Here is a 144,179-nt window from a genome sequence, read left to right as displayed (position 1 = left end):
TAACATGACAATCCTTATGAGCTCCTCTTGGGGACATTATCAACCTAGTATCTCTAGGACACAGTTTCTTTCTATAATCAACAACACACACTATAAGTGATACCATTTCCCAACTTATCGGGCTTATTGATTTATCGAACTAAATCTCACCCATTGATAAATTAAAGAAATAAATATCAAATATATGTGCTTGTTATTATATCAGGATTAAGAGCACACACTTCCATAATAACCGAGGTCTTTGTTTCTTTATAAAGTCAGTATAAAAGAAACGACCTCAAATGGCCCTACTCAATACACTCTAAGTGTACTAGTGTAATTATACAGTCAAGATAAACTGATACCTAATTACACTACGACCTTCTAATGGTTTGTTCCTTTCCATTTTGGTCGTGAGCTACTGTTTATAATTTATAAGGTACTGACAACATCATCTTCTGCATGTGACACCACATACTATGTTATCTACAGTATATATTAATTGAATAACTACAACTAAATGTAGACAATTTGACCAAATGTGATTCTTTATTCATAATGAATGTTTACAAAGCTTAGGCTTTCAGTATACACTCCAACAACTGGGTGGACTATAAAGGCGATTACTGGGTATATAACAAATTATGCAGAGGGATGTGAGTGATGTAGATGGGATCTATCCCTCCCATATGACGGGAGCGACATCGGTATTCTTGATAGAGTGAGACCACTAAGTGCATGACCATGCCCAAATGAGTCAATATTAGATGTTGAGCTCATTTGATCGAGTGAGTCTACTTGGAGTTCAAGATTTAGATTGATTAGAGGATGACACGGTCTATGCCTCATATTGATCAATCTAAATGTCTAGGATAGAAAGACAATGTCACATATTGTGAGGAGTCACAATTAGTAGTCACAAGGTGATGTTGGATCTCAACATTCTTATAACTTAGATAGCAATAATGTATTGCTAGATGCCGCTCATTGCTTATGTTTCTAAAGGAGTTTAGAAACATTGCCAACGTTACAAGAACCTATTGGGTCACACACAAAGAACAAGTGGATGGAGATTAGGTTCATATGATGAACCAATTGGATTAGGTTCATATGATGCACCAAAGATTGGATTCAAATTAGACTTATTGAGTTAGACTCAATTAGATTCAATTGTTGAATTAGTCTAATTTAAATTTGATTCATTGAGTCAATTTATATTAATGAATTGAGATTCATTAAATTGAAATTGACTTGAATCAAAGGTTGGATTTGACTCAACAAGGAAGAAATTGGTCAATTTTGACTTGACCAAATGGAAGTTGAAACATCAAGTTTGACTTGATGCATTGCCACATCATGTAGGTTGACTCATCCTACATGGCATGACACATCCTTGCCACATCATCACCACCTCATAATGGTGTGCCACCTCATGGAGGTTACACACTCATTCCTTTTAATGTGGCCGACCACATTAAATGAGGGGGTTACATTTGTGTGGTCGGCCACACACTTGATGGTGTGTGAATGCAATTGATTTGCATTCATTCTAGCTTCTTCTTCCTTGGATGCTTGCTTCTCCTTGTGTTGTCGTGACTTCCATGGAGAGGAGAAGGTGGTTGAGTGAATTCCAAGAGCAAAGTAAGAGTGAAGGTCACAAAGGAGGGATACTACATCTTGAGTGTATGACATTCCTTTTTGCATCCTCTTTTTCTTCCTTTCCAATCCCATTCGAGAGCTCTAGAAAGTGCTAGCACACTTGGGGCTCTCTTCTCCATCCTTTGAGTGTGAGAGACACTCCTTGTTCGTGTGGATATCATTAGAGGAGTGTCTACGTTGACACTCTCGAGATCCGGCGTACCGTTGGACGAGCGAGATTTGCGAGGGCACGCTTCAAGGGTAAAATTCTTAACATGTAGATCTAGGAGTAGATCTAAAGGTTTTGAAACTCATACTTGTATTTCATTCGGTTTTTCCTTGCACGGATCTACGACTTTGGGTGATTCGGGGTTTCCGCGACGCGAAAAGCGGTTTTCGCGGCCCGAAAAACCCAACATCTACCAATGCCCCCCTTGCACGCCCGTGTAGATCTACAAGGCTTGTACTACCTTCGCCTCTGGAAACCTAGCACAGTCGTGTGGTGCACACAGCCAGAACTCTCTTGCTCACTGGAAACCTCACACGGTCGTGTAACACACACGGCCGAGGCTTCTCTGGTCTCTAGAAAACTGACATGGTCGTGTGATGTACACGGCCTAGGCTTCATTGGGCTTCAAAACTTGGCACGGCTGTGTGAGTTTCACACAGCCAAGCCATCTTCTTTCTCTGCTATAGCTACATGGCCTCTCATCTCCACACGGCCTGGGCAAACCCCCATGGCAGGGTCGTGTGAGGTTCAGGTATCATGGCTTCCTCCATCGCTTTGTTTGTCGATTTGACCTCGAACACGCATCCTTCACCAAATTCGACTCCTGCGTACAGAAAATGTACAAAAGCAGATCTCCGAACAAAGAGAGTAAATATGCTAAAAAGGAAAACTGGAAGTATGAAAATGCATAGATCAAGCATGCTCAAAGTATGTGAATGTGTGTCAAAACATGCTAACAAGTGTATACAATATACGCACATCAACGGGATAAATCTTTCGGCCACAAGGAGATGTTGGGCCGACTCAAGAAGTAAGTCAGCATGTTTTACAAGAAGATCGAGTCAGCCACCGCTAGGAAGAATCGGGCCATTGAGGACCTGGAACTGAAGAATAAGGAGGCCCAAGATCTCGCCAGTAAGCTCAAAGATGCTGAAGATTTTTTGGTGACTGATTGAGCGAGTCAGATGGCGAGGGAAACTGAGCTCCAGGGCTAGCTCTCCGCTAAGGACACAACACTGAAGCTGGCCCGGGATGAGCTGGAGAAGGCAAAGACTGAGTTGGAGGGCTCCCGAGCGACGATGAAGATCTATCAGGATGTCGAGCTGAGCCGATTTGCAACAATGCACCAGAACTACATTTGCTCGGGTGCGTTTAATGACAAAGTCATTGCTCGATATCTTCGGCTCTGCAACCTGATGATAGATGAGATGATCAACCAGCTCAAGGTGGGCGGTCATCTCCCCGAGACCTTCAAGGATAGCATTATCAGTCGGGGTAAGATGACCAACTCACTACTGGACGACACTCTTGATTATCTTGAGTGAGGTTGAACACTGTAAATTTTTTTTTTGAAGTCTTAATGTGAGCTCTCCTGTTCGGAGCCCTTATCTCTATCCTGCAAATGTAGTCTTGAAAATTTTTGATTTTAATATATGTATGCCCGTTCAGCAAGGCATTTCATGTCACAGTGTTTCTTGTCTTTGACTATAAATGCCCCTAATCTTGTATCTGCGACTAACCGCTAGACCGTAAGTGCAACCTCGAATTTAAGGTCATTGCTCGATTATTATTGGAGACTCGGGTTTAAGGTCATCGCTCGACCGTTTATAGAGACATGGGTTTAACGTCGCCGCTCGACAATTTGACAAAGTCATGGGTTTAAGAGTGTCGCTTGACTATCGATAGAGATATGGGTTTAACGTCGCTGCTCGACGATTTGACGAAGTCATGGGTTTAAGGTCACCGCTCGACCGTCGATGGAGACATGGGTTTAATGTCACCGCTCGACGATTTGATGCGCCATTCGGCATAGAGCTTGGCAATCCTTGTTTCTTATTTCTATCCTACATTCAAAGAGTACAAGGATGCAAAGACACATTGATTATTACATCAACGCACCTCTCATCCGGCTCAATAAGGCTGGAGATGGTTCACGTTCCACGGCCTTTCCAGTCGCCGCCCATCCTCATCCTCCAAGTAGTAGGCACCCGAGCGGAGCTTCTCTACGAACTTGAAGGATACAGCCCAAGGAGCCTCTAACTTGGTGACGTCGCACGACCGGCTTCACTTTCTTCCATACCAGGTTGCCAACCTGAAACGTCTTGGGATCACCCTCCGATTGTAGCTTTGCTTCATCTTCTGTCGGTATGCCATCAACCGGATGACATCTTTTGCGCGCGCTTTGTCCACCAAATCTAGCTCTAGAAGCCTCTGCTCGGCGTTATCCTCACTGTAGTATTGTATCCGATTGAATTCAACTCCGACTTCGACGAGGACGATCGCTTCGCCGCTATACACCAGGTGGAAAGGAGTGGCCCCAGTCCCTTCTTTGGGAGTTGTGCGGATCATCCACAGCACGCTGGGGAGTTCATCTACCCAACTTCCTCCAACATGGTTTAGCCGTGCGCGTAAGATTCGCAAGATCTCCCGATTGGCGACTTCGGCCTGTCCGTTGCTCTAAGGATAGGCCACGGAGGTGAAAGCTTGCTGGATGTCATATCCTTCGTACCATTCTTTGAGTTTCTGACCGGCGAATTGCCTTCCATTATCTAAGACGAGCCGGCGCAGGATGCCGAACCGGCAGATGATGTGTTGCTAGATGAATTTCACGACCATTTGTTCGGTTATTCTTGCCAGCGGCTCAGCTTTGACCTATTTGAAGAAGTAATCCATAGCGATGAGCAGGAACCTTCGCTGACCTGTTGCCATGAGGAATGACCCAATAATGTCCATGCCCCACTGGTCGAACGGGCAAGAGACTGTGGACGTCTTCATTTCTTCGGTCGGTCGATGCGGGAGGTTATGATATTTATGGCAAGACAAGTAAGTAGCCACCATCCGAGCGGCATCCTCCTGGAGGGTTAGCCAGAAATATCCTGCCAGTATAATTTTCCTTGCTAATGAGCGGTCGCTCAGGTGTCCTCCACAAGACCCTTGATGTACCTCCCATAGTATGTAGTGGCGTCCTCCGATCTGATGCATTTAAGTAGAGGCCTAGAGAAGGCTTTCTTGTATAACTGGTCTCTTATCAGCGTGAATCAGCCGACCCTTTTTCTCAATAATCGAGCATCCTCCTAGTCGGGCGAGGTTGCTCCCGACCGTAAGAATTCTACCAGCGCGGTCCTCCAGTCATTCGAGAATGCGAGCCCTTCCATCCGATCGATGTGTGCCACCAAAGAGACTTGTTTGATCGGCTACGCTATGATGATCGACGATAATGAGCTGGCTAATTTGGCCAGCTCATTTGCAGCCTGGTTCTCTGACCGAAGGATCTTCTGTATGCCAACCTCCAAGAAGTGGGCTTTCAACTTCTCGAAGGCTTCAGCGTAGAGCTTTAGTCGGGCGTTACTTATCACGAACGTCTCGGTTAGCTACTGAGCAACCAATTGAGAGTTTGAGTGGATGAGGACTTTGATGGCTCTGCTATGTCGGGCAGCCTGTAGGCCGGCTATTAGCGCCTCGTATTTGGCTTCATTGTTTGTTGCCTTGTAGTCCAACTGAACGGGGCAGTTGAATCTGCTCTTCTTGGGGGGAGATGAGTAATACACCGATACCGCTCCCTTGTTGAGTAGACGAACTATCCACATATAATACCCTCCACACAGCTTCTGGCTCAGGATTTTGTACCTCAGTGACGAAATCCACTAAGGATTGTGCTTTGATGGCCGTTCAGGGCTGGTACTGGATGTCGAACTCGCTAAGCTCCATTGTCCATTTGATCAGCCGTCCGGACGCCTCTGGATTGAGGAGCACTCTCCCCAAGGGACTATTGGTCATCACGATGATGGAGTGAGCGAGGAAGTACGAGCGAAGCCTCCGAGCGGCGAGTACCAACGCATAAGCCAACTTCTCAAGACCAGTGTAGCAGGGCTCAACGTCTTTCAATATATGACTTAGGAAATACACCAGTTGTTCCTCGCCGTTTTGCTTAACTAGGGTCGAGCCGACCGCATGCTTGGTTGATGACAGGTAAATTCGGAGGAGCTCGCAGACAAGTGGCTTAGCTAGTACAGGTAGGGAATTGAGGTATGACTTGAGTTCGTCGAATATGCAGTCGTACTCCTCGTCCTATTGGAATTTGGTGGCTCAATGCAGTATCTTGAAAAATGGCAAGCTCCTATTGGATGATTTGGAGATGAATTGAGATAATGTTGTTATTCGACCGGTGAGACACTGAACTTCCTTCAAATTTCTAGACGGCGACATGTCTTGTAGTGCTTTTACTTTACTGGGGTTTGTCTCGATGCCCCGCTCGATGACGACGTAGCCCAAGAATCGCCCACTTTTTGTGTCGAATTGACACTTGTTCGGATTCATCTTGATCCCGTATGTCCTGAGTGTTTGGCAGATATCCTTGATATTTGCACACAGGTCAACAACTCAGAGGGATTTGATTAATATGTCGTCGACGTATACCTCCACGTTACAATCGATCTATCGTTGGAACACTTTATTCACCAGCCTCTGATAAGTAGCTCTGACGTTCTTCAGTCGAAACGGTATAACATTGTAACAGTACATTTCATTAGACGTAATGAAGCTGACCTTTTCTTGGTCTGCCCGGGCGAGCGATACTTGGTGGTGTTGGTCCCTTTGGAGGCCGGCAAGAGGGGAGGGGTGAATTGCCTTGAAAAATTAAATTTAACCTTTCTCGGATTTTCAACTAATTAAGAAACACTTGTAATAATAAAAAGAAGAGACTAATTAAAGAAATCAAACACAGAGGGTTTACTTGGTTTGCAATCAGAGAATTACTAATCCAAGGAAATGGATAGCGCACTATTTGATGATCTCCTCTGGACGGAGTAGCTTCTTACAGCGTTGACAGCACAAAAAGAAAGAACAGAATTGAAAGCACTGGATTACAAGTTGAGTAAATAATCTGTGCAAATCAGTGCTATATTTATAGCACTGGTCGGGGCGCCCCGAAGGGTTCCGGGCACCCTTGGGGGGGTAAAATTTTATCCCCCAACGTTTAGATCGAGTTTGACTCGATCTGGTCAAGATCTTCGGTCCAGGCGCCCGGAAGGGTTCCGAGTGCCTCGAATGGTTCCGGGTGCCCGGAGCCCTAAAGTCAACAAAAGTTGACTTTCTTCGTCCTGGACCACTGCTCCGGTTCAGCTCTTCTCGTTCCGGGTCTTTCGCTCCGACTCCACTAGCTTGGATGATCTCGCCCATCCGGAATAGGGCTCACCCGAACCCAAGTTCCGGCCTTCTCCTCAAGTAGCCTTCCTTCCCGGTTTCTCGTCCTTCGAACGTCGCGTACGTTCTTCTCGTCCACCGATGTACTCTTTCGCGGTCACCTCGTCCCTCGAATGCACCGAGCCCGTCAGCTCTCTCCCCGTGTCGTCCTTCTCGTTAGTCGCGTCTTCCACTCGACTTCCTGTGTTCCTAAACTCCTGCATACTTAGACACAAGGGTTAGACAAAACAGGACTTAACTTAACGTGTTTGATCACATCAAAATTCCTTGGGGTTCTAACAATCTCCCCCTTTTTGATGTGAGCAACCCAAGTTAAGATAGGGTAAACATATGTAATAAAAATAATTAATTTTCAAATAAGTCCAAAAGATTTTTCAATTTAAAGAATGTATACCTCCCCCTAGACTTAACATTCTTCTCCCCCTTTGATCACATAAAAATGAGGTTCCTTTTAACAAGTCTAAGGTAAATTCTAACTTTAAAATTTTTTTAAAAAAATCTTAAGTTAAAAAACTTGTGCAACTGAATAGAATTTATTACGTTTGAAAAAAATTCATAAGAAAAAAATTTAAGGCAAATTTCAAAACAAAATTTCTAACTTAAAAGAAATTTCGAAGTGTTTGAAAAACATAATTTTTAAGTTTCAAACATAATTTTAAAAAAAATTCAAACATAATTCAGAATTTTCTTTAGACGAAATTTTCATAAGTAATTTAAAAAAAAAAAAAATTAAAACATGAATATTTTTGAATATGTTTTCTAGAACTAATTAAATAACTCTTTTAAAGCATTAAGTCATTTAAATTAATATTTTTTCAATTAGTCAATTAAACTTTTCATTTCGATACTTGGCTTCCAGGCAGTGGCGAGGCACTAGGCCTTCTTGGTTATTGGAGCAACAACCACTTTCTAGACAAAACCGCATAAAGAAATCACATGTTTAATTCTCTTGCTGAAAAATGCTATGTCTCATTTTGATTTTTAACTTAAACAAGTTCTTGGTTAATCAAGTATTTTCTAGGTACATAGGCTTTTGCTATTTTTCTGATTTGACTTTGGTGAAACCTATAGTACAGTTTAGTCCTCTATAATTTTTAAAAAAAAAAATATTTGAACAGGTAGAGTTTTTCAATCTTTCTATTTCTTCTTTTAGTTTTTCATTTTCAAGTTTAATCTTATCAAAATCCTCTAATAGACATGATTTTGCTAAAGTTCTTTTTATTTCTAAGTTTTCATTTTTTTAATTCAGTATTTTTACCTTTTAATTTGTATATAGACTTAGCCATAGCCTTAATACTGAAATAAATCTGATCAGGAGATAAGAGACATACCTCACTTACCATATCAGACTTGAAGCCTGACTTTCTCCTTGCTTCGCTGCATCCATCTGACGTCCCTCCCCCTTCATCGATGTTGGGTTCTGATGTACTTTGCCCTTCATAGCTTGTCATCAATGCTATCCCGACATATTCTTGAATCTCGGACTCGGATGATGAACTATCGTCCCAAGTTGCTTTGAGATTCTTGTGCTTCTTGGGTATCTTGACTTTGTCCTTCTTTAATTCTAGGCAGTCTTCTTTTAAATGTCCTTACTTTTGACACTGGTAGCAACACATCCTTCTTCTATTTCTTAGATTCTTTTTATTCTATATTTCTTTAAATTTATTAGATCTAAAAAACTTTTTAAAATTTCTTACCATATATGCTTCTTGATCCTCTTCTGAATCTGACTCGGGTTCATCCTTCTTAGTTGCGTTTAGTGCGATCATCTGACTTGATTCCTTTGTTGTCCCTACACACCTGGTTTCATATAATTCAAGAGTAGAGAACAATTCTGTTGGAGGATCGGTGGCCGACTTGAAGGGGGGTTGGATAGACGGCGCCCCCAAATCGTTGCTTCCTATGACGTTAGCGCAGCGGAATACAAACAAACACAAATAGAAAGCTAAACACTAAATACAAGAATGGAAATGCAAACCAAGCTGACACGTTCGTTTACGTGGTTCGGAGATAACTTGCTCCTACTCCACGGCTGTCCGTAAGGTGGACGATCCCTCAATCCGTCGGTGGATTAATCCCCGGCAACCTCCGGCTATCTCAAGTCGCTCCTTGTGGGTGGAGAAACCTCACCACAAACACACCAAGACCTCTTGGATTACACAAGCACTTGAGAACTCTTGTGACTACTAATTAGGCTTTAACCAAGTCTAATTTCGTCGCCTTGGCCGGCCATCCCAAGCTCCCTCTTATAGAGCTTGGGGAAATCAGCCTTGCTGATTTGCCCGTTACCAGTCGACTGGTCCATGCACCAGTCGACTGGTGCCACTCAACGCAAGACTAACGGCTATCACCGATCCGTCCCATGACCACCGACCGATCCCACCATTTCGGGCACGTAATGCTTCAGAAACACCACCGACCGTCCCAAGACAATGACCGGTACAACCCTAAACTTAGGGTTTCCCATCCCGAGTACATTTCACTCACTTGGACCCTCACGACTCACTTGACTCTTCTTTGCAGCTTGACCTCTTGCCTTTAAGCCTACTTCCTTTGGCTCTCGCTGATGCATCCAAGCCCGCGGCTTGTCTCCAATGTCATCCTTCGCGTATGCCTCGAAGTCGCTTCCCTCGGCCCTTGTCCTTGCTGCCTTGTCCACGATCCCTTAGATGTATTCAAGCCCGCGGCTTATGCCATCCTTCATCGGACCCGAAGCCGTCAACCTGAGTCACATGTGTCACCTGCAGTCCTGCACAACTCAAGTACACATATCAAATAACGAGGGTAAACCTAACTTAAACCCTTTGCCCAAACACCAAAACACATGGTCCCGCGGACCATTGGGATTGCTCCAACAATCTCCCCCTTTTTGGTGTTTGGCAATACATTTAAGTTAGGGAAAACATATAGCAAATAAACATGCTAAAAACAATGGACTTACGATGCCAAGGCTACACACTTGGACTTACTCCGCCGAATGGACTTACGATGCCAAGGCTACACACTTGGACTTATAATGAATTGGAACCTATCACAAGGCTTCCCCTATACCTACGCTCCCCATTGAGCTAGGATTTTATCACAGGGCTTTTTAAGAACCTATCCCAAGGCTCCCCCTACACCTATGCTCCCCATTGAGCTAGGATTTTTACAACGGGCTTTTTAAGAACCTATCCCAAGGCACCCCCTACGCAAAGGCACTAAAGGTTTTCCCAACTAAACCTTAATTCTCCCCCTTTGCCTAACATCCAAAAAGTTCTCCAACAATATCCCAATTGTTGAAAACTTATCATCCAAACTGACCCTAAACTCATGTATTAATCCCCCTTGGATCCCATACATCTAAGCGAGTTGACATGGTCACAAACCAATGCTGAAAACAATTTCAGACTGGTATCAGTCGACTGCCCTAAGTGCCAGTCGACTGCCCCCTTCGACACAACCTTACAGAACCATTCTGTGGTCGAAAAACACTGTTACCAGTCGACTGGTATCTGTACCAGTCGACTGGTACCCTATTTCTGAAAAAATCAGCCTTTTCAGGCCAACTTCAGAAATGTACCAGAAATTCCCTAGACCTCCAAAAATCTCCAAATTTTGTGGAGAGGTCTATTGTACCCTTATCTACTTGGGAAAAATACATTACAAAATGTTTCTATAACCAATCCCAAGATTGACACAAAATCCAAAACTAGCTAAATGGTTCAATTGAACCTTGACCTAAAGTCCTAGTTTTGGCTTCCTCTTGATGTATTTGCCCATACCAACCCACAATGCATCCCTAGCATTGGTTTATATGGCATCTATACATCCAAAACTAATTATCATGCAATATGACCCCAAATGTCATATTTCTTGTATGAAACACAAACCATGTGTGCCAAATCCCTAGGTTTGAGACTCAAGTCCGTCTCTAAACCACTTGGCACACTCCATGGCTCCTCTAGACCCCCAAGTAGAACCCACCTGAGATCCATTGGCCATGGGTCCCAATTTGACTCTTTGAGCTCCCCCTAGAGCTCTTAGCCTTAGCCACCTCCCTAGGTGACTCATCTATTGTGGCTACACCACAATGATGTCCCTTAGAAGATCTCGTTATCTTCTTGACCTTGGACACATCATCCTTGCCATAATCATATGCAACCCTAGCATATTTATTTTTGGCCTTGGATGACTCTCCCTTGCCATTATCATGTGCCACCCTAGCACATGGTCTTCTTTTAACCTTGGAGACACTAGATCGGTATCCCAAACCCGATCTATCATTGTTGGGTTTTTGACTCCCCAACACCATACTTAATCCCTTAGATCCAACATTGAATCTCTTAAGGAATTGTTCTAACTTATCAAGCTTTCCCCTTAAAGCTTGATTCTCCTTCTCTAGGTTCCTAACCCTAGAGTTAATTTGTCCACCTTGGACATTCCTAGACCTACCCTTCCTAGGCATGTGTCTCCCCTTCTTGGGATTAATGCCTTGGTTCTCCATTACCTTCTTCTCCTTAGGTAATGAGAATTTAACGTGTCTAGGTCTATCATGTATAGGTCTCCTAGGGTTATGATCTACATTAACCCTATTCTTATCATGATATTTAAATTCAAAATTTTTCATTGCTACATAATGATTATCATTATTTATCCTAGCATGCATGGGAATATAAGAATTTGAATTACGATTCAAGTTAGGGTATACCTCCCTTACCCTTGAAGCTCCCCCTTGATTTGAGCTCCTCTTCTTCTTCTCCCATTTCTTTAAATGTGCAAGCTTCTTAAGCTCCTTCTTCTTTGGGCATTTGGTGTGGAAGTGACCCTTCATTCCACATGTGAAGCGACCCTTCATTCTACATGTGAAGCATACAATGTGCATCCTCTTCTTTTGGGTTTCTTCATTCCTACAACCCATGTTAGTATTCAAAATAACTTGATTGGGTTTAGGAGTTACCTTCTTCTTACCCAATGGACACCTACTCTTGTAGTGTCCCTTCTCATTGCAACCGAAGTAAATGATGTGGTCCTTTGACTTTGCTTCGGTGGAGGTGCTCACTTGGTTGACCTCCAAGATCTCTTCTTCCTCCGTCTTGGATTCTTCTTCAACCCTTGAGGATGTTAACGATGCTTCTTCATCCTCCTTCTCCTCCTCAGAAGTTGAGCATGAGTTAACTTCCGGTTGCTCCTCCTCCTCTTCTTGAGCCATTAAAACCATCTCCTTGGGCTCCACATCCGATTGGTCCTTCCTCTCCTCTTGGACCACTCCATCACTTTCTTCGGATTTTTCTTCTTCTTCTTGTGTAGGTAAAAATTCCTCCCATGGAAATTTCTTCACTTTGCTCCACAATTCATGGGCGTTCTCATATTTACCTACACCACTTATCACATTAGGAGGCAATAAATCAATTAAAATTGCTATTACCTTTGAGTTTGCCTCCGATCGTGAGGTTTGCTCCTCCGTCCAACGTCGTGTTCGGAGCTTCTTTCCTTTCTTGTCCTTTGGGACTTTGAATGGGTCCTTGATAATCATCATGATGTCTCAATCCGTATTGAAGAAGACCTCCATCCTCATCATCCAATACGTGATGTCCCCAAGGCTTCCTCCTTCAAATTTTGGAGGGACAATCAACCCGGCCATCTTCTTATATGCGTTGCTCTTCTCGGCGGTTAGTCCGGTGAAGTGCGTCCTCGCTCTGATACCACTTGTTGGAGGATCGGTGGCCGGCTTGAAGGGGGGTTGGATAGACGGCGCCCCCAAATCGTTGCTTCCTATGACGTTAGCGCAGCGGAATACAAACAAACACAAATAGAAAGCTAAACACTAAATACAAGAATGGAAATGCAAACCAAGCTGACACGTTCGTTTACGTGGTTCGGAGATAACTTGCTCCTACTCCACGGCTGTCCGTAAGGTGGACGATCCCTCAATCCGTCGGTGGATTAATCCCCGGCAACCTCCGGCTATCTCAAGTCGCTCCTTGTGGGTGGAGAAACCTCACCACAAACACACCAAGACCTCTTGGATTACACAAGCACTTGAGAACTCTTGTGACTACTAATTAGGCTTTAACCAAGTCTAATTTCATCGCCTTGGCCGGCCATCCCAAGCTCCCTCTTATAGAGCTTGGGGAAATCAGCCTTGCTGATTTGCCCGTTACCAGTCGACTGGTCCATGCACCAGTCGACTGGTGCCAGCCCAACGGCACTCCTGGTCCCATGACCAGTCGACTGATCCCAGCCATTTCGGGCACAGAATGCTTCTGTGCTCACCACCAGTCGACTGGTCCCAGTACCAGTCGACTGGTACAACCCTAAACTTAGGGTTTCCCATCCCGAGTACATTTCACTCGCACTCGGACCCTCACGACTCACTTGACTCTTCTTTGCAGCTTTGACCTCTTGCCTTTAAGCCTACTTCCTTTGTCTCTCGTCCCTCGGATGCATCCAAGCCCGCGGCTTGTCTCCAATGCCATCCTTCGCGTATGCCTCGAAGTCGCTTCCCTCGGCCCTTGTCCTTGCTGCCTTGTCCACGATCCCTCAGATGCATTCAAGCCCGCGGCTTGTCCTCAATGCCATCCTTCATCGGACCCGAAGCCGTCAACCTGAGTCACATGTGTCACCTGCAGTCCTGCACAACTCAAGTACACATATCAAATAACGAGGGTAAACCTAACTTAAACCCTTTGCCCAAACACCAAAACACATGGTCCCGCGGACCATTGGGATTGCTCCAACAATTCTTCTAAAGTACTTACCTCTAAGTCTTTTGAAATATAGTAAGCGTCGACGATTGATGTCCATTCTGGAGTTCTAGGAAACACATTGAGTGCGTAGCGTATGGTGTCTCGGTTTATTACCATTTCACCAAGATTCTCGAGACCAGTAATCAATTCCTTTACCTTCGCGTGTAGATCAGCTACCTTCTCACCTTTTCCAGACAGATGTTCGTCAGTCTGTTCCGAAGGATGTCTCTTTTTGCTAACTTGGCTTCGGATATTCCTTCATAGAGTTCCAGGAACTTCTCCCAGAGTTCTTTGGCCAACGAGTAGCTTCCAATGTGGTTGACTTCTTGAGGCGGCAACACGCTCAGCATGTGATATTCTGCACGATTGTTCGCTACGGAATCATTCTGCTCCTTCTTTGTCCACTGACTCTCTTCTTTTTCTTCTCTATTCTGATTCGTTTGAGCTATAAAGTCATACTTTATAATTAACCGAATTTCGAAATCAGTTTTCAGGAATACCTCTATACGACGCTTCCAGTGTGCGAACTCCCCCTCGAATTTTAGTGGAACAATGCTTGGTCCGGCCATCTCGTTGCTTCGATCGGCGGTTAGTCTTCCTGAAGCGTCTTGCTCTGATACCACTTATTGGTCCCTTTGGAGGTCGGCAAAAGGGGAGGGGTGAATTGCCCTAAAAAATTAAATCTAACCTTTCTCGGATTTTCAACTAATTAAAAAACACTTGTAATAATAAAAAAAAAGAGACTAATTAAAGAAAATCAGACACAGAGGGTTTACTTGGTTTGCAATCAGAGGATTGTTCATCCAAGGAAAGGATGACACACTATCTGATGATCTCCTCTGGGCGGAGTAGCCTCTTACAGCATTGACAGCACAAAAAGAAAGAACAGATTGAAAGCACTGGATTACAAGTTGAGTAAATAATCTGTGCAAATCAGTGCTATGTTTATAGCATTGGTCGGGGCGCCCCGAAGGGTTCCTGGCGGTCTGGGGGGGATAAAGTTTATCCCCCAACGTTTAGATCGAGTTTGACTCGATCTGGTCAAGATCTTCGGTCCGGGAGCCCGAAAGGGTTCCGGGCACCCGAAAGGGTTCCGGGCACCCGGAATGGTTCCGGGCGCCCGAAGCCCTAAAGTCAACAGAAGTTGACTTTCTTCGTCCTGGACCGCTGCTCCGGTTCAGCTTGTCTCATTCCAGGTCTTTCGCTCCGGCTCCGCTAGCTTGGGTGATCTCGACCATCTGAAATAGAGATCACCCGAACCCAAGTTCCGGCCTTCTCCTCGAGCAGCCTTCCTTCCCAGTTTCTCGTCCCTCGAACGTTGCGTACGTTCTTGTCGTCCACTAGTGTACTCTTCCGCGGTCACCTCGTCCCTCAGACGCACCGAGCCCGTCGGCTCTCTCCCCATGTCGTCCTTCTCATTAGTCGCGTCTTCCGCTCGACTTCTTGTGTTCCTAAGCTCCTGCATACTTAGACACAAGGGTTAGATAAAACAAGACCTAACTTAACGTGTTTGATCACATCAAAACTCCTTGGGGTTCCAACAGGTGGTACCCTTGATATGCGTCCAACATGATATCAGCTCGCGCCCTGCAGTGGAGTCTACCATCTGATCAATTCGAGGTAGTGGGTAGAAGTCCTTTGGGCATGCTTTGTTGAGGTCCCGGAAGTCGATGCAAACTCACCACTTGTTGCCCGGTTTGGAGACCAGCACGACATATGCGAGCCAGCTCGGGAATTAAACTTCCCGTATGTGGTCGGCCTCCAGCAGCTTCTCTATTTCTACCTGGATGATCAGGTTTTGATCGGCGCTGAAGTCTCTCTTTCTCTCCTTTACCGACCGAGCGTCCGGTCGGACGTGAAGTTTGTGTTGTGCGACGCTCGGGGAAATCCCAAGAAACTCGTGTGTCGACCACACAAATACATCGTGGTTTTACTATAGGCATGTGATCAGCTCCGCCTTCTGCTCGGCTTCCAGATCGGACGCTATGAAAGTTGTTGCCTCCACTCGGTCGAGATGGATTTGGACTTCCTCCTTTTCTTCATAGACTAAGGTAGGCGGGTTTTTGGTGATGGAGCTTACCTCTGTTGGAGTGTATACTGAAAGCCTAAGCTTTGTAAACATTCATTATGAATAAAGAATCACATTTGGTCAAATTGTCTACATTTAGTTGTAGTTGTTCAATTAATTTATATTGTAGATAACATAGTATGTGGTGTCACATGCAGAAGATGATGTTGTCAGTACCTTATAAATTATAAACAGTAGCTCACGACCAAAATGGAAAGGAACAAACCATTAGAAGGTCGTAGTGTAATTAGGTATCAGTTTATCTTGACTGTATAATTACACTAGTACACTTAGAGTGTATTGAGTAGGACCATTTGAGGTCGTTTCTTTTATACTGACTTTATAAAGAAACAAAGACCTCGGTTATTATGGAAGTGTGTGCTCTTAATCCTGATATAATAAAAAGCACATATATTTGATATTTATTTCTTTAATTTATCAATGGGTGAGATTTAGTTTGATGAATCAATAAGCCCGATAAGTTGGGAAATTGTATCACTTATAGTGTGTGTTGTTGATTATAGAAGGAAACTGTGTCCTAGAGATACTAGGTTGATAATGTCCCCAAGAGGAGCTCATAAGGATTGTCATGTTAAACCCTGCAGGTGGACTTAGTCCGACATGACGATAAGGTTGAGTGGTACTACTCTTGGACTAAGATATTAATTAAATGAGTTGTCAGTAACTCACTTAATTAGTGGACATTCGATATCTTAAACACAGGGAGACTAACATGCTCATAATAAGAAGGAGCCCAAAAATGTAATTTGGGATTGGTGCGGTAGTTCAATAATAGTTCTCTAGTGGAATGAATTATTATTGATAAATTTAAGTTGTGTGTTCGGGGCGAACACGGGATGCTTAATTTTATCGGGAGACCAAAACCAATTTCTCCTCTCGGTCCCTATCGTAGCCTCTTATTTATAGAGTTCTATACCCACCTATACCCACCTTCTATACCCACCAATAAGGGGCCGACCAAGCTAGCTTGGGAACCAAGCTAGGGCCGGAAATTAGGTGGCCGGCCCTAGCTTGAACCCAAGCTAGTGGGGGCCGGCCAAATTAAATTAAAAAGGGATTTTAATTTTAATTTTTATTATGTGGAAGAAATAATTTATTAAAGAGAATTAAAATTAAAATATCTCTCTTGTAAAAGATCTACAAAAGATTAAAGAAAGAGATTAAATTTCTTTCCTTATTTGTAGATTGGTGAGATATTTTATTTTCTCTTTAAAATTATCCACATGTTGATAAAATTAAAATTATAGAAATTTCCTTTTATCAACCATGAAGAGATTTTTAAAGAGAAATTTTATTTTTAAAATTTCCGGAAACAAATTAGGAAGTTTTAATTTGTTGATTAAAACTTGTCTAATTTATTTCCTCTTGATGTGGCCGGCCATTAGAGATTAATTGGGGAAATATTATTTTATTTTTCTCAATTAAATCATTGCAAGGGAATTAAGGAAATTTTATTGTAATTAAATTTCCTAATTTGCCTAGGCCAAGGAATATAAAAGAAGGGGTGAGGGTGCCTTCACAAAAAAAACAACCTCTATTATTCTCCCTCTCCTATTCTTTGGTGTGGCCGGCCAACATCTTCTCCCTTTCTTCCTCTTTGTGGTGGCCAAAATTCTCTATTTCTTGGAGCTCTTGTGGAGGCCGGATACTACTTGGAGAAGAAGAAGAAGAATGAGAGAAAGCTTGCATCTCTTGGAGCTTGGTTGGTGTTTTTCTTCTTCCTTGGTGAAGCTTTATTTTTTGTGGCCGAACCTAGCTAGGAGGAGAAGAAGGTGGTTGGTGGTTTCTCATCTCGGAAGATCGTTGCCCACACAACGTCCGAGGTTAGAAGAGGAATACGGTAGAAGATCAAGAGGCTTTTCTACAATGTATAACTAGTAATTTTTCTTTCCGCATCATACTAGTTATTTATGGAAATAATACCAAATACAAGAGGCTTACGATTCTAGAATTTCGAATATGTTTTTCGATGTTGTGTTCTTTTGTTTTTTTCTTTTACTTGTGATTTGATTGTTCTTTTCGGTTAACCTAAAGTTATTTTAGGAAATTAAATATTATCTTTCCATAAAAGGTTTTGTCTAGTCGGTGGTGGTTGCTCCCATATCCAAGAAGGCCGTGTGCCTCGCCACGTCAGTACTGGGAACCAATTATGGAAATTAATATTTAATGGAATTAATAACTTAAGGTGATTTGGGTCGAACGTGTTAAGTTCCGCAGGAGATCCAAGTCAAAACCCAAAAGAACAAATAGATTAAGTTTTGGATCAAACGTGTTAAGTTTCGCAGGCGATCCAAAATTTAATTTAAAAGAACACATGGTAGCTAGGAAAAGGTTCAGACCTTTGTACAAAATTTTTGTACAGTGGAACCTCTAGGTTTTCCGAGTAGCAACCAACAATTGATATCAGAGCTAGGGTTTTGCCTCTGTGTATTTGGTATTAGGTTAATTATGCACATGTCATACATAATTTAGGCAGGTTAATAGTAGGATGTGCTAACTTTGTGGATGCAGGATCCAACTATTATGACTTTTAGTTATTATGTGTGTGATTGGACCCTTGAACATGTCAAGGGCATTTATATGTGTGTGAATGATTGTATTAAAATACAGCAGGAGCTGTATTTAGTTTAATTAGGATTTTATTTTTGATCTAGATACATGTACATTCCTTTTATGGAATATAGGATCAAAAATGTAAAATTCTATTTATGTCGCGGATCGAATCTTGCAAAGCGTGGAACCTTCTAAGGACCAGAGGCGCAGCGGAACTAGGAGCAAGATGGATGCAACAGCTAGATCCAATGGCGGTGGCCAAATATGGCAGCAGCTTGGGATGACAACACACGGAGAACAACTAGATATAAAAGTCATAATAGTTAAAAATTAGATTTTCTATTTATTGCTTTTATATTGTGCTGTGTGTGCATGTTAGTTTACAAGTTTAGTAGGCTAGCATAGTTAAAATTCCTCATTTATAAATAACTAAGTGGGAGAGGGATTTTTAAATAAATCCCATGGTCTCCATTACTGGTTTGTAAGTGATGCAAACAAGCTTGCGCGTTGGCTCTGAGTGTCTTCCTCCATAATGGATGAGCTTGTTTGCCGATCACTAGAACAAACTTCCATTTTTGGATGACTATAGGAAGTTAATTAAGAGCGTGTGATCTTCCCCAACGGAAGGGGCATAATCTTATTAATGAACTTAGTGTCAAGTAATGGTATACACTTAGACACATCTAATAGTATCCTCCCCATCGGAGTCACTGCTATTATTTGTGTGACCAAAAGACACCAACTATTAATTTTATTTGTCAAAAAGTTAGGTTGACAAGATAATAAAATTAATGGGATAAAACCCTCCTTTTACAAATGTTGAATTTGTATACGTCCACACTAACGTGGCATACAAAATTCACGGTGTTTTGAGGTGTTGGTTAATTTAAAATAGTATTGTTTGAGGAATCAATATTATTCTAAATTTAGAGTTCTGACCAAAAGTTATTTGTGATTCTTAGGATGACTTTCAACCCACTGTCCATCATACTTCAACAGAATAGACTTACTGGACCAAACTACATAGATTGGAAAAGAAACCTAGACATTGTTCTTACTGCTGAAAGCTATAAATTTGTACTGACTGAGCAGTGCCCTGAAGCACCTACTGGTGAATCTACCCAAGAGGAGATTGAATATCATAGGAAATGGGTAAAAGCAGATGAGATGGCGCGGTGTTACATTTTGGCTTCAATGTCAAATGTATTGCAACATCAGCATCAAGATTTACCAACAGCCTATGATATTATGAACAATCTCAAGGAACTCTTTGGTCATCAGGATAAGGCTTCTAGGCAAGAAGCCATGAGAAAGATAATGACAGCCACCATGCAAGAGGGTACTCCTGTGAGGGATCATATCCTAAAGATGATGGCTTATCTAAACGAGATACAGATCCTTGGAGGAGAAATTGATGGGGAAACCCAGATCGATATGATCCTCCAAACGCTACCTAGAAGTTTTGAGCAGTTTCGCCTGAACTATAATATGAATATGAGGGTTTATTCATTAGCGTATCTACTGACGGAACTTCAAGCAGTAGAATTACAATGCTCAAATTCACTATGTCGAAAATAGTTCTACTTCTAAACCGAAAGGAAAGAAGAAGAAGAAACAAGCTGGTTCAGCAAAGAAAGTGAATAAATCTCAGAGTACGGGATTTAAAGCTGGAATGAAGAAGCCGAAGGGCAAGTGCTTCATCTGCAAGCAGGCAGGACATTGGAAGGCGGACTGTCCTCGTAGGAACCAAAACAAAGGTATATCTCATACTCTAGTTGTTGAAACATGTTTAGCGATGTTATCTACCAGCACCTGGTGTGTAGATACGGGAGCCACTGATCATGTCTGCAATTCCTTGCAGGGGTTCCAGGAAACCCGACGACTATCTGAAGGAGAGATTACCGTCTACATGGGCAATGCTACTAAGGTGGCAGCTGTTGCAGTGGGAGACGTCTACTTATCTTTTAGTAGAAATAGAAATTTGATTTTAAGAAATTGTCTTTATGTACCCAGTTTTAGAAAGAATTTAATTTCAGTTTCTAAACTGTTTTTAGATGGATATTCAGTTTCTTTCAGTAACGATGTAGTTATTAAAAGAAATAAAGTGATTATCTGTTCTGGTGCATTAGTTGGCAATTTGTATACATTAAATCCAATTTCTTCCACAAAGCAAACCATGGAAATTTATAACTCATCTTCTAACTCTAATAAGAGAAAAGAACCTTCGGAAATGAACCAAGCATATCTTTGGCATCTAAGGCTTGGTCATATTAACTTAAGTATGATTCAGAGGCTTATAGCCGATGGACTTTTGAGTTCATTTGAGTTGGAAAATTTTCCAACTTGTGAATCTTGCTTGGAAGGTAAAATGACCAAGAGGCCGTTTAAGGCCAAGGGGTATAGAGCCAAAGAAGTGTTAGAGTTGGTTCACTCTGATTTGTGTGGTCCTATGTCTGTCCAGGCAAGAGGAGGTTTTGAATATTTTGTCTCTTTCATAGACGATTATTCAAGATATGGATACATTTACCTAATGCGCCGCAAGTCCGAGTGCTTTGATAAGTTCAAAGAATACAAGGCTGATGTGGAGAAACGACTAGGTAAAAGTATCAAGACACTACGGTCAGATCGTGGTGGCGAATACCTCTTAGGAGAGTTTAGGAATTACTTATCAGAGGTCGGGATTCAATCCCAATTGTCTGCACCTGGAACACCCCAACAGAATGGTGTAGCAGAACGAAGGAATAGGACTCTTATGGAGATGGTTAGATCAATGATGAGTTATTCAGAATTACCAAATTTGTTTTGGGGATATGCTCTGGAAACAGCAGTATACGTTCTGAACTTAGTACCTTCTAAATCAGTTTCTTCTACTCCCATAGAATTGTGGAATGGGCGAAAGCCCAGTCTAAGACATATTCGGATTTGGGGTAGTCCAGCACATGTGCTGAAACCAGATGCTGATAAGTTAGAATCCCGTACAGAAGTTCGCGTGTTTGTAGGATATCCCAAAGGAACGAAAGGTGGTTTATTTTATAGTCCTAAAGACCAGAAGGTCATTGTTAGCACCAATGCCCAGTTTTTAGAAGAAGACTATATAATGGATCACAAGCCCAGTAGCAAAGTTATTTTAGAAGAACTTAGAGAGGACATGTCTACTTCAGTACCAACAGTACAAGATGAAGTACCACAAGAGACTGCAACACGTGTCACACATGATACACAACCACAGACAGTGCCTCGTCGTAGTGGGAGGGTTGTGAAACTGAAAGATTCATGTTTTTGGGAGAGTCTTCGGACTTGATCCCGGGTAAATATGAACCTGATCCACGAACATACGACGAAGCACTCCAAGATATAGATGCAGCATCTTGGCAAAAGGCAATGAATTCTGAAATAGAGTCTATGTACTCTAATAAGGTCTGGGAGCTTTTAGAATCACCTGATGGTGTAAAAGCCGTTGGATGCAAGTGGATCTACAAAAGGAAAAGAGGGACAGACGGGAAGGTAGAAACCTTCAAAGCTAGGCTTGTTGCGAAAGGGTACACTCAGAAAGAGGGAATCGATTATGAGGAAACCTTTTCACCGGTAGTCATGCTTAAGTCTATCCGGATACTCTTATCCATTGCTGCTCATATGGATTATGAGATTTGGCAAATGGATGTCAAGACAGCTTTCCTTAATGGAAGTCTTGAAGAGAACATCTATATGAAGCAACCAGAAGGGTTCATTGAAAAGGGCAAAGAGCATCTAGTGTGCAAGCTCAATCGGTCCATTTATAGACTAAAGCAAGCTTCAAGATCTTGGAACATCCGGTTTAATGAAGTAATCCAGTCATATGGATTTATTCAAAGTCTGGATGAGTCTTGTGTATATAAGAAGTGTAACGGAAACGTGGTGGTATTTCTTGTACTATACGTAGATGATATTTTGTTAATTGGCAACAATGTCAAGGTATTATCAGACGTAAGGGTATGGTTGTCCAAACAATTTGATATGAAGGACTTAGGAGATTGTGCACACATTCTTGGGATCAAAGTTATATGGGATCATAAGAAAAGAATGTTGTGTCTGTCCCAAGCTTCATATATAGATACAATCCTTGCTCGTTTTAGCATGCAAGATTCCAAGAAAGGTTTCTTACCTTTTAGACATGGAGTAGCTCTATCTAAAGAGATGTCTCCAAAGACGTCAAAAGAGATAGAGGACATGAAAGAAGTTCCTTATGCTTCGGCTGTAGGAAGCCTAATGTATGCAATGCTATGTACGAGACCTGATATCTGTTTTGCCGTGGGCATGGTCAGCAGATATCAGAGTAACCCTGGACATTGATCACAGAAAGCATATATTAAAGTACCGAGAAGGACTAGAGATTATATGCTAGTTTACCAAGAAGACGATCCGCTCCCTGTGGGTACAGATTTTGATTTCCAATCGATAGGGACAATAGTAAGTCTACATCGGGCTATGTGTTTACTTTAGGAGGAGGAGTCATTTCATGGAGGAGTGTTAAGCAGAAACGTATCGGACTCAACCATGGAAGCCGAGTATGTAGCAGCCTCGAGGCGCTAAAGAAGCAGTATGGCTCAGAACTTTCTAATGGACTTAGATGTGATTCTGGTTTGCCAAAATTATCACAATTTATTGTGATAATAGCGGCAAACTCGAAGGAACCACGAGCTCATAAGGCAAGTAAACATATAGAGCGCAAGTACCACCGATACGAGATATCGTGAAGCGAGGAGAAGTTGTCATCGCCAAGATTGCATCAGCAGATAACCAAACCTTTCACAAGTCTGGACCAAGCTTTTGAGCATATGAACGGAAATCAAATGATGAAAACGAAAATTCTTGTGACAAGGGCACTAGTAATTGGAGATTGTTGGAGTGTATACTGAAAGCCTAAGCTTGTAAACATTCATTATGAATAAAGAATCACATTTGGTCAAATTGTCTACATTTAGTTGTAGTTGTTCAATTAATTTATATTGTAGATAACATAGTATGTGGTGTCACATGCAGAAGATGATGTTATCAGTACCTTATAAATTATAAACAGTAGCTCACGACCAAAATGGAAAGGAACAAACCATTAGAAGGTCGTAGTGTAATTAGGTATCAGTTTATCTTGACTGTATAATTACACTAGTACACTTAGAGTGTATTGAGTAGGACCATTTGAGGTCGTTTCTTTTATACTGACTTTATAAAGAAACAAAGACCTCGGTTATTATGGAAGTGTGTGCTCTTAATCCTGATATAATAAAAAGCACATATATTTGATATTTATTTCTTTAATTTATCAATGGGTGAGATTTAGTTTGATGAATCAATAAGCCCGATAAGTTGGGAAATGGTATCACTTATAGTGTGTGTTGTTGATTATAGAAGGAAACTGTGTCCTAGAGATACTAGGTTGATAATGTCCCCAAGAGGAGCTCATAAGGATTGTCATGTTAAACCCTGCAGGTGGACTTAGTCCGACATGATGATAAGGTTGAGTGGTACTACTCTTGGACTAAGATATTAATTAAATGAGTTGTCAGTAACTCACTTAATTAGTGGACATTCGATATCTTAAATACAGGGAGACTAACATGCTCATAATAAGAAGGAGCCCAAAAATGTAATTTGGGATTGGTGCGGTAGTTCAATAATAGTTCTCTAGTGGAATGAATTATTATTGATAAATTTAAGTTGTGTGTTCGGGGCGAACACGGGATGCTTAATTTTATCGGGAGACCAAAACCAATTCCTCCTCTCGGTCCCTATCGTAGCCTCTTATTTATAGAGTTCTATACCCACCTATACCCACCTTCTATACCCACCAATAAGGGGCCGGCCAAGCTAGCTTGGGAACCAAGCTAGGGCCGGCCTAGGTATAAAATTGGGTGGCCAGCCCTAGCTTGAACCCAAGCTAGTGGGGGCCGGCCAAATTAAATTAAAAAGGGATTTTAATTTTAATTTTTATTATGTGGAAGAAATAATTTATTAAAGAGAATTAAAATTAAAATATCTCTCTTGTAAAAGATCTACAAAAGATTAAAGAAAGAGATTAAATCTCTTTCCTTATTTGTAGATTGGTGAGATATTTTATTTTCTCTTTAAAATTATCCACATGTTGATAAAATTAAAATTATAGAAATTTCCTTTTATCAACCATGAAGAGATTTTTAAAGAGAAATTTTATTTTTAAAATTTCCGTAAACAAATTAGGAAGTTTTAATTTGTTGATTAAAACTTGTCTAATTTATTTCCTCTTGATGTGGCCGGCCATTAGAGATTAATTGGGGAAATATTATTTTATTTTTCTCAATTAAATCATTGCAAGGGAATTAAGGAAATTTTATTGTAATTAAATTTCCTAATTTGCCTAGGCCAAGGAATATAAAAGAAGGGGTGAGGGTGCCTTCACAAAAAAATAACCTCTATTATTCTCCCTCTCCTATTCTTTGGTGTGGCCGACCAACATCTTCTCCCTTTCTTCCTCTTTGTGGTGGCCGAAATTCTCTATTGCTTGGAGCTCTTGTGGAGGCCGGATACTACTTGGAGAAGAAGAAGAAGAATGAGAGAAAGCTTGCATCTCTTGGAGCTTGGTTGGTGTTTTTCTTCTTCCTTGGTGAAGCTTTATTTTTTGTGGCCGAACCTAGCTAGGAGGAGAAGAAGGTGGTTGGTGGTTTCTCATCTCGGAAGATCGTTGCCCACACAACGTCCGAGGTTAGAAGAGGAATACGGTCGAAGATCAAGAGGTTTTTCTTCAAGGTATAACTAGTAATTTTTCTTTCCGCATCATACTAGTTATTTATGGAAATAATACCAAATACAAGAGGCTTACGATTCTAGAATTTCGAATATGTTTTTCGATGTTGTGTTCTTTTGTTTTTTCTTTTACTTGTGATTTGATTGTTCTTTTCGGTTAACCTAAAGTTATTTTAGGAAATTAAATATTAGATTTCTATAAAAGGTTTTGTCTAGTCGGTGGTGGTTGCTCTCATATCCAAGAAGATCGTGTGCCTCGCCACGTCAGTACTGGGAACCAATTATGGAAATTAATATTTAATGGAATTAATAACTTAAGGTGATTTGGGTCGAACGTGTTAAGTTCCGCAGGAGATCCAAGTCAAAACCCAAAAGAACAAATAGATTAAGTTTTGGATCAAACGTGTTAAGTTCCGCAGGCGATCCAAAATTTAATTTAAAAGAACACATGGTAGCTAGGAAAAGGTTTAGACCTTTGTACAAAATTTTTATATAGTGGAACCTCTAGGTTTTCCGAGTAGCAACCAACAACCTCTAGCCGGGGAGTTTTCTGAGTGGACTTGACCTCAGTCTTGACCATCTCGACATAGCAACGTCGGGCGACCAACTGGTCACCTTTGACTTCCCCGACCCGGTTGTCTATCGGAAATTTGATCTTTTGGCAGTAGGTTGAAACTACTGTCCAGAACTCATTGAGGGTCGGTCAGCCTAGGATGGCATTGTAAGCTGAGTGGATGTCTATCACAATGAAGTTTGTGGTCCTGGTCCTCTTGAGTGGCTCCTCTCCAAGCGATATGGCCAACTTGATTTGGTTGATCGACAAAACCTCGTTGCCCATGAACCCGTACAGTGGGGTCGTCATTGGCAGTAGCTCACCTTGATAAATCTGGAGCTGATCGAAAGCCTTCTTGAAGATTATGTTTACTGAGCTCCCTGTGTCAACAAAAATTTGGTGAATGGCATAATTTACGATACCACTCGGATGATGAGGGTGTCATCGTGAGGGACTTCTACTCCCGCTAGGTCCCGGAATCCGAAGTTGATTTCAGGCTCACTCGCCTTCTCTCGACTGCAGTCTATTGAATGGATCTCCAACTGTCGAGCATATGACTTCCTGGCTCGATTGGAGCCACCACTAGTCGATCCGCCAGCGATGATGTTTATTTCTCCCCAAACGACATTACTCCTGTTTTCCTCCTCCCGAGTGGATGACCTGTTTTGCTCGCGCAAGGCTCAGGGATGATCAACACTTTCCCTTCACTGATGATGTTGTTGTCATTCGGGTGATCTTCTCACATCTTCCTGTCGCTCGACAGATTGATGCTCGCGTCATTGGTCGGGAGAGGGAGATCGGCGGTGATATCCTCTTGGAGTTGGTCTGGTGATCGACGTTAGGCCACGACAGTCGTGTGTGTTATGCGACGTCGACTGATGGAAGAAACAAAACATAGGTGTCCATACCTTGCCTTTTGACACATTTTGCCATTCGGAAGCCACATGTTGCACGACATGCGCCCTCGCCTCTTGGTGTGGTCGCATTCCTTCGGCTCTTGGTTTCCTTTGCGGCTGGTGGCTGCTCAGCGCCCGGTGTTCAGTCGGCGCCGAGGGTTCGGCTGGTGTCTCCTTCCTTCTTACTGCCTGAGCTTCTTTCACATTTATGTACTCGTTAGCTTTCTTGAACATATGGTCGTAGTCCTGAAGCGGCTTCTTGATGAGCGATCGGAAGAACTCTCCTTCGATGAGCCCCTGAGTGAATGCATTCATTATGGTCTCAGATGAAACTAAAGGGATATCCATGACTACCTGGTGGAAGCGCTGGATGCACGCCCGGAGAGTCTCTCTTGGTCCTTGCTTCAAAGAAAACAAACTAACGCTTGTTTTTTGGTAGCGTCTACTGCTCGCGAAATGGTGTAGGAAGGTCGTTCTAAAATCCTTGAAGCTTTGTATCGATTCGTCCGGCAGTCTCCTGAACCAGCGTTGTGTCGAGCCAGAGAGTGTGGCGAGGAAGAATCGACACTTCACCCCATCTGTGTATTGATGAAGTATAGCTGCATTGTCGAACTTACCCAAATGATCATCCGGATCAGTCGACCCGTTGTACTCTCCGATTGCCAGTGGAGCATAGTGTCTCGGCAATGGGTCCTGCAATATCGCCTCTGAGAACTGGCGGTTAATCCGTTCGGGAGACGCATCGCCTTGGGGCGCCTTCCCTTTTCGTGTGTCCCGAACGGGCGCTTTGTCCGAAGAGGATCTCCACTCTTGATTCACCTGAGCGATTTCCGAGGGTGTTTGGAACAGAGCCCGATGGAAAGGTATTGGCGTTGGCGATGCCTTCCCATGCGTACCGGTCGGCCCTCTATTCTGTCCCCAGATGGAGAGTTGCTCCGGTCGATCCTCATGTGCTGCTCGGCCTCCTGATACCGACGTTGCCTGCTGGGCCAGCCGATCGGCCAACGCCTTCTGCTACTGCTGCTCGACTATCTTTGCTGCTCGAGCTTACACGAGTATGTTGAGCTCCTCTTGAGTGAGTGTCACGATGTGAAGTCATCCAGTTTCCTCCATCTTCTTAGCTCGGATGTAGGTTGTGTTCCCACAGACGATGCCAAATTTGATCCTGTCTGAAAGTCGAGTCGTCGGATGCTGGAGATGTGACCCTCATGTTGATTGTGTGAAGACTCCGAGCGAAGCAGACCTACAACCACAACCACGTCAGTGCCGAGCCAGGAAAGGGCCCCCCTGCGTTGGCCCTCCGATGCTCAAGTCAGTCACCGGCAATGTGGAAGTAGTAGAACGAAGAAGTAGAGAACAGTAGCAACTGTAATGTGTGCATACCTCCAACGAAGCTTGAACCCCTTTATATAGGGCTCCTGTAGTGTGTGTGCATGTTTCCCAAGGCATGCACGCTTCTCACGATTTTCCTTGAGAAGATGTATCAGTAAAGTGTTCCTGACACAATACCTCAACGAGTTGAGCACATCTCTGACATGACAATGGAAGCTTCCATCGTTCGATCCTCCGCCTGACCATGCCGCCAACCATGCCGTATGTCGGGGGCACGGGCTCCTAGAAGGATATCGTCAGATCCTCCTTTTGTTCGTTACTGGGTCGAGCGGATAAGTCATTCGACCAACCATCAGCCGTCTGGATGCTATCATTCCCAGGCTGAGCGGGATGGCCGCTCGGCCAACCTTCCACTGTCTGAGCTCCGCTGTTGTGGCGAGTGGAGCTGTGTTTGAATGTAGTCTACTCGGTTGCGCCCCCACTTTGTTGGTTCCGAGGTTTGATGTAAGTCTGAGCGGGCTGGTGTCTCACTTACACATGCTTTTCTGAGTGTCAGATGCTCAGTTCGTGGCCGAGCTATGATGATGTTGGACCGGACATTCTTTATCCCGATCGGGCAAAGGGGGTTGCCCGACCGGCCGGTGATGTAGGGGAGTTGACCACGTCTTGACTTTGACTTCCACCGTGGCCTTGCCCCTCCTTGGGGTGGGTCCCTTATCCCTGCATGGTCCCTTATCCCCGCATCATTCATTTAATATATATAAGATCAATTAAATAAACAAACTTGAACAACTCGTTTAATTAAACGAATAAGTTTGAACATATATGTGTTCAATTCATTAACGTTTGTGGATAATATTTATGAACAACATTCGTGAACAATGTTCATGAATTATATTCACTAATAAAATTCTTTTCAACTTATTAAATAAATAAATAAATTTATATTATCAAACTCAATAATTAATCAAATAAGTTTAAAATTTAAAATTTTCAAACAATTAAACAAATTTGAATTGAGGGCACGATAACATCTAAACAAACCAAGTCAAGTTTAAACCAAGCTCAAGCTCATGAAAAAGAAATTAAGTTAAACTTGAATAATCATTTTAATGACTTAGTTCATTTTATATTCTATTTGGTTTGACTCGGTTATTTTATTAAATAAACTTAAACATCATAAAATTAGCTTGACTTGTTTATGACCCTAATTTCGAATCACTAGAGGGATATAATGGTTATAATATGTTATGAATCCTAGCTCTTTAAGTTAAATTTATATTGTATTTCTGATTGTGCATTTAGTGTTCAAGGAAGTGCGCATGAAGTTCGTGGAGTATTATAGCTCGATAGAGTCAAGTTGGTTTGGGTTGTGTTTGATGGCTCAAAATTTGCAACTATAGAATTTGTGACATGACCAGCGTGGGGAGTGAATAATCAAAAACCTAAAAGTAAAAAAAATTGACTACTCTTGCAAAATATAAGGTTTAATAAAGTTAAAAAGATACAATAATAATACAAATATGAATAAAATCATTGCTAAGAAGTTATTTAATATGGTCGGACCCCTAATGCTACTTCATGTCCTACTAACTCGTTAAGTTAGCCATTCTTTGAGAAGAAGACTCATTAAAATTGTTCTCCTTTAAGATGGTAATTTAGTATAAGGTATATTTAAAATTTTAAATTTATTAAAAGACATATTACTTTATTATTTATCAGAGGACGTACATTCTACCATTTTGATAAATTTAACTATATTTTTTTTATTTTCTCCGTCATTTCTCTATTTCTTTTCTTTCTTTCTATACATGGAACATCTCTTCTCCTGAAAAGCTAAAATAAATAATGGATAGCACCGTTTAACTTCTTACAATCCTAGAAATTCACAAAAATTGAAATGAGTGCAATCAGAGTTCTCTAGGTCCATCAGTATATTTTGATCAGAGCTCTGATTACACTCATCTCAGTTCTTGTGAATTTCTGGGGTTGCAAGAAGTTCAAATATGTTATCTATTATTTATTTCAGTTTCTCATAGATGTTAAAAATGTAATAAAAAAGAATTACCAAAATTTTCCAGGTTAGGCCAGATATGAAATCATATCAGACCCAATGTGGACCTGATATGGAATCAAATCATGCCCAACATAAAAATTTTTGGTGATTCTTCCTTATTACATTTTAACACCCCCGAGAAGTCGAAATAAACAATGGATAGTATATTTCAACTTCTTGCAATCCCAGAAATTCACAGGAACAGAATGGGTGCAATCGGAGCTTTCTAGGTCCATCAGTAGATTTTGACCCGATTGCATCCATTTCAGTTCTTGTAGATTTCTGGGGTTGCAAGAAATTCAAATATGCTATCCATTATTTATTTCGATTTTGTAAAGGTGTTAAAATGTAATAAGAAAAATCATCAAAATTCCATATCAGGCCCAACGTGAAGAATTTTGATGATTATTTCCTATTATATTTTAACACTTCTGAGAAGTCAAAATAAACAATGGACGGTATATTTGAACTCCTTGCAGCCCCAGAAATCTACAAGAATTGAAATGAGTGCAATCAGAGCTGTCTAGGTCCATTAGTGGATTTTGGTCGAAACTTACTGATAGACCTAGAGAGCTCCGATTGCAACTATTTTAGTTCTTATGGATTTCTGGGGTTGAAAATAGTTAAACAGTGCTCTCCATTATTTATTTTGACTTATCAGGGGTGTTAAAATGTCTTTAGAAGAATTGGCTAAATAATCGGCTTCTCAAGAGGCTTTTTAAGCTCATGTTATCATGAATGCATGCATAAGAGGAAAGAAAAAAACAAAGAGGAAAGAGAAGACACATTGCATACATAAAAGGAATAAAAGGAAAGAGAAGAGAGAGAGAAATGATAGAAAAAATAAAAATAAAAACAGTCAAATTTGTCAGAAGGGTAAGATGGAAAAAACATTATAAAAAAGGTCGCCTTTTAATAAATAACAAAATAACATACACTTTTTAATAAATTCAAAAAATCTAAATACGCCTTTTGGTAAATTGTCACTTTTAAGAGGTAGGGAAACCTCATATAGAGACCTTTTCTTTTATACATAGAAAACAAGTACGAAAAGAAACACTTTGTAAATAATAAAATTTCTGTAAGAGCTTGAAGTTAACAATCTTAATCCCTTAGGGGTGCATTTGGTTCGGGGTTATCTTTGATAACCTTAGTTATCCATCTAAGGTTATCAACGAAAATCTTATTTGGTTTAAGTAATCAATGATTCCTGAGTAATGTTTTATGCTGACACGTCAGCAAAAGAGGCATACGACCCAGAATCGGAAAACCTTAGAAAACTGAGGGTTTTCTTAATTCCGAGGTTAACGAAATTTTTTTACCCAAAATACCCTCGAATAAGAGATAAATGTGATAAAAAAAAAGATGTAACAAAAATCTAAAAAAAAAAAATAAAAAAAATGTAAAAAATATATATATATTTTTAAAAAAATTTAAAAATGGGGGAAAATTAAAAAAAAACGTAAAAAATAATAAAAAAACAAAAAAAATAAAATATATATTAAAAAAATAGAAAAATATTTAAAAAACATTAAAAAAAATTTTAAACTTTTTAAAAAAAGTTTAAAAAATAAAAAAAATAATAAAAAAATGAAAAGAAATAAAAAAACACAAAAAATAAAGAAAACATGAAAAAGGAAAAATAAAAAATGTAGAGTTTAAATAATAATAATAATAATAATATATGGTTGGTTTTGTAACTAAGGGTAATATAGTAAAATATTAAACTAGGTTATTTATTAAAACCTTCAAACAAATAAATAAGTTTTTGTTGTATTACCTATGTTGAACCAAACAACATTTGGTTATATTTTATTCCCTATAACCTTAATTATGTGATTACTTGGTAATCACATAACTAAGATTATATATAATAACTTGAACCAAATATACCCTTACGATTTTAACAAGACTATTAAAAGACTATAAACATAATATGAATATGAGGATTTGAGGTGGGTTATTATTGTACTGAGGTCACCTTGATTCTTCTATTTATAATATTGAAATTGAGCTTGGATAAACTCTACACAATTATTTTATTTAAATTTAGTCAACTCAAATCACTTCTAATTGACTAAACATTGATCATAGAAGATTTATCTGTCAATAACAACTCTTCAATTGATTCAGCGCCTCTTTAGTCTGCCAAAATTGATCCGAGTTGACTCAACTCTATTTAGTCGACTCAATTGAATAAGATTTGAGCTTATTTGTCAATAGATAATATTTTCAATCAATTTTAAACTAGTTTAGTTGACTCAACTCCATTTCAGTCAACTTAATCCTAGTCAACTTAGGTTATCTTTGACAATAATCTTATCCATCAAATGAATACTTATTAATTTAAGTTAAGGAATGTTTAGTTGACCCAATTCAAATAGAGAGCAACTTAGTTTCAATAATCGATTGTCCACTTTAGTCTACTGAATTTACTTTTATTGACTCAAGTAGAAATGGAACCCTTCTATTAATGAATAAAATATCTACAATTGATTATTAAGTTGACTCAACTACTTGGTTGACTAAAATATACACTCACTCAACTGAATCAACTTGAGAATCTTGAATTAACTTGAGATCAACCTCATTTATCGACTACAAACTAGAACACTTATTCCTTAGTCAAGTACCTAGATAGACCTCTTACTAGAAAACCCAAGATTATATTTCTTATTTGTTTCTTAAGAGTCACTTGTCTTAGTCTACTAAAAGAGTTCGCCGTGAGGTCTTTATCCATAAGTCTTTCCTTTAAGTCTTCACCAGTGGTAGGCATGTCACCCTGCTAGTCAACCTTGACCTTTTAAGCACCATGCCCACCTAGGTTGAACTTCTCCATCTTATGCCAAAACTGGTTAGGCTCATGGATAAATATCTCTTTTATGTATTAGTCATTATTTCAAAGACTAATAACAATCCGTGATTTATCTCCTCCGTGTTAACCCTGAGACGAATTGACAGGAATGCTAGGGGCGAGTGTATTCGCCTTTTGCCATCATAGTTAGGCTCATTCATGACCTTAGGGTTATGGTGCATGGTAGTATTCAGATTATTATTCAATTATTTATAGTTGGTTTTCAGTTATGATAAATTTATAGAATTTTTTTTTTCTAATTGAGGCACACAACTAAAGAATATTGAACTTTTTGACCGTCCGTAGTAAATATTTTTCGATTTATCCTGATGGTCTATAAGAATATTTTATAGGATAGATTGATTATCCTAAGACTAATCAATAAGACTAATTAGATTTATCTTTTTTTTATTAGACTTCTTCATACTAACACTTATGTATATATATTTATCTCTTTATATTCATAGGTTCAACATCCGGAATTGTTAAGATAACAAATCTATTTTTTTTTTATTAGGCTTCTTCATCAGCTACAATCTCATAAGCTTCTGCTAGCACTGATTAGTCCTCTCAATTTACTGAGTATTTATTCAACCTTAATCCACTGACAGTTCTCCCACCTCAATACTTATTTAGTCATCATCAGTGCACCTAGAGTTTATGTCAAAATTTTTTACTTGCACACTGGATAAACACATCAAAATCACAAGTGTAACTCAAATATTTTTTTCAATCATATCAAAACATGGAGCGTACTTTGTAGGATTGATATGACGGTTGGAGGGGATGAAATAGCTGAAACTTGAAATAGACGATCTCAATCTCAAGAGCAAGCTTAGTTAAATGCCAATTATGCATTAGAAACAAAATAAGTAATAACAAAACAAGCAAAACCAACTTAATTTCTTTTATGTCATTCAGAGTTGTCAAATGTAAGTGTGATAAAAGATGATTCGTTCGTTCCTAATATTTTTATTAATCTATCTCTAAATTAATATGGAGAAAATAAATTATGAATGGATACTATGTGATAAAAGGTGATTCATTCGTCCCAGCATCCTCGTCAATCCGTTCATAGATCAATATGGAAGAAGTAAATCACAAGTAGCTATTAACTATTAGTACAGAGAGAAGATATATTCGGATGCGTCGAGTTTTAACTCCAAAAATTCATATAACAATATTTCATGTCTTAACCATCACATTATCTAGAACGACAGAGTTCTTAAGTTCCACTCCATCACTTATTTGTAAGATCGGATGAATAGTGCATTAAAAGATTATTTCATTTTTTAGAGTTATTTAAGAAATAAATGCAATAGAAATTAAAAAATACAGTAGAAACTACAAAATGATTTTTGAAAAGTTTATGTAGTGGAAATGAGCAATGCTTCTAAAGTTGAAGACATGATGGAATTTTCTTATCTAACAAAAGAAACAAGTAACAAATGGTGAGATATGAATCTTAAATGTAAAGACATAAAAATTAAAGTGAAAAACCATAATAAAAAAGCAATTTTTTTTAACAAACGAATAATTATAAACATTTTTAAAAAAATTTACCAATAAAATATACAATTAAAAATTAGTTTATAGAAGGTGCAACATTTTTTTAAGGAATACTTTTCAGGAATATATAATAAATTATTATAGACTATAAAAAAAATCCGCATAAGCGCCCCTGTTCTCACGTCGGGCTCTCCTCACCTGAATCCTATGCGACCCACCACCGGAAGTACGATGCCGCGGCCTCGTTCCCGTCTACCGTGATCCGAACATCAATGGCGGCGAGGGTTCCCTCCGACGACGAACTAGACTCCGGCGACGAGGTGGAGAACCGTACCCTCGTCTCTAAGAACGACACCAAGTCTCCTCGCCTCAGCTCCGCTCTGGAGATAGGCCAATTCCCTGATCGGATAGGCGGCCGCCGCTTGTTTCCCAGGCGCTGCTTCTGCTTCTTTGTCTTCCTCATCGCCGTTTTCCTCTCTGTGCTCCTCGCTCTCCTTTTGTTCCGTGGTGGCTTTACTGCTCATGCCGACTCCCAGATCGACCGAATGCGTGAGTCCGAGCTCGGTGCCCTATATCTCCTCAAGAGCCAGCAAGCAGCCCTCCTCAAGATCTGGAATTCCACGCGGGCTGTGGCAGCCGACGTTGCTTCCCCCGTTCCATCCGCAGTGAATTCCACTTCCGCGACGACTAATCTGCCAAAGCTCGAGTCTTTCGTTGAGTTTCAGTCGGCCTTACTCGAGCAGATTAAGATTAACAAGGAGATCCAGAATGCTCTCTTGTCTTCTCACGAAATCGGGAACAGGACGTCGGGCACTTCGGATGATAATTTGAACCTGGGGGTATCTGGTGTTGGAGTCGATGTATGCAAGAAAGTGGATCCACTGGCAAGTAGGAGGACGATCGAGTGGAAGCCGAAGAAAGATCGGTACTTGTTTGCGATATGCTTATCGGGCCAGATGTCCAACCATCTGATCTGCTTGGAGAAACATATGTTCTTCGCGGCACTTCTTGACCGTGTTCTGATTCTTCCAAGCCCAAACTTTGACTACCAGTATGATAAAGTGTTGGATATCGATCATATAAATGAATGCTTTGGTAGGAAGGTATCGATCACATTTGATGAGTTTTCTGCAGCACAGAAAAACAAGATGAAGATCGACAGGTTTATTTGCTACATTGCATCACCACCTTGTTACCTAGATGAGGATCATATTAATAGGTTGAAAAACCTGGGGCTTTCTTTGGGTAAGATTGAACCTGCTTGGCCGGAGGATGCCAAATTGACGAAGCAAAAGAAGAGGGTCGTTGGTGATATCATGCCCAAATTCTCATCAGATGACGAGGTTATTGCCATTGGAGACATGTTCTATGCAGATGTGGAGGATGAATGGGTGGCACAACCAGGTGGTCCGCTTGCTCATAAATGCAAGACAGTGATTCAACCAAGTCGTCTCATTCACATCACGGCGCAGCGGTTTGTGCAGACCTTCTTGGGCAGTAACTACATAGCTCTGCATTTCCGGCGGCATGGATTTTTGAAGTTCTGGTAAGCTTGCCTTTTACCATGTGTTTCATTGTTGATTTTTGTTATTGATTTTATCAACAATTCACAGTATAAGAAAACGATAACAGTTAATGATTCTTTTAGAATTTTGGCATAAGATTGTTGAATCTGTACATTATTTACAGTTAGTTGCATACCTAGGGGATGAATGATCAGTAACTTTTTCAAAGGGACTATATATTAAGGGATGATTAGGAATTTTGAAGAGAGAACTTGATAAATTCTAATTTTATTCCATGGGATAATCTCATTTATCTGTTATGATCATGATTTTGTCTTAAATGTTTCTTGATCTTTTCAACTATAATCTTCATTTATTTTTTCTTTACAATTCCTTTATCTATTCGATGCCTTACTACTGCTACTCATCATGCTTAACCATGTCTTGGGTTTTATCTTTTTTGACAATTTGGCCCTAAAATCATAATTTTAATAAAATTTCACCATGTAACTCAGATGATGCTTTTCACTCTCATGGTATCTTCCAACAACTACCATTTAATTGAATCATTGACTGTTTGCATATTTTTCTGTAAAACATTGACTGTTTTGACATGTCGATGTTTAGTCAGATTTCCGTGCCACAATATGGTAGAATTGTGCAAATATTTTTATTCATGAATTTATCTTTTAGCTTAACTAGAATTATTATGCCTAATTCTTATACCAAGATATAATATACCTCAATAAAACTGCTGGATATAGCTTCTTGTTTAAAAGAATTTGACTATGGCATTGTTCTCTCTATGCTGTTCACTTCATAGTTCTATCTAATCAATGATTTTGGCATAAGCTTAAAAAGTATTAAGATCGTAGAGATGTGTAGATGTTTTGTTTGACCATATTTAACTCTTGAGTTGGATTTCTTTATAGTTGGCATTTTATAAACAGCAGATGTGAAAATACTATGTACCTTTGTTTAAGACAGTTAATAATGTCAATAGCTTTGAACTTCCTAGAAAAATTTAAAACCAAAATTTCTGGTCAGAAGGAGTGATCATAAATTGTCATCATGATTTGTGAAGGCTCTTTAAGGTAGCGCAGCTCTGTAAAGTGTAGCTAAGACTTATATGTGAGAGGAATCTGAAAAATATGAAAGAATCCATCGAGTCCCACAATATAATTTAGAACTAATATTCCCATTGATTTATGATACAGTTGCAGTGTTGAAAATCATTCTTCCATAGGACAATATCATTAACTTCCACTGAGAAACATTATATACCAGTTCCATAGATCTTGTAGTGTCATTGTTATTGTTGTGTTATATTTAATATTCTCTAAGCTTCAATTTGAAGCATTATGAGTAATGAATTGTTAAGAATAGGTTGTGTTGGCAAGAATGGACTCTAGTAGTGGATTGGACTTGTTGGAGTCTAGGATGGTTTTGATTACAGACTTCAAACTCTTACCCTGTAATCTAATAGTTATTAACCTGTTCTTTTCCATTTGTTTTGCTATTTCCTGATCCCTAGCAACATGGAGGAGGGATGTGATCTGCGTGTTCACAGCCTTGTCTCCTGGACTCACACATATCCTCTGACAAATTTAGGGAACTGCAAGATCCAACCTCATGACAAATTCTTCTCATCCCTTGTGGACACCTTCCTTTCTCTTATTACCCTGTGCAATTGTCATGGTTTTCCCACAACCTGATTGTGGTTTGCATTGATCTCAAGCAAAACCAAGACTTGCTTCTTCCTCTCGTTTAAGTTCTTCTAAATTTAGTAGCAACTCTGCTGCCGGATATAGTTTCTTGTTTAAAAGGATTTGACTATGGCATTATTCACTTTATGTTGTTCATTTCATGGTGCTATCTAATTGGTGATTTCGGCATAAAAGATAATTAAACTTGTGTGCTTAAATCACCTAGTTTGGCCTGTCTTCTTATGCTTGTTTGCTTTGTTTGTATTTATGCTCCATTAATTATTTTTGTAGAACCAAACTCATGAACAAAGAAAAAAGGCTATTCACCTCTCCCCTTTAGCTAGTACCTTACACTGCCAATACTGTGTAGTATTAACAAAAGGCGAAGATTGTCTCCTCTTAATATGACTTGGATCCCCATGTTTTGGGCAACATTTGAAATCTTATTATGAGCTAGAGTTTTGATTTGGCCAAACCAAGACATGTTAGCGTTGCCAAGAGCCACTGAGGCACTAGTTGCTATGTCAAGCATTAATCCTACTCGAAGGTGGGGAAGAACAAGGCAGAGGAGAAAGGAATCATGTACCTCACCACATGTTAGGAACGAGTAGCATGCCTTGGAGTGCATTGGAACTGTCCTGCAAAGGCTCACGGAGCCTCCTCATTGTTGGAACTACTTCGCCATCATCCAAAAGACTCGTAAAGCTTCATGGAAGCTTCACTATCATTAGAACTACTTCGTTGTATCATTAGAACTACTTCATTGTCATCACAAACCCCCACAGAAGCCTCATTATTGCCTATTAGGGGTGTCGCCATGGTTCCACAACCTCGTAATTGTCCCACATGCTAGTTCCAATGTGGAGAAAAATGTTTCATGTGTGTTGATCGACATTGAACAATTCTTCGCCTTGGTTTTGGGTATACATTTCTCAATCATGTCGAGTGCCAGTGAGGTGCTAGTGGCTATACCGATCACCAATCCTAGATGAAGGAGGGGAAAATAAGGCGGAGGAGAAGGGAATCACAAGCCTTGCCACATGTCATGAAGGAGTAGCATACCTGCCCATGCTTGTGTTGGTTAGTCCTAAGAAAATCGTACTGGATCCATTGTACAAAAATTTTTTGTACAAGTGTCGAACCTTTCCTTAAATAACCTATTGTGTTCTTTAGAAGTTAAATTAGGAATCGCAGACGGAACTTAACATCATTGATTCCAAATTTAACTTATCTGTTCTTAATGGTTTAGATTTGAATCGTAAGCGGAACTTAACACTATTGATTCAAATCTATCTAAGTTATTAATTCCATAAATATTAATTTTCAAAATTGGCTTCCAGAACTACATGGCGAGGCACATGGCCTTCTTGGATATGGGAGCAACCACCACCGCCTAGGCAAAGCCTTTTAAGGAAAGCTAATATTTATTTCCTTAAATAACTCTAGGTTAACCAAAAAGAACAATCGAATCACAAATTCGAAAAAGAAGAAAACACAAACTCGAAAAAACTATTTCGAAAACTTTAGAATCATATGCCTCTTGTGTTTGGTATTTCCATAAATAACTATACAAAGAAAACTAGTATGATGCGGAAAATAATTACTAGTTATACCTTTCTTTGTAAGCAAAATAACCTCTTGATCTTCTACCGTATTCCTCTTCTTATCTCGGACGTTGTGTGGGCAACGATCTTCCGAGGCGAGAACCACCAATCTCCTTCTTCTCCAAGCTAGATTCGGCCACCATTAATTCTCCATGAGAAGTTGTAACGACCCGCCTTCTACTAACTAGGCTGTAAGGCCGATCGCTACATTATGCTGTGCTAAATTACTATTGCGGAAATCTGGATTGATTAAAATTTTACTAAACTGACTACTGTAAGCTGAACTTAATATTCTAGGTGTACCTAGGAGTTGTACACATGCTAGGGGAGACAATTTATGCCTCTCGAATGTCCTGCTAGCTATAATCAGGCATTTCAATCGGTCCGTGGATCGATTGGGGCTGTCGGATCGATCCAATGATCGATCCAACTTGATACTGGCACGGGGGAAACCCCTGGATCGGTCGACTGACCGATCCATAAGCTATTTGCCTCTGTACGCAGCTGGATCGGTCTACCGACCGATCCAGGAGTGCACTGATCGGTCGGCAGTGGCTCACTGATCGGTCGGCTGACCGATCAGTGAGCTTCGGTACTCACATATCGCTTCTGTATGCTGCTGGATCGGTCTACCGACCGATCCAGGAGTACACTGATCAGTCGGCAGACCGATCAGTGAGCTTCGGTACTCTATGTTCGCAGACGCCAACTCTCTGTTCGCGACTAGATCGGTCAGCTGACCGATCCAGTGGCACAACCCAAACCCTGATCGGTCCGTAGACCGATCTGGGTTCTGATTTCGAATCAGAACCCTGATTTTAGCACTAGTTCGTGCCAAAATCTCTTCTAAGAGTTCTAAAAAGACTAGGAAACACTCTAACAATGGCAACTAACATTCTCACATCATAAAAGAAGGGTTCTAAGCATAATAGAGTGCATAGCTAACTAATTCATAGTGATTAACAACTAGAGTGCAAATAACAAAATACTGTAAAGTTCTGATGCTTAAATAAAACTTGCTAAAATCCCTTAGAATCTTTTATTCCAAGTTCCTGCCACACACATCATCTCTGCATTGCCCTCCAGCTTCCCTTGTTAGTCCATCTTTCCTTTGCCTTTATCTGCAGTATAAGGAAAGTAGAATCTGTAAGCTTAAAGCTTAGTAAGAAACCAACTACCTCACAAAACATGCATACGATGCTAATGATGCTTTGAAAACATGTTATTTAAAACATATGCTGAACATATAAAACATGGCATGGCATACAATCATCCAAACATGTATAACGAACTGAACATAGAGTTATCATGCATATTCACGGGGAAAAACTAAGCTGGAGCATGATACTGAAACTGAAACTGAAACTAAGCTAAAACTGATCTTAAACTATAATCACTTAATTAGTTTATGAGTTTGAAAGCTATTATCATAATAAGTGAAAATACATAATCATGTTGCTATTTGGGCCCGGCAACTGTACTTTGCTGTGCGCGCATCCCTAACTAGACCCGGGTTTGCAAGTCCCGAATTTAGTAGGGTTACTAGGTTGTCTGAACCTAGGGACGACTGTGGGAGCCCAACCCAATGGACATCTGGTCTAATACAGTGCCACTGAAAATAAAATACTGATATAGCTGAATTTACTTATCTTGCTATTACTAGGTTATCTGAATCTAGTGCTAGGTTGTCTGAACCTAGAGGCGACTGTGGGAGCCCACCCATTGGACCGTAGTCCCATTAAAGCTGTAGTAAGGCTAACTAAGCTATTTTAAATGCTCCCATTGCATCTTCTGAGCTATCAAAAATGCCTAAGTTGCATTTTTCTAAGCTAGTCATTTAATCGAACACCTAGTGTGCTTTAACTCCCCTCTCTATTAGGGAGACTACCTTTAGGCACCCAACAGCATCTAAACCTCCAACTGAAGGGGGAAAGACGTGTCCGACCCATCTAAAGGTACTCACTAAATCCCTAAACCTGCGAGGAGGGTTAAATACACCCTATATGTCGAAAAATCTGCATATAACTAAACTAATGCATAGAAAACCAAACGGAAGCTACTTATACTGCAGGTGAGGGGTTTCTTACCTCGTACGCTAATTTCCTTACAATTCTATTCGCTAGAATTCCGGTGGAGACAACTTCTCGACGATCTTCTCGCGTCTAAACGTTCCCCTTGCGAAGGAGAGCGTCCTTGTGCCGGAGTTATCGCCGGAAGATGTCCTTGGGGCCCTAGGGAGAGAACCCTAGGTCCTCTTGTGGTTGGCGCCGAGAGAAGGAGGAGGAGAAGGGATCGGCGGAATTAGGGTGAGGGAGGAGAAAAGTCACGTTAACCCAATAACTCTTCACCTATTAATTCCCTATTTATATTAAGGAGTTAATTCGCCCAATACCAATATAAATTTTATTGGTTCCCTTTCCTTTCAGCACGGCCCTGCTGGGTTCAACTGGTTACTAGCATTATCCCTAAGCCATAGGTCTCGGGTTCAATCCCCGCTTAGGCCGTTTTCGTTTTCTAATTATTTTTGCTACTTCCGTTACTCTAAAAATTCCGGAAAAATATCTAAAAATTCCATAATAATTATAGAATATTTCTAATTTAGTTTTGAGAATTTTCAGGTGTTACAATCCCCCATACCTTATAAAAAGTTCGTCCTCGAACTTAGAATAATTCTGGGTACTTTTGTCTCATGCTGGCTTCTGTCTCCCAAGTTGCCTCTTCTGCTGTGTGACTGTGCCAAATAACTTTGACTAATGGTACTTCCTTGTTCCGCAATTTCTTAACTTCTGCCTATTATCCAATAGCCGATCATCATCGTGAGGTCTTGCGGATGCACTGGGGCTCAATCACTGGGTGGCATCTGGGGTATGCTTCTTCAAGATAGAGACATGAAATCGTTGTGGACAGTGACATTTCGGGTAGCTCTAGCTCATACGCTACCTTGCCCTCTTTTGCCGATAAGGTATGGTCCCACATATCCGGGACTAAGTTTGCCCTTCTTCCCAAAACGCATTACTCCCTTCATGGGAGCTACTCTAGGAACACCGAATCCCAATTGAAAACTCTAAAGGTCTGTATCAGCATAGCTTTTATGGCGGCTCTGTCTCTAGCGGATCTGCTGTATAGCTATTGTGGTATCTGCTACTAGATCCGTCTGAAGCTCCAGTTCTTTCTGCTCACCACTCATACCAGCAGATTGGAGATCTACACCTCCATGAGAGCCTCATAAGGTGCCGCCGATAGTGGCTCGATAATTGTTGTGTCTGAGCAAACTCTGCTAAGCTCGGATATTTGCACCAACTTCCTCAGAAGTCTAGGGCACATGCTCGGCGCATATCTTCGAGTCGCTCCGTCTGTCCATCTGTCTGAGGATGGAAAGCTGTGCTAAACTTTAACTTCGTGCCCAAAGCTGACTGTACACACTCCCAGAAGTGTGATGTGAACCTACTGTCTCTGTCTGAAATAATGGTTCGTGGGACTCCATGCAGCCTGACGATCTCCTTGAGATACAACTGAGCTAACTGCTCCATGGAATAGGATATTCTGATAGCTAGGAAGTGGGCTGATTTAGTCAACCTGTCGACTATTACCCAGATGGTATCAAAACCATTTGTGGTCCTGGGTAGTCCCACTATGAAGTCCATGGAAATATCCTCCCACTTCCATTCTGGGATCTGGATGGGCTGCAAAACTCCTCCTGGTCTCTGATGTTCTGCCTTAACCCTCTGACAGGTTAGGCAGGTGCTGACTTATCGAGCGATGTCTCTCTTCATCCCAGGCCACCAAAAACGTTTCTTCAAGTCCTGATACATTTTGATGGAGCCAGGATGCATCGTATAGGGAGTCTTGTGAGCCTCATCTAAAATTCTCCTTCTAAGTTCCTCCTGATCTGGAACACATAATCTGTCGCCAAAGTACAACACCCCGCTAGCGGACACTCTGAATTCTCCACTTTCTGATTCTGCTAATTCTTGCTTGATTTTCTGAGTTTCAGGATCCTGCTCCTGAGCTGTCTGGATGTCACCGAGCAAGGTAGACTCTAATATCATAGTAGAGAGCTGTCCGACTATGAGCTCGAGACCGAAATCTGCGATCTCCTTCTGTAGGGGTGGTGACATGGCTGCTAGAGATAATAGGGTAGCGTTGGACTTTCTGCTGAGGGCGTCTGCTACCCTATTCGCTTTTCCTGGGTTGTAGAGGATGTCTATGTCGTAATCTTTGACCTGCTCTAGCCATCTGCGCTGTCGCATATTCAGATCCTTCTGAGTGAAGAAGTACTTCAGACTCTGATGATCTGTATACACCCTGCACTGAGCTCCATACAAGTAATGTCTCCAAATCTTGAGAGCGAACACCACTGCTGCAAGCTCAAGGTCATGAGTAGGATAGTTCTTCTCATAATCCTTGAGTTATGGAGGCGTAAGCGATCACCTTGCCATCTTGCATCCGCTCCTAGTCCCAACTTGAGGCATCACTATATACGCCAAATGTATTTTCGGTAGAGTCGAATAGGTGCACCGTCAACCTCCTTTTCACTGCTCACTGTCCTCTGTCCACTGAAATTTTCTGTTCTTTCTGGTAAGAGCTGTCAGTGGGGAGGCTATCCTGGAGAAGTCCTCTACGAATTTTCTGTAATAGCCTGCTAATCCCAGAAAGCTTCTGATCTCACTGACGTTCTTGGGTCTTTTCCAGTTGCTCACAGCTTCTATCTTACTGGGGTCTACCATGATACCATCCTTTGAGATGATGTGACCCAGGAAGGACACCTGATCTAGCCAAAATTCACATTTTGTAAACTTGGCTTATAACTGGTTCTGCTGGAGGGTCTGCAGTACTATTCTCAGATGCTCTGCGTGTTCTTCCTGAGTTCCTGAATAGATAAGAATGTCATCGATGAACACGATAATGAACTTATCTAAATATTCCCTGAATATCCTGTTCATGAGGTCCATGAAAGTAGCTGGAGCATTTGTCACGCCGAAGGACATGACTACGAACTCGTAGTGTCCGTATCTAGTCCTGAATGCTGTCTTGGGTATATCCCCTTCTTTAACTTTCACCTGATGATAACTTGATCTAAGGTCTATTTTAGAGAACACTGCTGCTCCCTTTAGCTGATCAACAGGTCATCTATTCTGGGAAGAGGATACCTGTTCTTGATCGTGACTTGGTTCAGTGCCCGGTAATCTATACACAGGCGCATGCTTCCGTCCTTCTTCTTCACGAACAATACAGGTGCTCCCCATGGTGAGTGACTAGGGCGATGGTTGTCGGCGGCTCCTGAGTTGCATGAAGTTCCTTCTGCTGGAGCCATGCGGTAAGGTGCTTGAAATACGATTGGTACCGGAATGAGCTCTATCTCAAATTCAATCTCACTGTCTGGTGCTAATCCTGTCTGGGAAAACTATTGGGTAGTCACTTACGACTCGGACTATCGCTGTTGGTCCTCGTCTGGATCGACTACGTGTGCTAAAATCCGTACACCCGAATCCATTAATCTCGTGCCTTCATGAGAGAAACCTCTTGGCCTTTCTTTTGGGTTCTCCGACGAACTCGAATTGTGCTTCTGCTTCGGGTTGGAATATGACGCACCGTATCTGATCAAGAAGTTCATTCCAAAACGACATCGTAGTCGATCATATTTAGACGATCGGATCACGTAAGAGTTCTCTGTCTCGCTATAATGACCGCACTACTCGAGCCAGCGTGGATGCCATAATTTCTCCGGAAGGTAGCGTCATCACACTGAGTACATCCGGAGGTATTGCTAACTTCTCAATGCCCGGATATATATGAACGAGTTGCCCGATGTCGAATAAGACGCTATTTCTTTGAAAAATATTAACCGACCAGAATAACCGTCGAGGCATTTGCTACGCCCTCTCGGTGAGTGAGTAGATCCTCGCGTTGGTCATAGCTGGAGGGCTTTAATCTGCCCTGGTTGATGTGTGGACCATCTAAAGCGCTGCGTCCGATGTAACTAAGCCGGTGGCCTCCGCATCAATCGGTGTGGCCGAGGAAGGACCGGTCGTGTTTGGACACCGCCGTATACGCCCTTCCCGTCCACATTCAAAGCATCCTCGTGTGCCCTTACGACAAACTCCAGGAATTTCCCACAGTAGCACACTTTGGATAACGGGCCGTGGCCCTCCTTTGGATAACTCCACGGTTTGCTCTTTGGAGTTCCCTTCCGCTAGAGCCGCCCGTGTTTCGAGTATGTGAGCTTCGCCTTTGACTCGAGGAGACTTGTCACGCTGATATTATTCGATGGTGCTCGGTGGTCGAGCATCGCTAACTAGTTCCTCGGTGGTTTGCGGCCTATGAATGCCGCCACCACGCTCATTCTATTTTCGGCCTCGATCACGAGCATCAACCGGACTCGTTCTTTTTCTGTGCCGACTAGTTCGGGCATAGGCGAGCCAACCTGTTGAATTTCTTCACGCTTCCTCCACCGAAAGGTTGCCTGACAAAACTACGTGAACTCGTCGTAGTGGCGGTTCGTGACCCGTGTGAAAGAATTCCTTAAAGAACTCCTTCTCAAGTCAGCCCATAACACCGGGCGTTTCGCTCTGATTCTCTCCCACCACGTGCGTGCCTAAGGAGGCACACTTCACCTTCTCATGCTCGCCACCCAAGCTCCATCGTACTCTCCAAAGAGCCAACTGTGTCGCATCCCACGTGGTTCACTAGTGCCCGAAGTTCTCGGCTCGACTCTCACCGGATCGATAAGTTTCTCTCCTTGCCTGCTGCTACTGTAGGCTGGATTGGTGGAACCTCTAAGACCACCGGAGTCGTCGGTTCCGGTGTGGGGTATTCTGATTAGCCCGAGGGTGGCTATCTCTGTCATTGCTCAGAATCGAGCTACTAACGTTGTAAGGTCCGGGAGACACCGAACCGCCCACGCCGGGCTCGATGGTGGTGTCCTTTCTGGGCGTCCTCGTGCCATTACTAAAGACACAGGACTTGCATAACTAATACAATCATAATTGTATAACTATTGCTATCATGTTATATACTATCACATACTAACATGCATCAGATATCTATAAACATGAGCTATAATAAGAAAGCAAGATACATAAATAAAGTAGAGGTATTCTTACTTGGAAGCTGCAGGTTCAATGCTGATGTGTGTGTAGGAAGTATGGAACACTGCTCTGATACCACTCTGTAACGACCCGCCTTCTACTAACTAGGCTGTAAGGCCGATCGCTACATTATGCTGTGCTAAATTACTATTGCGGAAATCTGGATTGATTAAAATTTTACTAAACTGACTACTGTAAGCTGAACTTAATATTCTAGGTGTACCTAGGAGTTGTACACATGCTAGGGGAGACAATTTATGCCTCTCGAATGTCCTGCTAGCTATAATCAGGCATTTCAATCGGTCCGTGGATCGATTGGGGCTGTCGGATCGATCCAATGATCGATCCAACTTGATACTGGCACGGGGGAAACCCCTGGATCGGTCGACTGACCGATCCATAAGCTATTTGCCTCTGTACGCAGCTGGATCGGTCTACCGACCGATCCAGGAGTGCACTGATCGGTCGGCAGTGGCTCACTGCTTCTGTACGCTGCTGGATCGGTCTACCGACCGATCCAGGAGTACACTGATCAGTCGGCAGACCGATCAGTGAGCTTCGGTACTCTATGTTCGCAGACGCCAACTCTCTGTTCGCGACTAGATCGGTCAGCTGACCGATCCAGTGGCACAACCCAAACCCTGATCGGTCCGTAGACCGATCTGGGTTCTGATTTCGAATCAGAACCCTGATTTTAGCACTAGTTCGTGCCAAAATCTCTTCTAAGAGTTCTAAAAAGACTAGGAAACACTCTAACAATGACAACTAACATTCTCACATCATAAAAGAAGGGTTCTAAGCATAATAGAGTGCATAGCTAACTAATTCATAGTGATTAACAACTACAGTGCAAATAACAAAATACTGTAAAGTTCTGATGCTTAAATAAAACTTGCTAAAATCCCTTAGAATCTTTTATTCCAAGTTCCTGCCACACACATCATCTCTGCATTGCCCTCCAGCTTCCCTTGTTAGTCCATCTTTCCTTTGCCTTTATCTGCAGTATAAGGAAAGTAGAATCTGTAAGCTTAAAGCTTAGTAAGAAACCAACTACCTCACAAAACATGCATACGATGCTAATGATGCTTTGAAAACATGTTATTTAAAACATATGCTGAACATATAAAACATGGCATGGCATACAATCATCCAAACATGTATAACGAACTGAACATAGAGTTATCATGCATATTCACGGGGAAAAACTAAGCTGGAGCATGATACTGAAACTGAAACTGAAACTAAGCTAAAACTGATCTTAAACTATAATCACTTAATTAGTTTATGAGTTTGAAAGCTATTATCATAATAAGTGAAAATACATAATCATGTTGCTATTTGGGCCCGGCAACTGTACTTTGCTGTGCGCGCATCCCTAACTAGACCCGGGTTTGCAAGTCCCGAATTTAGTAGGGTTACTAGGTTGTCTGAACCTAGGGACGACTGTGGGAGCCCAACCCAATGGACATCTGGTCTAATACAGTGCCACTGAAAATAAAATACTGATATAGCTGAATTTACTTATCTTGCTATTACTAGGTTATCTGAATCTAGTGCTAGGTTAGAGGCGACTGTGGGAGCCCACCCATTGGACCGTAGTCCCATTAAAGCTGTAGTAAGGCTAACTAAGCTATTTTAAATGCTCCCATTGCATCTTCTGAGCTATCAAAAATGCCTAAGTTGCATTTTTCTAAGCTAGTCATTTAATCGAACACCTAGTGTGCTTTAACTCCCCTCTCTATTAGGGAGACTACCTTTAGGCACCCAACAGCATCTAAACCTCCAACTGAAGGGGGAAAGACGTGTCCGACCCATCTAAAGGTACTCACTAAATCCCTAAACCTGCGAGGAGGGTTAAATACACCCTATATGTCGAAAAATCTGCATATAACTAAACTAATGCATAGAAAACCAAACGGAAGCTACTTATACTGCAGGTGAGGTGTTTCTTACCTCGTACGCTAATTTCCTTACAATTCTATTCGCTAGAATTCCGGTGGAGACGACTTCTCGACGATCTTCTCGCGTCTAGACGTTCCCCTCGCGAAGGAGAGCGTCCTTGTGCCGGAGTTATCGCCGGAAGATGTCCTTGGGGCCCTAGGGAGAGAACCCTAGGTCCTCTTGTGGTTGGCACCGAGAGAAGGAGGAGGAGAAGGATGGTCGGTGAGGGTTTGGAGAGGGAGAAGTTGCCGAACCCAATAAAAGAAATAACCCTAACCTACTTAAGTTTCCTATTTATATTAAGGAGTTAATTCGCCCAATACCAATATAAATTTTATTGGTTCCCTTTCCTTTCAGCACGGCCCTGCTGGGTTCAACTGGTTACTAGCATTATCCCTAAGCCATAGGTCTCGGGTTCAATCCCCGCTTAGGCCGTTTTCGTTTTCTAATTATTTTTGCTACTTCCGTTACTCTAAAAATTCCGGAAAAATATCTAAAAATTCCAGAATAATTATAGAATATTTCTAATTTAGTTTTGAGAATTTTCGGGCGTTACAGAAGTAAAGGTCCGGCCACCACCACCAAGCTCCAAGGGATGCTAGAAATGAAGCCTTCTTTCTCTCCTTCTTCTCCTAGCTAGAACCGGCCACCATGGACTTCCCTTAAGTTGATGCCGCCGGCCACAAAGGAGGAAGAGAAAAGAAGGAGAAGAGGAGACCCTAGGGTTGGCCACACCAAGGAGGAAAAGAGAGGAAGAAAAGAATAGAGTCGTTCGCAATGAAGGCACTTCTACCCCCTCTTTTATAATCCTTGGTCTTGGCAAATAAGGAAATTTAAAATAAAAAAACTTCCTTAATTCTTTTGCCATGAAAAGGAAAATTTCAATTAATTAAAATCAAATTCCTTTTCTCAATTACAATGGCCGACCACTTATTTCCCCAAAACAAGGAGAGTTTTAATTAAAACAAAAATTAAAACTTCCTAATTTGTTTCCGGAAATTTATAAAAAATTTCTCCAATAATTTTTCCCTTCATGGTGGATTATAAAAAGGAAATTTTATAAATTAAAATCTTTCTTTTAAACATGTAGATAAAAAGAAAGTTATCTCTAAAAATTAAAATCTCTTTTAATCTACAAATAAGGAAAGATATCAAATCTTTTCTTAATCTTTTGTAGAAACTTATAAAAGAGAATATTTAATTTTTAAACTCTCTTTTAAATCATGAACATGGTTAAAAAAGAAAGTTTTCTCAAAATTAAAATCTACCTTTCAATCTACAAATAAGGAAAGATTTCAAATCTTTTCTTAATCTTTTGTATAAAGCTATAAAAGGAAAGATTTAAATTTTAAACTCTCTTTTAAAACCATGATATCCACATAAGAAATAATTTTAACAAAAACCTTTTAATTTTATAGTGGCCGGCCACCCAAGCTTGGGCCCAAGCGTTGGCCGACCACCAACTGGCTCAACCCTTTGGCTTGGCCAACCCTAGCTTGGGTTGGCCGACCCCTATTGGTTGGGTAAGAAGGTGGGTATGTGGTGGGTATAAATCTCTATATACAAGAGGCTACGATAGGGACCGAGAGGAGGAATTGGTTTTGGTCTCCCGATGAAATTAAGCTTCCCGTGTTCGCCCCGAACACACAACTTAACTTCATCAATAATAATTCATACCACTAAAGAATTATTATTGAACTACCGCACCAATCCCAAATTACATTTTTGGGCTCCTTCTTATTATGAGTGTGTTAGTCTTCCTGTGTTTAAGATGTTGAATGTCCACTAATTAAGTGAGTTACTGACAACTCATTTAATTAATATCTTAGTCCAAGAGTAGTACCACTCAACCTTATCGTCATGTCGGACTAAATCCACCTGTAGGGTTTAACATGACAATCTTTATGAGCTCCTCTTGGGGACATTATCAACCTAGATTACTAGGACATAGTTTCTTCTATAATCAACAAGTTATACTATAAGTAACATCATTTTCCAACTTATCGGGCATTTTGATTTATCGAGCTAAATCTCACCCTTTGATAAGTCAAAGAAATAAATATTAAATTTATGTACTTGTTATTATATTAGGATTAAGAGCACACACTTCCATAATAACTAAAGTCTAGTTCTTTTATTAAATCAGTATAAAAAGAACTTACCTTAAATGATCCTACTCAATACACTTAGAGTGTACTAGTGTAATCTATTAGTCAAGATAAACTAATACCTAATTACACTACGACTATTCCAATGATTTGTTCCTTTCCATCTTAGTCGTGAGCTACTGTTTATAATTTATAAAGAACCGATAACACGATCTTCTGAGTGTGACACCACACACTATGTTATCTACAATATAAATTAATTGAACATCTACATTTGGTATATATAAATGTAGACACTTGACCAATGTGATTCTTATAACTAGATAAATGTTTATACCAAAAGCTAGGCTTTTAGTATACACTCTAACAGCTTGAATTGTCTTGGAAAGGCTCATGAAACCTCATCATTGTTGGAACTACTCCGCCATCATCCAAAAGACACATGAAGCTTCATGGAAGCTTCACTATCATCAGAACTACTTTGTAGTCGTTGCAAAACCTACAAAAGCCTCACTATCATTTAGTAGGGGTGTTGTTATGGCCCCAGCCACATAGTTATTTAACGCGTTAGCCCCCAGGCGGGAACAAAATGTTTCACATATGTTGACCGACATGGAACAATTCTTCACACTTGGTTTTGGGTAGACATTTCTCACTCCACTGGGTGTACTAGCAACATTATCATCTGCTGCTTGATATTGTTTTCTATATCCTTCCTGTCACTTTGAGGCCAATGTCAAAGTGAAGAAGCTATGGGAGTGGAAATCTTAGGATTTTCCTTATCAAACAAATGACAATTTAAGTGTCAAACCATCTTCGGAATAAACTGTTGGTTCATAATTCTGCCCTAAAATTTGCCATGGGAGTCATGGATCACAATGAAGTTAATCCTACAAGGAGTTGGTTTTTGTTAAAGAATCTATTCAACTTTGCTAACTATTGGGATGAAGATACTCTGGGTTGGGTGGGTAGTTGAGTATTCTATCATATGCCCAATGGTATTGGCTGAAAAAAAAGGATTGTAAGATCAAAAGCTAATGTCTATTGTTTACAAATTCTCAGAAACCGAGATTGGATACACATGGCCTGTGATTATAAATTGTAGGACACTTGTCACACCTAACTACTATGAAATAGATGTTTTAACCTATTTGGTCATTTTCTAACTTCGATCTTTGTCGTTAATTTTCAGCAATCTGAAAGACAAGAGTTGCTTTTTTCCCATTCCTCAGGCAGCAGAGTGTGTGATTCGGGTTGTTGAGAAAGCCAATGCGCCAGTCATTTACCTATCAACAGATGCAGCTAGCAGTGAAACAAATCTCCTTCAATCTCTAGTTTTCTTAAATGGCAAACCTGTTCCTCTGGTCAAGAGGCCAGAGCACAATAGTACCGAAAAGTGGGATGCATTGCTGTACAGAAATAACTTAGGTGGAGACAGTCAGGTGAACAATTTTTCAGTAGAATTGCTTGTCATAAATTCACATTTCTCATCTTCAAACCACCAACCCATGGTAAACGATTGAGTTGTTTCACAGGTTGAGGCAATGCTGGATAAGACCATTTGTGCTTTGTCATCCGTCTTCATAGGCTCATCAGATTCAACATTCACGGAGGATATTATAAGGCTAAGAAGGGGCTGGTCATCTGCTTCTCAGTGCGACGAGTACCTCTGTGAAGGTGAGATGCCCAACTACATTGCTGAAAATGAATGATGGCGGAACAGGTCTAGGTTGTGGCACGATTCCTCCTGATATTGAAGCTCTCATTCCAGTTCATGGTGAACATTTTATACATCATTATAGAAGTATGCAATACCTTTCAATTCTCTTCACAAACTACACAGAACTTGACTAGTTTTACAATGCCAATTTGTTTAAAGCGCTCCGAGAGTTAAATACTGTATCTGAGAATTGTCTTCCAATTGTTCCATACATAGATAGTATGTGTTTGGATGCTGTGAGTGTGAGAAACATCGAGTATTTTTACAAAGAAGTTTGGTTGAAGAGTGATCATAGATACTCTTGTTTCATTGTTTTGTTTAGCTTTCTTCTGTAAATAAAAGTGTTGATGGATGAATGGCCTATCTATTGGATTTATTTAGGAGATGATTAACGTAATAGTGCATCAACCCTATATCCGGTCTACTCGGCTTGGTTAGCTCACTAGACTCGCCTAGTTTGACTAGCCCATCTTCGCCACCCGAGGTAGCTCAAATACTATCCTCTCTCTTCCAAAATGGCCAACCAATTGAACTATGTTCTTGAATGGCCGAACCAATTAGATCCTGTTGGTGTAAGGATTAAATCTCAATTTTAGCGAATTAATGGATGTATTTTTTAATGAATGGTTGACCTAAAATGTTGATTGATCGGTCGTCCGCTACGACCTAGGTAGTAAGTGGAAAATTTATATGGAATGAATCAGTTATTTTAAAATTAATCAAGGTAAATTGGATAATATGTCCTACTTCGAGATGAAATAACTGGGTAATAAATTAACACCTTTATGCTATATGATAGTCTCGGGATTGATAATTTTTTAATAAATAGGTCTGAATGATAAATAAATAAATATAATATAATTATACAATTCGATTCGGTTAAGTTCGATTCAGTTAGATTCACTAGACTTGCACCTTTGGACTCTCATGATGTATCATTCTCCTTGGGTCGGATAGATCTTTAAAAATCAAGGGGTTTTCTGATAAATCCGCAAAGTTATCTTTAAACCCAACCCCTCCGCCGTCTTTTCCTTCTCCGTTCCCTGCTGAACCTGGGGCAGGCCAAGAACACCAAACCAAATCTCCTCCTCTTCTTCTTCCCTTCTTCACATAGTTCAGGCGAAGAATGGAAGCGTAATTGATCCATTTTCCCCAATGGAACCCAACATTTTGACTTACAATCGCACCTTTCCTCTCCTCCCGCCCTCGTCTCCTTTCTCTCGTTCATGCCTTCCTCTCCCTCCCACTTTTCTCCGATCCAAGCCTCGTCGATTCCTGCTCCGTTGCGGCGTCAGACCTGTCGCCGCGCTGCTCCCGCCGCTAAATCCATCCGTTCGTTCGTCTACAACCGCCCCTACCCTTCAATCGGAGGAGAAGCTCCAGAATTTATCGAGATTATACGATGCTCTCCTGTGTAGGATCGGAAAGCCGCTAGCTTTCTTGTTCTTCTGTGCTGCTATTGGCTTCCTTCCTGTCCCGACGGCCGGAATCCATGCTTTTGCGGCAACTGCTACTGTGGAGTTGAAGGAGAGAAGGAAAACGGCGAGAGAACAGAAAGGTGCGACTTTCAAGGACCATGAGTTTTCTCAATATACCAGAAGGCTGCTCGCAGCTGTTTCTGGCCTCCTTCACAGAATTGAGGAGGTGGAATCCTCAAAAGGAGACATGGCCACCGTCCAGGAGGCTTTGAAGGTTGTGAAGGAGAAGAGGAGGGAGGTTCAAGAAGAGGTTATTAGGAAGCTTAATATGGAGTTGGAGAAGTTGCAGAGGGAAAAGGCGAAGCTGACGAAGCAGTCTGAGGATGTTATGAACTCTGCTTTAGCAGATAAGAAGAAGCTGGACGCTTGGTTGAAAAAAGGAGGCAGTGGTACTCGTAAGAGGGGAAATGTGCAGGCCCTGGAGAACAGCTTGGATGCTGCTGAGAATGAATACAGTGATCTTTCTGAGAAGATTTCTGACATTGATGATAGGATTTCGAGGTGGGAAACATTGACTTACAGCATTGCTATTAGGGAGCTTTCTTTCATTGAAAGGGAGTGTGAACTCTTAGTGGAGAGGTTTGGGCGTCGGTTAACACAGGACAGTGCTGAAAGGTATGCGGAGTCCATGCCTACCTATACTTTACTTGCAAAAGTTGGTTTTATTAAGTGCTATACTGGATAATATCACCGAGCTTCAGAAGTTGTTTATTATTCTTATCAAGGATCCATCTACTACCATTCCTTTTGGCGATCCTATTGCTTAATAATACTGTTATTTCCGAGTTGAAGTTTTCTAATTAATAGCTTTATTAGCTAAAGAAATTGATCTAATTTCTCCACTGCCCATCTTTTCCTTCACATTCAAATCCATTCAATTAATGTTTTTCTAATTTGATCTTGGATGATTTTTTTGCAGCATCTGGTGGTGCTTCATGTTGGGCTCTTTACAATGATCTATCTTAGCTTTGTTGCATCATTGTTTAAGCTGATAAAACTGCTTTGTATTGCTCATCATAGGTCTATTTAGAAAATGTGTGAATAGTGAAGAGCTAGATTCGACATGTGGATGAGTAGCCACACTTATTGGACATATGGTGTTCCAATGTCTAGCCAAGCATGAGCTTTTCTTGCTATATTGGTAGGGAAAATGTGTTCTTGGATCCTACAACACTAGTCGAGCTTTGAGCCCTAGTTTTAAAACAAACATCCTGTCTTGGCCGGTTCGAGTTTTATAACAAACACCTTATATTCGTATCTATTTCTCTTTCAGATCCACTTGTATCCATCTAAGTCCAACTTTCACTAATAATCACATTTATTTTTGGACATACAAGGAATTCAATTTCAAAACCAAATTGTCCTAGAAATAGATTTTTTTAAAAATTTGGGTCTTAACATTAGGACTTTACAAGCACTCATCTAATCACATTTAATTTTTATGTTTTAGAAATAAGTGGGTACCTTTTTATATGAATGTTTAGTTTTTAGAAAAGGTCAATTAGAGATTTTATTAGGATAATTATAAGTCTTTTGGGATAAGTTGGACCTTTAGTTTATGAAAAATAAGTCGTCTTATCAATCTATAAAAGGGTTTAGCATCATATGTATTAAGACATTTTGAGATAATACATTTTCCAATTTTCTTTTCTTTTGGGTGAGAATTGTTTAACCATCGTGTTATGTAAAATGATATCAGAGCCGAATTTGTAATTTGGTGATCAATCATTTCCGATCTATCTTGATCTCTACTCATCCTCCATCTATTATTGCTTTTTATATGCCTTTTTTTCTTCTACTATAGATCTACCCACCGCAACCACGCCATCAAGTGGTGGTGCTCTATCTTCTCCACCACTGTACTCACCTCCCAATCACCGCTATTATCATTTTTTTCTCCCTCCATGGTCGCTACCTATATTGCTCCGAATACAACCAACTCGGCCCACAAGTAGAGGAGATCCTGCTGCCCACAAACTTCATAACACAAGTTCTATAGCAAAAAGACTTACATCAATCCACTATTACTTTTTTTGTTGATTTCATTCTGTTTGACTGTACGTAGATTGGATGTGCAAATTCCTCAGCATGAAGGCTCTCATCAACCTAATAATATTATTCCTTCTTTGAAATTATTAGTTGATTTAGTAGGTAAAGCTTGTTTTATCATCTCTTGTTACCTGTGCATTGCAACATTATTTCTTGATTATTCTATTTCTATCCACTTCATAATTATTTGTTTAGTTTCCTATTTGTTTTCTTAAATTACTGCATATCTTACTCATTACTTATCAACCCTCCACATTGTTATGACTAAAATCTCCACCATCAGAGAGGTAGATATTAGGTGTGAATTGGTAGAAGACAAGCTCAAGATCCTTTGATTTAAAGTAGAAGACCGAAGCCATTTTAAAGTTTATTTTACTAGTATAATCAACAAGTTAGAAAAGTGCACTAGTCCTTGGTAGACCAAACATTACATTAACTCCAAGACCACCTAGGCATCATTTAAACTGAGATCACCTTTCTGTTCTCAATGAAGATGACCACTTTGTGGACACTCAAACTCCACCTAAAACCATACCATAACCTAGACCGGACATATATAATACTCACTAAATTGGACTGAATGCCCTAGCTTCGACGACCAACTAGAACCAAACACATTCCTTCATTGGGTGCTCCTTGGGGATGTTTGAACTTAACTCTTTTGCATTCATTATATTTTAATTTATTGCTGACAATTTTTTTTTGCTTATGTGATTGCTTAGTACACTCACTTTAATAGCTTGTACGTGGCAGGTTTACTTCAGTCAATTGATGGACTAATAACTCCTAGAAGTGATCTTTCACTATTAAGTGGTGTGAGATTTGTTATCCACTAATTTCTGTTATTAATTAAGTGTTGGAAATTAAGAATAAAAATTGGATTACTGCTTTTGGACTACCAAATAGTGTCAGATTAGTCATTAATTATATTTTGTTAATTAATGTAAGTTTTGAACAGTAATAATCAAAGTTGAACTTACCTTGTATGTCATGTTAGTTTGATGCATGGATGAAGCTCATTGCAAGCTATTATATCTTTGATGCCTTTCCCTAGGAAAATATGTACCTTGCAATTAGTTGTAGAATATTTTCCTGATTTTATAATCATGTTTCGTTACAGTTATTGCAACATGACACATAGGCTTTCAAGAAATGACATCAGGAGAGATCTAGAAACTGCACAAAATGACTACTGGGAGCAAATGTTATTACCAAAAGTTTTGGAAGATGAAGATCCTGAAATTTATTCCGAAACTGACACTGTAGGTTTTGTTTCTAATATAAGAGAAGCTCTAAGAGAATCCAGACAGATGCAAGAGAATATGGAATCTCAATTAAGACGAAAGCTAAAGAAGTTTGGTGATGAAAAACGTTTCCTTGTTAGGACTTCCGAGGATGAGGTTTTAAAGGGTTTTCCAGAAGTAGAATTGAAATGGATGTTCGGTCAGAGAGAATTTGTTGTTCCTAAAGCTGTCAGTCTTCAATTATTCCACGGATGGAAGAAGTGGCGTGAGCAAGCCAAAGAAAATTTGAAAAAAGATTTACTACAAAATATTGACCGTGGTCGACAATATATGGATAAAAGAAAGGTACTTTTTTTTTTGCAACATGAACCCATTTTATGCATTTTAATCATCATGACGGATTAGATTTTATTTGATATTTACAAAGAATAAATTTTTATAACATAATATAAATTTGAATAAGGAGGGGAGCTTTGATGCAATGATAAAGTTGTTGCTATGTGACTTTGTGGTCATGGGTTCGAGTCGCAGAAAGAGTCTCGTGCAATACAGGTGAGGCTACGTACAATATACCCAATGTGATTCGACATTGGAAGGACTTTCATGCACGGGGCTGCCCTTTAATAAAAATTTGAATAAATGTAACTATCATCTTTATTATTATGCAAGTTAATATTCAACATATTGCTTGTTAAAATAAATAAATCTAATTGCTAATTTGTCTATTAGTAATTTAACATTATATCACATTGCACTTTTCCTTGTAACTTGGTATGAGTTAAAGGTTCTCCATCCTCTATCCCACGACATCTCAAGGTCAATTTTGTTCTTCCACTGCCATTGCCCTCTCTCTTGTTACTACCTGCCTATCTACCAAAATCTTTGTCATGTTTGGCCACCATCCAACTCCTTTCTCACTACCCTACTCACCCCACACCTTCTCTCTTGTGCACTATTCACTTCCCCTTTTCCCTTGCTTCTTTCCTCAATCGTCAACTTTTCATCTCTCTACCTTTTCCTCTTCTTGGTAAATCTCAAAGGCTATTATTACTTGGAGGGCCCAAAAATTTGTTGTGAGGGAGACTGAAATGAACATAGGGATGGGGAGGAAAGAAATGAAGAGGAAAGAAAGGATCAAAATACATGACTACTTGGGATGAGGAAAGGATGGATGAAATTTTTTTGACTCCTAATTACTTGGAAGAATTGGAGAGAAATAAGCTCAATGACTAAAATGTCATCTCTTCAAATATACATATTTTCCTATTTGCCCCACTCAATTTTGGTTCAGATTGTTGTCTCTGAGGTAGCGGAAGAAGATTGTCAAAGTGATAATAGAAGTATAAGGTTTATATGATATGAGATTGGACATATGTGTATCCCATGCAATTCCTCTGTCTAATAAAAGGAACTATGAGAATTCCCTTTTTTTTTCTCAAACTGTTCCATACACCACTTATTTTTCCAACCATTACATTACATTGAGATTAACAATACCAGTGAATCAAGATATTTTCTTAGCATAGACATAGTCCTCTAAGGAGGCACATTTATACCTCCCAGCTGAGATATTCTTAATATGCTAATGGAAGCTAGTACGTTTGGAGCTAACCTAGTTGATAACCCTTATGCATCCAAATGTTAAACTAAACTAACACAAGAAGCAATTGCTGACTCAAAGAGTTATAGAAGACTCATAGGAAAATTAAACTATCTTCTTGTTACAAGATCAAACATATCATTTGTATTCAATGTGATCAATTAGTTTTTTGGGACTCCATGTGATGATCATTTGGGGTGGTGGGCTTGAGAATTTTTTTGTATCTTATAAAATCTAGTGAAAAGCCTCCAGTATTAGGATTGATCACTTTTTAATTACGAGGGATATTGATGGTTGATGGGTTGGCTCTCCTATAGACAAGATTCACCTTGGTCATCTTGCCCCTCTAGAAGGTAATTTGATTTTTTGAAAGAGCAAGAAGTAAGAAACAAACTATTATATCCTGATCAAATGCAGAGTATAGGAATGTGGTCCTAGCTATATCTCAACATATCTAGATTGAGTTGGGATCTGCTCCTAAAGAGCCTATGAAACTGTAATTGACAACCAAGCTGCTATGCACACACTCTCTAATTCAATGTTCCATGAGAAAAAATATATAGAGATTGATTGTCATATTGTCATTGAAAGTGCAATCAAAATATATAGAGATTGATTGTCATATTGTCATTGAAAACACAATTCAAGGAAATTGTCACGTAATTTGTTAGCACTAATGATTAGTTAACAAAGTTATTAATTGGTCCTCAAGAGGTCCTAGCATCAATATAGTGTCAGCATGGGTTTTCATATATTTTTGAGCCAATTCAAGGGGAGGTGTTGGAGACCAAAATGTAAATACTAAGAGCCTAACTGTAAATTTCTTGTATTACGAAGATCAAAGTGTTATTTTATGTATATGAATAATATTCATAGGTAGAAAGAATTATTAAAATGAAATCCTACTTTTCCCGTCAACATCTTTGGACCATCTTGTTAATATCAACAATTTGCATAAATCAGGGAGCATCCTCAAGGAGTTCCTCGTATCAACCTCATTATTGAATTCGATCACAAGGAACCCAGAGGACAAAGCATATACCTCCAGTTATCTTGAAGGACTTTAAAGCATCTTGGATCTTTTCTTTTGTAACTTGGTATATAGGTCTTGAACCAAGGAAAAACCCAATAAGAGCCAATCTGCATAGCATTTAACTCTCAGCACTGTCGTCTTGTGATAGATCAAGACCCACCTAACCATCTATGATCTTTGAAGGCATTTGATCTGGCTTCCATTTTCGCTTATTAGCACCCTCTTTATCAGTTCTGCACTAAGTTAACATTGTTGCATACAGTCAGGTTACATGTCGTTTTTGTCAAGTTTACATTCTTGTATTTTATCTAGCTTAAGTTGTTGCTCACTGTCATCCTCTAGCATGAGGTTAAGCCATCAGAGTCTCAACACTTTTACTCAAGACACAAACATCCTTCTTCTGTCTACAATTGTATTCATCAAAACCTAAACCTGACAAAAATACATTTTCTCAAGGAGGCATACTTCTGCTTGTTGTCATTGATCACTTGCAAATTGTCTAAAAGATTTACCTCAATGCACGGTTTGCGGTGCTGAGCCGTGCTAGTCAGCATGAGGGAAACTTAGCGTTCTGCTCACCAACTGGCACCAAGACAACTTCAACACCAGAAATAAAGGGGGCAGTTGAGGAGAGGAGCAAAGAAGCAGAGTACCGTGAAGAAACAAGTGTCAATCAGCGGCGGTGTTTGGGTGACCTGCGGGGCAGCAGTGTGTGGGCGACCAACAGGGTGATGGAGTGCGGCCGACCAACGGGGCGATGGAGTGTGGGCAATCAACGGTGCGGAGCCGAATGCAAAATGAAAGGGTGTATAGAATAATAAGCAGAGAAGAAGGGAGAAAAAAAGGGGGGAAAAAGTAAATAAAATAATCCCTAACTTTTAAAAATGTTATTATTTAATTAATTACGATTGAACCAAAATTAAATATGATTGAATTGGACTCTTATATATATAAACTTGGTTCGATTTTAAATTAACTAAAATAAATCCAAATGGAACCTAGTTTGAACCCACATGGCTTTAATCACCATGTCTATTCGATAAACTCTATCAAATCTTAAAGCGATTTTTATTTGAACTCCAAAATTTGAAAGATAAGTTAAGTTGATTTAGTTAAATAATTCATTAAAAATAAAAAACAATTTAAAATGTAAAATATCTTTAAAAATATTTAAATAGAATAATAATTATATGAGTGAAGATTTTTTGTGTGTTTGTTTTTATAAAGGTAAATAGCATTGATGTCATCTATCAAGTTACATTCGACCTGCTTAAGAAGTGGAATACATGTGTTTGAACCTTTCTAAACGTCATTTCAACATTTGATATGCCTCCTTCATATTGGCACCTATTTCGGGTTTGCCAAATCAAATAGCGCATGCAAGAGATACCCATGCGACGAGCTTTGTTGAGGCGGTTGTCTCTGGGTTGTAGTTGACAGTGGCAAATTTGGGGCTGATATTGGGACAACTTCGCACCTTATCCCATAGTGGTTTGATTGCTGAACAATCAAAGAAAAGATGACCCTCCATCTCATCCACTCGTTGGCACAATGGACAGGTCTTGTAATCAACATACGCAAGCTTGTCCTTGGTTCATAAGCAACCCTAACACCACTCCGCAGTTTAGAATTGAACGAACCAGCAAGATGGTTGGCTGCAGCTTAAGGAGAACTGGCAATGAGCATGATCTCTTGGCAGATCTGCTACAATTTTTTGATGAGTGGGTTGTCTGATGCCTTGGCTCGCCACTCTGTCGGTGTGTTGGAGGCACTCAAGATGAACCCATCGGATTTTTTGTGTTGTATGTTCACGAGGTAGGTCATCAGTATTTTTTTGTGTTCTATCTTTATCTTTATGTTGAAAGGTCGTGTGAGTGAGCGATTAAAAAACTAAGATTCTACAACTCTTTAATTAAATAAAAATTAAATTAAATTAAATTTTAATTTATTTTATTGAAGATACATGATAAATTAAAGTATTTTTCAAATTATTAAAAAAACTCTATTCAATAAAAAGTAAAATATAAAAGATTTTCAAATTTAAATTTGTTTTTATAAAAAATTGAATCTAAAATTTTAAATTTAATTAAGCCAAATTTCAATTTAAATTTTAAATTTCTAAAAATTATATGGGTAACATTAAATAAATTTAATTATAAAATTTAAAATCTAATTTAAGTGTATATATATATCTTAAATTTTGAATTTTTTTATCTTCTTATTTTTCGTGTGCTCTAATAATTATAATTACATGAAATAAATAAAATTGGATTAAAAGTTTAAAGCTCAAATACATGAAACAAAATACATGAAATAAAATGATATTACTGCCCATTTTTTTTTATTAAATGCTAATAAATAAATGTTAAATATAATTACATAAAGTGATAAAAATATACATTCATTTAAACAAGATTATATCCTTAACAATAAATGTTTCTAAAATTGCTCAAATGTTACAAAATATGAATGCTACAAAATTTGAAAGTAACATATGTCCTAGTTTATAGAGGAAGAAGGTCTGATCTTCTTGTTACTCATTCCAGTGTTTTGCCTAATTTTTTTTAATAAATTATAAGTGTAAATTACTATGAAATAAAAGGAATATATAATTTACAAATGCCTAATGAAACCTTAATTGGTTGCAAACATATTTAATTTGAAGAACGAGGTGATTTAATTAATCAAAAATTTAAAATTACAAATGTATTAGCAATCTAATAAATTATTAAGTACTAATTAATTATAAAAAATCGATTGTTATTATATAGTATCGAAACCATATCATTCCAATTGAAGACGGAAACTCTGACACAACTTGAAATTTCAAACCTTGTCTCAATGTTTAAATGTTTGTTTCAGATAAGCTGTTTGAGACAAGAAAATAACAAAGTAGTTTGTGTAGGATAACACTCGACGCCCCGGGGGGGGGGGGGGGGTGAATAGTATTATGAATTTTTAGAGGTAGATATTTCAATAAAATAACTGAAAATAATTGAATCAATAAAGTAGCACAGAGGAAATAAATATAACTTTAAAACTGATTCAATCAAGTGTAGTTAGACCCGTATAAGCATGCAAAGGATTTAACTAAAATTGAACATGCTTGATCAATTAAACTAGAAGTATAGACACACATAGCAGTTATAAAAAAAATTGATTTTTATTTCTAATCTTCCCTTTCTAGAAAGCCTCTGGAGATGGGAAAATCTTAAGAAAAAGAATATAAAAATTAAGCACAATCAAACAAATACGCAACACAAAAACAAATAGCATGTTACTCAAGGTGTTGCCGATTGGAAATGAAGCGGGGTTGCAACGTGTCGCAGTACAAAAAGCAGAAAGTACTAGAGCACGAGCAAGAGAATAAATGCATGAGAAATTGAGTGATTTGAGAGCTCTGCCTTGAAACCCTTTTTATAGTGCTTGTTCGGTCTCCTCCTGGTCGCCTGTATCAGTGCTGACGTGGCTACAACTTCTATTTGTGAGATAATGTTAAGGAAACTCTATTGTCAACTAGACGCCTTCCGGTTGCCTAGAGAAGGGTGAAATCTGATCTTAATTTGACTGGCTCAGATTGCTGATTAACTTCATCTTCCGGTCGTTTAGAAGTTGCTTAGGTAGCTCGTATTCTCCGGTCATCCGTATTCTTCGATCACCCCGACCTAGATACGGTCGCTTGGACTCTTCGAATTCCTTTATTGAGAGTTATCACCCACAGTCGCTTCGGATTTCCTTTGGAACTGTTTCCTGCAATTTTTATACGTAATGAGTAGGATATAAAATATAAAGTTGCTCGCACTTACTTTGAGTCTAGACATTTAACTCCCATCTAGATTGAGTTGGCCAAGCTATAGCTTGCCAACTGATTCCACTTGGACTTGTTTGCAAAGCTTCAGCTCTCCCAACTTATTCCACTTGGTCTTATCCGCCAAGCTTCAACTCCGAGCTTACTCCACCTAGACTTTATCCGCTAAGCTTCAGCTCCCAACTTACTCCACCTGGACTTCATCTACCCAGCTTCAGCTCCCAGCTTACTCCACTTGGACTTCATTCACCTAGCTCTCGGCTAGGATTTTCCTTGCTTGGTTCCCAACCAAAACTCAACTAATGCCTGATTCCCAATCAGGACTTCAGATGCATAACTTCACTCACTAGGTTTTTTCAACTGCGTAGTTTCACTCACTAGGTTTTTTAACTACTCTTGTACCCTTTACATCAATTTGTTAGATCATAACAAACCTAATTTTAACTTTAGTCATATATCAAAACTCTGGCTAAAAGTTGTGCTCCCAACACCAAGACAATGACAAGATGCATCAGAAGAATGAAGAATCCTAGAGATCCACTCAAGACAAGAACAAATCTCCTATAAAATTGATAAGGAAGATAATAGAGTAGGAAAATCACTTCTATATCCGTTAAATGCATTTGATAATTTTTTCTCTCAAACAACTTCATAATCATCATTGTGCTTCACTAATTAGAACACTTTTAGTTATTCTTTTTCTCCCTTTTCGCAATAAATGTGTTTGTTGGCTGCTTTACTTTGATGACATGATCCCTTAGTACCATTTATTTTTGGATAATATATGGAATATTTGTACTTTTATTTGATAGTGTTGTTATCTTATTTATATTTCTAACTTGTTTTTAGGGCCGTATCATCGTAGACCGTGAGAGATTGATGACAAAAACATGGTATAATGAGGAAAGGAATAGGTGGGAAATGGATCCTGTGGCCGTTCCTTTTGCTATTTCTAAGAATTTGATTAAAAGAGCTCAAATTCGACATGATTGCAGTGTCATGTATCTTACACTGAAAGCCGAAGATAGAGTCTATTTTGTTGACCTCAAGGTTAGTCATGCGTTCTTGTAATTTGTGTGTTTTTTTGCCTTTTTATTCAGGTAACTGTGTCTTGCATAAGTAGCAAAAGTATTTTTGTATGGTTATGTTGTTTGTTTTTTTTCTGAAGTACTATCAGTGACTTAGTGCAGGAGTTTGATTTACTTTTTGAAGAGTCTGGAGGTTTTGATGGTCTTTATGTGAAAATGCTCGCTTCTGGAATTCCAACTGCTGTTCAGTTGATGTGGATCCCATTCTCAGAGTTGGACATCCGACAGCAGTTTCTTCTATTAATAAAGCTTTCCTCCCAGTGTCTAGTTGGTTTATGGAAGTCACCCATTTTAGGCTATATAAGAGAACGAGCTTACACAAATACAAGAAATATAATCGATGATCTAATGATCATCATGGGCTTTCCTCTTATTGAGTTTATCATTCCAAGACAGGTAACACTTGTATAATTATTTTCAAAAATATTTAATCTGTTGACCACAATAATCATTTACGTTGATCTATGCATGGGGATGCAATGAACTACATATTTGCATTCTTCTTTTAGGTGAGAATGAGTTTAGGCATGGCCTGGCCGGAAGAAAGTTATCAAGCTGTTGGTGATACATGGTACCTTAAATGGCAGTCGGAAGCGGAGATAAATCACAGAGCTAGAGCAGTGAATAATATTTGGTGGTACTTTTGGTTTTTGATCAGAAGTGCCGTATTTGGATATCTTTTGTTTAATGTATTTTTCTTTTTGAAGAGGAAAATACCAAGGTTTCTTGGATATGGGCCATTACGTAGAGACCCTAACTTGAAGAAACTTCGTAGAGTGGTATATCTTTTGGCATTTCTTTCTTCTACTTCGTAATTCTATATTTCCAGATTGTACATGTTGCTTCTTCGACCTTCTGGATGTTATGTTTGATAATTCTGTTCTTAGTGCATCCATTCTTACCATTTTCTTATGGAATTAGGATGCTAAAATTGATGTTTGTTAGCTCTTTATCTTTAGATGTCTCATACTACTTGTAGTAAGATTTTTCAAGTTTTTTTTAGCCATCAGAGAGTTTAATTTAGCATACAGAGGAATAGAGAATACATCCTAAGGATAACTCATCCATTGGCGTGTGATATGTTCTTGGATCATTTCACCTTAATAGACACCCATTGGTGCCCATTCTTTCCTTTAAAATATTAAACTTATTTTTCCAAATTCTGTTAAAGAATAGTCATATGTTGACATGTTGTTATTGGTAGGATTTCAGAATGTGCATGCTAAAGTAGAATTTCAAAAGAGAAATTAAAATGCATGAATAACAGGAACCTCGTGCTTTTTTACTATTAAGAGACTCCAGATAAGGCCTTGTGTTCAGTGATGTATTTTATAACTTGTTGTTTCCTGTATTCAACATGATTCTGGAGTTTTGATGTTTTATTTTATTGCATGGACAGAAAGCTTACTATAATTATGCACGAACCAGAAACATAAAAAGGAAGAAAGATGGTGTTGATCCAATAACCTCTGCATTTGAGCAGATGAAGGTGAGAATATGCTAAAGCAAAACTCTCAGCTTGCTGTAGGCCACTGTACTGTCTCATAGCAATTCAAGCTATTTCTCGCATCACATTTTCTTGTTGACTTGTTTTGCAGAGGGTGAAGAATCCGCCGATACCCTTGCAGGATTTTTCTAGTGTGGAATCTATGAGAGAGGAAATCAATGACATTGTAACATGCTTGCGCAATCCCCGTGCTTTCCAGGAAAAGGGAGCTCGTGCTCCGAGGGTAAATTCAGTGTTCAAATATTTTATCTTTACACTTTGCTTCATGTTATATGGAAACATTTGATTACTTCTGCATGCTATACCTCATTCCAATAGATTCTGAATAAGCACAAATGAGAAGTATCACACTAAGTAATTGAGCTTCGACTCCCATTTTTACAGTCAACAGTTGTTTCTGCTTTCTCTTCAACTTTGCAATTTGTATGGTTAAATATTTTCATTGAGGTCATCAAAAGTTTTTGAATATGATTTTTTTATTGGTCCATTATCTTAGGCTAATTTGGAAGAGTTGCCAGTTTGTGCTCCTATTGCGGCTCTTATATTGCTATTATATACTTGTTCTCTTTTTTTTTTTTTAGATTAGAAAAATGTTTTCCTGTATTCAGTCATTTGATTAATAAGATAGCTCTTCAATTCATCAAACAACATTTGATTAATATCAAAATCCCCCAAGTTTCGTGCTTTAGAAGGGTAAAATAATTATTTTGATCTCACATAGGTGGCATTTTGATAACAAAATGGAAAACTTTAGCTGTTTTAACATTAATTAAAGGTTTGAGCATGATTTGAAATCTCGTTTCATGCCTGGCGGTACCATTGAAATGTATGTTGTTCTAACAAATTATCAAAACTATTCAACACATGAAATCTCTCTTGTTGCTGCATCAATCATGTTGACATTTGACACCCCTTGGCATGCTACGACACATAGCAAGATAATTTTAGATTTTATAGCTTTTGTCCATATAATACTATATCAAAATTATACCAATAGTTTGAAATCTTGTACCATGCTATGCAACACGGTTGAAACATATCATTCCCATAAATTGCTAAAATTATTCAACATGGGTAATTTCTCATATATCGTGTCTTGTCGATGTCATATTCACATTTGACACCCCTTGACAATGCTATAATACACGTCAAGATAATTTGAAAATTTGTAGTTTGTGCCATACAACATAATATAGACATTGTACCATTTTAAATGGGCCGCAAAGTTTAAACATAGGAATATAGGTGTCATCTCTTCTTTTTCTTCATTTCCTTCCGCTTCCAATTCGTCATTGACACCATAAGTCAGAATGTCGACATGGTATTGAAACCATATCATTGCTATCAAAGAGCAAAACTCCAGCATGACTTGATTGACCATTGAGGTGAGACATAAAGTTCTAACTTTAGGTATATAGGTGCCATATCTTTTTTTTTTCCTTCCCTTCATTTCTTTCTTCCTTCCACTTCCAATTCGTCACTGACACCATAAGTATCTAATCCCTATCATTCAATTCAAAGACCAAAACTCTAACATGACTCGAGATTTTAAACTTTGGGTTGGAGGCATTTGAAAATTACCCTTGTTTCTTTTATGATTTTTTCGGAGACAGTAGAAATTTAAATAGGACGATCATATTAATCATGTAACATTCAGGTATTCAGGTTATATTTTGATCCAAGCCATTTGATTGATAAAAATAATTAATCTGAATTTAAAGATATCCAACTTAATAATACAGAATCTGTCTTGAATTAATTTGGCTTGACTGCACAAAATTGTTCACTACTAACGTATATCGTCCTTGTGAACTTTTATTAGAACATTTTATTATCCTGGTCTTGCTTAACTGCATGAAAATGTGCCTTTACATTGTATTGTGTCTGCATATCCAACTACATGTTTCAACTTCTTAGTGGATGACCTTGAGATGCTTAATTTTGCTTCAGGGAGTTCTTATTGTTGGTGAAAGAGGTACAGGGAAGACTTCACTTGCTTTAGCTATAGCTGCAGAAGCAAGGGTTCCAGTTGTGGAGCTTAAATCCCGTGATCTGGAAGCTGGACTATGGGTTGGTCAAAGTGCATCAAATATCAGGGAGTTGTTCCACACTGCAAGGGATCTGGTTATTGTCTATCTCTGTTAAACTTTAGTACATATATGCGTGAACTAATAAAATAACATTGATAATTTGTTATCTTTTCATAACAAACCTCCTTAGCTGTTTTTTGGGTTATGCTAATGCATAATTAGCATGCAATTTTTTTCATTATCTTGAGCCAAAGGTTGTTTATTCCCATGAATGGGTGAGTGGTTAAGTATTTTGTTGATATGCAAGGTTCTAAAATTCACTAGGTGTTAGTCGGGCGCCAAATCAGCGCCTAGCGCCTAGGTCACCGAGGCAGGGACTAGGCGTCGCTAGACGGATTCCACGGTATCAACATATACGACATAATAAATCACATTCTATAACTCCAACACAATAACAACAAATTTAAAATGAGTTCAAAATTACACAACTATAAAATATCACAAATTTATTCTACTTCTCCATAATTTTCAACGACTTGTTCTTCATCGGACACAAACTCAATATCATCATTACTTCGGATGCAAAATCATCCACATGAAGTTTTCTCATGTTGTGACCAAAGGATATTCACATATCTCCACAATGACATTATATTGTCCACTTTGGGCATATGTCCTGATGGCTTTGCTCTTGGTCTCTACCTAAAAGGCCTCATGCCAATGAAGATATTATACATCCTTTTAAACCCATGATATTTTTCAAATCTTTCCAATTTGGGACTTTGATTGAATCCCTAACAATCCTTCCCTCAAAAGAAGGATCACAATTACTCTCATGGTCCAGGTCTCCCCACGTGCACCTGGGCACCCTGACCTGCTCTGGACTTTTCTCGCGAGCATCCGGTCACCTTGACCTTCTCTGAACCTCCCCACAAGTATCAGGTCACCTTGACTTGCTCCAAGGCCTCTCCGCAAGCATCCGGTCAACCTGACCTGCTCGGGGCCAACCCTCAACTTCGTTTAAGGCCACCCCACATGACATCTGGTCTGGACTATAGCTCTGATACCTTTCGTTGTGATCAAAGGATGTTCACATATCTCCACAATAGCATGATATTGTCTACTTTGGGCCAAGATCCTTTTGACTTTGCTTTGGGTTCTACCCAAAATGCCTCATGCTAATGGAGATATTATATATCTTTTTAACCTATGATCTTTTCTAAATCTTTCCAATGTGGGACTTTGATTGAATCCTCAACATCTCACTCTAGAGCTTTTTTGGGGTTGTCTGATGAAATGACTTTTCCAAAGGTTTAAACTTTAGCCAACCTTCAATTCAATTCCTTTCAAGTCACTCAATTGAGGAAAGATCAGACAATAAATTTTTCTGCAAATCTATGTCTTCAACCTTTTAACTATCTGATTTCTCCAAAATGTGGGTTTCTTCACTCGCTATGATGAAGATGAAGTTTGGTGCTAGCCGTCAGGGCAAGCCAACAAATCGATTTTCTTGCTGGACCAAAGTTTAGGGCTTATAAAACTTAAGCTCAACATAAAAAAGGTTATATTTCAGTTTTTTTAATAGGATTTTAAATTTAAAGGCCTAAACTAAAAGAAATCGTGAAAATCCTACACTATTTTCACAGTGCCTAGACGATTCGACCGATTAGTCGGCACCTAGGGCCACCTAATCCCGCCTAGGTGCTAAGGCCGCCTAGGCTGACCGATTAGCATGTTTTTGGTGCGGCTAGTTGGCGCCTAGCGCCTAGGCAGCACCTAGGCGACGGCGCCTAGGCCGATTTTTAGAATATTGCTGATATGCTGGTTGGTTTCGGAAAGGCATAATCTGGTTTCACATTTTATAATCTTATTATACTCGTGTTTTGTACATTATTAAATATCTTTGTTATATGCTCATGAGAAGCTCTTATGCAATTATGGATTCAATTGTGTGTGTTTTTTCTTAATTACCTTAGCCTCAGTGTTTCTCAATACAGACCTTTGGCATAACATTTTTAGCTTAAGATGTATTGTTTTTTAGTTTCTTAAGGTTGTAATTAACTTTTTCGTGCTCTAAAACTTGCTTAGCTTTTCATCTGTGACGCTGATTGGCTTCTGTTCTATAGGCACCGGTCATTATTTTTGTGGAGGACTTTGACCAATTTGCTGGTGTTAGAGGCAAATTTATTCACACGCAAAAGCAAGACCATGAAGCATTTATTAACCAACTTTTAGTTGAGTTGGATGGGTAACAGTCATCCTTTGTGTTCTGTACATTTTTTGTGGAAGCCTAATTTCTTCACCTTGTCTATCCTTCACATGACTTATTCCAGCAAATTCTGTGTTGATAGAGTTAGTAAATTGTCCTTTTCCTAATATTGATAAGGGCACTTAACATATTTGAATTGGGTGAAATGGCAACCATGGTTTTCTTTGATGAATGATTTTTTAAAGAATTCTTACCTTAATTGGTCTTTTGTTAAATTGTTTTATCCTTACCGTTTGGATTTATCAACTGTTGTCTGTTATTCTATTAGCATAAGAGGCATGTTGATGATCACAACTTGTATGGTAATCTAGTGCTTTTTTCTTAACTACCTACTTTGCTACGATGAAATCTTGAAATAACATGCCCTTGCCACCCCTAAGAGGTTTTTCTTGACACTAACTGTTGCATAATATTTTTTATAGCAACAACCTTACGTCTTACATGAAACTCAAGTATTTAACAGTAGGGTCACAGTAAGGTGGTCCTAGCTTTAAGAAAGAAGTGAAAGCAGGAGATTGAGGTCCTAGGCAAATCACATCTTGGGTTTCCCAAACAATCACACAAGAGATTGACAATCACACTGCACTGAAATTTTTGAACATCTTGCATCATCGCAAAAGTTTCATGCGAGTCTCCTTGTATGAACTCCTAAGCCAAGAAACTTAGGAATAAGTAAATTTAAATAATATAGAAATTATAAGCATGTGACTCCCATATTACTAACTCAAAAATTTGCCTCTATCATATAATTTATTAATATAAAATATTTGTGTACCCAAAATGCAGAGACAAGAACTATGTTCAATCTAAATGAAAGCTGCGATCTTGCAAAATTACAGAATTTGCCTTTGTAAATGGATTTTATATTTCTCATGAAATTTCCCTAATTTTTATATATAATCTACAACATTACATATTTCTCTTTCTAAATGTATTCTACAAGTCAAAGATTTATTTGTAAAGATTTTTATTATGTTTGTATCTTCTTTGTGTTAGTGTATTATATTTGAGATATAAAATATGATTAAAGATTTTTAGACCAAAATAGTCAATTCATTACATTGAAATAGTAGACCTACAAAAGACACAAAAGAGATGATAAGTTGAGATCCATTATGCTATAGGTGCCTCAATTTTCTATTTCTATCCATTTAAAATCTCTTCTTATTCTTATAATCATAGTTTGAAATCTTGTACCTTGTTGCATGACAATCAAAACATATACAATAATAATTAAGGCTTATCCCACTAGGTGGGGTGGGCTATATGAATCCTTCTACGTCATTAGACTCTATCCCCCTACTATATTATTATCTATAATTAAATAAATTTATTGATAGCTAAGTCTTTTTTTTTGGTCTTTCTCTTTCTCGTTTGATGTGCATGCATATTTGTTATAGTTTCATATTGTCTAACTAGATTTATTGGCCGTCGTACCATCTTAAACGTGTCTCGAAGTTTTCCCTCAATAGATGCAACTTAGACTTTCTCTTTCATGTTCTCATTTTTTATTCTATCCATTCTCATATGCCTACACATCCATCTTAACATTCTCATCTCTTCAACTCATCTTTTGCTCATGTGCTCGAGTCATAGCCTAACATTCAATGCCATATAACATAGCAGGTTTAACCACCATTTTGTAGAACTTCCCTTTAAGTTTCAGAGGTACTTTACGATCATATAAAATACTCGACACCTTCCTCGATTTCAAATATCCTACTTGTATTCTATATAAGACATCTCTCTCAATCCCTTCATCGTTTTGCAAATAATCCTAAATACTTAAAACTCTAAGTTCTAGACAACTCGTCATTTCCTATTTTAACAATTGTCTCATTACATCTAATATTACTAAACTTAAATTTCATATATTCTGTCTTTACTCTACTAAAGCTAAAACCTTTCACTTCTAGTGTTTCCACTAAACTTCTAATTTAGCATTTACTCCTTCATGTATCTTATCTACCAAAACAATGCCATCTGCAAACAACATGCACCATGATATTATGTTTTGAATGTAAGTTTGTCGATTAGTGTAAAAAGATAGAGAGTTGATCCTTGATGTAACCCTATTATTGGAAATACTTTAGTTACTTTGTCTGAAGTGTTTACTCTGGTCGCTACACTAGCACCTCTCTTTTCTAGAATTCTTCATATAATTTCTCTTGGGACTTTATTATAAGCTTTTCTAAGTCAATGAATATTATGTGTAGATCTTGTTTTTGCTTCCGATACTTTTCAATTAGTTGTAAGATGTATAACTTCTATTGTCAACCTTTTAGGTATGAATCCAAATTGATTTTCAATCACCAGTCTTTTTCCTTAATCTTTTTTCTATTACTCTTTCTTAAAGTTTCATGTATGACTCATTAGTTTAATACCCTTATAGTTTGTACAATTTTATATGTCTCTCTTATTTTTATATAAGGGAACTAGAGTACTTACCCTTTATTGAGTAAACATTTTTTTTCGTTTTCAATATCATGTTAAATAATTTTGTAAGTCATTCAATACCTTGTTTCCCTAGACACTTCCATAACTCTATCGAAATATCATTTGGTCCAACTACTTTTCCATTTTGTATCCCATTTAAAACTTGTTCTACTTTTGATGTTTGAATTCTATGATAAAAATTTAAAATTTTTACCTAGTTAAGTTGGTCACCTAAATCTTCATTAAAAAGTTGATGAAAATACCTCTTTTACTACTCTTTTATTTCTCCATTATTTACTAATATTCTATTACATTCATCTTAAATACATCTTGTTTAGATAAGATCTCTTAACTTTTTCTCTCACTTTAGCTATTTTATAAATGCCTCTTTTCTTTTTTTAATACAATTTTCTATATAACAATTCAAAAGTTTCATTCTTTGCTTTATTCACTGCATTTTTAGCTTCTTTCTTAGCCTTTTTTTTTTTTTTTTTTTTTTTTTTGACTATTGTATATTTTTTAATATTCCTCGGTCTTACAAATATATAATTTCTTATAGGTTGTTCATTTTTCCTTCACTTTCTCATTCCACCACTAAAATTCCTTAGTGGTGCATGCCTCTTTTTTCACCAAGTATATTCTTGGCTACTATTTTTAACTTTCGTACTATCTTATCCCATGTCGTATTAGAGTCATTGTATATTTTACATAATGCTTGTACTCCTACCTTCTCCTTAAATATATTTTACTTCACATCCTTTAACTTCCACCACTTAATTTTAGCAGTTGTGTATATTTTTCTTCTATTGATACTATGATTAAGGTATACATCCAACACTACTGTCGTATGTTGGGCAGTTAAGTTTTTTTCAAGGATGACATTGTAGTATTTATAATTTTTTTTATCCCTCTTTATAACCATAAAAATGTCCATTTATGATTTATTATTCCCACTTTTGAACGTGATCTAGTGTTTTTTTCCTTAAAAAACATATTAGTTAATATAAGGTCATATGCTATTGCAAAATCCAATATAGTTTTTCCTTCTTTATTTCTTATTCCAAATCCATAATCCCTATGATACCTCTTATATTCTTTATTTTTTATTTCGACATGCCCATTTAGATCACCTTCTATTAAAATCATTTCATTTGACTATATATGCTAATTACGTTCATATATGCTTCATCTAGGTCGTCCCAAAATCTTGATTTGATATTTTCATCTAATCCTACTTGAGGTGCATATATGCTTATTACGTTCATAGTTTCTTTCACTACTGACATCTTTAGAGCTATAATTCTATCATCTTTTCTAACTACTCCTACAGCTTTATCCTTTAACGAACTATCTACGAAAAAAATATCTACACCATTTCTTATTTTATTCTTTCCGGTGTACCATAATTTAAAATCTGAGTTGTCCATCATCTTTGACTTCTCGACTATCCATTTTGTCTATTGTATACACAAAATACTAATTTTTCTCCTAATTATCGTATGTACTACCTCTATTGCTTTACTAATGAGGTTTCCTATATTCCGGGTTCCAACACGAACTGTTATATATTTAGCACTATATCCGAGTTCTGGAGATATAGCGGTCTTTGTTGAGACGTTACAGTTAGACCCTGCAACGCATTCCTTCCGAGGAATAACCTAACATTAGCACAATAGTTTAATGGATTCATTCATTGAAAATTTGTCATAGTTTAACGCTGGCTGGTAACCTCGCGTAATCCTCCTCCTTTATCTGGGCTTGGGACCGACCACGACTGGTTCGTCATGGGCCATATGACTGGTTGGTCAAAACATATCATTTCGATAAATTATCAAACTTCAATATTACTCGGCATATGTAATTTATGTTGTGTTATTGTGTTTATCATTTTGATGTGTTTTCTATCATACTGACATTGACACCCCATATGCCAAGATCAATTGTATATTTTAATTAATTTTTTATAGCTTGTGTTTGTGTTAGTTAGAAGAATTAATATTTTATGTTTACAAGAGACAAAATGAGTATATAGGGAAGAGTAAAATGAGAAATGGAGTAGACATTGTTACAGATATTTTGTTAAATGAAGTAGTCAAAGTAGTTAGGAAGGGAAATATGATGATAACTAAGATAGTGGTAGTAAAAGAAACTATTAATATAATTAACATATATACAGGATTAGATAAAGATGTCAAATGTAAGTTCTGAGAAGACCTAGAGAATATAGTATAAAAAATTCTGACAAATAAGATGATTTTAATTGGGGATTTAAATGGATATATACGAGTAAAAAATGTGAAATATGATAGGGTGTATGAGAGCTATATAATCTTGGAACAAAAAATAAAGAAAAATTATATTGGATTTTGTGTTAGCATACAAACTTATAATAGTTAATACATATTTTAAGAAGAGAGAAGAACACTTAGTTACTTTTAAAAGTGGGAACAATAAGTCGCAAATTGACTTTCTTATGGTTAGGTGGAAAGATAGAAAAATTTGTAAAGGTTGCAAGGCTATCCCTAGAGAAAACTTAACCACCAAACATAGGTTAGTGGTATCAGATATGCACTTTAAATATAATATCAGTAGAAGAAAAATGTGCATGGCTCCTAGGATTATATGATGGAAGTTAAAAGAGAGAAAACAAAGTATCTTTAAGGAAAGGATAGAAGCATCAGTATTAGAAGAATGTTATATGGCAGTTCAAATTTAATATGGGATAAGATGACACCAAATTTAAAAACAATAGCCAAGAGCATATTTAGTGAGCCAAAATGACACACTACCAAATATAGAATCTTGGTGGTGGAAGAGGAAGTACAAGAGAAATTAAAGGAAAAAAGAACAACTTATAAGTCACTGTTACACTTTTAAGAACAAAGATAACTTTAGAAAGTATACATAGCTCAGAAGGAGGCCACGAAAGAAGTGAGTAAAGCCAATAAAAAACAAGGAACCTTACCCAAATAGGATAGATTATAGATGAATCTAATAGGGTACTAGTGAAGTAGGAGAAAGTAAAGGAGTGATGAAAAAAGTATTTTTATCAACTTTTTAGTGAATGATTAGATGGCCAACTTAGTTTAGGAAATTTAAGTAAGTTGGAGAAGCATAGCAATTTAAATTTTTATTGAAGAATTCAATTTTTAGAAGTAGAACTAGTGTTAAATGGGATGAAAAATGGAAAAACAATTGTATTTGATGATATTCCAATAGAGATATGGAAGTAGGGAAGTAGGGTATTAAATGACTTACGAAAATATTCAACCTGATATTGAAAATGAAGAAAATGTTGGATCAATGGAGATTAAATACTTTAGTGCCTTGTATAAAAACAAAAGAGACGTATAAAATTGTGCGAATTAAAGACACTAAGCTGACGAGCGATACTATGAAATTTTGAGAAAAAGCGATAAAAAACAATTAAGGAAACAAACCAAGGTGATTTGAATTAATTTGGATTCATGCTTACGACAGAAGCTATGCATCTTCTTAAACATTTGATTGAAGAGTATTGAGAATAGAAGCAAGACTTATACCTAATATTCATTTTAACCTAGAGAAAATTTATGATAGAGTCTTGAGAGAAATTATATGGATAATTCTAGAAGAGAAAGGTGTTAGCATAGTGTATATTGAGAGAATTAAGGATATGTATGATGATATAATGATAAGAGTGAAGATTCCAGGTGGATTAACGCGAGTGTTTCCTTTAAAAATAAGATTACATCAAGGATCAACTGCGAATCTATTTTTTTACACTAGTTATGTATGAATTCACTAGGCATATCCAAGATAAGTTACCATGATGCATGCTTGTTTTGGTAAATGAGATTCGAAGCAAATGTTAAGCTCGATATATGTGAAATGCAATATATAAAAGAGGGGTGGCAGTAAAGAGAGAAGATTGTGCACAGCTGCAGAGAGGAAGGGCAATCACGGGCAGTGGGGAAGGCTTAATATCGCTTTGACACTAGTTGAGACAAGGGTTAAAAGAGGAAACTAGGATTGCAGATTATTCATTGGATACTGCACACGTTGACTTTTGTTACAAGGTGATTCAAACATCAAGTGCACTAGAACACATCAAATCATTTATTTTAACATAAGCATATTCTATTCAACGCACTAAGTCTTTAAATAGACGTAGCCATATAAAGTATAAATAAGAGAAACCTTCCCTTACTAATCAATCTAATATTAGATACATGTTCCTAATAAATATAATCACTAGCTAGATACATCATTCTAATTGATTTAATCCCAAGATGCAACATTAATTTCATTATTTTCATTTGTTAGTGCCAGATTATTGTCATTAGCATGTAAACATGAAGTTAGAAAACTTATTAAACACTAGGCCATGTTGGAAGACTGGTTAGGTAGAGCATTCATGCAGGAGGATTTTGCCAAGTTCACATAATTGTTCATCATAACCTTTTTATTTCGATATTATTAACAATTAAATTTCCAACAAATTTCCTTAATATGCAATACAATTTGCAGCTTTGAAAAGCAAGATGGAGTTGTTCTAATAGCCACGACTACCAAACTTAATAAAATTGATGAGGCTTTGCGAAGGCCTGGACGTATGGATAGGGTGCTACAACTTCAACGGCCAACTCAGATGGAAAGGGAAAAAATATTATGTTTTGCTGCTAAAGATACTATGGATGATGAGCTTATTGATTTTGTTGACTGGAAGAAGGTTAATTACATAAACCCTCATGCATAGTTTCTCAGTTCCTCTTGTTAATTCTATTTCTTTGTTATAAAATAATTGAAGAATGACTTTTTGCTGAATATGGTTTTGGAAGAGTAATTTCATTTTCATATGCATTTTATTTTTCATAAGATTTCTATAGATGTTTTTTGTGAACTTGAATACTTGTTTCAGTGCCCCAGACCTTTACTGAATGTCTCAATGCCCTTGCGAACGTGATCTCTTGGATATTGAACTTTGACATATCAGTAATTTAATTTAGTACCAGAAGGTCTTGACATGCTCATTGCTTCAAGTACTGGTTCCCTTTTCTCCTTTGAAGGAAGCATTATATCATGTTTGAGTCAACTTCTTTATCCTCTTTCCATAAGTCTGTCTATCAAATGATGCTTCACACCACGGCCTGTAGGTCAAGGATTGTCATGCTAAATATTTGTTTCTGTCTCAACATTGTTACTTTCTGTTAACCTGATTTGTTGCTATCTCTTCCACATCTATAATTATTCAAATGTCTGTTACATAGCACAATTTTGAATTTCACATTGAACCATTTTCCTATGCATCTATAATTATTCAATTTTTATTGTATTTCATGAGTAAGTTTGTTTATTACTATTTTTTTCAGGCATGGTATGCTATTTTGTTTTGCTTAATTGAGTCCCTGCTTTTATTATCTTTTACTTGGTGTATTGTATTTGTGTTCTTGACCAAATTTTCTGCTTGATCATATGTGATATGATGCATAAAATTGTCAACCTGTCCTTGACCATTACTTGAGTGATACCACTTTGTTTCTTGACCAGTGAATATTAGATCACAAAGCTAAAAGGTTACTTGTAAACCTTCCACACAAAGACAGACGATCTTCGGCACTTAATTAATATTAAGAAAATATGAATGCTTCTTATTTTTACTTTTGGTACTCTCTATCAAACACTTCAATGATTGTCTTTTGTAACATCCTTTAAATTCTCACTAAATTGCAGAGAAACTTTGATTTTTCACATATAAGCATCATTTCTGCAATCATATGGTATTTTTTGTGTTTTGAAGGTAAAGGATTTAATTTGCATGAACTTCCATTTTCAGGTTGCTGAGAAGACTGCTTTGCTAAGGCCAACAGAATTGAAGCTTGTGCCTTTAGCACTTGAAGCTAGTGCATTCCGCAACAAAGTTCTTGATGCTGATGAGCTGATATCCTATTGTAGTTGGTTTGCGGTATGTAACAATTTTGTAACTCTTATTTGTAATATCTTGCAGGCAAAATGTTCTTTTAGCAAATTTAGAATATTGTAACATCTGACTATCTAATTTCTGTGATGGATCCTGTTAAGATTTACTAATAAGAAATCCAAATTGTATGAGCAGAATTCAATAATCCAAAAAACAATAAGAACGTTAAAATAAGGCTACAGTCACATAGAAGAAGTAAATGCATGGTAAAATTCATAAGCTCAATATAACAACAAAGAAAATTGATTCAATAATGAGTAGGAAGAGCATGTGGACAACTGACATTACAGATGTTGACAGAGAAAATTGAAGTAATAAGAAAAAAATAATTATCAAAATTAACCAAGGAATATCAATAGGATGTGGGAAGTGCAAGGTGTAGTAGCTGGCAGCCTCTCTTTCACAATGATACCATCACATGGCTACATCAATTTGTTATAAATTATTTCCTAAACTATGCTTGCCATCTATTATTTACTATCATGATACATGTCTTGGTAAATTTCAAGCTTAACATGTGGATGCCACCTTTAACCCATCACTTATTTAATTTTCTAGGTTATCTTGTTAATGACAGTTTTTTTTCCACATTTTTTACAGAGCTTGAGTGAATTTGTTCCTACATGGTTGAGACTGACAACAGGTTTTAGAAGGATAAGCAAATCTCTAGTTGATCATTTAGGATTGACATTGACAAAGGAGGATATGGAATCAGTTGTTGATTTAATGGAACCTTATGGTCAGATAAGTAATGGCATCGAGTTATATAGCCCTCCACTTGATGTAAGCAACTCTGCCATAATATGCCATGTTTCTTTCTTATTTGATCAATACTTATGTGTGGTTTCAACATATTTTCCTATTTCTCTTTTGGACATTATTCATGGCCTTATTTGAATTCTAGTTTCACTGAATCATCTAATAACTTGAGCTATTTTTTAATAATAGCTGGTGGTATGCTTTATGATTTTGTTTTTAAATTATGAATTGAGTACTTTAATTGTTGATGTAATCGATGGGTAAGAGATTGTGTTTCCATGAATTTGAATCATCTTTAGAAAATCAAGGTGTATTGAGTTTGATTAGGTAATTAATTAACAAAATCTAGTTTGCTTCTTTTCTGGCGCTCTCCTTCACATATATAGGCATGCAGTGAATTAGACTTGTCCAATCCCAATAAGTGGATTGATTTAACTAGTTTATTTAGTTAATGACACAGGGTAATGGTAGTATTCTTACCCCAATCTCCAAACTTTTTGCTGCAATACCATGTTATGTTTGATCTGTGACCCTATGATATCAAAAGTCACTCATGCGAATGACTCAATGCTACAATAGAACAATTAAAGCTATTGTAGTTTATAGTTTTACATTTTATGAATTTAGTCCTACATGAACATTTAGCTATCAGATGGTTTATTGGAGTATATATCTATGGTGCCATAGTTCCTTTGTGAATACATAATATTTTCCCTCTCAATGGTCGATACTCGATACTCCTTGGTAGCAGATAAAGCCTCTGCCTGAAGCATCAAGATATTAATTTTCTTAGTTGGTACTTGCATGTGTGGTTGTTTTAATAGGTCTTGGGGTCAATTCTATGCAGCACAGATACTCCGATTTTTTTTTTTTTTTGAAGTATCGGACACGAATACAGATACGATACACAAATATGCATATCGGATATGGCCAAAAATGCGTCGTTGACTTTTTAGAGGTTTGATCATGCGGATAGGTTTTGGACACAGCTAAGATACGTTTGGCTAAAATTGAAAATATTTAAAATTTTTAAGGGTTAATTGAAAAAACTTAAAATTTTAGGACTAATTGGAAAATAATTAATAAAAATGAATTGTGTTGTTGGCTTTTAAACTCTAAACACTAATCCTTTTCTACTTGCCTCTCATCCTACTTGCCTCTCATCCTACTCGCCTCTCACCTCTTATCGACGCCAATGCCAACACTGATGTTGACGCCGATGCCTCTCGCCATGTAAGCCCTAGATTATTATTTCTGATTTCTGCCCTCTACTCCTCTAAAGTGCTTAAACCCTAATCATTTTGTTAAAAAGATTTGATTTAGAAATTTGAATATAATCCTCTTCCAGCTTATAATTTTTAATTTTCAATACTATATATATATATATATATATATATATATATATATTGATTATCGTATCCTAGCCATATCGTATCTTATATTTTCAAAATTTATCGTATCGCCGTATTCGTATCGTATTTGACAGTTTCACCTTTTACCGCCCATAAATGGATAATCAAATTCTTCCTAAAGAAAAAAATTCAATATAAGAACTTGTTTGAAATAGTAGTGGGAAAAGATTATCTATTTAAAAGAGGGATTTTTTTTTTTTAAATTTGTACATTTATTTGTTATTATTATCTATCATGATGCGCAATTATTGAAATTCGAAACTACTCGACACAGGTAATTTGTCGTGTTGTATCAATCATATCGATGAGTATCGTGTTATACTAATATTTGACACCTTTTGACTTGCTATGTTATTATTTTAAGTTTTTGTTATAATATATAATATTAAAATTATAGGATCCCATATAAGAGTTAGAAATATACATGTGTTCCCTTCTCATTCATCTTTTTCACCTTCTTATTTTCCATCCAATTCTTTAGCAACACCATATGTCGAAACATTGATATGATACCGAAATAATATCATTCTTGTCAAAATTTGAAACTTCAACACGACATGAGATTTTAAACCTTGGTTCAAAGTAAGGAAAGATTTCTTTGGTCCTTCCTTCTCTCTCTTCTCTTTTGCTAAAGAAATGGGAGGTAAAAAAATTGGAGTGAACTTTTTGTTGTTTCTTTCATGGATTGAAATCTTGTATTGTGCTGACTGAATCAGTTGAAACATATCATTCTGGTAAATCACCGAAACTCGATACCACTCGACAATAAGGTGTAGTTTCTGTCTTTAACTAGAAAGATACTACTCAAGTATGGCGCCGCCAATCTTATAGATGGTGCCGGTGATAGATTAGAGGCTGAAGGAAGAAGATGAAGCACAGAATTTTTGATAATTTAGCGGAATGATATGTTTTGATCGTTTCATCCGGCATAGTACAAAATTTAAAATTATGCTTGGTATAGACAATGCCTTCTTCCTATACTTCATTTCCTTCAACTCCAATCCATTACCGACACCATGCATTGTTCCGGTCAGTGATTGAAATTTTGGCATGGTTCGAGATTTTAAACCTTGATTTCTTTACACTTTTTATTCCTTTATAGGAAGCATAGCCTTAGTCTTCTTTTGACATTTTTCTCTTAGAATACTCTTGTTTTTGTTTGCAACACTTATATTTGTTACTTTTTAAATTACAACTTCAAAAAAATAGGCTAGTTATTCTTTCTTTCAACCATTATTTTGGTGTTGAGCTGTGCCAGCATGTACGAGTAGAATTTGACATCACATGCTGGCATACGAGACACTTCAACAAGGCCTACATGATAGAATGACAAAAACGGAGGAGAGTAGAGAGACCGAAGGAGATAGAAGAGGAGAGGGTAGAAGGAGAGGAGGATTAGAAATGGGAAGTGGTGGCATTATAGTGGTAGATGTTCCCTAATCTAAAGACAGTAGTTAAGAAAAATAGGGAAGAGTAGAGAGAGGAAGGAGATACAATAATAATCTAGTCTTTTCCCACTTGGTGAGTTGGTTATATCAATCTTTCTACGCTATTAGGCTTTATCCCTTTACTATATTATCATCTATATTTAAATAAATTTTATCTTATTGTATTATTGTCAATCAAGTCTTTTTTGGTCTTCCTATTTCTTGTTTGATTTATATATGTGTCATAATTTCATATTGCCTAACTGGTATACTTATTGGTCGTCTAAGTATATATCCATACCATCTTAATCGCGTCTCCCATAGTTTTCCCTCAATAAGTGTAACTCGGACTTTCTCTTTAATATTCTTATTTTATCCATCCTTGTATGCCCGCACATCCAATTTAATATATTCATCTCTTTGACTCACATCTTCTACTTATGTGTTCGAGTCACAATCTAACATTCTGCTTCATATAATATAGCACATCTAACTGTTATTTTGTAGAACTTCCTTTTAAGTTTTGGAACTACTTTACGATTATAAAGAACTCTTGACGCTCTTCTCCATATAACTATCTTGCTTATATTCTATGTAAGACATCTCTCTTAATCCATTTATCGTTTTGCAAAAATGATCCTAAATACTTAAAGCTCTCCGTTACAAATAACTCTAATTGTCTCATTATGTCTAATATTGCTAAACTTAAATTTAATATATTTTGTTTTTACTCTATTAAGTCTAAAATCTTTCACTTCCAGCATTTCACGTCGAATTTAACATTTACTCCTTTATGTGTCTCATCTACTGAAATAATATCATTTACAAACGACATATACTAGGCTTGAATGTGCCGAGTTCATCCATGATTAGTATAAAAAGATAGAGGCTTAAAACTGATTCTTGATGTCACCCTATCTTTATGGGAATGCTTTAGTTATTAAGTTTGAAATCTTCACTCTGTGTAATTACATTGCCATATAATTTAATATATGCTATGCTAATACCTCTGTTTTAAAAAACTCTCCATAGAATTTTCCTTGGAATTATCATAAGCTGTTTCTAGGTCGATAAATACTATGTGTAAGTCTTGCTTCTGTTCTGATAATTTTCAATTAGTTTTAAGATATATAATTTCTATTGTAGATATTTCAAGCATGATCAAATTAATTTTCGATCATCTCCTTCCTTAGTCTTTTTTTTATTACTCTTTCCTAAGTTTCATGGTATGACTTATTAGTTTAATATTCTATAATTTACATAATTTTGTATTTCTCCTTTGTTCTTATATAATGAAACTATAGTACTTGCCCAAACATGTTTTATGTTCAATATCAGATTGAATAACTTTGTAAGTCATTCAATACCTTATTTCTCTAGGCATTTCCATACCTCTATCGAAATATCATCTAGTCAAACTACTTTTCTATTTTATTTCCCATTTAAAGCTTGTTCTACTTTATAAATTTGAATTCTATAATAAAATTTTAAATTTCTAAACAGCTTTGATTTAATTAACTAAGTTAAGTTGGTCACTTAAATTTTTTTATTAAAAAGTTAATTAAAATACCTCTTTTATTTCTCTTTAATTTTCTCATCATTCAATAATGCCCTTTTGTATTCATTTTTAATACATCTTATTAGGATAAAATCATTTGTCTTTTACTCTCTTTCTTTAGCTATTCAATAAATATTTCTTTCCCTTTTTTTAATCCAATTGTCGATGTAGGAGTTTAAAAGTTTCATTTACGACTTCATTTACCGTTTTCTTGGTCTCTTTCTTTGTTACTATATACTTTTTAAAGTTTTTCTCGTTCTTATAAATGTAAAATACCTTATAGGCTATTTATTTTTCCTTCACTCTTTCTTTTGCTTTCTCATTTCATCACCAAGATTCTTTTACTTGGTGGGGCACGTCTCTTTAACTCACCGAGTATACTCTTGACTATCATGGTTAACTTTAATGTCATCTTATCCCATGTCATATTTGAGCCGCCATGTATTCCTCTTTATCCTTAGACTCTTACTCTCTTGTTAAATATGTTTTGTTTTCCATTCTTTAACTTCTACCACTGAATTTTAAGAGTTGTGCATATTTTCCTTATATTGATACTATACTTGAGGTACATATCCAACACTATTAAGACGTATGTTGGGTAGTTCAGTTTTCTCTAGAGATGACCTTACAATCTTTATAAATATTTATACCCTTCTTTTTAACCATAAAGGACAGTCAGTGCATGAAACTCTCGTCATGCGAGGTCTCGAGGAAGGGTCTATTTCTACTACTCAAACATATGATCTTTAGACCACATGACAACAATTTTACCTTGCACCTAAGCTCATTCTTTTTCCTAACGATAAGAAAGTTAACTTGTAACTTATTACTCCTTTTGAATATGACATTCTTCTCTTTTCTTGAAAAACGTATTAACTAGTATAAGGTCATATGTTATTGCAAAATTTAATATAGTTTTTCTTTCATTTCTTATTCTAAACCTATAACCCCATTCACGCTATCGTATTTTTTATTTTTCACTCTTGTCTATTTAGATCTCTTCCTATTAAAATCATTTCGTTTGATAGAATATTTTGCAGTACTTTGTAGGTCCCTTCGCGGTCGGCTAGAGGGGTTGAATAGCCCTGCACAATAAATTCAAACAAAAATCTTTCTTGAACTTTTACAGCTTGATTAAAACAAACACTTGCATAAAAGAATTAACAAACTAATTAAACAAGGGAAAAGAGGCACAGAAAGAGTTACTTGGTTTGCGATTAGGGGATTGCTAATCCAAGGCAGGTAAACTCACTATCAAATTTCCTTCAGGCGGAGAAACCTCTTACAGTAGTTAAAGCACTCGAATACAAAACTAAACAAAAGGTAGAACGTTTACAAGTGTTCTTCTCTATCTTTTTCAGTGTTATTTAGCTTTTGGGATTAGAACTGTATTAATAGCTCTGTTCAGGGCGCTTGGAAGGGTTCCAGGCGCTTAGACGTGGATAGAATTTTATCCATTTCGCAACGGATTGCGCCACGTCACATTTTGATAATATTTGTGGTCGGGGTGCCCGGACCAAAGTTAACTTTCCCGTTGACTTTTCGGTCTAGGCTCTCGCTCCGGTTCCGTTTGCTTAGGTGATTTCGGCCATCCGGAATAGGGCTCACTCTAATCCATCTTCCGGCCTTCTCGAGCAACCTTCCGCTCCGGCTTCTTATCCCTTGGAAATGTCGCGCGCCTCCTCATCCGCCAGCGTACTCTACTCGCTTGGGTGATTTCGGCCATCTGGAATAGGATTCACCTGAACCTATCTTCTGGACTTCTCGAGTAACCTTCTGCTCCGGCTTTTCGTCCCTCGGAAATGTCGCGCGCTTCCTTCTCGTCTGCCAACGTACTCTTCCGCAGCACCTCGTCCCTCGAACACATCGAGCCCGTCGACTCTCTCCTGTGCCGTCCTTCTTGCTAGTTGCGTTTTTCGCTCGACTTCCTGTACTCCTAAGTTCCTGTACACTTAGACACAAGGACATCAAAATATAACATGACCTAACTTGACTTGATTGATTACATCAAAACTATCACGGGGTACTAACAATCTCTTCCTTTTTGATGAACAATCCAAGTCAAGTTAGGGTAAATCAAACATAAATAACAGTAAGGTAATAAGTATAAATGTTGTAATTTTTAATAATATGCAAAAAAAAATCAATGTTACCTTCCCCTAGACTTTTAATTCTTTCCCTCTGATCACATTAAAAATAGGGGTAAAGCAAAGATATAGCTTTGAAAAAGTAGAGTCGAAGGGATACTAATAATAAAAAAACGTGGACTAATATAAAAGAATAAACTTTTAAATTCTAGATAAAGACATATTTTTTGTTTTCAATTTATAAACTGGGTTTGAAAAAAGATAATTTGAAAAAAGATTTTGAAAGTTTTATAACGGTTGAACAAACGTATTTAAGGCAGATATAACATTTTTCATAAACGATTAAAATTATTTTAAGTAAAATTAAATTCTTTTCGGCATAAATACATATTTTCCAAAAAAATAATTAAAAATAGTTATTAACTTCGAAAAATCGTGAAATATTTTTTGAGAATATATAATAGTAAGTAATTTTCTAGAAAAAATAAATGTTAAAGAATTGAATTTTTAAAAATTTTTAATGTTAAAAATTTGCATTTGGATAAATAATTCATAGAAAATTCACCAATGGTCACAAAATTTTAAGGTAAATTTTCTTAGAAAGAAAAGGATAAAATTTCACAGAAAAGTAAATTTTGTAAAAAGTAGCACTGCAAGATATTTTAAATCGATGAATAGGAATTTTGTTAAAAAATTTATAGAAAAATAATACAATAATAAAAAATTTTAAATTTTTCCATAATGAGTAATGAAATTCTCTTTCTCGTAAAACTTTAATTTTAATTAATTTCTAAGAGAAATTATGCAGAACAATTTATTTGATAAATCTAAACAAGAATATGAAATCAAATTAAAAATAAAACATGCATAATAATTTTTTAATTTAAGGATGATTTTGGAACCCAATATAGGTTCCTTCCAACTGGGTTAATCATTCTTAAGGATATATTTTGTTGACAATTTTCTGATTTGACTCTTATGATATCTAAAGTGCTAGTTTAGTCTTTGATAATTTTTGAAATTAGAAATAGCTATATTCGAACATGTAGAATTTTTTAGATTTTCTATTTCTATTTTTAATTTCTAGTTTTCAATTTTTATCTAGTCGACAAGATGTTGTTAAAGTTAATTTTCACTCTTCACTTTCTTTTTCTAATTTACAGGCATTTTTTGATAATATTTTTATAAACTGAAATAACTTATTAGGAGGTAGAGATCGTACCTGACTTACCTTGTCGATCCCATAGCCTGAAGCTCCTCTTGAAGTGTTGTTTCCTTCTGATGTTGCTCCTCCTTGATCGATGCTCTTGATGCTCTTTGAGGATGAGCTTTTATTGAGTTCAGGTAGATATTCGGCTATAAGAGCTGTTCCGACAATTTCCTCGATTTTGGATTCTTCTGACGATGACTCGGTGTCTATCGAGGAGTTGGATTCGACTGTTTTTGGTTCTTCTTAGAGCTTTAAGAACTTTTCCCAAAGTTCTTTTGCACTCTTATATTCGCTGATTCTGTCGAGATCCTGGACAGGCAGAATGCTAAGGAGGTGGAACTCAGCCTTACCATTTGCCATAAAGTTGTTGTGCTGCTTCTCAGTCCATTAATGCTCCTCGAGTTCTTTTCCTTCTCAGCTTTTAGGCATATCAAAACCGTTCTTAATCGTTAGTAAAATATTGAAATTAGTTTTAAAATATACCTCCATTCGACGTCTCCAAAATACGAACGCTCCCTCGAATACTGGTGGGTAAATGCTAGCTCCAGCTATTCTTGTGCTTCGATCTGCGGTTAGTCTTTCTGAAGCAACTTCGCTCTGATATTAATTGTAGGTCCCTTGGCGGCCGACTAGAGGGGGGTGAATAACCCTGCACAATAAATTCAAACAAAAAACCTTTCTCGAACTTTTACAGCTTGATTAAAACAAACATTTGCATAAAAGAATTAACAAACTAATTAAATAAGGGAAAAGAGGCACAGAAAGAGTTACTTGGTTTACAATCAGGAGATTGCTAATCCAAGGCAGGTAAACTCACTATCAAATCTCCTTCAGGCAGAGAAGCCTCTTACAACAGTTAAAGCACTCAGATACAAACCTAAACAAAAGGTTGAACATTTACAAGTGTTCTTTTCTATCTTTTTCAGTGTTGTTTAGCTTCTAGGATCAAGACTGTATTTATAGCCCTGTTCGGGGCGTCTGGAAGCGTTCCAGGTGCCTGGACATGGATAGAATTTTATCCACTTTGCAACGGATTGCGCCACATCACATTTTGATAATATTTGTGGTCCGGGCGCTCGGACCAAAGTCAACTTTCTTGTTGACTTTTCGGTCCGGGCTCTCGCTCCGGTTCCGTTCATTTAGGTAATTTTGACCATCCGGAATAGGGCTCACCCGAAATCATCTTCCGGCCTTCTTGAGCAACCTTTTGCTCCGGCTTTTCGTCCCTCGGAAACGCCGCGCACCTCCTTCTTGTCCGTCAGCGTGCTCCGTTTTCTTAAATGATTTTGACTATCCGGAATAGGGCTCACCTGAACCCATCTTCCGGCCTTCTCGAGCAACCTTCTGCTCCGACTTCTCGTCCCTCGGAAACGTTGCGCGATTCGTTCTCGTTCGGCAACGTACTCTTCCGCAGCACCTCGTCCCTCGGAAGCACTGAGCTCGTCGACTCTCTCCCGTGTCGTTCTTCTCGCTAGTTGCGTCTTTCGCTCGACTCCCTATGCTCCTAAGTTCCTGCACACTTAGACACAAGGATATCAAAACATAACAAGACCTAAATTGACTTAGTTGATCATATCAAAACTATCACGTGGTACTAACAATACTATCTATGTTGTCCCAAAATCTAGATTTATTATTTTCATTTGATCTTATTTAGGTGTATATATATTAATAATTTCTTTTGTCACTACTATCTTGAGAGTTATAATCCTATCTCCTTTTCTAACTCTTACTATTTCATAACTATGTACAACACTTATTCTTTTTCTTGTTTTATTTCTTCCTGTGAACCATAATTTAAAACCCAAGTTCTTTATCATTTTTTACTTCTCTCCTATCCATTTTTTCTATTGTACACCAAATATTATTTTTTCTCCTAATCATTATATCTATTGCCTCTATTTTTTTACTAGTGAACATTCTTATGTTCATGTTTGATATTTTAGACAATTAATTTTTCTATAATATTTATTTTTATGCAACTTATGGTGTGAGAACTCTTCATATTTAACATTACATCCAAATTTTCATGGAGATGTAGCGGTTCTAGTTGAGATGTTACATTCAGATCTTGCAACACTTTTTCAAGAACAACCTAACATTAACATAATGTTTTGATGGATCGATTCATTTAACATTTGTCCGACAAACAACCTAATACAACTCTCATCCTATTTCATCTGGGCTTGAGATTGATATCGGGGTTTGAGAGGAAGGAGATAATTAGATAATTTTTAATCTTTAAAAAATAACACTAACCTAAATAAATACAATTAAATTGAGCTATTATATATATAAATTTGGTTCAGTATTAAAATAACCAAAATAAATCCAAATCAATCACGATTTGAATCCATTTGATCTTAATAACTATGTCTACTTGATAGACTCCACCTAATCTTAAATTGACTTGTACGGTCTCTTAAACTTAAAATATTAGTTTCATTTACCTTAATCAAACGGCTAAACTTTTTAAGAAAATAATTTAAGTAAAAAAAATTAAATAGGATAAATTTTAGCATCTAACTTTAGCAACTTTTTTTTAATCTTAAAAGCTCATACAAGCAAGCAATAAGAAAATTAGTGTTCAACTTGATCATGTCAAGTTTCTACTTATTTTCCTATGTTTTTATATCATTTTGGTTTGTGCATCAATGGTAGCAAAAGTTGATTACACTCATCCTAGATGCCCCTTACTGTCCGTCCCAAGTTATGTGAAGAGAGGTAAATTATGAGATTAGCTTATAGCCGATCGTCAAGTTGGCTAGGGGGTAGGAGAATTTTTTTTTTTCCCGAGACATTTGGTACACAGATATTTTGATTAAATAAAAATTTATTTGATTAAGTTATGAAAATAATATATTTATTTATTTTTTACTTTTTGGTGTATTTTATTCAAATATATAATTATAATATATACACACAGAATAGATAAAATTATATTATTTGAATTTGATTTTATTGGAAAAATCTTAAATCTAAAATTTTCAAATTAATCAAATTTGTGTTGAAGTTTATATGTATAAAAAAATTTGTACTTATAAAATTCAATAAATTTAATTACAAAATTTAAAATCTAATTTAATATTTTATATCTAAAATTGGAAGACTTTTCTTTATCTCTTTTTTTTTTTTGTCCATTTCAATAATTGTAATTATGAAAAATAAACAAAACCAAAATAAAACTAAGGGTTTTAAATTATTTCACTTTATCCAAGAGTTTTATTTACATTTTTATCTAATAAAATACAATAAATAAAATAATATTTAATGCACAATTTTTTATTACATGTTAATAAATAAATTTCCCATATAATTACATACAACTATACAAAGATACACTTTTAAACAAAAATTATATCCCTAACATTTAAAGTCTCTTAGGCCTAGAAATCTAAAATTATTCCAATGTGTCAAAATTTGGAATCAAACCCCCAGTTTATGAAGGAGCAAGGAAAAGGAAAAGGTTTTATTTTCTGGTTATTTTTTTTACTAAATGTAAATCATTATGAAATAAAAAATTATACAATTTACCAATAACTAAAGTTAAAAATTAATACTTAATTAGTTGCAACCTATGGTGATTAAACTAATTAAATATAAATAGAAAAACAAGTAAACTTTTTATGAAATAAAATAATTATACAATTTACATTTGATTAATGTTAAAAATTAAAAATTTATTAGTTGCAAGTCCTAGGTCATTAAATTAGTCAAACAAACATGTATTAGCAATTTAATTAATTATTAATTAAACAAATATTTACAATAAAATTAATCATTGCTATTATTAATTCAATTAAATAAGTATTGAAATCATACCGACATGACATGATACAATACGGAAATCATATTCCATTTGACTAAAACTCCGCCATTGTTTGAAATTTTGAACCTTGCTTTTTCAAGTTCCTTCATATCATAATTTTATCAATCTCCTCTTTTTTGAGATCTTTGTGTCTCTTGATGATAAAACTTTTCTAAATCTCTATTTACATAAATTCCTCATTAATTAGACAAGAACAATATTGATTCAAACTAAATAAAAAATTTCTTCAGTTCTTTCCCTCTCTCTCTCTCTCTCTCTCCACATTTTGCAAAAGAAAATAGAAGGTAATGGGTGAAAATAATTATACAATTTACATTTGATTAATGTTAAAAATTAAAAATTTATTAGTTGCAAGTCCTAGGTCATTAAATTAGTCAAACAAACATGTATTAGCAATTTAATTAATTATTAATTAAACAAATATTTACAATAAAATTAATCATTACTATTATTAATTCAATTAAATAAGTATTGAAATCATACCGACATGACATGATACAATACCGAAATCATATTCCATTTGACTAAAACTCCGCCATTGTTTGAAATTTTGAACCTTGCTTTTTCAAGTTCCTTCATTTCATAATTTAATCAATCTCCTCTTTTTTGAGATCTTTGTGTCTCTTGATGATAAAACTTTTCTAAATCTCTCTTTACATAAATTCCTCATTAATTAGACAAGAACAATTTTGATTCAAACTAAATAAAAAATTTCTTCAGTCCTTTCCCTCTCTCTCTCCACATTTTGCACAAGAAAATAGAAGGCAAGGGGCGATTGGAGATATTTTTGCACTTTTTCTCTTTTTAAATTTTCCCCTTTAGGAGCTATAAACTAACTCTGTCTTCTTTTGACATGTTTTTAGAGGAAATACTAGAATCACACTCTTATTTTTGTTTGTGACACTTACATTTGTTAGTTTTATTTTAATTACTATTCTTAAAGATAGGCTAGTTATTTCTTCTTTCAATCCGAGATTGAAATCTCGAGCTAAGCTGAGGTTTTGGTCTCTAGACGACATGAGATAATGCCACTGGTGCCGGTATTGCCATTGGAAGGTGTGCTAAAGGAGAAGGATGCACCAATGCAGGAGGAAGAGGAAAAAGAGGATAAGAAAAGAGGAGTAAGAGTAGGATTGGTGTTGGAGGTTTGCTGAAGGAGAAGGGATGCAGGTGTTGGAGGAAAGATGAAGGAGAGGAGGTAGAACTAAAAAATAATCTAAGTTGATTAAATTAATCAAATATAAACTGAATGAAAAAGTAAAATTATTATGAAACAAAGGAATTATACAATTTGCATTTGGTTAAAGTAAAAAATTTAAAAAAAATTAGTTGCAAGTCTAAAGTGATTAAATTAATGCAAATAAATAGAAAACACGGTTGCATTAACCAAATTGTATCGTTTCGATTAGAGACAAAAACTCTAGGATGGTTCAAAATTGTAAACCTTTCCTTTTCAGCATCTTTTTTTAGTAGATATTATAATTTTAATCAATCTCCACTTTGACATCTTTGTGTCTCTTGAAGATAAAAATTTACTTAATCTCTCTTTACTAATTCCTCACTAATTGGACAAGAACAATTTTGGTTCAGACTAAAGAAAAAATAATCTTCATTCCCTCTCGCTACATTTTGCAAAAGAAAATAGAGGGGAAGGCATGATTGGATATCTTTTTGGACTTTGTTTCTTTTCAAATTTTCTCCCCTTGTAGGAAATATAGCTTAACTCAATTTTCTTGTGACATTTTTCTCTTAGAGGAAATATTAGAATCATAGTCTTATTTTTGTTTGTGACACTTATTTTAGCCACTTTTATTTTAATTACAACTCCAAAATATAGGCTAGTTATTCTTTCTTTCAACTAGAGATTGAAATCTTGAGTTGAGCTAAGTTTTTGGTCCCTGGCTAGCATGAGACAATGCTGTGCCACCAGTTCTAGTATTGGCGCTAGAGGTGTGCTGAAGGAGAAGGATTTGCTAATGATGGAGGAAGAGGAAAAGAGGAGCAAGAGCTGGATTAGTGTTGGAGGTTTGCTGAAGGAGAAGAGATGCAAGTGCCAAAGGAAAAGAAAGGAAAGACAGTAGAATGTAGAGGAAGAGGAAGAAGTGTACCCGAAGTGGAGCTGATTGGAGTCTGTTGAAGCTAGGGTTTCAATTTCATCGTGGAGGAAGAGGAGGTACCTTGAGTGGAGTTGGCATTAAAGTCCAATAAAGCTTTAGTTTCAGCATGGAGGATTCCGCTGAAAGCTTCAAACAAGATGCTTCAACATTTTGACATGGAGGTGGAGCTAAGTTTCATTTGGGTGGGAAATAAGAAGTCACAAAGGAAGACGGATTGCGAAGGAAGATGGCCGCTTGCCGCCCTGTATCGAGGATCTCATGTGTTGGCCGGTAGGCAGAAAGAAAAGTTTCACTTGTCTGACATGACTCGAGATGTTGTATCCCTGCTTTTCAACATCCTTTTTCGAGTAGATAACATAATTTTAATAAATCTCCTATTTGACTTCTTTGCATCTTTTTAAGATAAAATTTTATTTGATCTCTTGATGTTAACTCCTTGCCACAGGAGCAGACAATAGATCTCTTAACTGCTCTTTTTAATTGTCACTTTATTTCTTCACAAATTTCAATACTTTATAAAGTCATACTATATCTTCAGTTTGAGGGTTGTTAAGGAAGACAATTATAGTCAAGTGGATTTGATTACAATTCATCAACTCTTTTAAAGATTAGTCTACAGCATTATGCCATCAATAATCTTAATTGTTGTACTTGGATTATGTCTGTCATTTTAGTTGAGCGTATTTTAGTTTATTTTATTTTTTTTTCCATTTTGAAATTTTAACGAGATGAATATATATTATATGTGCTTGATCTTGATGGGGAATGCTAGAATGATGTAAATTAATATATGTTATGGGTTTAATCCCATGTGTCTCATATGGGGTATTATGTCATTAGGTGTCTTGTCAAAATTCTTATATATATGGTCTAATAGTTCTCTTTTATGAATGCAATCCAATTTTTTTCCTCTCAGTATGCCATTAGTTTGGTTACTAGAGTTGGAGGTAGGGGTGGTTGATAAGGAATTATGTCCTTGAAGAAGAATTTCTAATTGGTGGTTACTGCCTATACGGACTATGATATGAACCAATATGACCTATTTATATAGTTTAATTGTTCTCTTTTCTACATGCATCCAATATTGTTCCTTTCAACTTGTTGGGTACAACACTACCTTTGAACTATGATATCATTATGATTTTGGTTTTGTTAGTTAGGAGTATTTAATTTTGAATTCTAGGTGTGTTGAGTTTGATTGGTAACACTTTTCAAGGGAAAAGAAAAAAACTGGAAGGTTCCAATTTATACTTTCATATTCTCGAGCTCTTCCTCACATATGTAAGCTTATGAAAGTGAATTGGACTTGCCCAATCTCAACAAGTGGATTGGCTTAGCTAGATTTTCTTGCTAATGACACTTAATGTGTGCTTTTAACTGATATGTGTCTCCGCATTCCATAATATTTTCCCATTTCTTTTTGATAACTTGGGATAGTTTTTGTTAGTGGACAAGGGAGACAAAATTTCCACATGCTGTCTGGGCAGCTGGTCGTTCTCTTATTACACTTCTTCTACCCAATTTTGATGTAGTTGAAAATGTATGGTTGGAGCCTACTGCTTGGGAGGTAATGCCCTTTTTCTGTCTTCAGTCCTGAGCTTTTGTTTTTATTCTTCAATGTAATAAATAGACAAATTTCTTTTATGTCACTTTAGTTTACTTTTCTTGCAAGAGGAATATGTATCTGTATGTTGTTGCCACTGTCACTGTTGGTTACTGGTGCCTCTGGTTGCCACTGCCACTCTTCATCTGTCCAGCTGCCCTATCAAGGTGGCATCCACTTGCTCCACCACCGCCTCTTCTGCCTACACATACTTCGCTTCATTGCCCCTCTTCAACTAGCTCCACCACCACCTCTTCTGCCTATACATACCTTCGCTTCATTGCTCCTCTTCAACAAGTCGAATTGTCTTACAAAAGTAAACAACTAAAATTTGACATATATGACACTCAATAAGGAGTGTACATCACACAAGAATGTCCCTCTTAACATTTGCATTCTCTTTTAATTCTTTTGCTGAATATTGTCAAGACCAAAACAAAATTTTGTCATTAAGCTCCTCATGCTGTCATTAGTACCTGTATCATCAGCAATAATTGAATGGTGCACACAATTCAGTTCACTTTTCTTTGTTTTTTGCACAAGCATCCCAAACTTTCTGTAGTAGAGACGCCATCGAGCAATGCCTTGTAGTAGCAAAGGATGTTGAATCATTCTCATCTGAGAGTGGAGAATGAAAATTGCGAGGCCAAACTTGAGATCTAACAAGAACCTATGACACCCCATACTTGTAGGAGATACCTCAATCAATTAGAACCAAGGAATAGATAATATAAGATCAACGCTGGTGGAGACAATACAATTAAATAAGGTTCAGAGAGTTCAATATCACTCAATGATTTATCAATGGGAAAAAAGGTTATTGGTGATTGTGAACAGATAAAATGTAACATGTTCAATTTGTTATATTTCTTTTAACTAATATTTCTCCAAAATTGTGCATGACGACAAATTTTTTTTTATTTTCACTACTTTACTGGATTAATATTATTTAAATAAATAAAAATGGAGAACAAAAGTTCATCCATTGCAAAAAAAAAAGTTTGTTCAGAACATGTTTTTTCTTATTCTTAGTTTAGAAAAATGATAATGTTTCATTTGTCTGGCTGGATTATCTAAGAAAAAAAAGTTTTGGTTAGGGTATAGTTCATGATATTCTATTGATTCTATGTTAGTCAATTTATATTTTCTAAGTTGTATCTAGCATTTGTTAGATTGTAGTTTCATGAATTCTTTCCCTACATTACATTTCTATCTGCTTCGTTGATTTTTTTTTTTATTTACAAGTAAATATGACCTCTTCTTTCCTAACAGAAAAACATATTTAGCAATATTTCTTAGTATATCCTTTGGCATATTAGGGGATTGGATGTACAAAGATTACAAAAGCAAAGAACGAAGGTTCTTCGAATGGAAATCTGGAATCAAGGTCATATCTGGAGAAAAAACTTGTATTTTGTTTTGGTTCACATGTTGCATCGCAAATGCTGCTTCCTTTTGGGGAAGAAAATCTCTTGTCAATACCGGAACTCAAGCAAGCGCAAGAGGTTTGTTTAATTTGTATTAATAGCTGTCAAATTCTTTTTTTACATGATCCTAGTAACTGTTACTTATCTTGATGATTCCTATAATCATATTTGTCAAGTACAGATTTGTACGCAGATGGTAATTCAATATGGATGGAGTCCCAATGACAGTCCTGCCATTTATATCACCAGAAAAGAAGTAGTTATCTGTTCTTTGAATTTTAAATTTCTCCTTTTTTTTACCTATGTTTCAATGCTTTATTGAAGAAAAAATGAATGATGTTTTCTAGAATTGAATTATACATTGTAAGAGTAAAATATGAGTACACATTTATGATCAGAAACATTAGGCCTACTATATTTTTGTTTCTCTTCTCTTGATAGAGGTGGAGAAAGAAACTATGAATGTAATTAGCATATATGCACCTCAAGTAGGATTCGATGTAAATATCAAATCAAGGTTGTAAGATGCCCTAGATGGAAGTATTACAAAATGTTCCACTCAATGAAATGATTTTAATAGGAGACAATCTAAATTGACATGTCGGAGTGAAAAATAAAAAATATAAGAGGGTGCACGAGAGTTATGCTTTTGGAACAAGAAATGAAGAAGGAAAAACTATATTAGATTTTGCAATAGCATGACGTTATATTAGTTAATATGTTTGTTAAGAAAAGAGAAGAACACGTAATTATGTTCATAAGTGAAATAATAAATTGGAAATTGACTTTCTTATGATTAGGAAGAGAGATAGAAAGATTTGTAAAGATTACAAAATCATCCTGGAGAAAGCTTAATTACCCAAAATAGGTTAGTAGTGTTGGATATATGTCTCAATTATAGTATCAATAGAAAGAAAATATACATGACTCCTATAATTAAGTGGTGAAAGTTAAAGGATGAGAAACAAAACATATTTAAGGAGAAGATAAGAGTACAAGCATTCGGTGAAATATATGATTACTCTAATACGACATGGGATAAGATGATATCAAAGTTGATAATAGTAGCCAAGAGTGTACTCGGTGAGTCAAAGGGGTATACACCACCAAATAAGGAATCTTGGTGGTGGAATGAGAAAGTATAGGAGAAAATGAAGGAAAAATGAACAATCTATTAAGAATTATATATTTGTAAGAACGAGGAAAATAAAAAAAATATACAATAGTTAAGAAAGAAGCTAAGAAAGCAGTGAATGAAGCGAAGAATGAAAGTTTTGAACGGTTATATCGAAAATTGGATAAAAATAAGGGGAAAGAGAGATTTATATAATAACTAAAGTGAGAGAGAGGAACACAAGAGATCTTATCCAAATATGATGTATTAAAGATGAATGCAATAAGGTACTAGTAAATGATGGAGAAATAAAAGAGCGGTGGAAGAAGTATTTTCATTAATTTTTAATGAACGTTTAGGTGACCAACTTAACTTTGGTAATTTAAGTAGGTCAAATGAGTATAGAAATTTAAATTTTTATCGTAGAATTCAAACTTCAGAAGTAGAACAAGTTTTAAATAAAATGCAAAATGGAAAATATATTAAAGTAGATGATATTCCTATTGAGGTATGGAAGTGCCTAGGGAAACAAGGTGTTGAATGACTTATAAAATTATTTAATATAATATTGAAAATGAAAAAATAATTGATCAACAAAGGGTAAGTACTCTACTTCCTTTATATAAGACAAAGGAGACGTACAAAATTGTACAGATTATAGGGGTATTAAACTAATGAGTCATATCATGAAACTTTGGGAAAGAGTAATTGAAAAAAAAAGATTACGGAAGAAGATCACGGGAAAATTAATTTGGGTTTATATTTGGAAGGTGGACAATAGAAGTTATACATCTTCTGAAGCAACTAATTGAAAATACAGAAGCGAAAGCAAGATCTACACATGGTATTCATTGACTTAACAAAAGCTTATGATAAAGTCCCAAGAAAAATTATATGGAGAATTCTAAAAAACAGCGGTGCTAGCGTAACATATATTGAACTAATTAAGGATATATATAAAAATGCAACGACTAGAATGAAGACTTCAGGCGAATTAATTGAAACATTTTCAATAAAGATAGGGTTACATCAAGATCAGTTCTAAGTCTCTATTTTTTTACATTAATTATGGACAAACTCACGGACATATTCAAGATACGGTACCATGGTGCATGTTATTTGTAGATGATATTATTTTGGTAGATAATATACGTGAAAGAGTAAATGCTAAATTAGAATCTTAGTAGGAAACACTAGAAATGAAAAGTTTTAGGCTTAGTAGATTAAAGACGGAATATATATAATTTATTTAGCAATATTAGATGTAATGATACAATTGTTAAAATAGAAAATGACGAATTGTGGAATTGAGAACTTTAAGTATTTAAGATTATTTTTGTAAAACAATTGGGCAATTGAGAGATATATCTTACATTGAATACAAGTAGCATGGTTGATATGGAGGAGAACATTGGGTATTTTACGTAAATACCTCTAAATTCTAAAGGGAAGTTATATAAAACGACGGTTACACCTGCTATGTTATATGATACTGAATGTTGAGTTATGACTCGAGCACATGAGCTGAAGATAAGAGTTGCAGAGATGAGGATGTTAAGGCGGATGTGTGGACATACGGGGATGGACAGGATAGGAAATGAGAGTATTATAGAGAAAGTCCAAGTTGCATCTATTGAGGAAAAATTTTGATAGACACGTTTAAGATGATACATACATATACTTAGACGGCGGATAAATACTCCAGTTAGACGATATGAAATTATGGCAAATACACACATCAAATAAGGAAGAGGAAGACTAAAAAAAGACTTAGTAAGTAATAATAAAATAAAATTTATTAAAGTATAGATGATATAATAGGGGATAGAGCCTAATGGCGTAGAATAATACATATATCCGACTCTACTTAGTGGGATAAAACTTGATTGTGGTCAGTGGTGGTTGTTGTTGTTGTTGTTTTGTTTCTCTTCTCTTGATGTTCATTGCAACAAGCAACAGGCGGTCCCTTCTTTTTCTATTTTTAACTTTCTTAATTTTAGTTCCTAACTAACTATTAGTTTTGTGCAATGAAGCAAGAAAGAATCTTGAATCATTATAACTGGATCAAAATATTTGAGAATGCCAAGAAAAACAACTTTAAAGTAATATGTCGAAGGCCAGATGTAAAATCATTTATGGATAAATATAAAGGAAATGAATTATCTATTAGAATATATAGTTTGGACTTGGTTGTCTTAAATTTGTATTTCTCTGTCTATATACTTGGACTTGGTTATGAGTTCCAACAAGGGTAGGAGTTGGTTATGAGTTCCAAGGGTATGGACCTTGGTGTGGTGACACAATATTTTTTTACCATTTTTAACAAGTGATATATGGAGTTGTCAATGTTTGACCTGGGATATTAGTGTCAGTGTCAGATGTCCAACATGCACAAAAATGGGTTGTAAGAGTTAAGTATCCGAGTTCTTTTTTAGTTATAGTCCAACGTACATTTCTACTATTATCTTTTCTTATTATTCATTGAATAATATCGCTCAATTACTTTCATAGCAGGTTCAATCCTAGAGTTTCCTTTTTAGCATTCCCCATTTTTAAGGGAAACACTGTGAATTTGATGTAGCTGCATGGCCTCCTTCGCTATAATGTCAAAGGCACAACCTAATTTCTTCATTATCATCTTCTTCTTCCCACACTAATGATTGACTTCTGTACTTCTATGAATTTGAACAAGAAGCACCTAGATTTTCTTATTCTGAACTCACTAAAGCTCTACTATTGAAGCTACTAGGCTGTCTCTTGAGCAGAGAAGCTCTGCCTGAACACAAACTCTTTCGTGCTCATGTTCAAAATCTTTCTTCTTTGCCATGTGGTGGCATGGTTAGAAATCCATTTGGCCCTCTAGATCCAATTTTTAGTGACAAAGTTCTTGTTCTGACCCTCATACCCCCATCCCATTGTGTATACTTTAAGATAGATTTAGCTACGAAGACAGTGATCAGTGATGAATGCATTGTGGCAAGGTGAGGGGCATGTGGGATGCTGACCAATTGATGCACCATAGGCAGGAAATGGATGTGACCCCTTCCAATTTGTAAAATTCAATGTAGCTGTGTCAATTTTTGATTACCAGTCTTCCCTTGTTCTTTTAGGTAACAGGTGTCAATGCCATAGAATTCTGTTTGAAAATAAGTACAGGTAACAATGTTATAGAAATTTTAGACTGGAACTTATGTTGTCTTACCTCTATGCACTATTTTCTTTTTGATTGATTATTGTAATATGTTAGGTTGGAGGCCTCAGTATGGGAAACAACCATCAGCTTGAGCTGGCAGAAAAAATTGAGCAGGTATCTGTCTTCTCATAAAAGACAACCTGTTTCTTCTCTATGTCAACCACTCATGACACTTTTATTATGCTCTGTGGATCTAATTTTTAACGATTGCTTCTTTTACAGATTTATGATTTGGCATATGATAAGGCCAAAGAAATGCTTTGGAAGAATCACAAATTGCTTGAGACAATTGTGGAACAGTTGCTTATACATGAGAACTTGACAGGAGAGGTGATTACTCCCCTTCACCTAAAGTAAACGATCATGTATAGTTCCTGATTTAATTTCTCATAATATGAAAATCAAGGTCATTTGGAGTTTTAGTTGTCAATTGGTAAACTATTGTTGATTGAAAGGATGAAAAATAGGAGAGTTCTTTTATAGGCCTCATAATAACCTGTTTTTCTAGGACTTCATGTAAAATATACTAGATTTGTTGGAATACTAAACTAAAACAATACTAAGATGTGTACCTAATTATCGAAATATCGGTGCGATACCAAAATAGTATCCTTCCAGTTAAAATTGAAACATCAGCCCGACTTGAGATTTTGAACCTTGCAAGTACAGTGTGAGATAGTAGAATGGACATGAAGACTTTTAGAAGAGTGTTTATGGGATTGATTGAGCCTATCCATGCGTAGGCATAATCTCTCTTTTGGTCTACTAGTTGCATCAATATATCCTTTATAATAATCATTTTTCCGTGTGATCTTTTTCTAACAGCGACATGCCTCTCTTATATTCTCATGAATATTCTCCATTTTGTGAAAAAAGGAGGCAAAGAAAACAAATCAATGGTTAACGATCTTAACACCCATATGTAATTTTCTTATATTGTTCATTTTTGTTGAACAAGGAGTCAAAGAACACAAATTGATAGGTTAACGAGCTTGAGACTTATATGTAACTACAAATGAATCCATGCTGGTTTATGTTGTTCTTCATATAATTGCCACAAATGACTTTATAACAACAACAATCAAACCTTATCCCATTAGGTGGGGTTGGCTATATGAATCTTTTTACGTCATTGAGCTTTATCTCCTACTATATCATTTATATTTAAAAAAGTTTATCATGTTTTATTGTTGTTAACCAAGGTTTTTTTGGTCTTCCTTGTTTGATATGCGTGTTTGTTTCACATCATCAAACTAGAATATTTATTGGTCGTCTAAGTACATGCACGTACCATCTTAAGCGTGTCCTCTTGGAGTTTTCCTTCAATAGATGTAACTCCGACTTTCTCTCTAATACTTTCATTTTTTATTCTATCCATCCTATGTCCACACATCCATCTTAACATTCTCATCTCTGCAACTCTTATGTTCTGCTAATGTATTTGAGTCTAGCCCAACATTTAGCTCCATATAACATAGCAGGTATACTTGCGGTTTTATAGAACTTTCCTTCAAGTTTTATAGATACTTTACGGTCACATAAAACACCCAACGCTCTCCTCCATTTCAGTCATCCTGTTTGTATTCTATATAAGATATCTCTCTTAATTCCTCCATCGTTTTACAAAAATGTTCCTAAATATTTGAAACTCTCGGTTCTGGGCAACTCGTCATCTCCTATTTTAACAATTATCTTATTATGTCTAATATTATTAAACTTAAATTCTATATATTCTGTCTTTATTCTACTAAGCCTAAAACCTTTTGCTTCTAGTGTTTCCCGTCAAGATTCTAGTTTAGCATATATTCTTTCACGTGTCTCATCTACTAAAACAATATCATTTTCAAACAACATGTACTACGGTATTGTGTCTTGAATGTGTGCTAAGTTTGTTCATAATTAGTGTAAAAAGATAGGGACTTAGAGTTGATCCTTGATGTAACTCTATCTTTATTGGAAATGTTTTTACTCTAGTCGTTACATCCTTATACATATTTTTACTTAATTCAATATATGTTACACTAACATCTCTCTTTTATAAAATTCTCCATATAATTTCTCTTGAGACTATATCATAAGTTTTTTTCTAAGTCAATGAATACCATATGTAGATATTATTTTTACTCCCAATATTTTTCAATTAATTGTCTAAGAAGATGTATACCTTCTATTGCTGACCTTCTAGATATGAACTCAAATTGATTTTCGGTCACCGAGGTCTCCTTCTTTAATCATTTTTATACTACTCTTTTCCAAAGTTTCATGATATGACTCATTAGTTTAATACCTTTATAGTTTGCACAATTTTGTACGTCTTCCTTGGTCTTATACAAGGGAAATAGAATACTTATCTTTCATTGTTCATACATTTTTTTTGTTTTCAATATAACGTTAAATAATTTTATAAGTCATTCAATATCTTAGGGAAATACCTTGTTTCCCTAGGCACTTCTATACCTCTATTAGAATATCATCTGGTCTAACGATTTTTTTATTGTGTATCCCATTTAAAGTTTGTTCACTTTTAAAGTTTAAATTCTGCAATAAAATTTAAATTTTTTGCTCATTTGACTTACTTAAATTACCTAAATTATGTTGGTCACCTAAACCTTCGTTAAAAAGTTGATGAAAATACCTCTTCTACTGCTCTTTTATTTCTCCATCATTTACTAGTACCCTATTACATTAATCTTTAATACATTTTATTTAGATAAGATCTCTTGTCTTCGTTTCTCTCACTTTAGTTATTTTATAAATGTCTCTTTCCCCTTCTTTTATATCTAATTTTTGATATGATCGTTCAAAAGTTTCATTCTTTACTTCATTCGCTACTTTCTTAGCTTTTTTCTTGGCTATTGTATATTTTTTCTTTATTTCATTCGTTACTTTCTTAGCTTTTTTCTTGGCTATTGTATATTTTTTTTAAATTTTTCTTGTTATTACAAATATATAATTCTTTATAAGCTATTCGTTTTTTCCTTCACTTTCTCTTGTACTTTCTCATTCCACCACCAAGGTTCCTTAGTAGTGCATGCCCCTTTGATTCATCGCGTACACTTTTAGCTACTATTTTCAACTTTGAGTCACTGTATATTTCACCTAATTTTTGTACTTCTACTTTCTCCTTAAATATATTTTACTTCTCATCCTTTAACTTTTTTAATTTTAAGAGTTGTATATATTTTCTTTTTATTAATACTATGTTTGAGACGTATATCCAATACTACTAACCTATGTTGGATAATTAAGGTTTCTCCAGGGATGACCTTGCAATATTTACAAATCTTTCTATTTTTCTTCCTAACCATAAGAAAATCAATTTGCAATTTATTATTCTCACTTTTGAACATGATTAAGTGTTTTTCTCTTTTCTTAAAAAACGTATTAGCTAATATAAGGTCATATGTTTTCGTAAAATTTAATATAGTTTTGCTTTCATCATTTCTCGTTCCAAACCCATAACCCCCATGCACCCTCTTATATTTCTCATTTTTCACTCTTATATGCCCATTTAGATCACATCTTATTAAAATCATTTCATTTGGCAGAATGTTTTATAATATTTTATTTAAGTTGTCTCAGAACCTTGATTTGATAGCTTCATCTAATCCTACTTGCGATGCATATACACTAATTATGTTCATAGTTTCTTTCGCCGCTATTATCTTAAGGGCTATAATTCTATCCCCTTTTCTAATTACTCCAACTTCATCCTTTAATGAACTATCAACAAAAATACCCATTCCATTTCTTGCTTTACTTTTTCCTATGTATCATAACTTAAAACCCGAGTTCTCTATCATCTTTGCCTACTCGCCTACCCATTTTATCTCTTGTACACACAAAATATTAATTCTTCTCCTAATCATTGTATCTACTACCTCCATTGATTTACCAGTGAAGGTTCTTATGTTCCATGTTCTAAATATTAAATTAGTAATTTTTCTATTATATTTGTTCTTATCCAACTTATGGTGTGATAACTTTTGCCTATTTAACATTGCACTCAAGTTCTATGAGAGATGTAGCGGTCACAAACGAATTTGACAATTGAAAAAAGAATCACATATTCCTAATATATCCTCTTGCTGTAGTACAGTGGTCTATAGGGTTATGGTAGTGTGAAGAATTTGACAATTATGAGTCTTGATCTCAAGCAAAGTCACTATATGAGGTAGGAGTTTTGGTTGGTATCAATTTAGCCTCAAGCAAGGTCATTATATGAGGTAGGAGTTTTGGTTATATGGTTTGTGGGACGCGGAATGCTTCTTATTAATATTGGATGTTATCCAAAGGTTATTTGGTCTTAGAAGATGGTCACTAAATGAGATATGATTCTATTACCTTGGGTATTAAATTGACTCCTTATGTTACACCCTCTCATGGTCGATCTACTTAATGATCGATACTGCCCAAATGTGTGTAACTTTACTGACTACAAGGGATCCACCCAAATATAGAGTGTTAAGAAGAGAAACCCATGTCTTAGACACCACGGAGTTATTATCTTATATAGAGGAGAATATACAACATAATTACAATAATATCCCTAGTTATGTTACAATATTCCAACACTTCCTCTCAAGCTGGAGAATATAGATCATATGCACCAAGCTTGTTACATATGTAGTCAATTTGGGGGTCTCTCAGTGACTTAGTAAATATATCTACTAGTTGATCATGTGAGTTGACAAAACTAGTAGATATTTGTCTTGATATGACCTTCTCTCTAACAAAGTGATAACTTCAACATGCTTTGTCCTCTCATGAAAAATTGGATTCGAGGTAATATGCATAGCGGCCTGGTTGTCACATATAAGTGACATTTATGTAACCTCCCCAAACCTGAGTTCTTGAAGCAACCGGTTTAGCCATATAAGCTCTTGACTAGTTATGGTCATAACTCGATAGTCTGCCTCTGCACTGGATCTTGCCACAACATTCTGTTTTTATACTTTTTCAAGAAACAAGGTTACCTTCGACAAATATACAAAACCCAGAAGTGGACCTTCTATCAGTAGGAGATCTTGCCCAATCTGTATCAGAGTATCCTACGACTCGAGTATGTCCTTTGTCTGCATACAAAAAACCTTTTCCTGGTGCGTCTTTGATATATCGAATAATGCGAGTCACAACATCTCAATGTTCTTTGCATGGAGAGTTGAGAAACTAACTTACTACACTTACCGCAAATGAGATATCCGGACGAGTAACAGCAAAGTAGCTTAGTTTCCCTACTAATTGCTTGTACCGTTCAGAATCTGGAAGAGGCTCCCCCTGATTTGGAATGAGCTTGACATTAGGATCCATAGGGTTGTCGATTGTCTTTGAGTTTAACATTCCTGTTTCTTCCAAAATATCCATTGCATACTTCCTTTGGGATATGACAATCTCCTATTTAGGCTGTGCTACTTCTATCCCCAAGAAGTATTTGAGTTTGTCGAGATCCTTTATCTGGAAATGTTTGAAAAGATGTTTCACCTATGAAATCCCAAGATGATCACTACCTGTGATGACAATATCATCAACATAAACCACTACGTAAATGCAACCAGTAGATGAGTGAAGATAAAAGACAGAATGGTCAGCTTCGCTATGAATCCTGCCATACTATTGAATTATAGTACTAAATCTACCGAACCATGCTCTGGGTGATTGCTTGAGGTCATATAAAGATTTCCGCACAACATACAAGACCAGAAGACTCCCCCTGAGCAACAAAACACGGAGGTTGCTCCATGTAGACTTCCTCGAGCATATCATCATGTAAGAATGCATTTTGATGTCCAACTGATAATGAGGGGGAATCACAACAATTGACAAGAATAGGCATACAGAAGACATCTTGGCAACAGGAGAAAAAATATCCCCATAATCCAATCCAAAGATCTTAGTATAGCCTTTAGCGACGAGACGAGCCTTAAGTCTGTCAACCAACCATACCGTCTGGACCAACCTTAACCGTATACACCCATCGACAACCAACAACTGACTTCCCAGGTGGTAGAGTAACGAGGTCCCAAGTCCCCACTACTCTGTAAAGCATAAATTTCATCGAGCATAGCCTGTTTCCATCCTGGATGGGCATCACCTACAGTCTTTGGAAGAGAAACAGACGACAAGGAAGAAAGACAAGAATAATAGGAAGGAGAAAGACGATGATAACTCAAAGAAACATAGTGAGGAGAAGGAGTACGAATGGAACGCATACCCTTTCAAAGTGCAATGGGAATGTCAGAGTTAGGAGATGGGACTGGAGGAAATGGCGAAGGACTTGACTCCAAAGATGTATCCACAGCAGTGTCAGTGCTGGGCGGCGACAAAGCAGGACGAGGACGACACTGATAAACCTATAAGGGAGGAGACGAGGCTGGGGATGATAGAGGCGCCATCAGAGGATAAAAGATAGTTACTAGTACAGGTGGAGAGAGAGAAATCTCGGACTAGGAAGCGGGAGGCCCAAAAAGTAAAACCGAATCAAAGAATGTGACATTAACAGAGATGAAGTACTGACGAAAAGTAGGGGAATAACACTTGTACCCTTTCTGAGACCGTAGTTACCCAAGGAAAACACACTTATGAGACTGGGGAGAGAGTTTATCAATGTCAGGATCAAGATCAAGAGCAAAATATATAGAACCAAAGACCCGAGGTGGTAAAGGATGAAGAGGATGATGAGGGTAGAGGATATGATGAGGTATTTTACCCTGGAGAGTGGAGGAAGACATGCGATTGATGAGATAACACGCAGTAAGTACGACATCACCCCAAAACTGATGAGGAACATGAGAATGGAGAAGAAGAGTCCGAGTGGTCTCAAGAAGATGATGATTCTTGCATTCTGCAACCCTATTCTGTTGAGGGGTATGAGGGCAAGACGTGCGATACAACACACCATGAGATGCCAAGAAGGAACGAAACTGAGTAGAAAGATACTCGCGCGCATTATCACTTTGCAAAGTTCGAAGAGAAATACCAAATTGAGTTTTGATTTCATGAAAAAAAGATTGAAAAATAGAAAACAATTATGTACGTTCCTTCATCAGATATAACTATATATAAAAAAAAGAGTAGCCTGGTGCACAAAGCTCCCACCATGTGGGGTCCTGGGGAAGGATCCATTGTACGTAGTCTTACCCTGCTTTTTGCAAGAGGTTGTTTTCAGGATTCGAATCCGTGACCTTTTGATCACATAGCAACAACTTTACCGTTGCGCCAAGGCTCCCCTTCCGTTTCCAGATATAACCATGTACAACGGGAAAAATCGTCTATAAAAGTAACAAAATATCGTGATCTAAATGTAAAAGAAACATTATTCGAATCCCAAACATCAGAATGAACCAAAGCAAAGGAGGTCATAGCCCGACTCACAGTGCGAGGAGAAAAAGAACTACGAACATGTTTACCTAACTGACATGACTCACAAGACAAATACTCTAAGTGAGAAAGACTAGGATGTAATTGTTTTAACTTATCAAGACCTGAATGTCCCAACTGAGCATGAATAAGAAGCGGAGATGTCGCCGCGAAACCAACAAGAGAGGGTTGTTGAAGCCGATAAAGGCCATGAGGCTCACATCCGAACCCAATCATCCTCCCCGTACTCCGGTCCTGTAAGGAAATAGACATTTTAATAAAAGAAATGACACAATCAAGAGACCGAGTAAATTGACTTATTGACAATAACTTAAAAGGAGCTCCGAGAACATAAAGAACATTATAATTGGAAAGAGACGGAGAAAGATGAACAATACCATTACTCTTGGACCGAGTTTGGGAATCATTGGCCATGGTGACAATTGGTAAATAACCAGAAGTAGTGAGAGAAGAAAATATAGATTTATTACTAGTGATATGATCGGTGGCCCCAGAATCAAGAACTCAAGGACCTGAAGAGCGAGATATGCCAGCAAAGGAATCGCCAGCGTGTGCAACAGTAGCAGTGGAATCAGAAGCCTGAGGATCCTCAAACCATTTCAGAAAGTCATTATAGGAAGGTGGTGGGGTTAGATCCGGTGTTAACTGTGAAGTGGAAGTTGAAGAAGTAACAGAACTCTGAACGATTTGAGCAGCGCGAGGAGGTTGACCATGCAGACCCCAACACTTATCAATCGTGTGCCCTGGGCGGTGACAATGATCACACCAAGGACGACCTTTGCCACCTTGCGAGGCGGAGGTATGTTGTTGTGTCGAGAGACCAAAGCTGATGAGTCAACAAGAACAGAAGGAGGCATCGTCAAGATCTTGGTCGAGACACGGAGGAGAGTCGCTTAGGTTTTGTCCATGGTAGCTTTTGTGGGGCTGCCCAGGATTTGATCACGAACATGAGAATAATCTGTGAGCAGACCATATAAAGCCAGGGACATAAAAAAGCTCTTTCGCAGGACTGGCCGCAGGTGGTAGCAGTTCATTGAAGTCGCAAAGAAGGCTAGAGACCAAACCCAGGTAGGTTGACATTGAATCCTTAATCTGATGGGCACTGAGGATGGTCATGAGATCTTCACAAACTTAATAGAGTCGCCGAGAGGTGTTTGTAAAGAGTTGTTGAGACTGTGTCCAAATAACTTTGCAGGTTTTGTGAGTATGGAAGACATTCCTAAGAGATAGATGGATGATGTCTCGGATAATACAACACAACTGAGCGTCAACCTTCTTCCATAGAGGACGATCAATGACTTGAACATCTTCTTCAGTTTGAGTGAGACGTGTCTCATAACCCTTTCCAATAAGCCAAAGTTCAATGTGAGATGCCGAAGAGAAGTAATTTTTACCATCTAACTGCTTGGAAGAGAGGGGTGCAGTAATGTGGTTAGTAAAGATTGAGGTATCTGGCTTTGGGATGCCGGATGTAGCAATTGATTAGTTTGGAAAGAACTGTGAAGAAAGGCTTCTGACTGCTGAAGAAAATAGTGCTGGAGAAGACGAGGGTCGTGGTTGCACCCGAGTCTCCAGTGAATAGGATGTTGCTGAGGAAGTAGGAGAAGTTAGTGGTGTACTCCTGATTCGGCAGTTGGAACAACCTCATGGGAGAGCAACTACGGAAGGTGTCGTGAGGGTTGGTGTCATCGATCCTTGGTGACGGCAGCTGCAGAACTGTGACGGCGTGTCTGCGTGCGAAGAATGCCAGAGGAGAAGGCATAACCCTTCTCAGAGGAGAAAGGAAGAAGTGGTGCGGGAGGCGTTGTTCCGTGCCCTAGCAGAGAATCGCGAGGAAGCCGCGATGCTGTGTTTTCTTGGTTGTAAGAGACACCCTGGTCGTACTTCTCGGTGAGTTGGGCAGCGGCGAGGAGGACGACGTTGGCCACCTGCGGGACAAGGGACTCACCAGAGAAGACGCCGATGATATGCTCTGATGGAACAAGAGGAAGAAAATTAGGATTTTGACGAACGGTACTGTGCGTGCGTGGGAGAGGAACGACGACGCAGAAAATTAGGGTTTTGACTCTGATACCATGTTAAGAAGAGAAAGTGTCTTAGACACCATGGAGTTATTGTCTTATATAGAGGAGAATATACAACATATTTACAATAATACCCCTAGTTATGTTATAATATTCCAACATAGAGCACAATGATAGTGTTGGCATAAGATGGAGTGGAAAGGAAGGAGAATTATACAAGGTGTGATAAACAATGATGAGAAGGTTATCATGAAGGTGGTTAATGAGGCATGGAACTCTTTGATCCGAACAGGAGAAGTGAAACTATTTCAAAGTCAATTTGTGACAATTTTAAGTGTACCAAGTGTCAGCATGCCACTGTATTAGTATTGTACCATTCTGATTTGGACGTCTAAAACCTTAGCTGAGATGTTATATTGAGTGTTGTTGTCAATCTGATTCCCATGAGATCATTCATAATGCAAATCCATAAATTTTTGAATAATCGAAAGTGCATCAACTTCAATCAACAGTGTGGGTGCTTGACGTTGATCTATGTGGAATGCTGTCATGCGCGATTTATTGTTAAAAGTTAACATTGATGGAGAGTTTTTGTTGGCAATGTTATTACAAGTGCTGAAGTGAGTGTTTTAGTTAGGCATGACCAATTAGAGTTATTAGTCATTTTGGCTAACCTAATGTTGGAGTTTGAAATCCAGCGTGATTTATTGACCCTCATTTCTGGTTCTGCCTTGATTATTGTTAGTTTGATAGTCGTTGATTGTTAATGATTCGAGTGGCGAATTTAAATTGAGCAAAGTGTTGGCCATATATCCTAGCATTTTCTCCCTCATGTATGGGATCAACCAACCCTAATAATTACTTTTATGAATGAACTCCACGTGAAATTGAAGCCTGTCATGTGCTCTTCTGTCTGTTGTGATGATGGTTGAACACATCTCTTCTCTGCCACCAACCTCCAATTGTGAACTATGAGTAAAATGGTCAATATTCATCTGGCTAGATTAAAGCTTATTTCTTCACCCCCACTCCCAGCCTTCTTCTATCCTTCATCCGTCTAAAACTTGAAACTTTTTGTAATATTGGCCACTCACCCCCATTTTGATGTTGAGATCGTCAAGGGTAGAGATGGTGTGCCACAATTTCATGAGTTTCACATGACATTCATATTGTCAAACCATAATTTTTTTTGATGTTTGATTGTAGGAGCCATCACTTTCAGTTACAGTGTAGGAATAACTTTTAATGGCGCTACATTGCATTATGAAAATATATTATAAAATAAATTTACTATTGATTTGTTTATATATAATTAGGACTATAAAATGGGTTAAAATATATATATTTTAAATTTCTTTCTAAATGTGAAGTATGAAGTTGAATTTTTGTAGCAGGCCTCCATCACTGGTCTCATTGATTCTTCTTACAATAATTCAGTTGCTAAAACAGTGTAAAATATTTCAGGTTTACTACAATTATTAAACTAAAAAAAAAGTTTAAAGTTCAATCCTTTACTGGTTTATCTATTGTATCATTTTCGAGTAAAATATAGTCATGGGGTCACCCCGAGCCCGTCTAACATTTGAAACATATTCATCATTATAATACCTATAAGTATATTTTTGCAATTGCCAAGAGATCATCAAATTATATGGGATCATAAGTGGCAAATAGTTCATCTATGTTATGGATGTATTAGAGTGACATGCGGCAAATTATATGCAATAATATGTGGCAAATAGTTCAGCTATGTGATGAATGTATTAGAGTGACATGTCGGGAGATATTTCTTCCAGGCGTATTGACTCGACTATATTGTTTTATTATTCACTTGCTAGTGAATGGCCCAGCTCAATTTCTTCTGTGATGGCATACTCCTTTAAGTTTTATTATTGCTGATAAATAGCATTTAGTGATGGAATAACATCCATTGAACTGAACCTAGGGAGTTGGGTCTCGCAACTTCTTGTTTATGTTCCTTTTGTTTTATTTCATTTTTCAAACTTTTGCTTCTTGTTTGTAATTAACACTATTTATTTCTTCTAGGATTTACAAAAGATTTTCAAGGACAATGGTGGCATTCAGGAAAAAGAGCCGTTCTTCTTATCTAAACAGATTCTTAAAGAGGTACTGTTACAAAGATGTTCTTAATCCTTTACTTCAGCTCCCTTTATTTCCAAACAAAAAATCTGCAGATAGAGTACAACTTGTCATTAATCCCACAGGGCACCGGCAGTATCGAAAGCCAAAAACACTTGACGCCTTGCAAAACCGTCTTGACCAACTCTAACTTTCATAGTCCCACATTGTTACTACTTTGGATCATGTGTGAATTTTAGTAGAAAGAATGCTCAATGCAAGAATGGTCCTTTTGAAGAATTATCCTATGTAAATAGACACACAGGGACCACACTAGTGTATGGGAAACAATATAGGGAAATTTATCAAATCACACACCTAAGTTTAAGAAATACTCAAAACTCTCACATAACTTCGATATTTACAAAAAGGGTGCACTTGTTTCCTAAAATACACCTCCAACCATTACAACCTCAAACCAAATCAAACCATTTTTTTCTTAAATCGAAGCATAGAACCCCTCACCGCAAAATTGCAACCACCATTGAACTCAATGGAGCTTGGCGATCACTGTTCGGTTGCAATTTTGCGGCTAGACATGAGCATTCCCAGCTGCATGACTGCGATTTTGCAGCCATGAGCTCATGACGAAATTCACAACATTCAAACCAGGACCAGATCTTGATCTCGATGCAAGCTCACGGCCATGAAATCACGGCTCAACTATGATATAGCCTTGAAATTGCAGTGGCTTGGTCGTGAATCGTGGCGGAGTTCATGGGTGGTACAAGCTCATGGCCACCACAAATGGGCGTGAGTTCATGGCTATATCGTACAAAATCGCAACCACCTAGTTGCGGACACAAGTATTCACAAGCTTGCGGCTGCTTGCGGCCATTTGTGTGTGCTCGAGACCATTTGTGTGCATGAATAACTGTGATTTGGCAATGAGTTGCCGGCCATTTTGTGGTGGCTATGATATCGCGGCCGCTTGGTCGCAAATGAGCTTGCTGATTTCAAAGGCTCGCAATCTAGCCACAAAGTCACAGCGACGGCAATTTCATGGCCTAGGGTTCCATATTTCGTCAGCAAAGAGAGGAGAGAGTTTTGGCTTAAGTTCTACAATTCGGTTTAGGTAAATAAAACATTTGTTTGGGGCTGTAATGAGTGGAGGCATATTTTAGGAAACGAATGTGCACTTTATTAAATATCAAACTTAGGTACTTGTTTTGAATATTCCTTAAACTTAGATGCATGATTTAGTAAACTACCCAACATCATACCCTGAAAGTCCTTGTGCTTCGACTGCTACTGTGTGGGAAAGAGACAGCTTACTGCCTTCTCCAATCTACTATTTTTGCTACATTAAATATCTGAAAACCAGGATGTTATCAATTTTGGCATGCAAAAAATTAAATCTGAAAGCGATCTAAATTTCCTTCGTTGCAGATTAAACCAGGAAAGTATCTCGATGAACGTGAGAATGCACAAGTTCTGGACCTTTTGGAGCTTCGCGTATAACTTGGCCAACCATTTGAATCTGCTAACTCTCCATTCCAGTTAATGTTCAATTAAGTTTGATGTTCTTAGGAAGTTTTTAATTTACTCTCGATTAATAAGTTTTTATGTTTCCAGGGAGAATCAAGTGCTGACTTGAAATCCTAATGTATTGTGCTAAGCCATTTTCTTTTGAGGAAGGTTATTTTCCATGGCCTTGTTGGTTATTGGTAATGCTGAGAATTACCTGCTGGAGTCTATCGGCCATCAGATCTTCACAGATACCTACTAGACAATCAGTCGCGGTGATACTGACTCATGAGACGACACCAGATATAGCTTGAGAAAGTTTCGGTTCACTTGTATGATCAGCAATATGGCAATGCTATCGAATACCTCTCATCTATTCTTCTCAGTTTGAGCTGACGAGTTCTTATCCTTGAACTCTTTCATTTCTTGTGCTAGTGAAGGATTCTCAAGGAGGTTTCCTACCTTCTGCCATAAATCTTGAGAATCTTTATAATCACCTATTTTACACCAGACATGTTTACACAAAACATCAATCAATAAATTGATTATCCTATTATTTGCTTGAATCTTTAGATTTGCTCCTCGATTCAACTTTTCCCTTCTTGTCCTTGGGAGCTTTAAAACCCCTTTTCAAGGTGTGCCAATTCATGATGTTAATTTGTGTGAATGTCTTCTTGTAACACTTCCAATGGAAAAATATTTCTTATTAAATAGTAGTGGAAGGTTGACATCGTGACTAAGAACTATTTCAAACTCCATGAGGAAGGAGCTTCAGTTCTGATTGATTCGTTGTTTCTCTAGCTTTGTGTATCATGGTGGTTATTTTTTCACGAACATTCTTACTCTGATACCACTTATTAAGTATCAAACGACTTGTTCTTTTTAAATCATCAACTCCTTTAGCGCTTTTCTTGGTCAATGATTTATCCTCTCAAAATATCTTAATTTGATCCCACTTATTGTATCGTTCGGTGAGGCTAGAGGAGAATGAATAACCCATCACTTCATTTCTTTAGCCTTTCAATGCTTCAACTTTCCAAAAAGCCTAGCCTCTAAAACTTTCACTTGCTAAGAGGTTTTACCTTTGAGACTTTCACTTGCAAAAGGCCTTGCCTTCAAAATTTTTATCATTTGCCTAGTGATAGACACTCTTGACTTATTAGAATTTCTACTTGCTTAATGTTAGGTCAACCTTGACTCGAAGTCCCACGGTGATCAATTTGCCTAGTGATAGACACTCTTGACCAAGACTTTTTTTCACCAATCAATCATCTAATCAATTTGACATGTCAAAATCTCATCCATCCAATGTCAACTCATGTGGACAATTCCCTTACCAATATTTGTTAGACTTTCTTCACTCTTTGATAGTTTAACAACTTTTCATTTGCTAACACTTATAAACTTTTTCATTTCTCAACACACGTTGGATTTTTTACTTATCAACTCTTATTGAACTTTTCACTTACTAATATTTATTGAATTTTTTTTTAGACACTTCATCCAATCCAATTAGATATTTAATCAATCACCTATTTAATATATCAACCTAATTTAAATATTAAACTCAATCACATTACTTAAACATTAAATACAAACATTATAACACCTAATACATCTAAGATCTAACCTCAATTGTTAATTTTAACAAGGCCATAGTGTTTCGTTATACAACATTCCATTAACTTGTTGTCTCTTATCATCCGCTCATAATCGAGTCCTAGAATTCTTAGACACTTCATCCATTCCAATTAGATATTTACTCAATCACCTATTTAGTGTATCAATCTAATTTAAATATTAAACTAAATCACATTGCTTAAACATTATAACACCTAATAAGACTACAATGAAGTTTAATTGCACCATCTAAGATCCAATCTCGATGGTTCATTCACCCATGTTGCACCATTCCGCTATATAACATCTCGTTAACTTGTCTTCTTCTCTTTTCATTCGTTCATAATCGATCGGACTGAGGAAAATTTAATCTCGTCATTGTTCATATCTGCCACAAGTCTTATAAAATCTTAGACAATTCATCTAATCCAATTAGATATTTAGTCAATCATCTATTTAATATATGAACCTAATTTGAATATTAAACTCAATCACATTGCTTAAATATTAAATACAAACACTACACTACCTAATATGACTAAAGTGAAGTTTAATTGCACCAACATTAAAGAGATAATCTAGGTCGTTCATTTACCCCGCATCATATGGATCCGTTATACAACATCTTGTTAACTTGTCTTCTTCTCTTATCATTTGCTCATAAGAAAAATTCAATCTCATCATTGTTCATATCTCCCACGAATCTTATAAATTCTTAGATACTTCATCCAATCCAATTATATATTTAGTCAATGAATAGATCAACCTAATTTAAATATTAAACTCAATCATTTTCTTAAAGATTAAATACAAACATTATAACACCTAATAACATTAGAGTGAAGTTTAAATTCACCAATATCTAAGATCTACATTCATTTACCAAATTTAAAATTAGAGTTGGGGAGATCGAACATAATGTAATAAATTATATATTATTATAAAAAAAATATGATCAATTATATAAGAAAAGTTTATTATCAAAAAAAATATATAATCAATTATATAAGAAAAATTGTTATGTTCAACCAAGTTGCGTCCTATTAGATTTTAAAATATAAAATTCATTTATAATGAGATCACATCTATATCCTTGTTAAATCTCATTCAATATAAAATGGCAAGCAATTAGTAAAAAAGTCCTCCTCCATTTTATTATGAAATATCGTCCTTATTGAGACTTTCGGGCCGTAAAAATCATTTTTTGCGTTACGAAAACTCTGAAGTCTTGCCACAGATCCGTGCGAAGATATATAAAAATTTACGTGTACATATTTCCTAATCCTAGATCTACACTAGATCTACAAGAAAGGGGTTTATACCTTTGAAGCGAAGCTCTTCACAAATCCCGCTCGTCCAGAAGGGTTGCCGGATCTCGAGAGTGTCAAATGTACACTCCTCTATGTGTATCCACACGAACAATAGGTGGAGAAAAACACAACTAAGAGTGTGCTAGCACCCTTAGAAGGTCACGGCAATGGAGGAAGAGAGGGAGAGAAGAGAGGAAGAGAGGAGGAAGAAGAAGACCTCTTGAATGAGCACACAAATGCAATCACTCACACATTCAAGGCCACAATAGAGAGGTTATAAACCTCCATGGGATACCAAGAGTCATGACTCTTGGTCTCCCTCATGAGGTGGCATTTGGTTAAGTCAATCTTGACCAAATGATGTGGCCTTGATGATGTGTAACACCATCATTGGCTGGCCCCATGCCAAGTGGCTTTGGTAAAGTCAAACTTGACCCTTCATCTTCCCTCTCAAGTCAAGTCAAACTTGACCTCTTATCTCCCATGGTTGATCAAATCCAACCATTTGATTCATATCAATTTAATCTAATGAATCTATATTCATTAAATTAAATTGACTCAATGAATCATAATCTAATTAGACTCATTGGACACATGAATCAAATTGAGTCCAACTCAATTAGTTCTAATTTGGATTACTCTTGATCCAATTTGGTTCATCACATGAACCTAATCCTCTTGGTTCATCATATGAACCTATTCTCCATCTAATTGCCCTTTGTGTGTGGCCTTATAGGTTCTTGTAACGTTGGCAATGCTTCTAAACCCATTTAGAAGCATAAGTAATGAGCGGTATCTAGCAACACATCATTACTACCCAAGTTATAAGAATGTTGAGATCCAACATCACCTTTGTGATTACTAATTGTGACTCTCACAATATATGACAATGTCCTTCTATCATTGACATCTAGATTGATCAGTTTGAGGCATAGACCGTGTCATCCTCTAATCAATCTAAATCTTGAACTCCAAGTAGACTCACTCTAATCAAATGAGCTCAATATCTCATATTGACTCATTTGGACATGACCATGCACATAGTGGTCTCACTCTATCAAGAATAATGATGTCGCTCCCGTCATATAGGAGGGATAGATCCCATCTACGTCACTCACATCCCTCCGCATAATTTGTTACATACCTAGTAATCGCCTTTATAGTCCACCCAGTTACGGGCGACGTTTGACAAAGCCAAAGTATGCAACTCCTTATGTAGGGAATCATGGTGACTTCAAGTCCAAGGACTGATAGTCATACTAATAGTCACATGAGAAAGTATATGACACTCATATAACGATTCATGATACTTTCTCATGGCGGGTCATTCAGTATGCATTATCCAATGCATACCCATGTGTCAACTTGATATCTCTATATCCATGACTTGTGAGATCAAGTCATCGAGTTGACCTACATGCTAGTCTCATCACATTAACATTATCCTGAAATGTTAATACTTAACTAGGAATGATTAAGAGTAGTGTTCTCTATATCATCTCACTATCGATTCAACCAATCGATTGATATATATAAGAACCTTCTACTCATGGACGCTATTATACTTAGTTATTTGGCTCCAATACAAGTAAGTATAATAACCTTTATAAATATATAGGAATATGATACATCGAGTCCATACAACAATCATCATATGATTGGCTCTAGGACTCTAACTAACAATCTCCCACTAGCACTAGTGTCAATCAGTGTAAGCTCTAAGGCCTAATGACCTAGTGTGACCATCATGCTTTTTTCTGTGCCAAAGCCTTGGTCAAGGGATCAGCGACGTTAGCCTCTGTGGGTACTCTGCAAATCTTCATATCTCCTCTATCGATGATCTCTCGAATGAGATGGAAGCGCCGTAGTATGTGTTTGGTCTGCTTGGTGTGAGCGAGGTTCCTTAGCCTATGCAATTGCTCCATTGTTGTCACAATAGAGCTCAATAGGATTTGCAATGCTAGGAACCACCTCAAGCTCAGTAATAAACTTGCGGATCCAAACTGCCTCCTTTGCTGCTTCTGATGCAACAATATACTCGGCCTCTGTTGTAGAATCAGCAATTGTGTCTTACTTCGAACTCTTCCAGCTCACAACACCACCATTCAAGCAAAACACGAACCCAGATTGCGATCTATAGTCATCCTGGTCAGTTTGGAAGTTGGCATCACTGTAACCCTTTACAGCCAGCTCATCATCGCCTCTATATATCAAAAAATATTCTTTAGTCTTTCTCAAGTACTTAAGAATATTCTTGACCGCTATCCAGTGACACTCACCTGGATCTGACTGGTATCTACTCGTCATGCTCAAAGCATACGAGACATCAGGACGAGTACATAGCATGACGTACATGATAGATCCTATGGCTGAAGCATAAGGGATCTTATCCATGCGGTCTCTCTCCTCTCTAGAAGAGGGACTTTGAGTCTTCGAAAGACTCACACCATGTGACATCGGCAGAAATCCTTTCTTGAAATTCTGCATGGCAAACCGTAGTAATACCTTGTCAACATATGTACTCTGACTTAAGTCAAGCAATCTCTTAGATCTATCTCTATAGATCTTTATGCCTAGAATGCAGGTTGCTTCACCTAAGTCATTCATTGAGAAATAATTCCCCAGCCAAGTCTTGACAGACTGCAGCAAAGGGATGTCGTTCCCAATGAGTAGTATGTCATCCACATATAATACAAGGATGACAACTGTGTTCTCAACAACCTTCTTGTAGACACAAAGTTCATCTTCATTCTTGATGAAACCAAACTGTTTGATCGCATCATCGAATCAAAGATTCCAGCTCCGAGAAGCTTGCTTTAGTCCATAAATGGACTTATGCAGCTTGCATACTCTACCAGTATGTTGTGGATCTACAAAACCCTCAGGTTGTGTCATGTACACATCCTCGAGCAAGTTTCCATTCAGAAACGTGATTTTGACATCCATCTGCCATATCTCATAATCGTGGTATGCTGCAATAGCAAGCATGATCTGAATGGACTTAAACATCGCTACTGGAGAAAAGGTTTCATCATAGTCAATACCATGAATTTGCTTGAAACCTTTAGCTACCAGACGACCCTTATATATAAGTCCATCCATGTCAGTCTTTCTCTTAAATACCCACTTGCACCCAATGGGTTTGACGCCTTCAGGTGGATCAACCAAAGTCCATACTTGGTTGGTGTACATGGATTCCATCTCGGATCACATGGCCTCTAGCCATTTCTCAGAATATGGTCTCATCACAGTTTCTTGATAGGAGGTAGACTCATTCTCAATGAGCATAACGTCATCATGGTCAGACAAGAGAAATGAGTATCTCTCAGGCTGACGACGTACCCTATCAGACCTGCGAAGAGGTAGGTCTACTTGAACTGGTTGTTGTTTCTCAACTTCTTGTGGAACAATCTCATCATCCACAACACTTTGTGGTTCCAGTTCAATTTCCATCAAGGCTTCAGTGCTATGGTCCATATCTTGAACTTCTTCAAGATTGAACGTACTCCCACTAGTTTTTCTAGAAACAAAGTCCCTTTTTAGAAATACCCCAGTCTTAGCCACAACTACTTTGTGTTGACTGGGAATGTAGAAGTAATATCCCTTCGTTTCCTTGGGATATCCTATGAAATAACACTTATCGAATTTGGGTCCTAGTTTGTCCGAGACTTGACGTCGAACGTAAGCCTCACAACCCCAAATCCTCATAAAAGACACTTGGGCATCTCTCCCAGTCCATATCTTATATGATGTCTTTATCACAGCCTTGGATGGAACACGGTTAAGTATGAAGGCAGTTGTGTCTAGAGCATAGCCCCAAAGAGATATATGAAGATCTGTGTGACTCATCATAGATCGCATCATATCTAATAGGGTACGATTCCTCCTTTCGGATACACCATTCCACTGTGGTGTTCCAGGAGGAGTGAGTTGGGATAGAATTCCACACTCAGCTAGATAGTCACGAAACTCATGGCTAAGGTATTCACCACCTCGATCTGATCGAAGTATCTTAATACTTTTGTCAAGCTGATTTTGTACTTCATTCTTGAATGCTTTAAACTTTTTAAAGAATTCTGACTTATGTGTCATCAAATACACATAACCATATCTACTGAAGTCATCAGTAAATGTAATGAAGTACCTATAACCACCTTTAGCAGCGACATTGAAAGGGTCACATACATCACTATGTATAAGTCCTAACAAGTCAGTCGCTCTTTCGCTATGTCCACTAAAGGGAGTCTTGGTCATCTTGCCTAGTAGGCATGACTCGCATGTCTCATATGATTCAAAATCAAATGAGTCTAGCAAACCATCTTTATGGAGCTGGGATAAGCGTTTGTCATTTATATGACCTAAGCGACAATGCCAGAGATAGGTTTGGTTCATTGATTTGAACCTTTTGGTATTTATGTTATAGATGAGGTTCTCTAAGTCTAGAATATAGAGTTTGTTCATCAGAGGTGCACTACAATAGAACATATCATTTAAATAGATGGAACAACATTTGTTCTTTATGATAAACGAAAAGCCTTTCTTGTCTAAACAAAAAACTGAAATTATGTTCTTAGTAAGAGCAAGCATATAACAACATTCATCTAATTCTAGTACAAGCTCAGAGGGCAGAGATAGAAAGTAAGTCCCTACAGTAACAGCAGCAACCCGTGCTCCATTGCCTACTCGTAGGTCCACCTCGTCCTTCGTCAATGCCCTGCTATTTCTCAACGCCTGGACATTAGTACAAATGTGAGAAGCACATCGATATCTAATACCCATGATGAAGAAATAGAGAGATTAATTTCTATAACATATATACCTGAAGTAGAAGTCTCACTTCTCTTCTTCTTAAGATCTTCCAGGTAAACTTTGCAGTTCCTCTTCTAGCCCGGTCTGACCGCAGTGGAAGCAGGTAGCATCCTTGGCAACCCCTCCTTTAGGTTTTGTAGGACCGTTAGATTCGATAGAGGGGGGGTGAATATCGATTCGAAAATATCGAGTATAAACGCAGCGGAAAAGTAAAATAGACACAATGGTTTTACTTCGTTCGGAGCCTGTGACGACTCCTACTCGAAGGCCCGTGGTCCTTGACCACTTTCGTTGGGCAATCACTAGCAATTCGAAATGATGATTACAAAAGAACCGTACAGGGAATGCTAATGAAAACTGAAAACAAATACCGACAAAAAGGGAAAAGAACGGAGCGTAGTGTCGGAGCTTTGTTGGCGTCGCACTGAACGTCGAGCAGCAAGACTAGCAGTAGAAGAGTACTCAGCTTAATTCATTGATCCTGAAGCTCCTGCCTGGGGCTTCTTTTATATGCTGTTCCGGGCGCCTGGAATGTGACGTAACTGCTTAAACCGAGATGCTCCACGTGGCGACGACTTGGCTGGATAGAATTCGCCTTCCGGGCGCCCGGATCCCTTCCGGGCGCTCGGACCTCCGGGCGCTCGGACCTCCGGGCGCCCGGACCACCTTGTTCCAGAAAACTCCCTTTTCCTGCAAAACAAAGTTAGTCCGAGGCAAATATACATCCTGTAAGACAGATTGTTAGCACAGTTAAAGTTCAACAGATGGATAAAAAGAGTATGACTTAGATTCCGTCTTTCCGAGACCGGAATCTAGTCACGATCTCGACTTAGACATCCGAAATGGATCTAAGCCGGATCGACGCCTAATGTCCCCTTCCCGGGAACGCGTCCTCACAGTCACCCCCCTCCAGTGACTTACCTTACTTACCTGCCAGACGTCCGGTCAGCCCGTCGACCCGTCTGGACTTCTCGCCAAGCGTCCGGTCAGCCCGTCGACCCGCTTGGACTTCTCGCCAGCTATCCGGTCAGCCCGTCGACCTAGCTGGACTTCGTGCCAGATATCCGGTCAGCCCGTCGACCTGTCTGGACTTCTCCTGCACACTCGATCAAAGTGTCAGACAAAAACAAACTAACTTAACCTGATTTGTCATTCATCAAAACCTGGGTTAAATCGTTAGTGCTAACTGCACCAACAGGTTTCAGTACCTTGCCTTTGCCCTTGGCTTGGGACTTTCCTTTTCCTTTAGGCTTACCGTTGCCCTTATGATTTTGTACCATCAAAATGGAGTTAGGCTTCACCTTTTTAAGGTTAAGCTCAGCAGTTCATAACATGCTTAGCAGTTCAGGCAGTGACTTATCAATTTCATTCATGTTGTAGTTCATGATAAATTGACTGTAGCTCTCTGGCAAGGATTGCAAGATCAAGTCAGTGGCCAGCTCTTGGCCAAGTGGGAATCCCAACCTCTATAGGTTTTCTATGTACCCAATCATATTGAGCACATATGGTCCTACGGGAGTCCCATCTTGCATCTTGCACTGAAACAGTGCCTTGGAGATCTCGAATCTCTCGTGCCTCGCTTGTCCTTGATATAGTTGGCGAAGATGTTCAACCATATTATAAGCACCCATCAACTCGTGTTGCTTCTGAAGCTCAGAGTTCATGGTTGCGAGCATGAGGCATGACACATCTAATGCGTTGTCTTGATGCTTCTTATAAGAATCTCGGTCAGCTCGTGTGGCAGTGGCAGGAGGTGCCTCGGGAATGGCCTGCTCCAGGATGTACAATTTTCGTTCTTGTGTGAGAACGATTCTCAGATTCCTGTACTAGTCCAGGAAATTAGCTCCATTGAGCTTGTCCTTATCAAGAACTGAACGTAGAGAGAAGGTGTTCGTGTTTGTCGACATGACAATCTACAACAGAAAAAAATGCAGAAAATAAATATTATATTCCACTAATCATTTAATTAGGTCTTTAATTAAATGATGCTCCCACTGAATTATAGAATTTTTTGTAGAATCTAGTCATGGATGTGGTCAAACCACACTTACTAGATTCTAACCAATTAGCTATAATTCTTGCGGGACGAGATCCACATCATACTATGCCTTGAGTTAGCTTTGGCTAAATCGCCCAAGACTTAGTATGATCGGTAGTTAACAAATTTATCAATTACATTTCTATGCAACTCTTGTTTATAGGATCAAGATCCTCATTTATTTTAGAACTTGAGTTAGCTTTGACTAAATCGCCCAAGATTTAATTTAAATGTGATTTTGTCCTATTTTCCAACTGTTGGAAAAATGTCTATAGTTATACTCGATCCAATTGAGTTAACTAGTTATACTTAATCCAATTAAGTTTGTACTCACCCAAGCTTTGATAGGCGGGACCAAGATTGTCCCTCCGCACCCTACCAAGATAATATGCGTTGCTCTGCTTTGGTAGATTCAACAACAACATGTGATTGAGGTAGTGATGAGTATCAAAACTTGGTAGGCATTTCGAGTTGAGTTGATTTAGATCTAATCTAATCGTGGATTCGTATCTTATACGCATCATGACACTAATTAATTACTCTACATTATCATGCATCATATACACAAGCAATTAATTATATTTTGATTAGGTCATGGCCCTACTACGATATTCTCAAGCCAATGAGAAGATCGTACGGTCAACCTAGGGTCAACAGCTTCTTCAAGCTCCTCCCTTTGATCACCATGTGTTGCTCGCACCCTCCTCGTCGCTCCTTTTCAAGTGGACCTTCCACCGCTTCATTTTGCACATTACAAAAGGTGAAACTCAAGTTACATTCGAGTCTAAAACTATTTTACAATAGGAATATAAAAATGGGGGAGGTACGACACGCAGGTCGCATAATATATACAACACGCACATCACACAAAATGGCGCGCAGACCATATTATGAATTACAACACATTTAGTCCAATCAAATTGAGTTTTGGGGCTATTACCATCACAAAAATTATACATAATTCTAAATTATGTAATTTCCATAAATTTCTATAATTTTACTACTAATTTTACGATTTTATGAGTCACAACTTCCCGACGGTCCCGTTTAGCGATTTTCGGGCGCGATCGCTAGACAATTCCCCTTGCGGGATTAGGGGCAGTGCCCCTTCTCGCGAAATGAGTCACATGAGTGTCCATTTACGATCTTACAGCGCCTTGAGCCGCTGTCCCTAAACAATTTGGGCGAGACCTTGCCGATTCGGAAGGTTTTTCTCGGTAGTCGAAGCCTACAAGTGTCCAAACACTTGTTGCTTCGCATCTATGAGAAAAATACCCATAAAATACATAAAAATAGCAAATTTATGGAAACTTATAGATCTGATATTTTTCATAAAAAAATACAAAATGAAACAAGTACATGCTTCGCACGTGGCTCTGATACCACTGTTGGGACTTTCGGGCCGCAAAAATCGCTTTTTGCGTTGCGGAAACCCCGAAGTCTTGCCATGGATCCATGTGAAGATATATAAAAATTTACATGTACATGTTTCCTAATCCTAGATCTATACTAGATCTACAAGAAAGGGATTTATACCTTTGAAGCGAAGCCCTTCGCAAATCCCGCTCGTCCAGAAGGGTTACCGGATCTCGAGAGTGTCAAATGTACACTCCTCTATGTGTATCCACACGAACAATAGGTGGAGAAAAACACAACTAAGAGTGTGCTAGCACCCTTAGAAGGTCACGGCAATGGAGGAAGAGAGGGAGAGAAGAGAGGAAGAAGAAAAAGACCTCTTGAATGAGCACACAAATGCAATCACTCACACATTCAAGTGGCCGGCCACAATAGAGAGATTATAAACCTCCATGGGATACCAAGAGTCATGACTCTTGGTCTCCCTCATGAGGTGGCATTTGGTCAAGTCAATCTTGACCAAATGATGTGGCCTTGATGATGTGTAACACCATCATTGGTCGGCCCCATGCCAAGTGGCTTTGGTCAAGTCAAACTTGACCAATGAAGTGGCATTTGGTCAAGTCAAACTTGACCCTTCATCTTCCCTCTTAAGTCAAGTCAAACTTGACCTCTTATCTCTCATGGTTGATCAAATCCAACCATTTGATTCATATCAATTTAATCTAATGAATCTATATTCATTGAATTAAATTGACTCAATGAATCATAATCTAATTAGACTCATTGGACACATGAATCAAATTGAGTCCAACTCAATGAGTTCTAATTTGGTTCATCACATGAACCTAATCCTCTTGGTTCATCATATGAACTCATTCTCCACCTAATTGCCCTTTGTGTGTGACCCTATAGGTTCTTGTAACGTTGGCAATACTCCTAAACCCATTTAGAAGCATAAGTAATGAGTGGTATCTAGCAACACATCATTACTACCCAGGTTACAAGAATGTTGAGATCCAACATCACCTTTGTGACTACTAATTGTGACCCTCACAATATATGACAATGTCCTTCTATCCTTGACATCTAGATTGATTAGTTTGAGGCATAGACCGTGTCATCCTCTAATCAATCTAAATCTTGAACTCCAAGTAGACTCACTCTAATCAAATGAGCTCAATATCTCATATTGACTCATTTGGGCATGGTCATGCCCTTAGTGGTCTCACTCTATCAAGAATAATGATGTTGCTCCCGTCATATAGGAGGGATAGATCTCATCTACATAACTTACATCTCTCCGCATAATTTGTTACATACCTAGTAATCGCCTTTATAGTCCACCCAATTACGGGTGACATTTGACGAAGCCAAAGTATACAACTCCTTATGTAGGGAACCATGACAATGTCCTTCTATCTTTAACATCTAGATTGATTAGTTTGAGGCATAGACCGTGTCATCCTCTAATAAATCTAAATCTTGAACTCCAAGTAGACTCACTTTAATCAAATGAGCTCAATATCTCATATTGACTCATTTGGGCATGGTCATGCCCTTAGTGGTCTCACTCTATCAAGAATAATGATGTTACTCCCGTCATATAGGAGGGATAGATCTCATCTACATAACTTACATCTCTCCGCATAATTTGTTACATACCTAGTAATCACTTTTATAGTCCACCCAGTTACGGGTGACGTTTGACGAAGTCAAAGTATACAACTCCTTATGTAGGGAACCATGATGACTTCAGGTCCAAGGACGGATAGTCATACTAATAGTCACATGAGAAAGTATATGATACTCATATAACGATCCATGATATTTTCTCATAGCGGGTCATTCAGTATACATTCTCCAATGCATACCCATGTGTCAATTTGATATCTCTATATCCATGACTTGTGAGATAAGTCATCAAGTTGACCTACATGCTAGTTTCATCGCATTAACATTGTCCTTGAATGTTAATACTTGACTAGGAATGATTAAGAGTAGTGTTCTCTATATCATCTCACTATCGATTCAACCAATCGATTGATATAGATAAGAACCTTCTACTCATGGACGCTATTATACTTAGTTATTTGGCACCAATACAAGTATAATAACCATAAAGAAAATGCCTTTATAAATATATAGGAATATGATAAATCGAGTCCATACAACAATCATCATATGATTGGCTCTAGGGCTCTAACTAACAGTCTTCACATGTTTCATGGCTAAAAATACTTGCTCAGTAGTGGTAGTATAAACAGATAATGTCAAATTAAAATGAATCAATTTAGTCAACATAGCATAAATCTTTGATAGCACACTTTTAGTCAATTGCTGACACAACTTGACAAGTATAGAAATAATCAAATTCTATATCACATCAAGTTTATAATGTACATATATCATTATTAAATGAGTAAAATGAATTTTTAGGATATAAAAATATACTAAGAGAAAGAAATTTCACTGATGATTCATTGAACCGAGTATCTAACTCCATCAAGATGAATCTATTACTACATTAAAAGCATCAAAGTGGTTATGATGCTCAACTATAGTTTACTGACAGGAAAGATCAATCTTATATAGATAATCAATATTAGACACATCAATTTTATTTCTCTAACAAAAAACTTTCACTCTATGAAGAAAGTCTTCCCGCCAACATTTATTGTTACCTCTAAAAGCACAACATTAAAGTGCTAGCCAGCTAATTGTTTCAATTAAGATCCTCATACGCAAATAATTTTTCTCCTTTTTATTTTCTAATTGTCAAAATCTTAATTGACCAGCACGAGATATAAGACGAATTAATTTCATTAAAAAAAAAAGTTAATAATAAAAAAAATATGCTTTATTTGTTGATGATAAATACTCCAACCAATTAAAATTTTAAAACTATTTTTTTCTTAAATAGATTATTTTGACTTTTAAATTTTATACCCATACACTTCTAGCTGATAAGACCTTATCTTTATATATGAACATCTTATCTCATCTTGTACATTGACATGATATTCACATATATATTTCCTTTTTTCGATATCGTGCAATACAAATAGAGGATAATTAATAGTCATTGGTAGGAGAGGAAGGAATTTAGATACTAAGAATTAGAAAATTTTCACTAGATAGATGTTGCATTATAGAAATGTTAGAAATTGAAATGTTTTCACTAATTTGACGTTGCATTATAGAAATGTTAGAAATTGAAATGTTTTCACTAATTTGACGATGTCTCTTTTATAAGAAAAAGGATATAAATGTCTTACTTGCTCCAATTCTTTGATGTGTTTGATTGGGGGTTATTCTGGATAACCTTGGTTATCCATCTAAAGTTATCAACAAAAACTCTGTTTGATTTAAGTAATTGATGATTTCCGAGTAATGTTTCATGCCCGACATGTCAGCAAAAGGGGCATGCAACCAGAAATCGAAAAACCTCGGAAGACTGAAGTTTTTCTTGATTTCAAGGTTAACGAATTTTTTTACCCAAAATACCCTCGGATAAGAGGAAAATATGATAAAAAAGAAAAGCATAAAGAAAAAACAGGAAAATATAAAAAATAAAATTTTAAATTTTAAAAAAATAAAAAACCATAAAAAAAATAAAAAAATTGTAAAAAAAACTTAAAAATAAGAAAACATTAAAAAAAAGAAAAAACATAAAAAATGAGGAAAAAAACATAAAAAATAAAAAACATTAAACAAATAAAAAACGTAAAAAATTTAAAAGGTAAAAAATAAAAAAATGTTAAAAAACATAAAAAATGTAAAAAACCATAAAAAAATTTTAAAAAATAAAAAAAACTTAAAAAAATGTAAAAAACATTAAAAATTAAAAAAACATAAAAAAAATTTAAAATAAAAAAAACTTAAAAAATTAAAAAACCCTTAAAAAATAAAAAAAATAAAATATATATATATAAATAAAGAAAAACGTGAAAAAGAAAAAAATAAAAAAAACATAGAGTTAAGTATAGTTGGTTTTATAACTGAGGGTAATATAGTAAAATATTAAACTAGATTATTCATTAAAAATTTCAAACAAACAAGTTTTTGTTGCATTACCTATATTAAACCATTATATTTTATTTCCTATAACCTTACCTGATATTATACATGATAACTTGAACCGCTTCTTAAAAATTTTCTCTAAGGATTTTCTAAAGAATATAACCTTCTTCTTAGAGAATAAACACATAATGAGCATCAATTAATTAAAACCTAATGCATACAATTTAAAACATGGCCAAATGTAATAAACAACAACACAAAAGAAGATAAACCCAGACTCAGATGAAATGGAGTCTTCCTTCGATCGGAATGGATGGTGTGAGGTGGATCTTCAGAATTAAGCGATGAAGGGGCTGCCAGAGCTCCGGAAGTGGATGAACTCGAAGCCGCGAGATCTCGAAGCTTCGTGAGACGAGCTCCCTTCAACCGATCGGTCGAACGAAGAGGACTCGGCCGGATGGAGATGGATGAATGGAGGACCTCGCATCCGAGATCTCCCAATGTAGATGGTGGCGTCTCCTCTCCCAATCGGGAGGGGATGAGGAGGAGATGGCCGGAGGAAGGAAATGGACTGATGGTGGCCGGAGGAAGGAGATGGAGGAGGATGAATGTAGAAAAGGAGATGAACTCGAACTCCCCTCTTATAAACCGAAGAGGAAGACGTGGAGAGGGGGCTTCCGGCGGCTTGATGGAAGGGAAGAAGATGGTGCGTTGGCGGAGCTTGGGCGTCGGATGGAAGAACCTCTCCCAATCAGGAGAGGGTGAAGTGGATATGTGGTGGAGGCCGGCCGGAGGTGAGAAAGGATGTGGTGGTGGGGCGCCGCCGCCGGCCTTGGTGGTTGCCGATGGAGAGGAGGAAGGAGAGGAGAGGCGTCGGGGAAGAAGAAGCTTGCCGTGCGTCAAAAATTAGGGATCTCCACCAAAGATCGTCAATTGCCACTGTAGCTTATCGAAGAATTCGGATTTTGGGTTGAGAAGAGGTTGAGATGCGGATCCATTAGAGTTGCCTCGATTAGGAATGACCATGGGTAGAATTCGGATCGGATTCTATATCCTCCATCTCCATACCCATCAGGTATAGGATCTCCGATGGATATACTCATACTCATTAAATGATCGGATATATTCTATAGTTATAATTTTTTTTTCTATCCAACTATTATTATTCAAAAAATATATTAAAACTAACACCCTATTAAAATATATATATATATATATATATATATATATATAATTAAAAAAATAGATTAAACATTTATATAGTCTCCTCATAATATTAACAAAAATAGTAAGTTAATTTTGGGAAAAGAATTTTTTTTTAATATATGTATATATATATTATTTAATCGGGTATTCGGGTCGGGTATCGGATATTGATAGTCAATTCATATCCTTCTTCATTCGGGTCGGATATCAGATCCTCCATCGAATTTGGATGAAATTATCATCCCTACCTCGGATGAGGAAAGAACCCTGGGATGCTTGGGGAGGAAGTGAACCAGTGAATCCTTAGTCCTTCCCATTATTGAACCGGATTTCGTTTGCTCCCCAAGTTGAACCGGATTTGTCTCAATTGAACTGGATTTTCAATGTTTGATGAACCAACTCATCCAAACTTGACTCGATCTCCAATTTGGACCGAATTGAGGGCTTCAACCGTCGATGACTTGAGTGGATGAATTGACTTCTCTTGTTGAACCAAATCTCTCCAATTAAAGCAAGCTTCATAGATGCGAACCCAATCTCAATCCATTTGGATCAATTAGAAGATATTTACATTAAAATTCTAAACAAGTCAATGCTCATAAAACATGATGATAAGTAATGTAAATAAATCGAAAAATAAATCAAAACAATATGTTATATTATTGGTTATCACACATTTTGTCATCAACTTTGCTTTTTAATTGTCTGAGAACCTAGATGAGGAAACACAAAGTATAATAAAAAAAAAAAATGAATACAAGTTTGTGATATCTTGTATAATCAACAAAAATGCAAATATGTTAGAGGATCCTTTCAACAATTCTGTAACTAAGGGGGCGTTTGATTTGTATTTTCTATATTGTTTTCTTTTTAATTTTTTAAGAAAATGAAAAATACGTTTGGTTTATATTTTCCATGTTCATTTTTAAGAAAAAGAGAGAGCATTTTTTAAGAAAATGAAAAACACAGAAAGTCATTTTCTGAAAAATGAGAAAATATTATTTTATGAAAAATGAAATGAAAATATAAACAAATCAAACACACCTTAAATTTTCTTTGTCAATTGAGAAATCAGGATCTTAAGAAATAATTATTATTAAAGAATATTTATTTATTTCTAAATATTTTATATGTTATTAGGAAATATTTATTTATTTCCTAATTTTTATGTTATTAGAAAATATTTATTATTAGAAAATATTTATTTATTTTCTAGTATTTTATGTATTTTTTTTATTTTATATGTTTTCCTATTTTACACTGTATTTATATACCACGTATTATCATTAATAAAATATGTGAATTCTATTATCATCATATCATGGTATCAAAGCGCTAAGTTTAACAACAATTTTTTTTTTCTTTTTTCCATAATACCCACCGACCTCTTTCTACAATGGATGTTGTCGACAACATCTCTCGCCGGCTATCTCTCACAAATGCTCTTGATTCACCTTCCGACCTTGTGGTTTTAATGTTAATACTTAGGCATCGTTGAAACTCACCACCTCCAATTACTCTATTTGACGTTTGCAGTTTATATCTCTTCTATTCAGATATAACTTACTAGGATTTGTTGATGGTGTAGGATCGAAAAGAATTTAGATATCTCCACAATTGCATGATATTGTCCACTTTGGGCCTAAGCTCTCATGGTTTTGCTCTTGGGCTCTCCCCAAAAGGCCTCATGCCAATGGAGATATCTTTTCTCTTATAAACCCATGATCTTTCCCATGTGTTTCCAATATGGGACTATGTTTGCAACCTTGCAACCCCAACAACCCCCCCCCTCAAACAAAGGACCATAGGCTTCCCACGTCCGATCCTCGACCCACCAGGTCTTCCTGCCCCTCGGTCCACCCGACCTACTAGGACTTCCTTGCCTAGTCGCAAATAGGACTTCCTGCCTGGTGTCTGGTCCTCTTGATCCGAACATAGGAGCCCCCACTTTCTTTGTTCGAGGTCAATATTGTACCCACATGGCTCAATCAGACCATAGCTCTTGTGCACAGTCGGTGGTTAAACATTCTGGCAGTCCGGGCTCTGATACCAATTGATGGATCGAAAGCGCAAGAGGGGGGGTGAATAGCGCTCGTGGCTAATTCGTTTGATTCGTAAAACACTCGAGTAATTAAAACGCAGCGGAAAATAAGAAAGCAAGCACACAGAGACAGGAGGATTTACTTCGTTCGGAGCCTTGATCGACTCCTACTCGAAGGCCCGCGATCCTTGATCGTTTTCCGTGGGCAACAACTATAAGCTCGTAAAAACTATTACAAACTAATTACAATTCAAAGCAGTAAAAAGATTATACCGATAACAAAGGACTAAATCTGAAGCTCCGGGTTGTCGGGGTATCGTTGCAGCATTTCGGGATCGTCTTGTAGGCAGCTCTTCACAAAAGAAAGCTTAGAATATCTTCTACTTTCAGCTGCTCCCTCGACCCTCTTTTTATATGACCTTCCGGGCGCCTGGAGTGTGACGTGGGCAACCAACCAGGATGCTCCACGTGGCGAAGTCGCGGCAGGGGATAAAGTTTGGTCCCGGGCGCCCGGACCTCCGGGCGCCCGGACCTCCGGGCGCCCGGATCCATCCCGGGCGCCGGGACCACCTTTTTCCAGCAGGTTCCTCTCCTGCAAAACAAGGTTAGTCCGAGCAAATACCCTGCAAGACAGTGTTAGAATCTGATAAAACATAGTAAAGAAGAACTGACAGTCTTCGGACTGTCCGAGTCTGACTTCGGATTCCCAACCGGAAACCCTAGGTCGACCCGACGCCTACTGTTCCCTCTACGGGGAACGCGTCCTCACCTACTCCCCTCAGGAGAGATTACCTGATGCCAGTCCGGTCCTCCAAACCGACTGACTTTCCGCCTAGGGTTACCACCCCCTAGGGTTTTTCTCCACCTAGGGTTACCACCCCCTAGGGTTTTTCTCCACCTAGGGTTACCGCCCCCTAGGACCTAAGGTTACCGCCCCTTAGGGTTTTCCTCCACCTAGGGTTACCGCCCCCTAGGACCTAAGGTTACCGCCCCTTAGGGTTTTCCTCCACTTAGGGTTACCGCCCCCTAGGACCTAAGGTTACCACCCCTTAGGGTTTTTCACCTACCTAACCGCAGCTAGGACTTTCCTGAAACACTTATTCAAACGTATTAGATCACACACTAACTTAACTTTGAATCCTTTGCCATTATCAAAACTAAGGTTCGATCGTCGGATGCTTCCCGCACCAACAATCTCCCCCTTTTTGATAATGGCAATCGAAATTCAATGTTAAGTAAAAAATATGCAGTTATGTATAAGCACAAGAAACACGATAAGCGTGATAGCAAGATAAGCATAAACATAGCTCCCCCTTAATATAAGTTATTCTCTTTGAATTTTTTACTAATAGTCATAGCTCCCCCTTAATACAAGCTCCCTTTAAAATATTTTCTTTGAATTTTTCTTTGAATTTCTCTACTCTCCCCCTTTGCCATATATCAAAAATGAGCTAGTTTTGAAAAACTTAACTTTTCAAGACAGAATTTAGCAGAAAACATTTTAACTTAGGCAAGGAGCAAGTGAAAGGAAACACCTTAGAATTGATTTTGCTTAAAGAGATATAGCAAAAAGGAGCTCTTTTTAACTTAGTGTATTTTGAGGAGTTTCCAAAAATTTTCACAGATAAATTTTCAAGACACAATTTTCAACTTCAGAAATTTTCTGGAAAAATATTCAGGTTTAAAGAAAATTTCCAAGGAAAATTTTCAACTTAAAGAAGTTAATTGCAGCTTAACAAAATTTTTCAAACTTTAAAGAATTTTCTAACTTAAAAAAAAAATTTTAACATAACGAATTTTCGACAAAGTTTCAGCTTAAATAATTTTCTAACAACATTCCAAAAATAATTTTCAAAATAGAGGACACTTGAAAGTTTTAAATTTGGAGAAGTTTTTGAAAAGTTGTTTAAGGCATGTTTTTGAAATGAATTTCAAGAATACTTAAGGCAAAGGAGAAGCGATAACCTTAATGTTTAATAGCTTGCCATTTTGTTTTAGTAAGGTATCAGAGCCCTAAAGACCAAGCATGAGTTAAGATTTGTTTTGATCAGGTATCAGATCCCTTAAGTACAAGCATGCTTAATCTTAATATTTCCATTTCCTTTAGTTTGAGAGATACTTTTAGCTAAGATAAGGTTATTTTTGTCATTAACAAGTAACTAAGCAAATGTTTGTGATACCACAACACTTTAATTTCTTAGTTTTTAAAGAGGGAGTTTACCAAAAAAAATTTGATCAAGACTCAGTTTAGCTAAGATTTTTAAATTCAAAATACTTTTATCAAAGACTTAGCTAAATTTATGAAGATAATAGTTTTGTTAAGTATTTAACCTTAAAAAGACTTAGTTTTTAAAAAAATTGTTTTGATGAAATTTTGAGAATGCTTTGAAAAATACTTAGCATTTGAAAACAATTGCTTTGAGAGACACTTAGCTAATTTTTTTTTTTTAACTTTAAAAAAAATACTTAGCTAAATTTGAAAATACTTAGCTATATATTCAGCTTAAAACTGATTGCCTTGAGAAAACTTCTTGCCAAACAGCTAAGTTTAGAGTATATTCTAACTAAGCTTAGTTAAAGAAGACTTGATTAAGTATTTAGCTTAAAGAGGTTTTACATAAAGGCTTAGCTTTGAAAACATTCTAGAAGAGTTATAATTTAAAAGCTAGGTCATAAATAATTTCAATTTTAAAGTTAAGTTAAGAATAACCTGAATTTTTGAAGATAAGTAAAAAATAGTTTTTAATTTTGAGGTCAAGTTAAAATTTTATTTTAACGAAAAACTAATTTTAAAACCAATTTAAAATCACTTCCCCATAATTAATGCCTTAATAAATTCTTTGAGTTCGGGAGTCCAAGAATTAGAGGAAAATTTTTTTTCTATCTTTCCATCTCACTCATTCTAGATAAACAAGCATGTTTAGCATATGAGTGAGCGTGAGATGGAGTTAACATTTGCAATCATAATTTTGAGAATTAAAGATTTTTAAACCCTTTTAAATTAATTGAATAACATTCTGAAATTAATTGAATAATATTTTTAAAGGACTTTTAAAAGAATTTTAAAATTAAGTTTTGAAGTAATTTTGAAATTAATTTGAATTTGAATTAATTATCAGTTTGTTTTTAATTACTTAGTCATCTCACCCAATCTGAATTTTCAATCAAGGAATCCTATAATTTTTGTGAGATGAATTGAGGTTCAATTTAAGGGTCTGGTTTAACTTTGTGTTAGATTCAGGTTTAGCTTTGGGTTCAACAAGTAAGCATTCTTTGGATAAACTTCTGGGCTATGGTGAGTCACAAGGAACTCATTAAAGTAACCATGCCTTCGAGGTTTTCCAAATAGTCCTACCCATTGAACTTAATACTAAACCTTGGTCTAACTAGTTAGGATCCATTTAAGGGTAGCTTCGGTCAGTTCCACTTGGCCAAATGCACCAGGTCGAAGCCATATCTTCCTAGACATGCGATGCCCAAGCTTTCCTAACTTACTATCATCCAAAAATTTCACCAGTACTGTGTTTCAAGTTAAATCTAACCCTTTTAATCTATCCTTACTTACCCTGTCGGGTAATCTACTCTTGTTTGCCCATTTCGGGTAGATTAAGTTCTGTTACCCAGTCGGGTAAATAGATTTCAGAGTTGCCAGCTGTTCTGGACCCTCCTTCTATTTTGATTTTTGGATTTTTGAATTAATTTTGAATTTTTGAAATTGAATTTTAATAATTGATTTCGAATGTTGAATTTTGAATGATTAATTTTGAATTTTGAATTTTGAATTTTAAATTTTGAATTTTAATAATTAATTTCGAATTTGAATTTTGAATAATTAATAATTAATTTCGAATTTGAATTTTGAATTTTAATAATTAATTTCGAATTTGAATTTTGAATTTTAATAGTTAATTTCGAATTTGAATTTTGAATAATTAATAATTAATTTCGAATTTGAATTTTGAATTTTAATAGTTAATTTCGAATTTGAATTTTGAATAATTAATAATTAATTTCGAATTTGAATTTTGAATTTTGAATTTTAATAGTTAATTTCGAATTTGAATTTTGAATTTTAATAATTAATTTCGAATTTGAATTTTGAATTTTAATAGTTAATTTCGAATTTGAATTTTGAATAATTAATAATTAATTTCAAATTTAAATTTTGAATAATTAATAATTAATTTTGAATTTGAATTGTTTTAGCTCCCCCTGGATCATAACCTCGATAAGGTCTATTGAGGTAATGTATTTGATCCTTCGGGATCCAATATTGACCAAGTCCAACTTGATTAATCAATTTGGACTTGGGAACCCATGCTTGAATCATGTTTCTATTATTTCTATTAACTAGAGACAGATATAATTTATATTTTGTTTTGGTCTTAAATCCAAGTCCGGATTTGTTGTAAATGGCTCGTTGTTTTCCAAGAATTAGATCCAAATTCTTGGAACCCAAGGTGAACCGTTCCAACGTGTCTTTGAGTTCTTTAATTTGAGTTTTCAAATTAGAATTTTCTTCCTCAAGTTGTTGGACTTGAGTCGAATTTCCAATTTGAACTGGCTCAGTTAAAGTACTCAAGTCAGTCGCTTCCTTAAGGGATGTTACCTCCTTTTGGAGCGACTTAACCCGGACGTTGGATTTAGCCAACTTTTTTACTAAGTAAGGTAATAATTCATGCAAGTTATCTAATTGAAATTCTGCGAGTAGTGAACTTACAGTGGGTTTTGGTCCTTCGGAAACGAATGCGGATTCGTGGCTTCGATCAGACTCAGTCTCGGATTCGCTCTCGGTTTCTGACTCATACTCGGACTCAGTTTCCGCCACGGTTGCTTGTACTGGTAGAGCGAGGAAGCTCGTCGGTTCTTCTTCGTCGGACCCGGATTCATCTGAAGACTCGGACCATATCTTTTCCTCTGTCTTACTTGTTCCTGCAAATAACGCAACACCTTCCTCGGCCGGACTAGTATTAGTCTGCTCAAATAATTTATTTATTAAAACATGGTTACCTGTTTTTGTATCAGGAATACCTTCGTGTAACTCAATCAGATTCTCCCACAGCTCCTTGGCACTTGAGAATGGGCCGGCGCGATTCAGTTCCTTATTCGTTAAGCCACACTGAAGTGTATACGTTGCTTTTGCGTTTGCTTCTACCTTTTTGATAAGGTTCGCGTCCCAGTTCTCATACGGTAGTGGCTTGCCGGTGCCGTTAGTTGGCAGTTGAAGCCCGGTTTTGACGATCATCCAGACTTCAAAGTGAGTCTGGAGATACGCCTCCATCCGACCCTTCCAATCTCCAAAATTATCTCCGGAGAAGAGCGGTGGGCGAGCAGTGTTGTAGCCTTCTTGATGGGTCATCTTAGAAAGACAATCTCGCAAAATAAACACAATAAAACCTGTTCCAAGACTTAGTCTTGGATTAGTAGTGCGGGAGAGAAATAAAAATAGTAATTAAGGAATTTTGAGAAAAAATAATAAAATATTATTAAAAAATATTAAAAAAATATTACCACAAATTTTTAAAAACGCAATATTTTGTTAATTCCAATATTTTTAACCTATATAAACGACAAAGCCACGAAAAATGCTTGAATGGTGGTTGCACCAATTCAAAGCGACCCCGCTCTGATACCAATTGTAGGATCGAAAAGAATTTAGATATCTCCACAATTGACATGATATTGTCCACTTTGGGCCTAAGCCCTCATGATTTTGCTCTTGGGCTCTCCCCAAAAGGCCTCATGCCAATGGAGATATCTTTTCTCTTATAAACTCATGATCTTTCCCATGTGTTTCCAATATGAGACTATGTTTGCAACCTTGCAACCCCAACAGATGGCTCACGTCCCTACCTCCCTACGCAGATAACACCTACAGGCGCCACGCTCCCTCAGGCGAATCCTAATCATATTCCTTGGCTCCGTCAGGATCAACTTCTCCTTAACGCTATTATAGGTTTGATGTCCCCTACTCTTGTGCAGTTTATTTCTTCATCAACTTTATCTAGAGACGCATGATAGACGATGAAGAGAACCTATGTTACTCCCTCACGTGGCAAGATTATGACTCATCGTTAAATCTTGCCTGTTCTCACCAGGATAACAGTTCTATCACTGATTACATGGAAGACATCAAAAGAAGCATTGATGCTCTTGCTCTTATGAATATCAAAGTTGACTTTGATAAGCTCTCTATTTGTGTCATGAATGGTCTTAGCCAAGACTACTGTAATATTTAACATGCTCTGCAAGTTTGTGACATCCCTATTATCTTTGATGAGTTATTCGAGTAGCTCCTCAACTATAAGGCCCAGTTAAAAGTCTTGACACTTTCTCCATCTTTGATGCCAATGACTGGTCTTGTGGCTCCAACAAGGAATTCTCGTAATTGATATTCAAACTATCATGGTTGTTGCCAGCAGATTCCATCGATGTCCTATCAGTCGTGCTTGTCTATCCCGAGGCTACCTGTGTGTCCTCCTGCACATCTAGTTATGTCTAGTCCCAATTGTTATCTTGGGTGTTGTCAAATCTGTGGTGCCAAAGGTCACTCTGCTCGACAATGCAGTCATATGACGCCCTAGATGCTTGCTCTGCTTCCACTAGCTCCTCCACGCGCTCCGCGTCCCGCGTATAGTGCACCATTTGCGTACATTATCATTTATTTTACACCTCCATCTGATTCTCAGGAATGGGTGGTTGACTCTGGCACCTCTCATCATGTCACCATTGATCTCACTACTCTTTCGTTGCATGAGCCTTACTTGGGGAATGATAGCGTCGTTATTGATAATGGTTCTAAACTACCCAATATCCACACTGGTTCTTTCTTTTTCTCCACTCCATCTTTGCCTTTAGTTTTCTCCAATGTTTTATATGTTCTATCTATGTCAAAAAATTTAATTTCTGTCGCTGCACTTTGTGCTACTAGTCCTACTACATTTCTTTTCTTTGATTCATATTTTTAGATGTTGGATTGTCATACGAGGGCGACACTGGTAAGCAAGGTCCATAGAGATAGTGTTTATTACTAGTCAAAATTTACGTCTACGCTATCATCCCTTTTCGCCTTTTTTGTACTTGTCTCGTCATCTATTTCCTTATGGCATAGTCGTCTAGGTCATCCATCATTATGTGTTTTGCAACATTTTGTTTATCCTTGAGCCTTTCATTTCTTGCTGATACTTTGTATAATTTTTCATGTACTTTATGCAATATTAATAAAAGTTATAAATTACCCTTTTATAAATCTAGTATTTTGTCTCGTGCTTCTTTGGATATTATTTTTTTCTAATGTTTGGGCATCTCCTATATCATCATTTGATGGACTCAAATATTATGTTATCTTCGTTGATCATTTTACGAAATATATATGACTTTATCCCTTACGCAAAAAATTGAATTCATACTCTACCTTTATTGTATTCAAAACTCTTGTTGAAAATTGGTTCTCAATGACTATCAAAACACTCTTCACTGATAAAGAAGGTGAATTCTTAGTCTTTCACTCCTTTCTTACTATTCATGTATCAGTCACCTTACCATTCTTTCACACACTCTTGAACACAATAGATACTTTGAGCGTCGTCATTGTGATATAGTCGAAACTAATCTCACTTTGTTGCACAGAGCGTCTATTTTACTCACTTTTTGACCTTATGCTTTTACTGTGGCAGTCTATTTAATTAATTGCATGCCTGAGGTCAGTTTTTCCCACATGTCATCTTTTGAAAAATTGTTCACCATCTTTCCTGATATTATTAAGCTTCGAGTTTTCGAGTGTCTATGCTTTCCGTAGTTGCGCCCCTACTTTCCGCGGTTGCGCCCCTACTCCCGCTACAAGCTTGATCCTAAGTCAACCTCTTGTATCTTCCTTGACTATTCTCTCACCTAGAGTGCCTTGTATGCTATGGTGTCGCTCTCAAAAGAGTCTTTGTAACTCTTTATATTACATTTGTGGAGCATATTTTTCCATTTACTGTCACATCCTCCTTGGGGTCCATAGTAATATACACTAACTGTGAGCTCTTTGTCACACCAATCCTCTCGTGGGACCCTCCAGCACCGGTGCCGCAACCTGCTACTAGTACTAGCCACCTGCAACTGACTTCTTCACCGTCGTCATCATTGTCGTTGTCACCGCCACTTGCTGTCGGGTCGTCCACGCTACATGATGGTGACTGACCCTCTAGCCCACCACCTCTCTATCCCCCTCTCGCTTCTCTAAACCAACATCCCATGCAAAGTCACTCAAAAAATGTCATCTACAAACCCAATCCAAAGTATATTGTTCATATTAGTCTTCCACAACCATGTGAACCCTCCTTTGTCATGCAGACGCTCAAAGATTCGAATTAGGTACAAGTCATGCACGAAGAGTATGATGCTCTTCTATGTAATCAGACCTGGACTCTTGTCCTACGTTCGCTAGACCAAAATCGTGTGGGTAACAGGTAGGTGTTTTACATTAAGCAAATTATGATGGCTCAATTGATCAGTATATGGTTCGCCTTATTAAAGAGTTTTCATTAGCATTCTAGTATTGACTTTTATGATACATTCATCCCTATTATTAATCCAATAACAATACACATTGTTCTTAGTTTGGCTATGAATCGAGGGTGGAGGTTTTGCCAACTTGATGTCAACAATGTGTTTCTTAATGGTCGTATTGCAGAGGAGGTTTATATGGCGTAACCTTCGGGTATGCGCAGTGCTAAATTTCTAGATCATGTGTGTCGTTTGCATAAGGCGCTTTATGGCTTGAAGCAGACTCCATGTGCCTGGTATTTGGAGCTTCGCGTCTTCTTAGTCTCTATTGACTTTGTCATATCTCAGGCTGACACTTCCTTATTTGTTTATTTTTGGGATGGTATTGCTATCTATTTCCTTTTATATGTTGATGATCTAATCATTACAAGGAGTGATGCTTCTTTTGTTGTCGTTATAATATGTAAATTTCATGCAAAATTTACGATTAAAGATCTTGGGATTCTTTTCCTCTTCTACGATGTTGAGGTTCGCCCAACCTCAAGTGGTCTTCTTTTGTCATAACAAAAATATGTCACTGATTTTATCTCCAAACACAACATGCTTGACTCCTATTGTTGTTGGCTCTCGTTTACTTTGCATGATGAGTCTTTATCTTTTGATACAACAAAGTTTCGACAAGTGATTAGGGGCTTACAACATTTCCGTATGACTCGTACGTCTTTATATTTCCTTTGCAGTTAACAGACTCTCATAGTTTATGCATGCCCTTTAGAGACATATTGGGGCACTGTGAAGTATCTACTTCGATATCTCAATGGTACTTGAGATCTTGACATTCATCTTCTTGTGGATACACCTCTTTCTCTTTATGGTTTATCTGATCCGGATCGAGCAGGAGATCCGGATGATTAATGTTCTACAGGTGCGTTTGTTTTTTTTTGTGGATGCTAATATGGTTTCCTAAAAATCTACTAAGCAGCGCGCGGTTGCATACTCTTCGACTAAGACTGAATAATGCGATATTACCTCTGCGACATCTCAGATCCAATGGATTAAGTCACTTTTAATAGACCTGCTTCTTCCAGTTACCACGCTTGCTGTGATTTTCACTGATAATTTGAGTGTCACCTATCTTTCGGCTAATCATGTGTTTTTACTCTCGGATGAAGCATCTGACTATTGATTATTACTTTGTTCGTGATCTGATGCAATCCTCCAAACTGCGAGTTAGTCATATTCCTGTTGAGAATCAGTTGGTCGGTGTACTTACCAAGCCACTTTCTCGACCTCTGTTGTTTGTTATTTGCAGTAAAATTGATGTCATTTCTGGGATACCATCTTAAGGGGGTGTATTAGGGAATAATTATTATTAGGAAATATTTATTTATTTCCTAGTATTTTATGTGTTATTAGGGAATATTTATTATTAAAAAATATTCATTTATTTCTTAGTATTTTATGTATTTTTTTTATTTTATGTGTTTTTTCTATTTATGTTATTTATATAGAATATATTATCATTAATAAAAATATGTGAATAGCAAACTTCACAATAGATAGTGTCCCAAAAACACTATCAAACTTCTCCATCCAAACACTTAATCTTTCACAATAGATAGTGTCCCAAAATATTATGGTAAAAGATAAATATCTTCGTCCTCAATGTTCTCATCAATCCTTCCCAAATTCAACACGAAAGCAGATAATACATCCAGAAATTTTGAAAGCAAAGGAATTATTTCTGCGATGAAAGAACAAATTCTAAAGGTCCTGAGAAAACTGGATCTAACCCCATCAAGTCCACCCTCTCGCTGCCCTGAACTTCCAACGGAGGTGCTATACACGCATGACTCACTTGTCGTGACCTGCACTGACATCACAAATTCTGTCCCCTTCTCTTTTGCCTTGATCTTGACGTCCCGGCCTCCGAGTCGGGCGCGCCCGAGACCTGTATAACCTCCATCTATCATTGCTAACCATATGCTCAAGCCTAGATATCAGTGTCAAGAATGCGAGGATGCGACTTCTTGTGCGCCTCGTCAATGAAATCTCTCGCAACGAAGATTAAGACGTTCATCATGAAATTCCTATAATTTTAAGACTATTGTACATGGTAAAAAAACTTTATCGATGTATTTTATTTGCACGTCGTTATTTATATAAGTATAATAATATTAATAATGCATATAAAATATAATGTAAATAATAATATTAATGACGTTCTTACTGTTAACGTGCGTCATTGGTATCACGTAGTGAAAAGTAGTTAAATGTGTCAAGGGAAGAAAATAATTCCATTTTTTTAAAAAAATAATATATACAGATAATTAATTACGTCACATCATTGTTTTCTCAATCAAAATATTATATCATATATAAATCAAACAAAATAATACTTTTTTTAACCCATTAATTTTGATCAAGATTTTTTTTTTCCTCTGGGAATACTAATTTCATTGGAAAATAGAAATGAGAATAAATAAATTTATCTTACTAACAAGTAACACCAGAACAACGATGCAGGTCGGTGGAGTGCGGCGTTGAAGGCGGCGGTCTACGAGATTGTGAGTTTCTCTTCTATTTTTTCTCCCGTGCGATCGTGCGTTCTCTCCTCTACGTTTATGCTTCTGTTCTACCGTTTGTTGTTCAGCATAGAGAATTAAGGAGGTGATCCGGGCTTTAGGTAGCCAAGGGATGAACTTTAGTGTGCTAAGTAAAAAATTTACATAAGGAAAAAAAAAAAATGAGTTGGTCTAAAACCCAGGACAACTAAGAGCAGATCTTTTAATCTAAGATCTCGGAGAGGTCCTGTAAATTTATTTGTAGGATGAACTGGATTCTACTTGTTTAACTAGTGGAGCACGGTCTACCCCACCAATAGGTAGGGTTTGATCAGGATACTGGATCAAAGGTTCCCTACTCAAGACAACTCTATTTAAGATTCATCTTTTGTCGCACAGTTTCTTTATAGAACATCTCACTAACTTATCTTCTCTTATCATCCGCTCATCGGACAGATAAAAATTCAATCTCATTCATATCGCTCAGAAGTCCTATAAATTCTTAGATACTTCGTCTAATCCAATTAGATATTTAATTTAGTCAATTATCTATTTAATATATCAATCTAATTTAAATATTAAAATCAATCACATTCCTTAAACATTAAATACAAATATTATAACACCTAATAAGGCTACAATTGAGTTGAATTGCACCGGCATCTAAGATCTAATCTTGGTCGTTCATTTATCCATGTCGCATCGTTCCATTTTACAAAATCATGCTAAACTTGTCATTCTTTTGAGAAAAATTAATTCGAATCGCACACAAGTATACGGTGCTATTTGGTTCTGTTTTGAAAATCAAAATGAGAATGAAAAAGCATATTATTATTATTATGAAATAGGAATGAGTATGAATATAATATCACAAAAATAATAATGGGGCGGGACAGGATAGGTTTATCATTCTCATCCCGCCTCCATCCTATACTCATCCCCACTTTTTCTGATTCGGAGAATCTCCGAACCCAAACCAATGAGGATCCCCACACCCATCCCCGCTCCCATTCTTGAAATTAATTTTATACTATTATTATTATTTTACTATTAGTATTAATGATAATATTAATATTAATATTAATATCAATATCAATATTATTAATAATTTTATTATTAATATTTAAATTTTTTAATATTAATATTATTATCAATATTATTTAATGAAACTATTGTTAATATTTTAAAAAATAATATTATTATATTATTAATATTATTAATAATATTATTATTAATATTATTATTATTTATTAGGACGGGTTCGGGGATAGAGATAGTATCCCTATACTTGCCCCGAACCCGCCTCCATCTTCGAAAAATCCTTGAAGCTGCCCCCATCCTCGAATAAATCGGGGATCCTCGTCTCCATTTCAGGTTTTCCCCAAGGGTCCTGAATCCGTGGAGAAAACTATCATCAATAGGATATCATTTT

General features: G+C 37.2%; 2 protein-coding genes across 2 annotated transcripts; both read left to right on the top strand.

Annotated features, from left to right (window-relative positions):
• Positions 1-34,540: 34,540 nt before the first annotated feature.
• On the top strand, positions 34,541-52,340 carry LOC122042938 (O-fucosyltransferase 36-like). The gene is made up of 3 exons (XM_042603337.1): positions 34,541-35,920; positions 51,519-51,768; positions 51,862-52,340. The coding sequence occupies exons 1-3, from the start codon at positions 34,647-34,649 to the stop codon at positions 52,036-52,038; spliced, it is 1,701 nt and encodes a 566-aa protein (XP_042459271.1). The 5' UTR covers positions 34,541-34,646; the 3' UTR covers positions 52,039-52,340.
• Positions 52,341-53,075: 735 nt separating this feature from the next.
• LOC122042937 (probable inactive ATP-dependent zinc metalloprotease FTSHI 5, chloroplastic) lies at positions 53,076-113,856 on the top strand. Its single transcript, XM_042603336.1, has 20 exons — positions 53,076-54,139; positions 56,694-57,162; positions 64,108-64,308; positions 64,449-64,742; positions 64,856-65,125; positions 65,746-65,835; positions 65,945-66,076; positions 67,804-67,977; positions 70,010-70,131; positions 77,098-77,299; positions 78,404-78,532; positions 79,148-79,330; positions 94,394-94,513; positions 95,869-96,054; positions 96,158-96,232; positions 100,338-100,397; positions 100,506-100,613; positions 111,731-111,811; positions 113,213-113,322; positions 113,399-113,856. Exons 1-19 carry the CDS (start codon positions 53,202-53,204, stop codon positions 113,282-113,284), a joined length of 3,906 nt encoding a protein of 1,301 aa, XP_042459270.1. The 5' UTR covers positions 53,076-53,201; the 3' UTR covers positions 113,285-113,322; positions 113,399-113,856.
• Positions 113,857-144,179: the final 30,323 nt, after the last annotated feature.

Source organism: Zingiber officinale, chromosome 2A, assembly GCF_018446385.1.
Source record: "Zingiber officinale cultivar Zhangliang chromosome 2A, Zo_v1.1, whole genome shotgun sequence".
Taxonomy (NCBI): Eukaryota; Viridiplantae; Streptophyta; class Magnoliopsida; order Zingiberales; family Zingiberaceae; genus Zingiber; species Zingiber officinale.
The sequence above is the reverse complement of the archived record's forward strand: the minus strand, read 5'-3'. Positions and strand labels throughout refer to the sequence as shown.

Excerpts from the sequence above, each read along its gene's own strand:
- LOC122042938 (XM_042603337.1), top strand. The coding sequence starts at position 34,647 with ATGGCGGCGAGGGTTCCCTCCGACGACGAACTAGACTCCGGCGACGAG. Across the intron at positions 35,921-51,518 it reads CATGGATTTTTGAAGTTCTG|CAATCTGAAAGACAAGAGTT; the intron begins GTAAGCTTGCCT and ends GTTAATTTTCAG. Across the intron at positions 51,769-51,861 it reads ACTTAGGTGGAGACAGTCAG|GTTGAGGCAATGCTGGATAA; the intron begins GTGAACAATTTT and ends GTTGTTTCACAG.
- LOC122042937 (XM_042603336.1), top strand. The coding sequence starts at position 53,202 with ATGGAACCCAACATTTTGACTTACAATCGCACCTTTCCTCTCCTCCCG. Across the intron at positions 57,163-64,107 it reads AATATATGGATAAAAGAAAG|GGCCGTATCATCGTAGACCG; the intron begins GTACTTTTTTTT and ends ACTTGTTTTTAG. Across the intron at positions 100,398-100,505 it reads TGGCAGAAAAAATTGAGCAG|ATTTATGATTTGGCATATGA; the intron begins GTATCTGTCTTC and ends CTTCTTTTACAG.